The sequence below is a fragment of the Nuphar pumila genome, chromosome 14 (genome assembly GCF_984573655.1).
Source record: "Nuphar pumila chromosome 14, dmNupPumi1.hap1.1, whole genome shotgun sequence".
NCBI lineage: Eukaryota > Viridiplantae > Streptophyta > Magnoliopsida > Nymphaeales > Nymphaeaceae > Nuphar > Nuphar pumila.
Window position 1 is genome coordinate 51660995 of NC_143262.1, and position 144179 is coordinate 51805173.

General features: G+C 36.7%; 1 protein-coding gene across 4 annotated transcripts; it reads right to left on the reverse strand.

Moving 5' to 3' along the window:
• Nucleotides 1-12412: 12412 nt before the first annotated feature.
• On the reverse strand, nt 12413-79869 carry LOC149816812 (uncharacterized). 4 transcript variants are annotated; one of them, XM_089987420.1, is made up of 14 exons: nt 79481-79869; nt 78289-78363; nt 77548-77623; nt 63847-63970; nt 63408-63545; nt 63247-63334; nt 63046-63166; nt 62687-62781; nt 61258-61524; nt 46148-46414; nt 13759-13893; nt 13179-13349; nt 12856-13078; nt 12413-12754 (listed from the first exon to the last, which is right to left on the reverse strand). In XM_089987420.1, the coding sequence occupies exons 9-12, from the start codon at nt 61510-61512 to the stop codon at nt 13263-13265; spliced, it is 744 nt and encodes a 247-aa protein (XP_089843546.1). In that variant the 5' UTR covers nt 61513-61524; nt 62687-62781; nt 63046-63166; nt 63247-63334; nt 63408-63545; nt 63847-63970; nt 77548-77623; nt 78289-78363; nt 79481-79869; the 3' UTR covers nt 12413-12754; nt 12856-13078; nt 13179-13262. The 4 variants fall into 3 exon arrangements, with proteins under 4 accessions (XP_089843546.1, XP_089843548.1, XP_089843549.1 ...); XM_089987422.1 differs by lacking the exons at nt 12413-12754; nt 12856-13078; nt 13179-13349; nt 13759-13893 and adding an exon at nt 39116-39371 and having other exon boundaries at nt 78289-79869; XM_089987421.1 differs by lacking the exons at nt 12413-12754; nt 12856-13078; nt 13179-13349; ... (1 more) ...; nt 46148-46414; nt 61258-61524 and having other exon boundaries at nt 62561-62781; nt 78289-79869.
• Nucleotides 79870-144179: the final 64310 nt, after the last annotated feature.

Below are 144179 nucleotides of genomic sequence, written 5' to 3' on the forward strand. Positions count from 1 at the left end.
GATTTGTTCGTCCAAGTTCTGAAGGTCCCATTATGGTTTCTCTATTTGAGAAATTCATATGGTAGATTCCCCATTCAGATTAAGAGTTAACCCTGAACATAGCTTTGTATCTTCCTTTCTCCAGGTTTGGGTTAAACCTGAGTCTCATTCCAATGAGATTCCTTGTTTTGACGAGATGTTTCCTTCCAGTCCCATCGTAGTTCTTCCCATCGAGGAATTCACGCTTCATATATCCATCCACGATAGGATCCTATTTGAGCTTCATTTCACGAGACATTTTCCAAAAATGTCTCATCAAGATCCTCGCATATTCCTTTCCTCATTCAGTTCATTTTGATATATCTTCGTCCCATCCAGGTTAAGGGCTAAACCTGAATCATTCCAAAAAGCGTATCTTGTCTCACCATGAGACTTGATCAAAATTCTTACTCCACCACTTTGGGATGTTCACCGAAAGTCTCATCATGATTTCCACATTTCTATTATTCAGTCATATCGTTGTCAAGGATTTCGTCTCCCCAAAACCATTCAGGATAAGGTTTTAAGCCTGAAAAGTCATATTTTCAAAATAATTCTTCCACACCCAGTTCAGGTCTGTTGACTGGGGCATTTTTAAAATTTGGAGTATTATCTTTGCCACTAAGCTCAGCTTTCAATTGGCTTAGTATCAAAGAGGGGCATCTGTGAACACCCCAAATTTTTTAAAGTTTTGTAAAAATGACCTTTTTGCCCCTGACTCCATTTTCTGAGAAAATCAAAGCAATTTCAAAGCTAAAATTCAATTATTCTTCAAATTTTATGGGTTTAATTCCATATTGATATACTCAAAATTCAAATCTGGATCCAAACCCAGTGTTTTAAATCCAAATCTGAGTCTCGTTGTCCAAATTCCAAATTAAAATTATAAAAATACCAAAAAAATGGGTTTGAAAGGCTCGAGCAGTTCATCCGGCCTCCTCTTGGATCCCCAACTCTATATTTCTCGATGCGAGGTTGTAAACCTCGAATATTTCCTAAAAATCCGGATATAAACTCATTTTCTGAAGAAATTTTCTCAAAAATCGCCTTGAGTTCTCAGAAAAACTCCCTTTTATAAATATTTGGCAAAAATACCAAAAATGACCTTTTTTTTTAATCTCTGTCTTCTCGTGAAACCTTAGGATTTTATCCTAAAAATACAAAAAATGGAAAAATAACACAAAACCAAAAAAAAAATGGAAAAACTACGAGAAAAACAAATGGTTTTAAAAAGCTTTTTGCTAAAAACCTCAGTTTTGAACTATTTTATAAAAAAGTTTCTTTTAATTAGACCTCTCTTTTGAAAAAAGGAAAAAAATCGCAAATGGTCGCAGGCTCACTCTTCTCCCGCGTATTTTTCCTCTGGAAGCCTCCATTGCAGAAGGGCTCTCTCCACCATTAATCTTCAACAGCTTCTTCTTCTCTTCACCTTTGATCCTCAACGAATTCCTCTCTCGAACCATCCTTTTTCCCTTTAAGAGGAGACCCCCACACCTCTTTTCCGGAGACATCCATTACTTTTAGCTCTCCACTGAGCCTCCCTTAGATCCATTCCCCACCTCATCCGCCACGGATCATCGGCCTTCACCGCGTTTCACCACCAACTGAAGAAACGACACCCATCTTCTTTTCCAGCAGGAGAGCAATTCGACGGTGAAGAAAGAGGAACTCTTTTTTTTGGGTCTCTCCCCCTCCCTTCAAGCACCTCGCAAAAATCAATTGACGAAGCTCATCATGAAGATCAAGAAGACCCCCTCTCTGAATCCAATCGTAGAGTTCGTCCGGGGCTTCATTCATCGCATTTCCCCCTTTCCTTTTCTTACTCCTTCTGATTTGCCGGAGGAAGTCATCCCAGCAGCAGTGGCCACAATCATAAGAGAAAAATTTTATTCAGTTCAAATCCAGAAGGAGTGTTTCCTTTCCTCTCAGCCTCTACACGCGGATCCAACTTGCTCTGAGACTCCATTGGATTCGTTATGCAAACTCTACGTAATATGTGTGTTATAGAACATCTGCACATGATATATGCTCCATTATACATTAGTCATTTGCTTTTCGCATTAAGTTGGTCATTTCATATAATGTGAGCTCACCTGTGTATATTACACTATCATCATGAGCATGAGCACTCAACAACACCTGTTGTCCATTATTCAGCATTTCGTGCCATTCCAACTCCATCACCCAAGGCCACTCAATGAAGTATTAATACCTGTCAGGTATTTGCAGCAAAGATCATCAGGAATATGACAATCGAGTCATGAATAAATTTTCTTGCTATCCACTATTTTGATAACCTCATTGTTTTAAAGACTCACTGTGTTGACAGTTTGTTGTTTATCTATGCTTCGAGCTTAACATTATTCATAAAATCGTAATGATATCATTCATGATATTATCAGTTATATGTTAGCAGCCATCACTTCACTTTACCTCACAATCACCTGCCACATAGTTATACTCCTCACTACTTACTTATTACACTATCACCACAGCATCCTTCAATCGTCCCCTGTTATAAGTCCATGTAGTCATATCATCCCCTATACACCTGCTAGACACTAACGGCATTTCACCACACTTGTTGTCCCCATCTACATTCACTTTCCCCTGCTGCGCACTCACTAGCAGCACAACCCCTTGTACTCACTTGTATATCTTTCAGCCCAACATATAACACCTTCCATGTTTTCAGCTGCACCTCTTGCAATAACATTTATCTCTCCATTTCACCATTCAACACAGTAGCCCAATGGGCTATGGTAGTCCCCTCTCACAGCCTCTCCCTGCATATCACACATTATATTTGCAACTCCCATAACATATCACATATGCATTCCATCAATTGAGGCAATTATCACACTTTCATTTGAATAAGTGTCTTTCCATATGTATTTCTCATTCAATATGAACATAGCACTTAGATTTTGCTTCACTCTCTATATTTTTGCAATCTTGCTCTATACTAACTCTGTTCTGCAGGAAATATATAGAAAAGGCCATTCTCTTTTCTTGGTTCAAAATTTATAACATCGATTCAATTCAATGATTGTAATAGCTAGATATAATGAAAATTTACATTCTTAGTCTTAGAATAGAATGCATGAGCATGTATATATCTTCTAGAATTGCTTGATTCATGACACTTTCCTCTTTTATTTTCAAAACTATACAAATGGTGAAACACGAATGGCACTGGCACCGTTCCATAAGAGGTGATTAAATCCTAAGTTGATGATTCACATCAATGACCATAGTCAGGACGTGCACAAAACTTAGGATTTTTATCTTTTATAGAATAACACTGGGTCCACACTGGATCCTTTTAAAAAAATTATCATATTTTTCTAAATATTTTTCTCTTTTATCAGAGTTTAGTTTAAAATTAATTCGATATATATATCAATGGCCATAGTCAAGATATATTGAGGATTAATTTTATTTTAAACTCTATAAAAGCACCAAAATATATTTTATTCTTCACCTGAATTCAAATATGATTATTATATGATATATTCAATGACCATAGTCAGGGATTGTTATCATCGCAAAATTTTTAACTTTTGCGAGTCAAACTGACCTTTGAGAAGTGTTTGAAAATAACTCGCCTCCGTTTTAAAATGCGGGAAAATTCCGTAGAATGGGACTCGCCTGTCGGTACGAGGTTCGACCGTTCCTGTCACCTTTAACAGGGGTAATCGAACCAAGGATCAATCTACTGCTCTGCTATATTCAACTTGTCTAAATCATATTCTAATTTCTAAATGCACATAGAATCAGGCATGTGCTATGAATTGTCTGAAAATGCACATTTGAAAACATGATGTTGGCTTTGAATATTGGAATACTTGGAATATAAACTCTTTGAAAATCGTGAATCAAGGTTGAGATACTGTATTTGAGAAAGTGAAAATCGATTTCTAAAGTATTCAAGAGATTTTTGTGAAAATCGATTCTGAGAAATGTGAAATAACTTTGGAGAACTTAATTTCTTTGAATTCAAAGTTTGAAATTGAAAATATAACTTAGAAAAATCGAATTTGGAACTTGGGAAATACTTGAAATATCATTTGAAAACTTAGAGTTTTGAGAAAATTGATTTTAGAATAAGACTTAGAAAAATTTGAGAAAATGAACTTCTTTGAATTGAGATTTGAATTGGAATTGGCAAATGCATGAAATGAATGAATATGGATTTGAGGAATTAAGAAATACTTTTTGTATTTTTGAGAAATGCAGTGCATTTTGAAGTTAGCCTAAGAGTGTAGGCTGAATGTGGCTAATGTGAAGATCATAAATCTGGGTATCATTCGTATTCTGACTATGGCCATAAATACAAATTCCACCAAGTTTATAAACTTCATAAAAGCTAGTGTATGTGCCATTCGTGTAGACCATAGTTAGTTTGAATATGCATGAATCATCATCCATCACACATTAACATTATTTAAAAAAATAAACTATATGCAATGCTGCCTAAGCTAAGCAGGAAATGTAAATTCATATTCCAAAGTTTAATTTAATTTACATCACTAATTGAAATTTAAATACATGAAAAATAAAGTCTTCAATGTACCTGCAAAACTAGAAAACTTTGTTAGTGATGATATGTTGGCTTTTCTAGATTTATCCAGCAATATCTAGAAATTACTGGATTTTGCTAGATATAAGCCTTTTTGCCATGATTTCCTTAAATCAAAATTATAAAGTATGAAATAAAATTGAATAAATAAGGAAGATAAGATATGAAATTTCGAAATTGGGGTCAAAATGACCAAAATACCCCTAATAATAAGACTATGGCCTTGAAATTAGGGTTTTTAGAAAGATATTTGATAAAATACAAGTTTTGAAGTTCAAATAAAAATATATCAAACCAAATATGCTATGACATGAAAAAATATGAAAAATTAGGGTTAGGGATTTCGAAATTTAGGTCAAATGACCAAATTGCCCCCGATAGCAAGACTATGGCCTTGGAATCAGGGTTTTTAGAAAATATTTTGGTAAAACCTAGGTTTTATGCACTAACTGAAATCAAATGAGCATCAAATTAGACCTAAAGCATCCTAATATGATTATGAATATGATTAAACCCTAAAAATATATGCTTATACACAAAAATCCAAAAATATCACAAATTTTGTGATTTTTGCAGTGTTTTGGAATTCTTCGGGTGCCCTGTTTTGCAATTTGAGCCATTCAAACATCAAACAGATTCTAAAAATCCTCAAAATTGGTACCTGCACTTTTTATAATCCTAATATCAAATTAAAATTATAAAAATATTTTTTTGGCATTAAATTAATCCGAAAATAGCATCAAACCCTAAAAATATGTTATTTTTGACCTAGTTCACCAACCAGTCTCAGTCCAGGACCCGAACCAGGGGTCAAACCTCCATGGAAATCTATGAAATTTTACAGAGAACAAATAGACAAGATAACAAAACTTTTCCTTTTTACCGATCTGAAAAAGCCTTTAAAACCAGGGAGATACCCATCCGACAATCCGGACTTGAATATATTGATTTTAACTTTGGTCCTGACTGATACTTTCAATTGACAATTCCGGAATAAATAACATAACTCATTCAAAATATCTGAGATTTTAACAGTGAACAGTTGACAGAAAATAACAATACTCACTTTTTACAGATCATGAATCGAATCTGTGGTTTGGGATTTATAAACAACACAAGTCTGATTAGGGTTTTGGAAAACCCTAACGAGTTTTAAATTGAAAATCAGAGTCTCTGATAGATGAAAAATACTAAACAGTAATAAAAAAATTTTAAAATTTCACAGTAGACAGATCTAATTAATGTGAATCCATGGCATTTTACAGATCTAAAATCGGATATAGGATGAGAAACATATCATCACAACAAGTTACCTTCCTGATTTTAACAATGATTTTAAAGTTTTAAAAACCCGACTTGATGTCTGATTTTTCTGACAGGGTTCCCGATATCCAAAATCTCTGATTTTTTTACAGTAGATTAATCACATATGCATGCATCACATATAAAAAAATCAAAAATTAACAACACATATTTCAATCCGAAACAGCATGCTCTTTTCTGTTCTAAACTAAAAACACACAGAAATCTAAGAAACTTGAGAAAATATGCATTAACTAATGAAAAACAATAAAATAAACCATAAAACAGTGAATAAAAATTATTTCTATGCTATACAACGTGTAATAAACATGAATAAGCAAAGAAATAAATAAAATACAGAGAATCCATGGCTGGAATTTGCTTTCACCTTTGAAATCATGGATTTAACCCATTTAACGGGTAAATCTCATGTTTCGTCGGTTAAGAACATGAAAAATGTACCTCTCATCGATTCTAATGGATTAGAATCCTTGAAATCACCCTCAAACTGAGTTAGATCATCTTCTTGGGTCGATTTTGTGGTTCTTGGATGAAATCCATGGTTAAATCCATGAATACAAGAGTTTCCATGGTGAAATCTATTGAAAAATCATAAAAAACTAATAAAATAATAATAAAATAATATTAAATAAACTCACCTTGGGGCTGCAGCTGCAATGGAGGAAGGTGGAGGTGCTGGAGAGGAGAGAGAAGCTCCAAGAATCCCAAGGAGAGCAAGTTGGAAAAATCGACCCCCTATGGCCTTCTATTTATAAAAAAATTTTAGGTTAAAAATCAAATGTTTTAAAAAAATTGGACTCTTCTAAGGGGGGGCGATTTTTGGGTGGAAAGACCTAACTACCCCTAGCCTAAATTATCTAAACTAGTGCTTAATTAACCCCTAGACTTTCCTAAAAAATCTCCAAATGTAATGCCACTTGGCATTTTCTACATTTGGCTTTTTAAAACACCTTTAAAAACCTTTAAAAACACTAGTTTTAAAAACTAACTTTCAAAAAAATGAGTTTTCAAAATGGTTTGACTCTTCTAAACCTCTAACACTAACCAAGACATCAACTAACCCTAGTCTAGCCCTGACTGACTCGAATATGGCACCACCCCGAGTGGGCCCTACTTGAGTTTTTTTCAAAAAGCGATTTTAAAACTTGAAATTGAAGGAGTTTTCAAAAGGATTTTTCAAAAGCAATCTTAAAACTAGAATTTTTGAAATGGCATAAGGTTCTAACTGAGTTAGAATTCCTCTGGATATTGTGCCAACTGAGTGGGCCCACACCGAGTTTTGAAGAATTTTAAAATAAACACTGAAAATGGCTTTGAAAAGGGGTTAAAATCGATATTTGAACTTCAAGATTTCTGAAAATAGGGTCTCAAGCAAACTGGAACTCCGAGTTAGAGTCCTGAACTCTTAGGACTCTGAGATTTTAAATTTTAGAATTCAAATATAAAAATTTTTGAAAGATTTTATCAAGAAATGATGAAATAAGTCAGAAAACACAGTCAGGGTTAGACTCCTAACTCGACCGAACTCTAAAATAGAGTCCTGAACTAACTGGACTCTGTAAAATGACCTAAATTTCGAAAACAAACGGAAAAGATTGAAAATGGAAGTAAAACAGACTTCAAAACAGACTCCTGACCGGATTAGGACTCTGAGACAGAGTCCTGATCGGACTGAAACTTTCAAAAATTTGAGAAATTTGATGAATAGAGAAACTCAGAAGCGACACCATCTCAATGGGTCTCATCTGAGAATTGAAATCGATTGAAATTTGAATTTAAAATGAATCCATATTGTTTTCTGAGAAAATATTTCGAAATATAAAGTCCTAGGGTTGGAAAATGACGGAGTATTGAATAAAAACCCAGGTTTTGAAATTGATTTTTTTGAAATAAAAGCTTTGAAATTCAAATCTGGATTGAATGTTTTGAAAGCTGGAGTGCTGAATCTCAAGAATGAGATGCAATGTCATGCAATGCTATGCAATGCAATGAGATGGTATGCCGAATGCATGCAATGATATGCAATGACACATGAAATGGACAAACACTGGATGAGGGTGAAAATTTGGGGTGTTTACAGGGATATATTACATCTTCAATCTTATTTGCATTCACTTAAAGAATGAAATAAGATTTTCAAAATCCAATTTCACATTCTTTAAATTCATTCATTATTTAGGACAGAATTGCATCATATTTTCAAAAATTCTTTTTCAAAACTCCAAGTGATCTTGAATATCTTTCTTCAAAGTTTTATTTCAAATTCAAATTCTATCTCATTTTCAAGATTCAAAATTCAATTTCAAAGTCCAAATTGACTTTGAAATTTCAAATTCATGTTGTATTCAAAACTTCAACTTCCAAATCAAAATCCAAAGTTCAAAGTTCAATTTAACTTTGAAGTCATCTTCTGATTCAAAATCAAGTTTATTTTCTTAATTCAAAATCAAAGTTTGAGATTGATTTTAAATCTCAAAACTTGACTCTTCTTAAAATTTTAAATTCAATATGGGTTTTCAAAAAAACCAGATCCATCTTCAAAGTCCCATTCGGACTTTCAAAATCCAAATCCAAAGTTAGATCCCAATCTCAACTTGGATCCAGATTTCCAAGTGTAACCTCCACTTTTTGGATCCCAAACTTCAGGTCCAATTCTCATTTAGGATTCTAGATCCAGAATTCAACTCCATCTTGGATCTCAGATTTCAGATCCAAATTCCATTTAGGATCTAGAATCCAGTTTCACCTTGGATCTCAGACTTCAGATCCAAATTTCATTTAGGATCCAGAATTCAATTCCATCTTGGATCTCAAACTTCAGATCCAAAATCCATTTTAGGATCCGAAACCCAAGTCCATCTTGGATCTTAAATTTCGGATCTAAATTTTGTTCTAAATTTCGAATCCAATTCCATCTCGGATCTCAGATTTCAAATCCAAATTTCATCTTGGATCCAATTCCATTTAAAATCCAGAATTCAACTTCATCATTTGTATCCCAGATTTCAGATCCAATTCTGATTTTCGGATTCTAAATCCAGAATTCAATCTCAATTTAGAATCAGGCTTTGAAATTCAAATTTCATTTTGAATTCCAATTTTGAAAATCAAGCGCATTTTCTATTTAGATTTCCCAAATTTCATTCTGATTTCAATCTTTAAAGTTAGAATTCAATTCCATTCTAAATATTCATCCAGGTTCAAAATTCTAATTAAAAGTCCAATTATGACTTTGAAATTTCCTTTCTTCTCCTTTTATCTCAATTTCAAGATCCTTCCTTTCAAAAGTCTCGATTATTCTCCCAAAACTCTGATTATTCCAAAAACTTAGAACTTTAAATCTCAAGTTCTAAATTAGAGACCCTTTCTTCACTCTATTATCAGATTCATCTCAGAAATACTTGGAGATTTTTCAAATCATTTTCAAAAAAAGCATACATCTTTGCATTTGCACAAGCATGATTCTTTGTGCATTTAGACTTAAAATAAATTCTTAGATAGTTTCTTAACAAAGCAAAAAGACATAAATTCGACCCTTGGTTCGATTACCCCTGGTAAAGGTGCCAGGAACGGTCGAACCTCGTATCGACGAGTGAATCCCGTCTCCCAGTTTTTTTTTTCCGTAAATATTTCAAAACGGAGGTGAGTTATTTTTAAATATCTTCAAAATTAAGGTCAAGTGAGACCCCGCAAAAGAATTCCTCTTCTCCTCTTTTCTTTTCTTTTCTTTTCTTTTCTCTTCTCTCTTCTTTTCTGTCTTTTATTTTCTCCCTTCAAAAAGGAGGAAATAGGAATTAGAAAGGAAAAGAGAAGGAAGAGAGAGAATATTACGAGAGGAAAATTTTTGCGATGATCACAGTTTACTCTTCACGGTAATGTCCCGGAATGCTTAACCCTATAATATTTCTTGTTTCCGCGGTTTAAAAAAAACTCTTAATTTTGGGTTAAAATTTCGGGGTGTTACACGGCGACAGGGGGCCAAACCTCCTGCCGACACACCGACGGCGACACGGGGCCGAACCCCCTGCCGACACACCACCGACGACAAGGGGCCGAACCCCCTGTCGACGAACCGATAGCGATAGGGGGCCAAACCCTCTGCCGACACACTGACGGCGACAGGGGGCTGAACCCCTTGTCGATGAACTGCAGGCGACGGGGGGCCACACCCCCTGCCGACACACCGACGACGACAGGGGGACGAACCCTCTGCCAACAAACCGTCGACGACAAAGGGCCAAACCCCCTGCCGACACACCGACGGCGACAGAGGGCCGAACCCCTTGCCGACGAACCACCGCCGACAGGGGGGCAAACCCCCTACCGACGAACCGCCGGTGACAGGGGGCCAAACCCCCTCCCGACACACCGACGACGACAGGGGGCCGAACCCCCTGCCGACACACCGCCGACGACAGGGTGCCGAACCCCCTGCCGACACACCAAGTCCTGAGAGGAGAGGGGAGGGAGCGAAGTTGAGCGGAAGGGGCGCCGACCTTCTCAGTGTCAGGATTTTGGCAAAGCCGACCGCCAGACGGAAGGAGGAAGAAAAAATGGCCGCCTGAGTTCAAAGGCTGCCGTCGATGCCTGTAGCAGTCGCGACGAGGGTGGTGGCCGACGTCGGTTCGAAGAGGAGAAAAGCCAACGGGAGCAGAAGAAAGTGGATTGAAGACTCACTGGGGCTTGGACGTCACCGATTGCATCAGTTGTCGGCTGACGAAGGTCATCGTCGATGTGTGCAGTCAAACGAGATGAAGGCAGCCAGACGGAGCTGCTCATCGGCGTCTCCAGTCGCTGGCGGCAAATCAAGAGAGACAGAGCAGAGGAAAGAGAGAGAGGCGAGGGTTTTGAACCCTCACCCGAGAAGCTGTGAACACCTCAAAATTTTCAAAATCTTTTAAATATCACATTTTTGCCCTTGATTTCATTTTTTTTAGCAATTGAGTCACTTTTAAATCTAAATTCCAATTTATTTTTCAAATTTTTCTGAAAATAAATTCATTTCATACATCTGACTCAATTTCGGATCCTGATCCAGATAAAAGATCCAAATTTGAGCTTCGTTGTCCAATTTTTGAATCAAATTCTCAAAATTACCAAAATAAGCATTATCTTTTTTATCAATATTTTCAACTAAATAATTCTTTTCTAGAGAGTTTGAAGAAATCCAGATAAAAGATCCAAATTTGAGCTTCGTTGTCCAATTTTTGAATCAAATTCTCAAAATTACCAAAATAAGCATTATCTTTTTTATCAATATTTTCAACTAAATAATTCTTTTCTAGAGAGTTTGAAGAAATCGTATGTTCTTGACCATCCAAACATATTCATGGTGACAAGTTAATAGCTTAATATCACGAAATCGTATGTTTCTATAGAGGAATAAACAAAGAAAGTGACTGAAGCCAATCAGTTACCTTACCTTTATTTGATGTATAAATAAAACAGACCTTTTCCCTCAGCAATAGCTGATATAGACATAAACTATCATGATAAAGTTGTGTGACATTTTTATTTTAATGATAATATTGCAATCTTTTGAGAATAAACAAATAAAGTGAGTGAATCCAATCAGCTACCTTACCTTTATTTGATGTATAAATAAAATATCATGATAAAATTGTGACATTTTTATTTTAATGATAATATTACAATCTTTTTAGAATAATAACATGGTATTTTGATTGTTTAAAATGGTTACCAAAATATCACTTTTTCATATTATTTTCAAAATATCACCCACCATGAGTGGCATCCAGCATTACCAATGAGAAGACGGCAATGGCCTTCTATGGAATTCAACAAAACCCTACGCTAATCAGCTGTTCCAAACCAACACTTTTAATCAGAATTTCCAAAGTCTGATAGAAGAATATATATATATATATATATATATATATATATATATATATATATATATTTTTTTTTTTGCTATTGTCTACTGTATGTACAATCATAGTGACAAAAGTTAAAAACGGCAAAATATCAGCAGTAAAAAATTCACAAGAAACGTTCAGCATGGTTTGTTTGCTAGGCTCACACTTTGGATCATCTTTTTTCGATTGTAAAAATATAATTTTTGAGTCATGAAATTTTGGTACATTGTAGACGGCTGAATTTTTAACCCCTTGGAAACCAACTTACATGTTGCAAAAACATGATCCAATTTACTTGTGTTAAATAAACTATGCAGATCACATCTATAAAGTTGGATCTACAAAAAAAGTGGGAAAAATGCGAAAAGAATTCTACTAGATTGTGTGTATACACGACTGTAGCAAATTTATATCCCTGATAGAATGATGATCTAAAATGCAACAATTCATGCACGAAAAAAAACTCAACAAAGAGATCATTCCCTACCTTAAAGTGCATGTTAGTCATTCACAATGATGGATGGCAACAGAGAATCACCCATCAGGTCAACATAGCATCCAATTACTAAAATTACAATGATTCTTAGTACAATATAGTGAACATGACTCGACCTCAGCTCAAAGGCTTACTAGGACTCTCTAAAATGTATATACAGAAAGGAATAAGAGTTCTTCTTTACATTCATTTCATGGCTGGAAGTAAAAGTATGGTGTAATACATCGAAAAACACCAGGAAAAAATATTTTCTTCTCTAGTAGAAGTGCAATTGGAAGCATGCGACGTTTTCACATCATTCGTGTGGGAAAAAGGAAGGAGAACAAAAAGAGATGCCTAAAAGAAAGAATGGAAGTAATCCTGAAACGAAAAGCATCAACGGTTCTGAAGGGTCTCAATAGCCTTCTTCCACTGCCATGCTCGCTGCTTTGCATCTTCAAAAGAGACCAACTTTTTTGGCTGAAGAGAGAAAAGCAGAGGAGTCAACAAGTGAAAAGCTAAATTTCAATTATGAGATGGAATTAAAGTCAGGAGGTAGGACCATTAATGGCAAAACATACAGTGCAGATCTTGAAATGTGACGAGTTTGCAACTTGGATGCTGAGATCTTTGGGATCATCTGACCAGATGAGATTTCCCTTCACCATCAGCTTTGAAGGGTCAACATATATCAGCTTGGGTTTATCAGTGAGGATTAGTTGCACCTTCTTGTTGGTCAGTTTCTGTACCTTCTTCACCATGGAGATCATAATCACAGATTCCCCTGGATCCAAGAATTGTTGCCTGTTGATGAAATAAGGTCGTGAGGGAACGGTCCCAAATTCAGTTCGTGGTCTAAAAATGCAAAAACACAGCATACAAGTCAAAATTTAAAAAGACAAACCATTTAGAATCAAAAGAATCAATTGACGCAAGTCTTGCCATGTTTGGAGCTGCCTTGGAAGATGATGGGGTACCACTGTTGCCATCATGAGCTACACTGCCTTGAGAAGAGCCATCTCAAGGCATGTGAAGGCCCACACTCAGAATCTTGAACTTCATTTGTTTCACTGACCTGAAACCCATATCAGTATAAGATGCTTGAACTGGACATTCTTTGTGAAAACAGCACGTGGACAGAACTTCACAACAAGTGCAAACATTCTTTAAGCTGACTAAAGCAGTATGAAGGAACTCATGACTTGGGTAGTTGGGCCACATGAGTAAAGTCACCATACAAAATTGCCAAATCGGCCAGGGACTGGCTATCAGTTCACAATTCAAACAAGCTCCTAGCTATGTCAAGTTAGATGCATAGATTACTCCATATGGGCCTGCTTGGGCTTGTGCTGCTCAGCTTTAATCAACTAATAAGAGTCTTAATTCCCAAATCAAGTTATTTCTTACAAAAGCTTGCATCGACTTACAATTTCTATAGTAGGGAAACTTAAACATATAAACATTAAAGAAAAGAAAAAATATACTCGCAACTCTGGAGCCAGCTCTGGAGCAGATGTTCTCCTAATATTTCCCCAGTCAACTCCCTTAAAGAAAGGATGCATCTTGAGAACTGCATATCCATCAGGTCCAGCACCTGGCCTTTTGGAGGGATCTGTATCCTGAGCAGAACAACAACATGAGCATCCAGTCTTCAAAGATGAATAACCTCATAGATGTTAATATACATTTAAGATGTAGCCGTTGAGAATCAGAAGGGCAGGAAAGCCAAATTATGATATAAAAGAAGCAGCTTCAACATGCTCATGTATACGACATAGTACTGAAAGAAGTAACCCACCCCCTCATCACCAAGCAATATGTTACGTTGCAACCTAAATCTAGTACCTAGGGATGCAAACGGTTCAGATTTCAGATCAGAAAATACATTGAGTTGGATCCGGTCGGATTTGGAATAGCCAAAATTTGCAAAAGCCCCACCCTGAATCTGAATCATTTACCTGCATCTATACTTTTGTTCATTACCTAATTTTCAATTAAAATCTTTGTAATTCTCAAAATTATTAAGTAAACTAAACTGAGAGCTACCCACTATCAGAGGATCCCATGGAAAGAGCAACTAAAATTTACAAATATCAGCAGCAGCATCAGACTAGCTAAAAGTGAGAGGCGGTCAAGATGCTTTTCAACCCACAAAAGATAAAAGAAAACTAAAGAAAAAATAGAAAATTTTCTCAACAAATGAATGCAAAGGGTGTGCAGCTGATTGATTGTCTAAAACCCATTTTCCCACTTTCTTAGCGGGTTAAAGAAAAAACGCAGTAGGATTTTGGGTTACATAACACCACAAAAAACACAGAAGGTACATTGACCAGTACAAGAGGTTTCCTCTCCCTCTGCAATCCACAAGAAGCTCCCTATGACACAACAGTGACTGTTAAGCCCAACAGAGCAATACATAAAAGAAGCAAGGCAAATTGACAGCTGTTTAAGAAAATAAATTTGACACAGGTAGATTACCAGGAAAAACCTAGAAAACAATGTCACACTTTTTCCACAAAATTACCTAGCTAAATATAAAATTCAAATTAAGCAACTATATCATAATCAGAAATAATTAATTTTTTTTGTCACTGACCGCAAAAAAGACAAGCTGACCTGAGGTTTGGATGTTTGAGCTTGGCTCGTCAAGGGTCAAAGAGTGTTCAAAGTCGAGCTTACAAACAACATAATGCACATCTATCCTAGGTTTGGTACATGTATTAACAGTCACCACTAACATATACACTCTTTGCTGCTTTGCATATGCAATCACATATCTTGTTCAAGGGATTGTTAATTAGTACAACTGCCCCTCATGCACCACAGATACGATCTTGCTTTGCGTAAATAAATATTGGCAGATTATGAAGATGATTCAAGCACTGCTCTTTCTACATCAATACCACGAGACTTTTCAGTTGAGGTTGATCTTACTGCTGTTAACCACATCAACAGTATAACCACCATGTGTTCAGTAATATTGTTCTACAGTTTTTCTTGAGCATTTCACCTGATTCCTTTCAATCAGCTATTCATATTATGGCTTTATTACTCTATAGGAAATATGTTCCACAAAATGTTCATATTAAAGCCATGGTAAGTTGCAGGATTATTTGGGGGTCGTTTGTTGCATTCCCACCAATAAGAAAAGACTCCATGGGAAAGACATCCCATGATGGGAAGACCGTCCCATGTGTGAAAAAATGCAAACGTAAAGCCATTCATGGGAAAGTGGTGTGTATGGATTTACATAGTAAACGCATGGTCAACATGAAAAGAACGTAATGATGACTATGGCCCCACAGGAAAATGGAGTTGGCACATTTGTTTCACCTGCATATGAAAATGGGGGCACATTTGTTTCACCTGCATACGAAAATGGAGGGTTTCATATGTTAACCCCCATTTTCATGTGTAAATTGGGTGAAACAAATGACCCCTTAGTCAATCATAGATGTGTTTTCCATGGTAAGTTTAGTAAGAGACATGCTTTGGATCTATAACTGTATTCATGTAAAAACTGATTCTTTTTTGGTCCTGGAGTTTTGTTGCAATATAGGCAACAGGGCAATCTATTTTGGGCTTCTTTAAATACCTATTTACACATCAAAATCTCTTAACTCAATGTATGTTTATAACTTTATGGAGAACACATCTGTTTGGTCAGATCCACCAAATATTCATTGAGAAATTTGAAAACCAATGGGGTTACTAGAAAGCCTGGTACCCTCCTGTTAAGATGAATGTAATATTCTACTTGTTGTATATACCTAAGTATACCTAGGTATACTTTTTAGGTATTTCTTTTTTGTATTCCTATTCTTTTGTACTTAAGATATGCTTTTGGTATACCTATTTTTTTGTCGTTAATAGTGTAGGTAGATTTAATAAGGGTAGAATATGAGTTTCTCATTTGTATTTTTTAATCATTATTTAAATGACTCATCTTTTTTTCTTTGCCATTAGGACTGTGCCTAATGGCTAGTTGAAGGAGGTCCAACTAGCCGTTAGACTAGTCCCTCCCCTTCTTGTATATATAAATGTGTGTGCAAGTGAAAAGTGAGAGTGATGGATAGTTTAGATGTGTGTTTATAGTAAGGATTAAATGTATTCTTGTATATCTTTTATAAATAAAATTATTTATTTTTTTACTCTTGATTCCTACTTTTGTCTATGTGATGTTATATCCAAATGCATCGTGCTATGACATTTGGATTTCATTTGTCTAATAGGATTTAGTATTTTTTTTACTTTTTTTGTATCTTGGGTTATGTGCCACTTCGTGACATGGTATAAGAGCCAATAAATTTGTTCTTGGTATCTTGTTTGAGTTCATGCTTTGTGAAGAAGATTTGATCGATATATGTAATAGACTTAAGGTTCTCATGTTTTGCTATGTATTCTATTTTTTATCTATTCTTTAAGATGTATTTATGGTATTTTTTCAAATCCTTTTATAGTATTGTGGTTATTTCTTGTATCATGCATTGGTGTGAACACCCCAAATTTTTCAAAATCTTTTAAATATTCCCTTCTTGCCCCTAAATTCATTTTTGAGCAAATGAGTCATTTTTAAAATCTAAATCCCAGTTCATTTCTCAAGTTTTACTGAAATTAAATTCATTTTATATGTTTAAATTGATTTCGGATCTGGATCCATTGTCCAGATCCAAAATTGAGTCTCATTGTCCAATTTTTAAGAAAATACCAAGAGTAGTTTTCAAATAGCTCGGATAGTCCATCCGACATCCGTATGGATCTATCATGTTATATTTCTCGATTCAAGTATCAAAACTCGAACATTTTCTCAAAACCTGGGTCCAGACCCTCTTTTTGAAGAAATTTTCCCGAAATGGTCTGAAATTCTCAAGAAAATCCTTTTGTAAATATTCTTTTTAGAAAAATACAAAAAAATTAGGGTTTAGTCTGTGTTTTCTCAGATTTTCATTCCAAAAATACAAAAAAAAAATGGAAAAGCGATACAAAAATCCAAAAAAAATTGAGGAAAGCAAATGGTTTTAAAACTTGGAAAATTTGAAGTTTGCTAAAAACCTCTCTTAAAACCTCTTTTTGAAAAAACCAAAAGCCACTTTTTAGAAAAAGCCTGCAAAGGGAACCTCTATTGGAAATTTGAAAATTTTTCTTAACGACCATCTCCCGCGCATTCCTCCCTTTTACTCCTACCCTCCATCTTCAACAATTTCTCCTTCGGACAACCTTCCATCTTCGAACAAACTTCTTCTCCCTCAACCCCTCATCTTCAACCACCGATTCTCCTTCATACCTCCATCAGCCGCAGGCTCCCCCTTTCCAGAAGGATCCTCCACTCATCCTAAACAACCTCCATCTCCTCTTCCCGAAACCCTCCATCGCCAACAAACCTTTCTAGAATCCTCCTCCACCCTCTACATAAACCACCATCCTGAAACCAAATGACCATCTGTCTCCTACCTCTCCATCGCATCCTTACCTCACCACTTGACGATTCCTTTCGGATCTCTTTCTTCTTCTTTCATTTTCTGGTTTCTTCCCTTTTATCAATCGACCCTTTTCCTCTGGTGCATCTCTCTGGTCTTTCCTGAAGCTGCTGAAGAGAGCTATCCCCCCTCTTCCAAACTCCCTGCAGCAATGAGTTCCTCCTTTGATCAACGAATCTGCACTAAGATGGCGCACCAGTGAAGGGGTTTCCTGTTTTATCAGTAAGGACCATTTCACAGGAACCAGCATATTGAAATCAAGCTGTTATCGATTTACCACATCTGCAAAACAGTTACCAAGATATGGAAATGGCTCAGGCAAGCATTAGCTACAACAGATAAAAAGCAGGAGTGTCATAGAGCTGACAAAAGGAACAATGTCATGAGTAGGTCATCTCCAACAAGGCAGGCTCTTCAAGATAAAATTGCAAAGCTTCAGATCATAGAGCAGATTAAGAATATGTCTGTGTCAGATGAATAATCTGGTGTTTAATTCCATGCAGGCCAAGACTCTCATCAATGCCTCTGTACTATACATATCGAGCTTTCCAGAGACCAAGGAATTCAATACCATTTGCTTTCAGCCAAACTCAGGTAAATTAGAGATTCGTGTTATTGTCCTGGAGAGGGTCCCTAATCCAAACAAGCATTAATAAAAAGGAAGCTCATACTGGACAGCCTAAGGTTAGTAGAAATTTAAGTGGGTATAATCTTGTTGTATATGGGATCTTGAAAGCACCATTCTAAAAAGAGCAAATGACAAAATCACCTTGATTCGCCCATCATGATTCGCCCCATTGCATATGTGTTGGTTTGTGCATAACGGATATATCTCATGTGTTAGTTATATATTACATATGTTTAGTTTTACATATTAAATACATTACATAGGTTAGTCTTTCGCATATTGGCCACATCATATATTGTAATTTGCATGTATTATGACATTCATTAAACATTAATCTACTCTTTCATATACCATGATAGATTAGTTTCTGTGTATTTATACTTTGTTTAATTAATTGTGTCTCATTTCCGCAGTTTCATCATGTACATTGTCCACTGTTGCATATACATATCTTTTGCATTCAGTTTCCCTGCACATTTCCACTCACCTGTTAGCCACATCTGCATATGCTGTAAGCATTCACTGCAAAACACACTATTCAATATCAGCCTCCCCAATACCCACATGCTCTACACCCCAGCTGTCCATTACCTTTTGCTTACTTTACATCCCACCTTCTGGCAGCTATGCTGCTATTCACCTATAAAGTCATTGCTGTATTCCTGCACTTCCCCTGTACACAACCCATAGCTCCAGCTATGCAACATTTTGCCACTGCATTCAACTTCCCATCCGTATGCTTCCACATCCACCAGCCGCCTCTTGGCACTAGTTATAGTGACATCATATATCCACTGTACCCTCCTTTCAGCCACACATGCTTTCACATTTGCATTTCTTATAAACCACCTTTACTCACATAACACCATTTATTCACTTACCACACTAGTGCACTAGTATCTTGTGTTTTCCTGCAATTAGCACTTCTGCACCTAAACTTCATTTTCTACATTTGCACCTCATCTTGCATTGTTACAACATATCCCCAGTGGCTTCATTTACCTATTCTTTCATCCCTTGCCACTACCACAACATATATCCTCATCATTTCATCAATCACCTATTCTACATTCATATTATATGTATATATACATATATATATATATACATGTATATATATATATATATGTAAACATATATATACATGTAAATATATATATATACATGTATATACAAGTATATATATATATACATACAAATACACTGAATGGCTACCCTTCCATGCCTTGGATCACCTACATTATTTTGTTGAGGTATTAAGCACAAGGTAAGTACATGAATGTTTCATAATTCGTATCTTTGAAATTAATATGATATATGTGAATTCTTCTCTGTTTTCATACTAACTGAGTGTTTTGCAGGGAACATATGGAAAATATCATTATTTGGAAGTTGTAAATTCGATTTTATATGTTGTAATAGTTAGATTCTGAATGAGAATTTATATTTCCAGTTTTAGATAAGAATGAATAAGCATTGTAAATTGCTTATTTTCATGTTTTTTATCTTTATTTTCCAAAAAAAACTCACAAATGGGATCACGAATGGCACGTGCACCATTTCGTAAGAGGTGATTAATCCTAAGTTGATGATTTACATCAATGGCCATAGTCAGGATGTAAACAAAACTTAGGATTTTTATCTTTTATAAAATAACACTAGATTCACACTGGATCCTTTTCAAAATTCATCATATTTTTCTTAAATATTTTCCTTCTTTTATCAGAGTTTAACTTAAAATTGGCTCAAAATATATACCAATGGCCATAGTCAAGGTATATTGAGAGTTAATTTCATTTTAAACTCTATAAAAGCACCAAATATATTTTATTCTTCTCTTGAATTTAAATATAGATTATTATATAATACATTCAATGACCATAGTCAATGATGTATTATATCTTCAATCTTATTTTAATTCATTTAAAGAATGAAATATGATTTTCAAATCCAAATTTCAAAAATTCGAATTCATTCATCATTTAAGATAGAACTGCATCATATTTTCAAAAACTCCCTTTCAAAAACCCAAGTGATGTAAATATCTTCTTTAATCAATCTTCAATTCTTGTAAAAACCAATTCATCTCTTCATTTTCAATTCTACTTCATTTTCAATCTCAAAAGTTCAATTTAACTTTGAGATTTCAAATGTATTTTATATTCAAAATTTCCAATTCAAATCAGATTTCAAAGTTCAAATTTGACTTTGAAATTCCAAATTCAACTTATATTCAAAACTCCGAATCAAATCCAAAGTTCAATTTAACTTTGAGATTCTCTTCATCTTCTAAAAATTTAAATTAAAAACTTCAAATTCAAAGTCTAAGTTGACTTCGAAATTCATTTTGTATATTCAAGATTCAAATTATATATTTCAAGGTCAATTCAAATTTGGAAATTCTTGATTCATCTTCTAAATTTAATAAAACTCCAAATATATTTTATGATCCAGGATTCAACATTCATATCGAATCTCAGACTTCAGATCCAAATCCATCTTAGGATCCAGAACCCAATTTCATCTTGGATCTCAAACTTCAGATCCAAATCCATTTTTCAGAATCCAACTCTACTTTGGATCTCAGACTTCAGATCCAAAATCCATCTTAGGATCCAGAATCCAATTCCACTTTGGATCTCAAACTTCAGACCCAAATCCATTTTAGGATCCGGAACCCAATTCCACATCGGATCTCAGATTTCAGATCTTAAATCCATTTTTAGATCCAATTCCATTCCCAATTCTAGATTTCAAATCCAATTCCCTTTTCAAATCTCATCTGAATTTCCTAAATCCACATCTATTTTAAATTCATTTTAAAGATCCAATTCCCTTTTCATTTCCAGATTTCAAATCTAAATCCACTTACAGATCATATCTGGATTTCTTAAATTCATTTCTACACCATTTAGATTTCTCAGATCCATTCTAAATTTAAGATTTCCAATTTCAAAATCTAAATTCAATTCCATCTCAAGTATTCATTTCCTTTCCTAAATTCAAGTTCAAATTCAAAGTTCATTTCCGACTTTGAAACTTCATTTCCTTTCATTTCAAAGCTTTAAATCATTCTCTCTCAAAGGCAAAAGAGATTTATTTTTTTTCCAACTCTGATTTACTTCAAAAACTTAGAACTTCTCTGATCTATCTCAAGTTCTAAAGTTAGATTCAATCATTTCTTCACTCCTTTACCAAGTTCATCTCAGAATACTTGGAAATTTCCAAATCAATTTTCGAAAAGAGCATACATCCTTGCATTGCACAAGTATGATTCTTTGTGCATTTAGAGTTAGAATAAATTCTTAGATTATATTTAGGCAAAGCAAAAGGCATAGATTCGATCCTTGGTTCGATTACCCCTAGTAAAGGCGCTAGGAACGGTCGAACCTCGTACCGATGAGCGAATCTCGTCTCTCCATTTTCCCGCAATATTTTCAAAATGGAGGGGAGTTAAATTTCTAAATATTTTTCAAATCAAGGTCAAGTGAGACCGCGCAAAATAGATCATCTTCTCTCTCTCTTTCTTTTTGATGTCTTCTTTTAAATCGTTGTAATTTTGAAAAGATTTTTATGTGAAAAACATGTGAAAACCAGACATCAAATAATAAAAACCGGTTCTCACTAGTGGATGAGACCGGGTCGAACTCAGGGAACGGGAATATATCGTATTCAAGTACACAAATCTAAACTAATCTTTATTGCCGAAAAATTTGAAATGTAAAATGTTCAAGAAATGTAAAATCAACTAACTATTACAACAAATGAATACCCTTCGCAGAGGGCGTAAAGTGCAATATTTACAACTCAATTAAATTTCTAATTCTAAAAATAAAAGCAAAAAGAAGCTTTATTCTTCGTACTTCGTGTCACGTAATCGCTTCCGCTCCAATCTCGTGCAATCCTGCACAAATCCAATGAAACACGAGCAGTACACGAAAGAAAAACAAAAACTAGGTAACTAAGTGTTAGTACTGAAATGACAATTCATTAAGGGATTCTTAACTAAGTAATACTAACTGCTAATTAACTAAGGAATCTAATTGCACTAACAGTTAACTTAACCACTATTATCAAAACATTTCATAAGAATCAGTGAAACACTTAGAAAAAATACATGTAAAATTTAGTGAAATTCAGTAATTCAATCAATGAAATTCAATCAATGAACTTTAACATTGCATAGATGATACTAGTATCAGACTGTAATAAACTTCAGATTTTCAACTTTAATCAAAATCCACTTAATAATCACAAAACCCAAATCTGATATAGTGAATATCAGTAAGAAAAATTTCTGGTAATCAGATTTGAATTTTTCTGATAGCAGTAAAAATTCACTTGTTCACATGCCGATATACTCATGATTAGCCTAAATGAATCCCGATTCCTCTTTACAGCATGACTAAATTCCTTTTTACATCAGGACTAAAATTCTAATCCGGCATTTTCAATTACTAGTTCACAAACAGAAAAACAATGTAAATCAGAAAAACAATGTAAAAACAGCAAAGCAATGTAATCAGAAACAATGTAAAAACAGCAATGTAATGTAAATCAGAAACAATGTAAAACAGAAAGAAACTGATTCAAAAATTAGGTGATTCCAGCTGATCATTAATCTGATACTTTCAATTTGGAGATCAAATAAAGTACATCAAGAATCACTTTGAGCTTTTTGATCCAAACATCTAATCATTCACACTCAAATGATCCATCGCCGGAAAACTCATTCAGCTGGAATTCATCTGCCGGACTTCAACTTTTAATTCATACGATGGACAAAATTTTAGTCACAAGTCATCTGCTCTTAATATTGATAAGATTCACTATACAGAAACTCCTTCAGCAGATTCCGATCAAGAAATTTTTCTTTTTTTTTTATCAAAGATTAATGCAATAAGTGATCGGAATCCTTCATCATCAAAACAGTATTCCGGTAGATCCCTGTCAATCACCGGATTCCTCTTCAGAATTTTTTTTTTCTTTTTATGTTTTCACTTTTTTTTTCCAAATTGAGATTCAGCAGATTATCATTCAGAAAGAATTAAAACGAAGAAGAAGAAGACTGATTGGAAGAAGAAGAAGATGACGACTTACCAGGAAATGAGGGAGAAGATGGCTTCCAACTCGTGCGCTGCAATCGATTGAAGAACTCCTTGCCACCGGATGAAGAATATTTGCTGCTGCTGGAAGAAGAAGAAGAAGAAGAAGTAGAAGGAATCCGGCAACTGGGAAACGGAAGGAAGAGGTGAAAAGCAGAGGGGGAAAAGAAAAATTTTGGCACACAAAAATGGAGCCCCGATCAATTCTGTTTTGGGGTTTTTAAAATGGTTCAAACCGGTTGGAACCGGTTTGTAACAAAAGTTATTCGGTTTCAAAACTTCCAAACCGGTTCCAGCCGGTTTGGTTTTCAATTTTCCTTCTTTTTAGAAATACAAACCGGTTCCAACCGGTTTGTATTATTATTATTTATATATATATATATATATATATATATATATATATATATATATTTTCAGTTTTCCATTAATTTCAAAAATTACAAACCACAAAATGGTTTGTTTTTATTATTATTTTTTTATTTTTTCAAAAGTAAAGAAAACCGTATGAATCGGTTAATTATGAAAATTTTCAAAAACAAAAGTATTTATAAAAGAAACTTCAAAAACTAATCTACTATATATATTTTTTTTTCTTTTCTAAAAAACACAAACACTTAAAATGAATATAAAACTATTTTTCTCCAATTTTTTTATTTTTTTCTTTTAATAAAAATTAAAACCAACTACAAAAACTAAAATAGGTAAAATAAAACTATTTTTCATGCATTTTCTAATTTTAAATCATTTTAGCACATTTACTCAAAAACTAACATAAAATTGGGTTTTTGAAACATTATTTTATAAAATCATGCATATTTAAATGTTAATAAACCCTGAATTATATGCATGATCAAATACCCCCATGCTTATGTTTTGCTAGTCCTCGAGCAAACTACAAAAATGCAAGAAATCAAACTATCACCTAACTCACTTTCGTAGGAATCACGGTTGCATTTAGCTCATGCAACAAGCCCTTTCAACCCCTGGGTTACCCCAGTGGACGAGTAAGGTCTCGTGAGGGTTTGCAGTGATGCTACCCACAAACATCTCTGTCATGTATGCAAAATATTACACATCCTCACAAGCAGTAGGTAATTAAAGACTTTATTTTCACAAATATTTCCTATTATTTCAAAATAAAAACATAATTAGAGTCTTTTATATACCACCACAGAAAAAGAATTTCTTTCACTTTTCTAAATATCATAATTATTTATGTTTAATTCTTAGAAAATCCAATAAAAACATATTATTATTTACTTATCCTCACTCATATGTTTTCTGCACAGGTTTTCTCAATCACTTCTAAGCACTGAACTTTTCTCTCTTTTTCAACTCTTTTCTCGATTTTTTCATTTTTTCACGCTTTTTCTTTTTGCGCACTTATTCTTCTCTTATAGCTTGCGTGTGGTCTGCTTTTATGCCTTGTGCAATGTCACTATCTTCTATACTTTTTCAATACATACAAAAAGATATCAACTAAGACATAAAAGTGACTTCCTTCATTCACCTTTATAACATGAGAGTCAAACATTTCAACTTGTATCTGTTCTCAGTTACTTAGGATCACGAAGTTTTCCACTCTCCTTTTCGAAAATGGAATTAAAAGTTTCAACTTACATCTAAGTTCCATCTACTAAGGATTGTGGAATTATCCAAACAACCTAACACATGCTATATTTTTCTTTTGAGCTCATTTTTTTTACACTTTTGTTCATTTGCTTAGTTTTTCAAAAATAAAACTGTGCATATTCATATTTATGATTCAAAATAAACTCTAACATGTATCTATCATCATTTCCTCGAAATCCGCATAAACAACCATAATTTTTAGATCTATGTCAGAAAAATTTTTCGTGGGGCTTAAAAATCCTCTAAAAACATTAGATTTGAAATAACATTCATATAAGTTCAAACTCTTTCTTTAAAAATCTACTTTTTATGAGAGATGCATAAACATGTGCAAGAACTTAAACAGAAATATCAAGGTGTGCACTCTACACCCTCCCCCATGCTTGAATGACACTGTCCCAGTGGCACTCCCCCATGCTTATATGAAACTAAGTGAATGCACATGAGAGGAAATAAATGAGGGAAAAGAGTAGAATGACCTTACATGAATTAAAAATACATGTTCTATGAATGTAATAAATGCAATGTATACATGACAAAACACAAAACTCATGAATGAAACAAAAAGAACATGAAAAACTCATGAAAAAGTACAAACAAAATAAAATCTATAAATTCTCAGCAAATCTAATAATATACAAGATATGGGTTGCCTCCCATAAAGCGCTAAGTTTCACGTCCCTAGCCAGACGGATCCCTGGAAAACCCTTCATCGTCCATGAGATCAATGGACATGAAGTCAGACTCAACCGGGTTCTATGTAGAAAAGAGTGTCATCTGTGACACTACGCACTGTGTTTCCATCCCTTCTACCTCGAAATGTAGGATCATAACTCTCTCGACGTGAAGAACAGAGATTAGTCTCATCTAAGAGATTGGTCAAGAATCGAGAGTCTAGGACCGACCGAGTATCAATGAATGCTACTTCAGACAAGTGGTGAATATGATCAAGCTTGACTTGGTCAAGCACCTTCTACATCTGCACCTCTTGCTTACTAAAAATTGGTGATCCTAAAGGCTGAGAAAATGGGGCTTTATATGATGAAAATGTATGCTGTGAGTAAGGCCCCTTCTGCTGAAGTATCATGGAGATCGACTCGTCAGTAGAAATGATATGGGGTTCATGAGTCGATTCCTGAGTGGGGTGACACGCCTTCCCATACTGAAGGGATGTAACAGATTTGACTTGCTCATGATGTGAATCAGTGGGTTGCAAGTCAAATGACATGGAATCCTCTCCCTTTGAGACAACAGACTGACTATGAACGTTCCCCTGGTTTTGCCTAATCAATGTCTGAGCTAACTGTCCCATTTGAGTCTCTAGCTTGGCTATTGACTGCGTATGGGAACAAAGAGTGGCCTTGATATCAGAAAAGGCTTCTAACATCTTCTCTTGAAATGATGAACTTGGAATGGGCTCCTGAGGTGAAGGTAGACAATACTGGGGATGAACCTGTGGAAATATAGGATGCGAGTAACCTTGTGAAGGGTTACGGGGTCTATACTGTGTCTGAGAGGGCTGATGGGATAGGGGAATGGATTGGTTTCGCCAACCTGGGGTATATGATGATGTAAACGAATCAGGCATGGGTCTAGCGAAACCTTGGGCAGCATTCACCTGCTCCTGAACAAATTCAGGATATAATGGCGCTGCCGGACAATCTGAAACACAATGTGCAGGGCTAGCACATAGCTCGCACACTCTTTCTACCGGACTTCTCGAAGAATTGGCTAGGAATTGATCTAACTTCCTAGTCAACTGGTCAACCTTGGTATGCAATTCTAACTCGAACCCAACTTCGGAAATCCCAACTTTCCTAGGACCACTAGACACAGGTGTAGTCCTATCGAGCCGTGAAGACAAGTTATGATGCATCGTGTTTTCACTCAAGGTCTCGAATAGAGACCACGCCTCATCCTCACTTTTGAGCATAAAAGTGCCCCCACAAGACGAATCAACCATTTGACGATGCTTTTCAGTAAGCCCGTCATAAAAATACTGCACCAACTGCCAACGAGGCACCTGGTGATGGGGACACTTGCGGAGAAGATCTTTCAATCTCTCCCAAGACTCGTGAAACTGTTCTCCCTCAATTTGAGAAAAACTGGTTATAGTTTTACGAAACTGGTTTGTCTTACCAATTGGGAAATATTTTTTTAAAAATTCTTTTTGCATTCCTTCCCAAGTAGTAATACGAACCGTCTCAAGAGATTTTAACCAGTGCTTGGCTTTTTCTTTGAGAGAGAACGGAAATAAAGTCAACCGCATAGCCTCATCTCCAAAGTTATTGATTCGCACAGTCGAGCAAATCTCAAGGAATTCGTCGAGATGACGATATGGGTCCTCATTGTTAAGGTCATAAAACGAAGGTAACATTTGAATCACACTAGCCTTAATCTCAAAATGGCTCGCTCCTACATCAGGTCTCGTGATGCAGGAGGCGGGAGTATACGTATTTGGCATGAAGTACTCCCTCAAAGGACGGATCAAATGATGATCGTCAGCCATTGCGTACACCTTAGAGTAGACCGGTGTAGCACACGTCCAAACTTTGGGTTTTCTACCTAACTAACGCACTAGGCGGCCAAACCACGCAAACCACAAAGCGAGTAAACTAAAAACAACAAAAACTAAACAAACACCACGCAGTTACACATAACAGAGATTATGCATAAGAAATATGAAATCTATGATACTGACGATAAACTAATGTTTAGCCATGCTCTGCCACAAATTCATCTATGGTGTCATACCCTTTAAAGCTGAGAGTCAATTGGATGTTGTCAAGCCAAATCAGTTGCTTATGCTCTCTTATGAAGCAGCTTTCAACATTGTTACTTAGACAAAAAAAACTGAAGATATTTTCCTCACAGAATTATAAAGGCTAATTTGAGTTTTCTTTCCATTTCATCTTCTGAACTTCTTAATAAGAAGTAAACCATAAACGCCACATCTCTGGTCATGGCTGTTGTGGGCATATCTGAACCTATATGAGCCCATTCATGCTGCCAGAATCCCAAAGATCCATTTGCAACCTCCATATACAGGGCGTGAGACAAAAAAAAAAGTAGGAAGCTGGAATCAAATGGAACATCAAAGCCTAAACAGATTCTCATTACATTCATCAGCATCAGCACATGGCAAGATTTCAGCTCTATGTTAAAATTTGGAGACATTCAACAGTGCACAACAAGTCATAAAACGCTCAACTCCTTCCCATTTAGAGACATACAAAACAAGTGAAATTTTCTAAAAATATAAAACCGTGAAACAGAAGGCTATGTGGACTTAAACATGGTTGACGCAGGGAATATAAGGAATAATACACTAAGTTTAAATGTGGTGCTTTGGTTAAGAGCACACTTTTCTGTAGGATGAGCCTTGTCGGCTATCACTGTATCCCTCAATCTGCCGACATTTTCAGCAAAAAAAAAATATCACCTGATCTGTAAAAGGGGTTTGCAACCAAATTTTAAACAAGAAAGTCATGAGGAAATTGTCATAAATAATACCTAAAGCCTCAAATATTGCATTTGCAACCGACTGAAGGTTGGAAAATTTTGATAAAACGATCCCTTTGAATGGTAAAGCACAGGCGTATGACAGTATAAGAACATTTATGAATTGAAGTAAAAAAAAACAATTATTTGGAATTGTTCATAATGCTGAATCGAATTACACAAAAAAACTAAAAAATAACAAAATGAAAGAAAACAATCATCTGGTGAAATTCAGACAGAATTGAGAATATCATTGAACGATATCTTCAACTCTTGATACCTTGGACAACCAGAATGCAAAACACGTCAATTGCTGAAACGATTTTGCAATAAGATTCCTACTTCACGCAAACACGGGTGTATGAGGTCTTTACCTTGGGTTCAGCAGAGTTGACAAGGTCCCTTCCTTTTAAGGGCTCTGCAGAAGATCAATCGTGAAGCCAAGAGGAAGGGAAAGCTGACTCTGTGACTGGAGGCCTTTTAGATGTCACCTCTTGAAGCCTTACAGGTTTTTGGTGGAGTTCTTTGGCCCCTGGGCTGAAGGAAGGGCTGCAAATGGTAGGGGGAAAGGAGTCGTCAGGCTTGGCCTCCTGCTAGCCGAGAGGGGAAGTGAAGAAAAAGTGAAAAGCTCTGGAATTGCCGATGTTTTGCTGGACCTCCCTCCTTTCTTTAATAGTCGATGCCTCAAAACCCCTCCTTTTTCTCCCCTTTAGCCGATCTTGATAACTTTTGAAACAAACTTTTAAAAAAATTTGAAATCCTTTTGAGAAAGGGGGCTCGCCGATTTGAGAGGGGGCGACTCCTATTCTTAAGCTGATATTTGAAACTTAGGTAAACATGGGATTTTGGGTAGGGTTTCACGGTGGCTCCTTTTTGGGGCTGAAAAGTAATAAAAATAAAGTAAAAAAAATGAGTAAAAACGGATTTTGTTTTGGTGGTGCCACCTCAACTGAAAGAATTCTTTCTCTTGGCAAAGAGTCTTAGTGGGGTGCCACCTACGTGGGCCCACTAATTATTTTATCAAAAATTAAATCTAATAATAAAAAAAAGTTTTATAAATCGGTGCCACTTCCGGATGGGCACTATTTTGAAAATAAGAGAAATATTTGAAACTTGAGTGTGACACCACCTCAGGGTGGGTCCCACGTCACTTATTTGAAATCAACGCGAAGTGAGATATTTTTGGAATTTTCATAATAGTAGGCTAGTTTTTGGAAAACACGAAGCAAAATTTGGCTTGATTTCAAAACTTGGAAGAAAATGGTTCTTCCGGGCGAAATTTTGAAAGAAGCAGGGAAATTCGAAGCCTTTTTGTAAAAGTTTGAAATAAGATCTTATGAATTTTGAAATTGTGTCCCCCTCTTTTCAACTGGCGAAATTTTGAAATGTCAAAACCATCCAAATTGTTTTCTTGAGAAAACTTTTCGTAATTCGGGGTCCTGGGGGTAAAATGGGAAGAATTGATAATTTTGAAAACCCAGGGTTTTAAAATCAATTTTGAAAAGTTTAGAAATCAAATCTGGATTGACAATTTTGAAAATCAAGAGTTCTAGATCTCAAAATGATATGTTGTGCAGTGAAATGATATGAAATGCTCATGCAATGCTATGCAAAAGACATGTCCTACAAAGTTGCTACTTTGAATTTGAATTTGAAAATTCTGACTTCTGGTTGAGCATGAAAATTTGTAGTTTGAAGATGTCTCTGAGTTTAAATGGAGAAGTTTTGAGACTTGAGAATGGAATTTTAGACTTTCTGCAAGGTTCAATCTTGGAATATGACCATTTTGCCCTTCATTGGTTCCGGAGAACCGAAATGTGATGATTGATGGAAATGTCAAGAAGGTGAGTGAAAATTTGGGGTGTTTACAGATGCCCCTATTTGCTACTAAGTCGGCTTGTGGCCGAACTTAGTGGCAAAGAAAAACACACCAAATTTGGGCAATATAAAATGCCCCAGTTAGAAGGATCTGACTGGGTGTCAGGAAATTAGCCCGAGAAAGGTGGTAGATATGAAATTGAGAATAAAGGGAAAGATTCGCTCTGTGAGAGTGAAATACAGGTTTTTGCCCTTAACCTGGATGGGACAGAAATACCTCGCATGGAACGCAGCTCAGGTTTGACCCTTAACCTGATTGGGATTGAAATATCTCATAGAAATGAGACTCAGGTTTGTACCCTTAACCTGATCGGGCAGAAAATGAAATACTCTTTGAATGAGGCTCAGTTTTATACCCTTATCCTGATTGGGCGGAAAATGGAATACCTCATCAAAGGAGGCTCAGGTTTGTACCCTTAACCTGATTGGGTGGAAGATGAAATATTGGAAGGTGAATAAGACAACTTTTCTTGAAGATGAACGAGGCGATGGAAATGGAATTGTAAGAGACAATTTTGGAAAATGATCAAGACGATCCGGTGAATTTTTCATCATTGTGAAATACAAATAAGGTAAAGAGTAAGATGACTCTTTCGACAACGCGAAAGATGGATATGGCAATCTTTTGATAAAGTAACTCTTTCGGCAACGCGAAAGACAGACAAGGCAAACTCATTCAGAGAAGAGTAAGGCAACTCTTTTGACAACGCAAAAGATGAATAAGGCAATCTTTCCAACGAGGAATAAGGCAACTCTTTCGGCAATGCGAAAGATGAACGCGGGCGATCCAAAGGAACAAGGCGATTCTTTCGACAACGCGAAAGATGATAAAAGGTAATCCGAAGGAACAAGACGATTCTTTTGACAACGCGAAAGATGACAAAGGCAATCCAAAGGAATAAGGCGATTCTTTCGATAACGCGAAAGATGACAAAGGCAATCCAAAGGAGCAAGGCGATTCTTTCGACAACGTGAAAGATGACAAAGGTAATCCAAAAGAGCAAGGCGATTCTTTCGACAATGCGAAAGATGACAAATGTAATCCAAAAGAGAAAGGTGATTCTTTCGACACCGCGAAAGATGACAAAGGCAATCCAAAGGAGCAAGGCGATTCTTTTGACAACACGAAAGATGATAAGGCGATCCAAAGGAATAAGGCGATTCATTCGACAACGCGAAAGATGACAAAGGCAATCCAAAGGAGCAAGGCGATTCTTTCGACAATGCGAAACATGATAAGGCGATCCAAAGGAATAAGGCAATTCTTTCGACAACGCAAAAGATGACAAAAGGTAATCCGAAGGAACAAGGCGATTCTTTCGACAACACGAAAGATGATAAGGCGATCCAAAGGAACAAGGTGATTCTTTCGTCAACGCGAAAGATGACAAAGGCAATCCAAAGGAGCAAGGTGATTCTTTTGTCAACGCGAAAGATGACAAAGGCAATCCAAAGGAGCAAGGTGATTCTTTCGTCAACGCGAAAGATGACAAAGGCAATCCAAAGGAGCAAGGCGATTCTTTCGACAACAGGAAAGATGATAAGGCGATCCAAAGGAATATGGCGATTCTTTCGACAACGCGAAAGATGACAAAGGCAATCCAAAGGAGCAAGGCGATTCTTTCGACAACGCGAAAGATGACAAAGGCAATCCAAAGGAACAAGGCGATTCTTTCGACAACGCGAAAGATGACAAAAGGCAATCCAAAGGAGTAAGGCGATTCTTTCGACAACGCGAAAGATGACAAAAGCAATCCAAAGGAACAAGGCGATTTTTTCGACAACGCGAAAGATGACAAAGGTAATCCAAAGGAATAAGGCGATTCTTTTGATAATGCGAAAGATGACACAGGCAATCCAAAGGAACAAGGTGATTCTTTCGACAACGCGAAAGATGACAGAGGCAATCCAAAGGAATAAGGTGATTCTTTCGACACCGCGAAAGATTACAAAGGTAATCCAAAGGAGTAAAGCGATTCTTTCGACAACGCGAAAGATGACAAAGGTAATCCAAAGGAACAAGGCGATTCTTTCAACAACACGAAAGATGATAAAAGGCAATCCAAAAGAACAAGGCGATTCTTTCGACAACACGAAAGATGACAAAGGCGACTTAAAGGAACAAGGTGATTCTTTCGACAACGCGAAAGATGACAAAGGCAATTCAAAGGAGCAAGGCGATTATTTTGACAATGCGAAAGATGACAAAGGCAATCCAAAGGAATAAGGCGATTCTTTCGACACCGCGAAAGATGACAAAGGTAATCCAAAGGAGCAAGGCGATTCTTTCGACAACGCGAAAGATGACAAAGGCAATCCAAAGGAACAAGGTGATTCTTTCGACAACATGAAAGACGACAAAAGGCAATCCAAAGGAGTAAGGCAATTCTTTCGACAACACAAAATATGACAAAGGCAATCCAAAAGAATAAGGCGATTATTTCGACAACGCGAAAGATGACAAAGGCAATACAAAGGAATAAGGCGATTCTTTCGACAACACGAAAGATGATAAAGGTAATCCAAAGGAATAAGGCGATTCTTTCGACAATGCGAAAGATGACAAAGACAATCCAAAGGAACAAGGCGATTCTTTCGACAACACGAAAGATGACAAGGCGATCCAAAGGAGTAAGAAGCAACGGAAGGTATCCCTCTCTTCCACTGAAGTAGCATATCATACCATGGAGACAACTACGTTTGAGTTAGTACGATTGAGATAATTGTTAGAAGATTTGGGAGTTCACATTGCAAAACCCTCAAGATTATATTGTGATAACAAGAGAGCAGTATACATTGTAAGCAATCATACATTCCATGAAAGGACCAAACACATTGAAATGGATTGCCACTATGTTTGTGAAGAATTTCAAAAGAAGACCATCACATTGCCTTATGTTCCATCTGAGTTTCGACTGGAGGATTTCTTAACTAAAGCGCTCTTGTCACCTAGATTTCACTTCCTACTTGGCAAACTTTCGATTGTTATGTCGTGAGTTTGAAGAGGGTGTTAAGATATCTTTTATATATATATATATATATGTCCATATGTATATAAATCAAAATACCCATCAGGATCATTTTACCTTGTAATAGAAGTCAACCCAATTGTATAATTTTTATTTTTTATATTTTGTCTTTTTTGTGTAATCAATTGGAACAGCTCCAACTAGTGATTGGAGCTACTCCCAATAGTCACAAATGTCACCATTGGGAGCACCCCAACAACTAGTTGGGTTGCTCCCTATCTCTCACTTGTTATAAAATAGGTCCTTAAGCCCTTGTATATTTTCATTTCTTCCTTAAGCATTTGTGTAATCTAAAAGCATTTGATTTTTATTCTCTTGACTCTCGATTGGGTGATGTGGATTGATCAATTGGTGTTCTTTGTGTGTTGATTGTATTCTCATAACCCTATAAGAGGCACTTGTTTGCTTTTGTTCTTATTTTATTACATTATGCTCTTCAACAAATACTTTAGTGATGGATATTGTTACATATTGACCCTACGAATTGAGAAAAAATATCTTGTATGGTGTTTGGGTAAACATAGAATCCTACCTTTGTGTAAAAAATCAATAACAAGGCATTCATAATGACATCTTAAACAAGATGGAGAGCGGAAGTGTGAGTGACACGATACGATTTTAGTTACCTATAGTCTTTGAAATTTTAACAATATGATGTATGTGGGTTTTGACAATAGTTTAATTTTGATGAGCAATTGAACATGTCACTTCTCTCAAACAAGTACTTTGATGATATCTAGTATGAATAAAAACCACACAAAAAGAGATAAACAACACTATACACAATGGCTTGGTAAAAAAACAAACCTACCTAGGTTTGGAAAAACAACAATAAGCATTTATAATGACGTCTTCGACAAGGAGTGTGAAAGTATGAGTGACACAATACAATTTCAGTTATTTATAGTCCTTGAAAATCTAATTGTATTATGTATCTAAGTTTCATAGCGAATTGAGCATGTCGCTAGTCTCTAACAGGTATTTTGATGATATTTAATATAAACGAAAACCATACCAAGAAAGATAAATAGCACAACTATTCAATGGCGGGGTAAAATAACAAACCTACTTGGATGCTAGAAAACAGCAATAAGGCATTGACAATGATCACATATTCTACAAGATGGAGTGTGAAGGTGCGAGTGGCACAATACAATGTTGAGTTAGTTATATTCCTTAAAACAACAACTATATAGTGTATGTGGGATTTAACTATACTTTAAATTTGATAAGCAAAGTGAGTTGACCTTTCTTTTCTACCAAGTACTTCTATCATAACTAATTTAAAAAAAGACCTATGAAAAAAGGTAAATATTACAACTACACAAAGGCTAGGTAAAAACACAAAACTACCCTAAAATAATTAACTATGTTGATATATACATGTCATGCTTTACAAGAACATGTGTGAAAGTGTGAATGACTAGTTATGCTCTTCAAGAAGTAATTGATGATGGTCATTGTTTGAGATTGTCCCTATGAAATGAGAAAAAATCTGAGAGTTATATGGTGGCAAGATAAAAAGACAAACCTACCCTTGTGTAAAGAATCAATAACAAGACATTTATAATGACATCTTCAACCAGGTGGAGTTTGAAAATATGAGTGACATAATACGATTTCAGTCAGTTATAGTCCTTGAAAATCTAACTAAATTATGTATTCGGTTTTTTGCTATAGTTTAATTTTGATGAGTGAATTGAACATGTCTCTTGTCTCTAAGAGGTACACTGATGATATCATACTAAAAAAGATAAATAGCATGACTACAAAGTGACTGGATAGAAAGATAAACCTATCCAGGTGCGAGAAGACAAAAATAGGACATTCATAATGACATCTTATACAAGGTGGAGTGTGAAATTTCTAGTGGCACGATCAGTTAGTTATAATCCTTTAAACACTAACTATATAATGTGTGGGGATTTTGAGTATAAATTTGATGATCGAACTGAGCAGGCCTTTCTTTTCTACCAAGCACTTATACCATAGCTAGTTTGAAAACAGATCCTCTGAGAAGTAAATATCACAACTGGTAGATATTTTGGAAGTAGTATTTTTAAAACAATAATTTTAAATAAAAGCTTTGGAAAATCGTCAACCAAAAGTAAATAACCGACTTTCCACGAAGTGGTAAGTACGGGTCGAATCCACAGGGAATAGGAATTACTCAAATATTTCTCAAAAATTTAATTTATTAATCACAACTAGCAGTCTACTATTACAAAGCTAATACAATTACAATTAATCACTAAAAGAAAATAGAAAAGCAAATAAATCTTTTGTTGCATGCCAAGGGTAGTTCTGTCTTTTTGGCAATTATCCAATCTTCGCACTTGGACAATAAACCTTTGAAAATGAGTATGCCTTTCAACCTAAAAATACAGGAAAATAAAGAGTTAGTAACTAATTATAAAGAGTCAAGCTAGAAATGAAACTAAACCTAATTTTCAAGAAATTAATAAAACAAATCCTAATTACGATAAAATAATCAAATAAAATATCACACTAATTCTAAAATTAACTAACCTAAGTCTAACAATACTGTATGATGCAGATGCAGCACCTAAAATGCTGGAAACAGTACGAAAATGCCAAAAAGAATGAAATTACCAATATGCCCCTAACTAGTGTAAAATAGACTTCTGACAGTTCTTCGGAAAACTATAGTTTGACAGAGCAAAAGAGGTACGATTTTTCCGAAATTTGTTCTGTTCTGTAACTAACAGATTCAAGAATCTGATAGTTTTTACAGAAGTAAAAAATGATATCTGGAACTCCAGATATAAGCGTTTCAAAACTGGGAAAATTAGGATATTGCAAGTCCCGAAATTTTCAAATCCGAAAAAGCAGTTTTCACAAAACGCTTAAAAATCAGACCAAACCAACTCAAATCGAGCTGAAATTTGGTCTTCAGTCAGCTAACACGTCAATAAAGTGAATAGAAAAATAATATTTGGCAAACGCGAAATTTTTACACATAAAATAACGCGTATGCGACAGGGCAAAAAATCGGGTTTCGAGTTCAATTCACTATTCACTTTAGAAGTCTATTTTACACAATATGAATGTAATCTAAATGAAATTACAGTCCTAAATGCTGCTAAATGGCAGTAGCTATTCAACCAATGAATACAATTATACGAAATGCATGAAAAATCAACTAATATATGCAATGCACGACTAAAGCTAATCTAACTAATGCATCAAATGAAACTATTTTAACTAATAATGCAATCCTAACTATATGAAATGAAGAATGCAATTAATGAATACTACACACAGCTAACTAGATGAACTACTCAAATCAAACACTCATTAAACAATCACTCATTGAATAAACACTTACTTCTAAAGTATGACTTGATCAAGTAAATAACAAACTAAATTAACTTACCCTAAACCTAATACTAATTAAAACTAAGTTAACTAAATAATTGAGAACTAAGGAAAGGCAAATTAAGGTTTGACTTAGACTAGGTTGACTCGGTTTTGGTTGGGACTAGGACTCGAGTTGGGTTAGGTACACGACTCACCTAAGTTTACTAGGTTGCCTAGGTTAGACTAACTAAAATAGAAACATCAAAATTAAAACCTAATTAATAAATAACACTAATGAATCCCTTCCTTACATGCCTAATGTATTAAACCCTAGTTAAGATCTTCCTAAATAATAACCTAATTACTAACCTAAGGTTAACACCATTAACTAATTTATTTAATCCTAATTTATGCTAACTCACTAGGGACGGTTATAGAAAGGGGCCCTTTAACGACTAGGCATGGATTTGGGAAAATCACACCCTCCTTAATTGCAATTAAGAGTTAATTTAGAAAATTGAAGAGGCAAAAATCGTCTAGCCTTGAGAGGAGTAAATTCCTTGATTGGCTTTAAAGTCCAACTTGGAAACTTGCAAAAATGAAACTGCCCAGCCCAAGATAGATGAATATCTTTAATTGCAATTAACACCTTTTTGGGAAGTAGAAACGTCCAGCCTAGAGAGCCGCACAGTTTTGGCTTTCCAAAAAAAATTAAGTAGCAATTACTTCTTTCTTGAAACCGTGGACACCCAATTTGGCAATCTAATTGAATTTCAAAATAACTTTCCAAAACTACACGAATAACTAGACCTTCTCCTTGGCTAGACAATCAAAATTTAAATCTTTCTTTAAATGCTCCACACGACTTTTGAAAAATCCAATCTTTCCAAAAAACGTTTCCACACTTCAATTACTTACTTGCCCTCCTTCTAAAAAAACGTCAACCCCTAGTTAAGACTATTCTAATCTAAGTAAATGAATGAAAACACAACTTTCTAAAATAATTAAATGAGCTACACCTAATTCAAGACTTACCTAATTAGACTTCAACAAACAGCGTCTAAGACATTAAAGCCTAATGCATTGAACCTAGACACCTTAATGACTTTCTAAAAACACAAACCACTTAACAAAAGCAGCCTAGAGCTCTAATGGAGCTCTAATGGCTGACGCCTCACCTTGGGGAAGACGACTAACTAAAATATTAAAATCAAAATAATAAAATAACAAGTTAAACTAACACTACCATGAAAATCATACACCTAAATTAACATCTAGCTAGGACTAACAAGCCAAACTACCGGAAATCTAAACAATTTATCTAATATGCTGGAACTCCAAATAATAGAAAACAACAAATTATCTAAACAACTATTCTAATGAACAAAGCATGGAAAATTAAAACTACGAAAATTTATTTCAAAAACAAGATCTAGACTATCATAATATGAAGAACTAGAAGGACATGAATTTTCAATATAACAATCTATGAAAGACCATACCAAGAATGGACGACACTACAAATAAGAATCGATAAACTCGATTTTTATATTTTCAATAACAATCAAACACCCAAAACATAAAATGGCTAAAACAATATTTAAACTAATCCTAAGCTAATGAGATTGACCAACACAGATTTCTGAGATTATGCAGACACCAACTAAAACAGCAATCACACTTTAAACTAAAAAAAAAAAACACATGCATTCAATGGAAATTAACTCTCATACAATACATTGCTCAAAACAAGTCACACGCCATCAAATCACACCCAAAACACAGATTAATGACACTGGAATAAAGGAATAAAATCAGATGATACGAGGAGGCTACAGAAAAAAAATTTGCAACAACGACACATATTCAAATACCAAGATCGGCTAGAATTAATCTAGCCTATTTTCTTCTTTTTCTTTTTAAGTGAAATCAAACAATCAAAACAAACGACAAAACTGAATCAAAATGAAAATTTTAAGTGGGTTTTCTGTAGAAACAACACACTGAAACACGCTGGACAGAAAATAACAATCGACTAGATGAGGATCTAGCTGATATGCACATTTTGGGTGAGAAACGATGGAAAAGGGGGACTCGAACACAAAAGCATGAAACCAAACCTAGATCTACCGTGCTGGCCTATGCACGAATGTTATTCTAAGGTTGAAAAACAAAAAACACAGCAAACACACAGAAAATAATAAAAGAAAAACAAACAAACACGTTTTAGGCTTTATCTAGAAGAAAAGAGAGGAAAAGACCTACCTCAAGGGTGATCCGACGATCGTGGCGAAGAAGAGAGCGAACAATGTCCTGGATTTGACATCCCGAACGGTTCAAGAATGCTGGAATATCACCACGAACAGTATTCCCACGGCTGCAACACGTTGGAGATCCACCGAAGATGAAATGGGTGCCGATTCGCGATCGGAGGGCTTAGAAAATCGGATGGAGGTAGGGCCGGCTCATCTTGTTGAGGTGTTGCGCATGTCCAAACAAGATTAATGGTCTCCACCTCTGTTACACCTGCAAAAATACAGAAAATGGTGAGAAAACGCAGCAAGGAAGAAGAAGAAATGCATAGAAATGACAAGTGAGATAGAATTTTGCTTGATTGCAAGCAAAAACCCAATCTTCAATGCACAAATGGGATGGAATGAGAGGTTGGAAGGGGCTGGAGCTAGATTCAGTGTAGGGGGCGCCAATCTCAATGCCAAAGACATCTAGGGATCTTCTAAAAAGTATATTTATACTTTTTGGAGTTTCAAAAACAAGGTTATAATAAAATATTTCACTAGGCGCCACTTTCTGAGGGGTTTTCTGCAAAACTTTTTGAAATGGATATGGATATGCATGTGGGTTGGATTTTGGGCTTTCTAAAGGTTGATCCAAGGTCCAAATAGCCTAATTGGGTCGGATATGGATCCGATCCACCTCAAAATTCATGCCCGAACACTGAAATAGCCATAACTCTCTCATTTTAACTCTGATTTCTCTTAAATTCGAACCACAACCCCTTACTATCAAAATGCATCTAAACATGGGTTTAAAACCTTAAACTCATTACAAAATGCATGAAAAACTTGTTAACATGATGTGCATTTCATGCATCATCAACAACTACACAATGGTGACGTAAAAGGACAAAGATGCTATCTGCTAAGAGAGTTTTACAAAAACTTTAGATACCTAGGGTGGGAGTTAAGAGATGCCATGATCAATCTTTGCTTTTTGCTGACATGATGGACTTGATTACAGTTGCACACTATACATTCTAGCCCTATATCCTACAGATTATTCAAGGCGAAATGTTTGGTACCGCATGGTGTCAATTTTGGGTGATATTACACTTGTCCAAGCACGCTTGACCGTGGAATTTGGTTCAATCTGAGCTCAGATCCAGCTATTCTATACCCTTGATTTTTATGTTGATATAAGCTCAATCTCTAGGTACCTAGGAATGATTCACAAGGGTTAATGCGTATCAACCAAAACTTGTTCACACACAACTATTGGTTGCTCTAGATCTATCAGCTGGATCATTAAAAAACATAGGTCCAGCTCAATGATGGAGATGGGTATGTATGTTGCTACCTTCTGCTTTCAGCCATACCAACGTTTTTCTTCAAGATCTTGATCCTGCACTACTATCACTGAAATTAAGTAGATATGGATGAATCACTATCATCATCAACCACCACAACCTACTACCACCATCATAGTGAACATCAAAACTTTGCTTTCTAAGAAACTCACTTCAGAAGCGCAAGGGGCATTTCTTTCATGCCCTTTCCTATAAAAGAGGCCCTCTTTCATGGGTAAGAGAACGTCTTTCTTAGGAGTGGTGAAACAAACATCTCCATGTGAAATACATGATGAGACTCACATGATAAACGCAGAAAAGCATCTTTCCTATCAAAATGCATTTGCACTTCCCTCAAAGAGAGGGCACTTTCCTTTATGGGTCACATTTTCAAAGCAAAGTGCCTTCCCTTGGGGAGCGTTTGTCACACTTCCACTCAAAGGAAGCCTCTTTCCTTTGAAAGTGATACTTTGGAGGGAAAGTGCTTCCCCATAGGGAGAGGTATGAACCCATTTGGACACGCAAGTTGCATTTATTATATGGGTCCCACTACATATTTTTCGTAGACATGTTTGTTTCACCCTTGCTAGGAAAGAGATTATTTCATATAAAAGAGTCTTTCATAGGAAAGGACATGAAACAAATGTCCTTGGGTAAGAGTGTAACAAACACTGCCTTTGAAACTTTATGAAAATTTGTTTCGCGAAAAGGGCGAGATTCCTTCACTCATCTATAAAATTGAACTTCCTTCATATTGTAAATTTATCTCCTGTTAAAAGAGTTGTATTTTCTTTTCTAAAAATTTATATAATACATTTTTTTATAAAATAGTTAAAATTTCATTTTAAGTAAATTCATGATAAATTATTGTCATTTTCTACTTGTTTTTATAGTTGCTTCATGCTTGGTTCCCCTATGCTTCCTAACCTTCCATGCTTCACGCATCCACATATTTTGCGGTCACTTCCTACTATGGTAACAAACGGATAATAATGCATAATTCAGTTTTCTTGATTTTTGAATTTTAGCCAACATATATATGCATCCCACTACACCAAACCATTAGCTAGAACAGTATTTTGAGATCATTCAGCAAGTGTTTGTGAGCCAACAACCACCACCTTATGTGACAAATATTGGAGATATTTTGAAAATATCACAAAAAGAAATTAGCTAGCTTTGAACTCAACCCCGGATTGAAATTGGATTCCAGCATGACCCCCCACCTGTGGAATCATATTGATCCAGTAGATGTGAATACACTTTGAAGAGTCTGTCCCAACTTGAAGCCTGCTAGAACAGTCAAATTTTATTCATTTCATGAACTTAACAAATCGGACTGACAGTAAATCCACTGAAGGGCCATAACCCAGATGGTTGAGCGGCGCTAGCTGTGGTCGAGTCGATAATTTTTTCTTTTCTAACTTGATCCAATGGGTGCTCTATGAAAACATAAGGCATGCCGACTCTAACAGGTTGGCTTGCAAAAGCCCTCTCAACCATTTAAATAGGTTGTCTTGTATGCTGCCTTGCAAGAAGTGATTGAATATTTGTCAGACTCATACCATGACCCTTGCAAGATTACTGGGTGAATGCAGCCCGGAACAAACCTCTGGTTTTGACACCCAAAACCATTTGGGTGTCATCCAAACGTACCTTGTAAGTTATGATGAGAGGGCCCACATAATTAAGAAGTAGATTCATCTTTCCACCTTTACCTTCCCTTCTCCACAAGCCCCACATGAACTATTACCTATTTGTTTCTGATCAATTTCTTTCCATTACGGTCTCCAAACATCATCACTGTGACAAATATCATTCTATTTTTTAAATTTCTCATATTTTCTTCCCCTTTTAGAAGTTATGATGAAGGACCATATAATTAACAACTAGAATCGTGTTTCTACCTTTACCTTTTTTTCCTCACAAGCTCCACATGAACACTAATCCATCTGCATTTGTGTTTTCTTTGTTTCTACTTTCTATTACTCTCCTCATAGTATCATCATTGTGAGACATATCATGATATTTTTGAAATTATTACAATATTCTGTCGGCCATTTCAAACGGCGAAAATATTGTTCTATTTTTTACATATCATAATATTTTCATTTTTTTTAAACATTGTGATTTTATCATGACATGTACATTTTTATCAGCAATATCTCGAGATAAAAGGCATTCATATTTATTGGATATTTTTATTTTTTATCTTTGTTCACACATTTTTTAATTTTCAAATGTATTTATTTGACCGATATTTTGCTGATAAGAACATGATAAGCATGAAAATGGTAATTTCTCACGACAAACTAATGACCATTTACTTGCCATTTTTTTTATTTGGCACTATGAGAACATCATTCATACATCCAAGTGCCCATCATTTCTCATCTAAACAAGGTTCTCTTCTTGCATAAGAGTCCAGCATTATCAGTCCTGCTTTTAATAATATAAAATCCTTATTATAATAACTGTAAACTGAAAACTAGAAAATTAAGGGTTGATATCAAGAAGTAATTGAAAATTGAAAAATTGCATGTGTGTGTCGTGCGATAAATTTGCTTTATACCACATGTTCTGGGTAACTTTAAAACAACAGAAGCTATATAACTGAGGCATTTTCAATTTTCGCCAATGTTGGAAACAAGATCAAACCTTCATATTAAGCACCTTCTCTTTTCAATTCATTCTCCAAGATAACAAACTGTACTTCTGCAACTGATGAAACTCAAAGCCACACTAGTTGTTGATTCATGGCACAAGTTTTATAGTTTTGGCAGGGCATTATGGATTTGTATACAATGCATTTGCCTGTCTAACAAACCATGCCCAAGTTTTGTGATTTTTTAGAATGTTGATGACATGAAGATTTAGTGGCCGTAGGGGATCCTGTTAGGCTAGAAAACTTCAAATTTGATCAAGTATAGTTCCTGATAGATTTTTAGATCCTTAAAAGTTTTTGTCAGAGTTCCTCTTTAGTGTACAGAAAATTCCCACATCTACAGCACACACGTTGAACAGGACAACCCTCATTACAGATGCTAACAGCTAAATAGTTCCAGGATTTTTCAACTAAGTGCATGAGAATGTATGGCAGCATTGAAAAAGCAAAAGGACGAGGCCAAAGCTACCAGTCCTGCATTAAATTGTCAAGGTTGCATCGGCTCAAACGGACTGATGAACATTAAGAGCGAAACGGCCCCAGAGAACTACTCTGAATGTTGAACATACCAGCTTTTGTCATGTCCTCTGATGTACTCTATGTAAATGGTCTCTGGTGTCTCATGCTGTTGAACACATTGCTTGGATCATGGCAATCCCAGATCACCTCCATGGATGCCTTGAGACAATGTCAGTAGTAGTCAGCTTTCCAGACGGACATAACTAGGTTATCACTTCAAGTTGTTTCAGCCTGCTAAACCCAAATATGCCTTGGTTGTGAACATCATGAAATGTAAGGGAGGTGGTTTGACTTTTGCAATGATTATTTTTAACACATTATTTTCAATAAAAGCATTTGGAAAATCGTCAATCAAAAATAATAAAAACCGACTTTCCACAGATGTGGCTAGTACGAGTCGAATCCACAGGGAACGGGATATACTCAGATTAAAACTAAATATTGCATTTTATTGATATTGAACTTGCCCAATTATAGAGAGTATTACACTGAAATCAAAATTGAACAAGAACATAAAAGAAGCGCGCAATGACTCAAGTCTGTGAACACAAGGGCATTTCTGTCAGTTTACTTGCTACGTCAATCTATCACTGAGACGAGATGCTCTTACGACAACTTAATATCACCTCCATGATATGAAAACAAAGTTAGTAAACTATATACAGGAATGACTATTTCTAGATTAATTCTGAAATTAATCGCTAACCTAATTCTATGTAAAACGCGGAAGTACCAGAGTTAAGTTCCTAAACTACTTATCCTAATGTTACAATTAGCCTTGGACCAATGTTAAAAACCTAATAGAATACTAACGACCGCATTAGAAAAACTACGAAAATCAACTAGGTAATTGACTGTTTTATCCCTGAACAGTGCAAACTCAAATTTTGATAGGTTTTCGCAAACAGGAAGTGCGAAGGGTCAAACTAAGTCTGATTCTAAGTATTTCTCTGACAGACTCAAGAGTCTGACGGACTTTACGGAATTGAGAAACTCATCCGGGAACTCCGGATATAAGCGTTTCAAGTTCGATAAAAATTATAGAGCTGTTTGACCCAAAGTCTAAAATCGCGTAAAACCTAATCTTGCAGAACGCTTAAAAGGAAAACCAAATCAACTTTGAACGAGTTGATTTTAGGTTTGCACGCAGTTAACACACTAATGAATAGCATAGAACAGTAATTTTGAAAAAACTCAAGATTGTCACAGGGTATAACGAGTGTAGATCAGAGCAAAAATCAGATTCTAGCTTTAATATACTATTCATTCAAACATCCAAGTTTTGAACTATATATTTAAATTATATGTACCCCAGTCATTCACAGCCTAATATTGACTAACTAACCGAAAATGTAACTAATTGTACTAAGAAAAGACAATCTAAATTAACTACCTATATTACCTGTGAGAACTACACGTTAATGCCAAAGTAAAATGCTATAGTCAGCTATGTTAAACTAACCTTCAAGTATGAATTAAACTAAGTTAACTTGATGACATTGCTAAACTACTGTCATTACTTAATGTGAACTAACTAAGTAACCCTAGAAAAGAAGAATTAAATATACAACTAACTATAACATCAAATTAAATATGAACCTAACCTGAAGTAATATTAGATCTATAGTTGATCTAACTCTAAACAACAATCGTAAAACTAAACTCATATCTTACTGAAATAATCATCTAATTAATGACTAAAACATCTAACTCTAATCCTAACATAACCAATAAACAACTAAAGGATTGGTTACACTATGACGCCTAAATCAAAATACATATAAATTATATCAAAAGAAAAGAACAAAGTTAACCTAATATAACATTAAACTATTCAGCTGCCTCCTAATTAAGCTCACTAATTAACTATACAATGCATGCTGGAAACACCACGCTAGCTAATACTAACACCTCTAGCCTAACATGTGATTGCTAATATCGACTATATTGAGAATAAAACTAACTAATGCTAACATAGGAATTAGCTTAATAAATGACAAAAATCAGTAAAACTAATCTAACCCCATACATAATTAACCTATTATTCAGACGTTACACTGCTAAACATAATGCTAACAACTAACAGTCAACCACTATACCCTAATTGCACAAAACACCTAAATCGGTTAGAACACTCTACCCGATTTTTGTTGATAGAGTATATCTAAATAAATGAAATACCAATTAGACACAAAACAACATGCATACAAAATTAACTTCAGCATCTCAACAGCTAGAAACATGCCTACCTATGCAGATTAAACAAACTGAAATTCTAAAACATATCAACCCAGCCGACTAGATTACTCTAGCTACCTTTGATGCAAAAGGGGAAAATAACTCAACGATAGCTGAAAATGCAATTGACACAAAATTTACAAGAAAATGAATTCCTAGACTCGATCTACTGTGCTGGTATATGCACAACCAGACCTAACTACGGTTGGGAAACAAGGGAAAACGCAGGCATAAAAAAAACATAAAAAATCACACGCAAATAGGTTTTTAACTAGAAGAGGGGGATGAGAAGCTTACCGGTGGCCTATTCCGGCATTCCGAGGAGTGGGATGGTAGAGAAGAGGTGGAATTTTGCCCAGGATGTGCACCAACGCCCTCAATGATGTTGTCCCCCTTGTTGTTGCTGCAATTTGCTGGAAACCGCGGCTGGTGACGTTCCGATGGTGGCGTGAAGCTCCGATTGCGCGGATGGGGTAGAGAGCCGGATGATGGTAGAGCCGGCTGTCTGTGAAGGGGTAGACAACACCCCTTGCACAGCTGGACCACCACCATTACTGCTGCAACCTGCAAAATACAACAAAGAAGGTGAGTTTCAGCAAGGAGGAGAAGAGAAGGAACATATGGGAAAGAAAACAAATGAAGGAGGAAGAAGATGGCGGCCATGGGTGCTTGGCAAAGCTTGGCAACCCAACGTGAAGAAGGTGTGGCGGCTTGGGGCTGAGGAAGACGTCTGGAGGAAGAAAAATCGGGCTGAGGGCGCAGCTTCTAGAGGCAAAAGACGAGTTTTAGGGTTTTGAAACTCGTTTTTAAAGCTAAACACCTCTTTTCTGGAAATTCCAGAAAGAGGATTAAAATATAAAGATCTGCTAGGTGCCTTTTTCAGAGAGGTTTTTTAGCAAATACATTAAAAATCGACTTTGGGGTGAAGCTGGGTTGGATATGTTGCGTTTTGACCCAAATCCAAGGCCCAAATGGATCAATTGGATCTATTTTGTCCTGATTTGCCCCGAGGTTCGACCCGCTTCACTGTAAATACAATAACTCTCTCGTTTTAAGTCTGATTCGAACGAAATTCGAACCGTAGCTCAATGACATCTATATGCACCTAAGTGTGGGTTCTAAACCTATAATTGATGCATTTATGCAGTGAAAATATGTTATAATTATGCGTATTTAATGCATCATCAAATACCCCCATGCTAGAATAATTGCTAGTCCCTTGCAATAAACCCTACCCTTGTAATGAGGATACAGACTACCCGAATAACATACAAGCTCTTATTAAACAACTAATTTACTTTCGTAGGAATCACGGTTGCATTTAGCACATGCAACAAGCCCTTTAAACCCCTGGGTTACCCCAGTGTACGAGCGAAGTCTTGTGAGGGTTTGCAGAGATGCTACCCACAAACATCAGAAATCATGCAGAAATTTAAATTTTTCTTCTAAAATGCTAGGCAATTCCATAAATCAAATTTAGCTGACATTTCATGTAAATTTTCACTTCTCATAACATAATTAGAGATTTTATGCCTCCACGGTAAAATTTTCCTTTCACTCTTCTAAAAATCGCAATTATCTATGATCGTTTCTCAGAAAATCATGTATTATCATGCTATTGTTCATTTTTCATCACTTGTGTATTTTTCTGCACAGTCTTTCATTCTACTTCTAAGTAATGACTTTTTCTTTTCATTTAAGCTCTCATTTTCTTTTTCATTGAATTTTTAATTTTTCTACTTTTTCCATTCTTTTCTTTTCTTTTCATTCGCCTGCGTGTGGTCTACTTTTGTGCCTTGTGCAATGTTAATGCGTTCTTATACCACTATCTGTATGTTAAAGACACTAACTAGACACAAAAGTGACTTCCTTCATTTACCTTTTCGACACGAGATTCAGACACTTCAACTTGTATCTGGTCTCAGCTTCCGAGGCTCACAAAGCTTTCCTTTTCCTTTTCGAGTGGGATGCAAACGCTTTAACTAGCTTCTGCACTCATCGTACTCGGGATTGTGAAATCATCCAAACAACCTAACGCAAACTCTTTTCTTTTAAGCTCGAGCTTTTTCTAATATTTTTCATTTACTTAGTAGTTTATTTCAAACTGTGCTTACTTATACTTTGCGATTCAAAATGAACTTTTCACATTCAGATACAGTATTTTCCTTGAACTTCACATAAATACTCACTCTTTTCAGCTTTGTTCAAAAAAAAAATTCCTCATGGGGCTTCTAACAGTTTCTAACATGTCTGATTATGTCAACAACATTCATATATGCTAAAAAAAAATTCTGAAACACCTAATTTATGAGTTTTAGTTACCGGAACATGATAAATAGAATAAAATAATGTGTATCTACTGAACCATCCCCCCATGCTTGAATGACACTGTCCCTAGTGGCATGCAGAGATATAAAATTACAGTGTAGATGCACACTAACAGAACTTGAAATCAAGACAGGAGAACGGATAGATACGACCTGATATGCGGGGCCTCTTGAGTTGATTCTTGACTGGATCATGCTCCACCACTAAGCATACGCCGATGCTCAGTTTTCAGTTGACCGAATCGATTGTCTGCTCTAAAAGCCATATCCTAAAGTCAATAACCTATACTCACACAGTGAATGTCAGATAAACCTGCATGAATCAAAGCAAATGTAAGCTCACATTCAAATAACGAAACAGAAACAAATGCTAAACTGAAACTTCTACTTCTAGCATACATATAATACATCATTCTGCTCAGACCCTATTCTTTGCCTTTAGGGTTCATCACAGCCTGACCCGGCAGGCTTCCCTCAGGTCTCCTATTTAGCGCTTCCGCTAATTGCCCCATTTGCGATTCTAATTTTGCGATCGACTGCGTATGGGAACTCAACATCTGGCTACACTGCTCAAAGGCATTCTGGCTTGAGGTTTTCACCTCGTCGAATGCTTGGAGCAGTCTCTCCTCGAAAGAAGTCTGCGGGGCAGACTCTCGTGAAGGCTGGAGAGGATAAGGAGTGGGTTGAGGATAGCTCGGCCTCTGAAATGTCTGAGTGAATTGAGGTGGTCGAGTGGGCTAAGTCTGGGTGGAAGACTGTGGGTTCTTCCAAGAGAAGTTATGGTGATTACGCCACTCCGGATTGTATGTAGATGAATATGGGTTGTTCTGGGGCCTGGTGTAATCCTGAGCTGCCTGAACTTTCTCTTGCACAAATTCAGGATACTGAGCTGCTGAAGGGCACTCAGTAACAACGTGTGCTAGGCTGGCACACAACGCGCACACCAGATGAGGTTGGGATGGGGTCGAGAGGAGCTGGTCCAACTTCCGAGAAAGCATATCAACTTTGCTTTGCAACACGGCAGTCGAATCGATCTCAAGAACCCCACCTTTCTTGGAGGTGCTGGGTGCGATTGCAGTTCTCTCAGAGCGAGATGTAGAGGTATGGTGCATTGAGTTCTCGGCAAGAGTGTCAAATAAGTTTCAGGCCTCATCCTTGCTTTTCAACATAAATGTACCCCCACATGAAGCGTCGATCATCTGACGATTGCTGTCAGACAATCCATCGTAGAAGCACTGCGCCAGTTGCCATCTTGGCACCTGGTGGTGAGGGCATTTCCTAAGCAGGTCCTTCATCCTTTCCCATTGATGTCTTCTTTTAAATCGTTGTAATTTTGAAAAGATTTTTAAATGTAAAACATGTGAAAACCAGACATCAAATAATAAAAACCGGTTCTCACTAGTGGATGAGACCGGGTCGAACTCAGGGAACAGGAATATATCGTATTCAAGTACACAAATCTAACCTATTCTTTATTGCCGAATTATGTGAAATGTAAAATGTTCAGAAAAGATAAAAACAACTAACTATTACAACAAATGAATACCCTTCGCAAAGGGCGTAAAGTGCAATATTTACAAACCCAATCAAACTCCTAATTCTAAACTAAAAAGTAAAAATTTTCTACTCTTTTGCTTCCCCGTGTCACATAATCACTTCCGCTCCAATTCCTTGCAATCCTGCACAATTCAAATAAACACGAGCAGCACAAGAGAGAACTATAGAAACTAAAATTAAACTAAACTAGCTAAATGCTAATTACAAAAGCAATCATGCAAGAAATCTAAATAACAATGCTAATTATTTCGAATGAACTAAGTACCTAATGATGGAATAGTAGTTAAATCTAATTTCAAAATACTAAAGTCATCTAATTACAATGCAACTCACCACTAACTAACTGCTACTCTAATATCTAACAGTTCACTAAACTAACAACTAATACTTACTTAACAAAAACAAGAAAACGAAATGGAAATTAATTGAATGACAAGAAATCAAGGAAGAAAACAAGCATTTGAAAATGAAAACAATACAAAAAATATTAAATGCAAAACAGAAAAAAACAGGAAAATCAATTATCTTTGTATATAATACCCACAGGATATCTCAATTGCATTCCCGAAATCAGAAATCAATCATTAGAAATCAAATCGATCCAAAACTATAATCCAAAATTTCTGAGTGCAATCAATCAGCATTCAAATACTACTTATCGGAGATCAGCTATAATTGATCAAAACTCAGACATTAAATCCGATGATCAGAATGTTACAACCATGAATTGATTGAATTCAAACAAATTATTCAATACACGTTCAAATATGGCTCATCAGACATGAATAACTCTAGACCTTAGGCAATTTTTACAATGTAACACATGACAATCAGAATTATAAAATCAAACAGGACATGAGAGATGATCCAGATGGCCGATCGATTGAAATCAGAAATTCCTTCGATCGAATTCCATTCTTTCATCACCGGAACAACAGAACTTTCGATCAGAAATATGAAGCACTTTTGATCGATCCAAATGATCGACCAACACTAATCTGTAGCAGGCACAATGAAATCAAAAATCAGATTCTCTCGAACATTGGATTCAATCAAAAATAAGAGGAATTCAATCAAAAACAAATTGATCACAGTAGTGATTGGAGATTAGGTGACTGATTTCTGGAGCTTAATTGATCAATACATTCAATCTAATCTTGAAGCAAAAACAGGAAAATCAAAAAGAAGAAGAAAAACATGCGATCTATATTTTTTTTCCTTTTCACACAGAAACAAAACCAGAACTCGATTGAAAAGATACGAAGAAGAAATTAAAAATGAGGAATCAGAAGAAGAAGAAGAAGAAGAATTAGAAATCAGAAGAAGAGGAATAAGAATCGGAAATCACACCTGGAGTATTCCCGCCTGTCACACGATATTCAGCTGGAGGAAATCGGAAAGATATTGGCGGCCTCCACCTTGTGCACTGCTGCCGACTGAAGAAGCACCACCAGACTGAGGAAGTCTGCCACCGGCTCGAAGATGAGGAGAGAAAGGTAGGAAAAGAGAGGGGAAAGAATGGGAAAAGGATCCGGCAAAGCAGAGAGAGGGAAAAGAGTTGAAACCGAAGGGGAAAGAGGGGAAAGAAGGGCTTCAACCATGAATATGGGAGGCGCCCTTCTTTCTCTGTTTTTGGGTTTTTTAAAAACAACAAACCGGCTGGAACTGGTTTGAAACAAATGCAAACTGGTTCAAGCCGGTTTGGTTATTATTTTTTTTTTAATTTTCTTTTAGAAATACAAACTGGTTCAACTGGTTTGTGTTATTATATTTTTTTTTCAATTTTCCAAAAATTACAAACCATGTAATGATTTGTTTTTATTATTTTATATAAAAAGTAAAGAAAACCTATTAATCTTTTTATTTCAAAAACAAAACTATTTATTTATAAAGAAAATCAAAAAAACTAATCTAACTATATATATATTTTCTTTTCTAAAAAAACAAACATTTAAAATGATTTAAAAAAAACTATTTTCTCTATTGTTTATTTTATTTTATTTTTAATTGAAAACTAAAACTAAACTACTATGAATAGAATAAAAACTAAAATATGTATAAAATTGTAAAATAAAACTATTGTTCATACATTTTCTATTTTTAAATCATTTTAGCACATTTACTCAAAAACTAGCATAAAATTGGGTTTTTGAAACATTATTTTATAAAATCATGCATATTTAAATGTTAATTAACCCTGATTTATATGCACGATCAAATACCCCCATGCTTATGTTTTGCTAGTCCTCGAGCAAACTAGAAAAATGCATGAAATCAAACTATCACCTAACTCACTTTCGTAGGAATCACGGTTGCATTTAGCTCATGCAACAAGCCCTTTCAACCCCTGGGTTACCCCAGTGGACGAGTAAGGTCTCGTGAGGGTTTGCAGTGATGCTACCCACAAACATCTCTGTCATGTATGCAAAATATTACACATCCTCACAAGCAGTAGGTAATTAAAGACTTTGTTTTCACAAATATTTCCTGTTATTTTAAAATCAAAACATAATTAGATTCTTTTATATACCACCACAGAAAAAGAATTTCTTTCACTTTTTTAAATATCACAATTATTTATGTTTTATTCTTAGAAAATCCAATAAAAACATATTATTATTTACTTATCCTCACTCATATGTTTTCTACACAGGTTTTCTCAATCACACTTCTAAGCACTGAACTTTTCTCTCTTTTTCAGCTCTTTTCTCAATTTTTTCATTTTTTTCACGCTTTTTCTTTTTGCGCACTTATTTTTCTCATATAGCTTGCGTGTGGTCTGCTTTTATGCCTTGTGCAATGTCAATATCTTCTATATATTTTTTTTCAATGCATACCAAAAGATATCAACTAAGACAAAAAAGTGACTTCCTTCATTCACCCTTATAACATGAGAGTCAAACATTTCAACTTGTATCTGTTCTCAGTTACTTAGGATCACGAAGTTTTCCACTCTCCTTTACGAAAATGGACTTAAAAGTTTCAACTTACATCTAAGTTCCATCTACTAAGGATTGTGAAATTATCCAAACAACCTAACGCATGCTTTTTCTCACTTTTTAAGCTCATTTTTTTACGCTTTTGTTCATTTGCTTAGTTTTTCAAAAATAAAACTGTGCATATTCATATTTATGATTCAAAATAAACTCTAACATGTATCTATCATTATTTCCTCGAAATCCGCATAAACAACCATAATTTTTAGATCTATGTCAGAAAAAAATTTCGTGGGGCTTAAAAATCCTCTAAAAACATTAGATTTGAAATAACATTCATATAAGTTCAAACTCTTTCTTTAAAAATCTACTTTTTATGAGAGATGCATAAACATGTGCAAGAACTTAAACAGAAATATCAAGGTGTGCACTCTGCACCCTCCCCCATGCTTGAATGACACTGTCCCAGTGGCACTCCCCCATGCTTATATGAAACTAAGTGAATGCACATGAGAGAAAATAAATGAGGGAAAAGAATAGAATGACCTGACATGAATTAAAAATACACATTCTATAAATGTAATGAATGCAATGTATACATGACAAAACATGAAACTCATAGAAAAGATAGAAAACGAAAAATAAAACCAAATGAAATCTACAAATCCTAACAACAACTGTAATACTGTACAGAATATGGGTTGCCTCCCATAAAGCGCTAAGTTTCACGTCCCCAGCCAGACGGATCCCTGGAAAAATCCTTCATCGTCCATGAGATCAATGGACATGAAGTCAGACTCAACCGGGTTCTATGAAGAAAAGAGTGTCATCTGTGACACTACGCACTGTGTTTCCATCCCTTCTACCTCTAACTATAGTATCATGACTCTCTTGACATGAAGAACTGAGATTAGTCTCATCTGAGAGACTGGTCAAGAAATGAGAGTTCAAGACCGACCGACCATCAATGAATGCAACTTCAAACAAGTGGTGAATATGATCTGGCTTGACTTGGTCAAGCACCTTCTGCATTTGAACCTCTTGCTTACTAAAAATTGGTGATCCTAAAGGCTCAGAAAAGGGGGCTCTATATGATGATAATGCATGTTGTAGGTAAGGCCCCTTCTGTTGAGGTATCATGGAGATCGACTCGTCAGAAGAAATGATATGAGGTTCATGAGTCGATTCCTGAGTGGAATGAGACGCCTTCCCATACTGAAGGGATGTAACAGATTTGACTTGCTCATGATGTGAAGCAGTGGGTTGCAAGTCAAATGACATGGAATCCTCTCCCTTAGATGTGACAACAGACTGACTATGAAGGTTCCCTTGGCTTTGCCTACTCAATGTCTGAGCTAACTGCCCCATTTGAGTCTCTAGCTTGGCTATTGACTGCGTATGGGAACAAAGAGTGGCCTTGATATCAGAAAAGGCTTCTAACATCTTCTCTTGAAATGATGAACTTGGACTGGGCTCCTGAGGAGAAGGTAGACAATACTGGGGATGAACCTGTGGAAATATAGGATGCGAGTAACCTTGTGAAGGGTTACTGGGTCTATATTGTGTCTGGGAGGGCTGATGGGATAGGGGAATGAATTGGTTTCGCCAACCTAGGGTATATGATGGTGTAAATGAATCAGGCATGGGTCTAGCGAAACCTTGGGCAGCATTCACCTGCTCCTGAACGAATTCAGGATATAAGGGCGCTGCCGGACAATCTGAAACACAATGTGCATGGCTAGCACATAGCTCGCACACTCTTTCTACTGGACTTCTCGAAGAATTGGCTAGAAATTGATCTAACTTCCTAGTCAACTGGTCAACCTTGGTACGCAATTCTAACTCGGACCTAACTTCAGAAATCCCAACTTTCCTAAGACCACTAGACACAGGTGTAGTCCTATCGAGCCGTGAAGACAAGGTATGATGCATCGTGTTTTCACTCAAGGTCTCGAATAGAGACCACGCCTCGTCCTCACTCTTGAGCATAAAAGTGCCCCCACAAGACGAATCAACCATTTGACGATGCTTTTCAGTAAGCCCGTCATAAAAATACTGCACCAACTGTCAATGAGGCACCTGGTGATGGGGACACTTGCGGAGAAGATCTTTCAATCTCTCCCAAGACTCGTGAAATTGTTCTCCCTCAATTTGAGAAAAACTGGTTATAGCTTTACGAAATTGATTCGTCTTACCAATTGGGAAATATTTTTTTAAAAATTCTTTTTGCATTCCTTCCCAAGTAGTAATACGAACCGTCTCAAGAGATTTTAGCCAGTGCTTGGCTTTATCTTTGAGAGAGAACGAAAACAAAGTCAACCGCATAGCATCATCTCCAAAGTTATTGATTCGCACAGTCGAGCAAATCTCAAGGAATTCGTCGAGATGACGATATGGGTCCTCATTGCTAAGGCCATAAAACGAAGGTAACATTTGAATCACACTGGCCTTAATCTCAAAATGGCTCGCTCCTACATCAGGTCTCGTGATGCAGGAGGCGAGAGTATACGTATTTGGCATGAAGTACTCCCTCAAAGGATGGATCAATTGATGATCGTCAGCCATTGCATACACCTTTGAGTAGACCGGTGTAGCACACGTCCTAACTTTGGGTTTTCTACCTAACTAACGCACTAAGCGGCCAAACCACGCAAACCACAAAGCAAGTAAACTAAAAACCACAAAAACTAAACAAACACCACGCAATTACATATAACAGAGATTATGCAAAAGAAATATAAAATCTATGTGTACGGTATCAATCGTACACAGTCACCTCTAAGGGAATCCTAATAGGTGGGCTGTGCAGAAATGTAAGCTCGTCTCTAAGATATGCACATACGTGGTTCTAAACCTAAATGCAACACAAACACTAGGCAATAAAGTGAATACTAATATTACGCCGTTCCCCGGCAACGGCGCCAAAAATTTGATGTCTTCTTTTAAATCGTTGTAATTTTGAAAAGATTTTTAAATGTAAAACATGTGAAAACGAGACATCAAATAATAAAAACCGGTTCTCACTAGTGGATGAGACCGGGTCGAACTCAGGGAACGGGAATATATCGTATTCAAGTACACAAATCTAACCTATTCTTTATTGCCGAATTATGTGAAATGTAAAATGTTCAGAAAAGATAAAAACAACTAACTATTACAACAAATGAATACCCTTCGCAAAGGGCGTAAAGTGCAATATTTACAAACCCAATCAAACTCCTAATTCTAAACTAAAAAGTAAAAATTTTCTACTCTTTTGCTTCCCCGTGTCACATAATCACTTCCGCTCCAATTCCTTGCAATCCTGCACAATTCAAATGAACACGAGCAGCACAAGAGAGAACTATAGAAACTAAAATTAAACTAAACTAGTTAAATGCTAATTACAAAAGCAATCATGCAAGAAATCTAAATAACAATGCTAATTATTTCGAATGAACTAAGTACCTAATGATGGAACAGTAGTTAAATCTAATTTCAAAATACTAAAGTCATCTAATTACAATGCAACTCACCACTAACTAACTGCTACTCTAATATCTAACAGTTCACTAAACTAACAACTAATACTTACTTAACAAAAACAAGAAAACGAAATGGAAATTAATTGAATGACAAGAAATCAAGGAAGAAAACAAGCATTTGAAAATGAAAACAATACAAAAAATATTAAATGCAAAACAGAAAAAAACAGGAAAATCAATTATCTTTGTATATAATACCCACAGGATATCTCAATTGCATTCCCGAAATCAGAAATCAATCATTAGAAATCAAATCGATCCAAAACTATAATCCAAAATTTTTGAGTGCAATCAATCAGCATTCAAATACTACTTATCGGAGATCAGCTATAATTGATCAAAACTCAGACATTAAATCCGATGATCAGAATGTTACAACCATGAATTGATTGAATTCAAACAAATTATTCAATACACGTTCAAATATGGCTCATCAGACATGAATAACTCTAGACCTTAGGCAATTTTTACAATGTAACACATGACAATCAAAATTATAAAATCAAACAGGACATGAGAGATGATCCAGACGGCCGATCGATTGAAATCAGAAATTCCTTCGATCGGATTCCATTCTTTCATCACCGGAACAACAGAATTTTCGATCAGAAATATGAAGCACTTTTGATCGATCCAAATGATCGACCAACACTAATCTGTAGCAGGCACAATGAAATCAAAAATCAGATTCTCTCGAACATTGGATTCAATCAAAAATAAGAGGAATTCAATCAAAAACAAATTGATCACAGTAGTGATTGGAGATTAGGTGACTGATTTCTGGAGCTTAATTGATCAATACATTCAATCTAATCTTGAAGCAAAAACAGGAAAATCAAAAAGAAGAAAAACATGCGATCTATATTTTTTTTCCTTTTCACACAGAAACAAAACCAGAACTCGATTGAAAAGATACGAAGAAGAAATTAAAAATGAGGAATCAGAAGAAGAAGAAGAAGAAGAATTAGAAATCAGAAGAAGAAGAGGAATAAGAATCGGAAATCACACCTGGAGTATTCCCGCCTGTCACACGATATTCACCTGGAGGAAATCGGAAAGATATTGGCGGCCTCCACCTTGTGCACTGCTGCCGACTGAAGAAGCACCACCAGACTGAGGAAGTCTGCCACCGGCTCGAAGATGAGGAGAGAAAGGTAGGAAAAGAGAGGGGAAAGAATGGGAAAAGGATCCGGCAAAGCAGAGAGAGGGAAAAGAGTTGAAACCGAAGGGGAAAGAGGGGAAAGAAGGGCTTCAGCCATGAATATGGGAGGCGCCCTTCTTTCTCTGTTTTTGGGTTTTTTAAAAACAACAAACCGGCTGGAACCGGTTTGAAACAAATGCAAACCGGTTCAAGCCGGTTTGGTTATTATTTTTTTTTTAATTTTCTTTTAGAAATACAAACTGGTTCAACTGGTTTGTGTTATTATATTTTTTTTTCAATTTTCCAAAAATTACAAACCATGTAATGATTTGTTTTTATTATTTTATATAAAAAGTAAAGAAAACCTATTAATCTTTTTATTTCAAAAACAAAACTATTTATTTATAAAGAAAATCAAAAAAACTAATCTAACTATATATATATTTTCTTTTCTAAAAAAACAAACATTTAAAATGATTTAAAAAAAACTATTTTCTCTATTGTTTATTTTATTTTATTTTTAATTGAAAACTAAAACTAAACTACTATGAATAGAATAAAAACTAAAATATGTATAAAATTGTAAAATAAAACTATTGTTCATACATTTTCTATTTTTAAATCATTTTAGCACATTTACTCAAAAACTAGCATAAAATTGGGTTTTTGAAACATTATTTTATAAAATCATGCATATTTAAATGTTAATTAACCCTGATTTATATGCATGATCACCCATGTTTCATGAAATTGCTCGCCATTCAGTTCTAAGAAACTGGTGATGGCTCGACGGAACTGATTCGTCCTACCAATGGGAAAGTACTTCTTCAGGAATTCCTGCTGAAGCTGATCCCATGACCCTATCACTACCGTGTCTAAGGATTTCAGCCAATACTTGGCTTTGTCATTCAATGAGAATGGAAAGAGGGTCAATTTCATAGCATCGTCCCCAAAATTTTGAATCTTCACTATAAAACAGATTTCAAGGAACTCGTCAAGGTGCCTATAGGGATCCTCGTGACTAAGGCCATAGAAAGGTGGAAGCATCTGAATCACGCTGGCCTTAATGTCATAGTGCGGCCCCCAATAGTTGGTCTGTGAATGCACGATGCCTGGGTGTACTCCGTGGGTAGGAAGTACTCCCTCAGAGGGCGCACAGTAGCTTCGGGTTCTAAGTCCCCCATTTCGGATCGGTTTCGAGAAGAACGTATAATTCTCTCTGGATCCTCAACGAGCGGTTGGAGCGGAACACCCAAATTCCTGCGCCCTAGCATATACAGGAACTAAGTCCAGATGTGTGCAACGTAACCTAACTAACTATACGACCTAACTACCTAAATGAAAAGAAAGCAGTAAACAACAAACAAAAACAAGGAATTGAAACTAAATGCAATTAAACTACGCTAATCATGCTAAAAGGGGAATTCAACTTCAAAATTAAATCTATTCTAAATATACTTAAGTACAAAAATAGGAATTCAAGCTATGTTATCTAGAACTCACCTGTCGAAGCGCTCCAGAAGGATGAAAATTTATGAATCCTAGAGAAATAACCGTGAATCCTATATGTATTTACTACGTTAACCTTATATTTACTAACTAATCCTATTGACTAGAAAAATAAACTACAGTTAATCTAACTAAGCAGATATCAACAAATTACAAAATTAGAATTAACAGAGTATAATCGTTGTTCCCCGGCAACGATGCCAAAATTTGGTTTGACTTTTGCAATGATTATTTTTAACACATTATTTTCAATAAAAGCATTTGGAAAATCGTCAACCAAAAATAATAAAAACTGAGTTTCCACAGATGTGGCGAGTACGGGTCGAATCCACAGGGAACGGGATATACTCAGATTAAAACTAAATATTGCATTTTATTGATATTGAACTTGCCCAATTATAGAGAGTATTACACTGAAATCAAAATTGAACAAGAACATAAAAGAAGCGTGCAATGACTCAAGTCTGTGAACACAAGGGCATTTCTGTTAGTTTACTTGCTACGTCAATCTATCACTGAGACGAGATGCTCTTACGACAACTTAATATCACCTGCATGATATGAAAACAAAGTTAGTAAACTATATACAGGAATGACTATTTCTAGATTAATTTTGAAATTAATCGCTAACCTAATTCTATATAAAACGTGGAAGTACCAGAGTTAAGTTCCTAAACTACTTATCCTAATGTTACAATTAGCCTTGGACCAATGTTAAAAACCTAATAGAATACTAACGACCGCATTAGAAAAACTACGGAAATCAACTAGGTAATTGACTGTTTTATCCCTGAACAGTGCAAACTCTAATTTTGATAGGTTTTCGCAAACAGGAAGTGCGAAGGGTCAAACTAAGTCTGATTCTAAGTATTTCTCTGACAGACTCAAGAGTCTGACGAACTTTACGGAATTGAGAAACTCATCCGGGAACCCGAAGTCTAAAATCGCGTAAAACCTAATCTTGCAGAACGCTTAAAAGGCAAACCAAATCAACTTTGAACGAGTTAATTTTAGGTTTGCACGCAGTTAACACACTAATGAATAGCATAGAACAGTAATTTTGGAAAAACTCAGAAGATTGTCACAGGGTATAACGAGTGTAGATCAGAGCAAAAATGAGATTCTAGCTTTAATATACTATTCATTCAAACATCCAAGTTTTGAACTATATATATAAATTGTATGTACCCCAGTCATTCACAGCTTAATATTGACTAACTAACCGAAAATGTAACTAATTGTACTAAGAAAAGACAATCTAAATTAACTACCTATATTACCTGTGAGAACTACACGTTAATGCCAAAGTAAAATGCTATGGTCAGCTATGTTAAACTAACCTTCAAGTATGAATTAAACTAAGTTAACTTGCTGACATTGCTAAACTACTGTCATTACTTAATGTGAACTAACTAAGTAACCCTAGAAAAGAAGAATTAAATATACAACTAACTATAACATCAAATTAAATATGAACCTAACCTGAAGTAATATTAGATCTATAGTTGATCTAACTCTAAACAACAATCGTAAAACTAAACTCATATCTTACTGAAATAATCATCTAATTAATGACTAAAACATCTAACTCTAATCCTAACATAACCAATAAACAACTAAAGGATTGGTTACACTATGACGCCTAAATCAAAATACATATAAATTATATCAAAAGAAAAGAACAAAGTTAACCTAATATAACATTAAACTATTCAGCTGCCTCCTAATTAAGCTCACTAATTAACTATACAATGCATGCTGGAAACACCACGCTAGCTAATACTAACACCTCTAGCCTAACATGTGATTGCTAATATCGACTATATTGAGAATAAAACTAACTAATGCTAACATAGGAATTAGCTTAATAAATGACAAAAATCAGTAAAACTAATCTAACCCCATACATAATTAACCTATTATTCAGACGTTACACTGCTAAACATAATGCTAACAACTAACAGTCAACCACTATACCCTAATTGCACAAAACACCTAAATCGGTTAGAACACTCTACCCGATTTTTGTTGATAGAGTATATCTAAATAAATGAAATACCAATTAGACACAAAACAACATGCATACAAAATTAACTTCAGCATCTCAACAGCTAGAAACATGCCTACCTATGCAGATTAAACAAACTGAAATTCTAAAACATATCAACCCAGCCGACTAGATTACTCTAGCTACCTTTGATGCAAAAGGGGAAAATAACTCAACGATAGCTGAAAATGCAATTGACACAAAATTTACAAGAAAATGAATTCCTAGACTCGATCTACTGTGCTGGTATATGCACAACCAGACCTAACTACGGTTGGGAAACAAGGGAAAACGCAGGCATAAAAAAAACATAAAAAATCACACGCAAATAGGTTTTTAACTAGAAGAGGGGGATGAGAAGCTTACCGGTGGCCTATTCCGGCATTCCGAGGAGTGGGATGGTAGAGAAGAGGTGGAATTTTGCCCAGGATGTGCACCAACGCCCTCAATGATGTTGTCCCCCTTGTTGTTGCTGCAATTTGCTGGAAACCGCGGCTGGTGACGTTCCGATGGTGGCGTGAAGCTCCGATTGCGCGGATGGGGTAGAGAGCCGGATGATGGTAGAGCCGGCTGTCTGTGAAGGGGTAGACAGCACCCCTTGCACAGCTGGACCACCACCATTACTGCTGCAACCTGCAAAATACAACAAAGAAGGTGAGTTTCAGCAAGGAGGAGAAGAGAAGGAACATATGGGAAAGAAAACAAATGAAGGAGGAAGAAGATGGCGGCCATGGGTGCTTGGCAAAGCTTGGCAACCCAACGTGAAGAAGGTGTGGCGGCTTGGGGCTGAGGAAGACGTCTGGAGGAAGAAAAATCGGGCTGAGGGCGCAGCTTCTAGAGGCAAAAGACGAGTTTTAGGGTTTTGAAACTCGTTTTTAAAGCTAAACACCTCTTTTCTGGAAATTCCAGAAAGAGGATTAAAATATAAAGATCTGCTAGGTGCCTTTTTCAGAGAGGTTTTTTAGCAAATACATTAAAAATCGACTTTGGGGTGAAGCTGGGTTGGATATGTTGCGTTTTGACCCAAATCCAAGGCCCAAATGGATCAATTGGATCTATTTTGTCCTGATTTGCCCCGAGGTTCGACCCGCTTCACTGTAAATGCAATAACTCTCTCGTTTTAAGTCTGATTCGAACGAAATTCGAACCGTAGCTCAATGACATCTATATGCACCTAAGTGTGGGTTCTAAACCTATAATTGATGCATTTATGCAGTGAAAATATGTTATAATTATGCGTATTTAATGCATCATCAGGAGGATCCATTATTCCTGGAAATGTTGCATTGTCATATGAACATCAAGAATGCCAATACATGATCAACTGAGAACTACTTGCTAGAGGAATCCATGGTTAAGCATCTAAAGAGGCATTTATATGTTGCAAACATATCTTGATTGGAAAACCTGTTCCTTCAGTTACACCTGTTGAGTGGGGATGATGGGGAAGGGGAATCATGATTGAAGAATTCTCAGAAGGAACAATTGATTAGAAACCTTCAGATGTCATCAGAGGCTCTATGGTTTATTGGGTCAATTTTCAACACATCCACAATCGTACCCATAAGTGGGTGAAACCAGTTTTTACTAAAACATTTGATTCCTTTCAACTGATTTAAAAATTTTTGAGCAATATTATCATCATAAGCAACTTGTCTGGACATTGATACAAGAATAGATAACAATAGGCCTTGAATCAAAGCCAAATGATTTCACTAGAAATGAACAACTTGCTGAAGCTTGCGAGCTTAGAAGAACTTGTAGCGCTCTTTAGCACTTGATTCAATTTCTTTACATTTTTGCTTCGAACCAGTAAAGCCAATGCTAGTCAATTTCAACTGGTGCTTCCCATTTCCATTAGTGCACTCATCTTCTTGTGCATCAGACTCCCTGCATGTGCAACATGTTATCAATTAATCATAGTAAACAAACTGTATAGCTGAAATACAACAGTTATTTGCCCATCAACCAACCATCTCAAAAAGGAGGCAAATAAGCAAACATCAGCAAAAGAGAGAGAGAGGTCCCTGCTAATTACAGGAAGCAGATATAACAGATTTTTTTTTCTAAAAACAACCACCAACTAGAATACTGCTTCAAATATTGGATATGGAATCTACAAAATTCATACTTCTGATATTGAATCATCCTCACCATGTCACTTCAACAAAATTCTTGTAGTATGGATTATATGTACCCCAACTGAAGCGCATCAGACTAGGGAAACCAAATACTGAGTGCTTGTGATGGTTTAGCCAAGCTTTAGTTTCAGGGTCTGCATGACAATGACAATGTGGTCAGGGATCAATTAACAAAATACAGCTTACAGGTACATAACCACGAATCCACAATAACCTCCAGGGTATCCAGAACCAAAGTTTCTATTAATGTTTTTTGCGGTTTCATCAAGCACCCATTCACGCAAAGCTCTGTCTCTGGTTACCTGAGAGAGAGAGAGAGAGAGTTGTTACCTTAGAAATAAGAACTTGAATGACAACATTGACAAGATCTCTAACCTTTGCAACAATGCTTGCACCACTAACAACTGGAAAAAGACTATTAGCTTTTTTCTCCACAACATATCTGATAATGGGAAACTTCTCAGATAATTTGATTTTGTACTTCTCAGCATCCCCAACAGTATCGACATAGACCTGTGCTCGCACAAGCAACATATAGCAAGTAGAACATGAAAGGGCTAAAGAAAAAATTTTTATTGATAGATATAACGGGAGCACTACCTAATATGCATAGCACAAGGAATCATGTGTGTGTGCATGCACATACATGCTTCTGTTAATAGAACTCCCAGGCCAAGCACCCGGGAGACAAGGCCCATAGCAGACTCATGTGATATTTCATTCAAATTGATCTTTGTTCTGTATCCAAATAAAAATTGCTTCATGAAGACGTTGCATGCTTACATTGATCATCAAATGCATTGTTCATACTCACTTCTTAAGCATCTTTGCTGACAGAACTCTTGGGTCTATGACATCCACAGCCCATCCAATTGAATCATCAGCTTTAAGATTGTCAAATAACTCTTCTCTTTTTTCCTCTTTCAGGGTCTTTGAATCTGCATGAATCCAAAGACATAAGAAAAACTTATATATACATGAATACATTTTCCAGCCCAACTCCAGTCTCTTCAGTGATTCTATAGGATTAGAAAGAATGACTCCATGTCTAATCAAATGCATGTGTTTGTGTTTGTGTTTGTGTTTGTATGTCTGCAATATGTGATTACATGTATATGTATGGAACCAGTCTGAATTTCTATGTATGTTATTAGTTATTACCTGTTAGTTGGAATACCTCACCTATTTGGCTTATTCGGTCATGAAGGTCATTTTAGGACATTCTGTGATATATAAACTATTATTTGAAGCATTCATCTCCATACGCATGTGTTGTTTTGTCTTTTTGTGTCTATGTGACTACATATAGGCAAACTGTATATTTGCAATGGTGATGTTGTTTGTGTCTCATGGCTTATTTTCCCCATCTTTGCTATCTCATGGCTTGTTTTCCCCATTGCATTAAGGATCTCACAAGCATTGGACAACATTTGCTTGTATATAAAGTTGTCTGATGGAATGTTTTTCTAGCAATGAGGTCTGGAAGCTCACAGGTCCTCCATGATTACCAAAATTAGCCCACACATTTGTTTTGTAGGTGTGGGATATGGAAGTCCTTCCTTTGGTGCTTCTTCTCTGGGTGAAGACACAAGATCCTGCAAGCGCTAAAAGTTATTACCAGTTTTCAGATATAACTTGACAAAATAGGACTGTTTGCATCTCCTTATTGTGTCATCCACAACTCTATCATATTTGAGAAAAGGTTGTCTTTTAAGTATCTAAGTTGAAATTCATTCATATGATTCTTCCAAATATCCAGGTATGATTTTGTTTCTGAATGCTTCTCTAATAAAATTCATACACCCTGTATACATGGGCTTACGAATCTAACTGTGAATAGATGGACCTAGGAATCATCACATAGTAAATATCAAGGTAAGATTTTGTTTCTGAACGCTTGTTTAATAAAACACCCTTATGTATGGGCTCACAAATCTAACTGTGAATAGATGGACCCAGGAATCAGCACATAGTCTAAAGTTTTTCTTTTGATGCTAATTTCTTAGATAAATTACAGAAGATGAAACATGACAAGACATAGCAACACTATTATTTATTGAAAATGTTATAGGAAAGGTTTGAAAGATTGCTTTAGTATGAGATAATCTTCACATGGAGAATACAAAAGTCATGTACTGCATTAAACCATTCTCCACATCTTAATTTCACACTAATATATCAAAACAAGCTCAGTTTACAGATTTCAGCATGGTTATGGTTTAGGCCATGATTTAACCATGATTCAGATGGGCTCATGATCATATCATTAAGCAGCAAGAAGAGATGTAAACATGTAACGCCCCAAAATTGTGGACTTGAAACCTTTTATAAAAAAAGTTGAAAGCTTTGAAATCAATCATTTATTTGAGTTTAAAACAAAAGTTCAGCGGAAGATCAGGTTCAAAACAGCAAGTCCCTAGACCTTGGGTGCATTACAACATAAATGCAAACTTCCCCTTACAAACCGCTTTGCAGTTCAAATATATGTTTTATTGAAATGAAATGAAGAACCAAGTTTTGGTAATACAGTTTTAGAAATCAAGAGTTCTAATCAGAAGAACTCTTTGAACGCATCGCGTCATCGTGCCATCGCAAGCTGTATAACCTGTTCACTACCTGCCCATGAAATGGGTCAGTCCCACAACAGACTAGTAGGGGTGCAAAGGACAAGAAAGAACAAAAGCTATAATAAGTAAGATAAACGCTAGCTCAAGCAGGAACAAGCAAGACTAACAGATCTAACCAAATATGTTGTAGAGTAAGCAAGGCTCTAGTAAGGCAAACAGCTACGTACAAGAGCAATAAGAATTATAGTGCTAAACAAGCAACTATAGCAATCCCACAGATATAATAGGTGAAGAGTAACTAACTCTATTCACCAGTCAAGCAAAGCAATTGCATAAGACAAGTATTCATATCCACACTCGTAATACATACAAGTACCATTATATGGTTCAGTCTATCAACAAATAGCTACATTAATTGTAAGGCACAAGCTATTGCATCACAAGCAATACATGAGCTACACAGGATAAGCAATCCACTAGTACGAGAAGCTAGTTATTACTAAGCAGATGTGTGCAAGCAGTTTAACCAACAAGGTTAACGCCTTGACAGACGTACCTAGCTCAACGAGTAGCATACCAAACTAGCGAGCTAACAAGTAAGCAAGCAATGATCGTCACAACACGCATGTATCATGATCATGTGTATAAGTTATATCTTGTCTCATTATTAAGCAGGTCGTTGTGGGTACGTACAAGGCAAAATGTAGAAACAACCGAGATCGATTCGGGGGTCCATTATGCTATGTATTTTATAATACCCCGAATGACTGACTGAGTCCACTTCCTGAGGGGACGGCCAGTGACCAAGAGAGTAAATCCCCAAAGGCAAACAAAGGCCCAATGGATGTGCATCCAAACTTCTGCAGAAGTGGCCTGAAGGGTTCCCCTAACCTCCGATGACTGGGGAAGGTCGGATCTTTGCCCGAGATTGCCTTTAATGACTGTTCATCAGAGTTTTGTACCATCCATCCTCTCTCTTGATGAACCGTCCTGAATGAGCACGACGGAGGGTTTCTTAACCGCTGTCCCATTCTACATGCTCTGGTCTTTAAACCCAATTGAGCATCTTGCCGGTGAAGGCGCATGATTATTATTTACGTGAAGTAGAGCTATTGCGCGTTCGAGGCAACCACACACCTTTCATCTTACTTACCGCAGTACGCAACGTACCTATGCAAATATACAACCATGATGTTAGGGACCAACCCGTAGTGAGGGTAAAAACATAACTCTTGTGATCTCAAACACGTGCCATTGCACGTTTGAGGCAAACATAGACCTCTCATCCTGCTCATCATAGTACGCAACATACTTGTTCAAAAGTACAACCACGATGAGAGGGGCACGGATCTCTCGCAGGAAATCCCAACACTTCTACTTTACAGAAGCTCACAAAGAACGCATTACAGTTCCAACTTATTGTGCTTGGGTCCTTTAGACAATCGCAAGCATTCTGCCTATCAGGCGAAATCAACATAACAGGCTTAGCTCAATGTGTCAATACACGCTTAAAGGTTACTACAAACCTTTCTTCCTGCTCTTTGTAGTCCAAACATATCATACGCGACTAAAGGCACAACTACAAGATGAGGAACATGGATCTCTCATAAGAGATCCAACAATACCTTCACGGAGGAAGGAAGGTACTATAATCTTGGTTGAACTAGAAAGCCTAGAAACTAGGTCTCGCATAAGAGGTGAGGTAACGTCGATCTAGCGATGGCGCAAGTACCTCACTAGGATCCTCGTCCTACTCGTGCACAGACTAATACAATGGCAAATCGTGGGGTAAGACTCGATGGGCGTAGCTGCACCGCGAGTGTAGAACGCTAGAGCTACACACGAGGTATGAGGTCATACCTCGATCATCGAAACGCACAAGCGGGCAACTACGTAAACAACTCATGAGGTATGAGATCCTATACTGACTACGCAAGTGTGAAGGACGACTCACGAGGCATGGGGTTGCACCTCGATTAAACGATAAGCATAAGTAAAGAAGCATACGACATAGATAAGAATGCATGCATGAACAAAGCATATACACGAAGAGCGATAGCAAAGTAAAGACGCACACAGAAAAAAGTAAGTGCGACAGCAATAGGAAAGTAAGGTACGAAGAGTAAAGCAAGTAGCAAGGCCGTGGCGCATAAAGTGCGGGGCAACAAGTAAATGCAGGAAGTGAAGTGCAAGAATGTAAAGGACGACCAGGATATCCTGGAGTAAAATATAGACATATACAAGTAAATGTTAGGGCGCAAAGTGCGGGGCAGCAAGAAAGTAAAGTGCGGGAAAGTAAAAAGGACAAGGATTGTGAAACCGCGTCCTTGAGTTAAAAGACATGAAATGTAAAGATAGGAATGGAAAAGCCTAGGCACATATAGCGCGGCGGCGACAAAAAGGAAAGTGCGAGAAAGTAAAGAGGACAAGGATCGTGAAATTGCGTCCTTGAAAGTAAAGACATATGTATATACATTATACGTATACATATATAATCCTATTTTAGTTATCTTTATTATTTTAGCATTTATCAATTCGTTGTCCTTTCACGCAAGAATCCCCTACCTTAAGGGGTTGCGGGTTGTCGTACGCCAATGGTGTAGGGAAGCGCAAGCTCGAGCCACGAAGGCGAGCTAGATCCACCGTTCAACTTGGAGAGCTTAGAACGTTAGTATATGTCGTTAGATAAACGAGAAACAACAGACACAGCAATGCCTCCTGCCTGCAGGAGGTAGAGGCAGGAACTTCTGCACCCTGCAAACAAGGGTGCCAGAGGCAAGGGCCTCAGCCCTGCTTGGCAATGAGCAGTAGAGGCAAGGAGCATGAGCTCCCTCTCTGCCAGAACAGAGAAAGGCAGGGGAGGGAGCAGAGGCTCCCCGCCACACCTGCCGCAACAGGGAAAGGCAAGGGGAGGGAGCAGAGGCTCCCCTTCACACCTGCCGCAACAAGGAAAGACAGGGGAAACACCCCCTATCAGAACAGGAGATAGGGGTGCAGCCCCCCTACTGGGAACGAAACAGGCAGAGGCTCTGCCCCTGCCGGCAGCAAGAACAAGGCAACGGGCAAAGCCCCTTGCCGGAGAACAAACACAGAGATGCAGGGGGCAAGCCTCTGCTCGGAAAACAGGAAAGCAGTGGGGCTTTGCCCCCTGCCGGCAAAACGCAGGAGGCAGGAGGGAGGCGAAGCCCCCTGCCAACAAAGCTAATGGCAGGGGGACGGAGCCCCCTGCTGACAAAGCAAATGGCAGGGGGACGGCGCCCCCTGCCGAGACAACAAGAAGAGCAGAGGGGTGAAGCCCCCTGTCGGCACAACAAGAGCGACAGGGGGAAGCAGAGCCCCTTGCCAACCCAGCAATGACAGAGGAAACGGAGCCCCCTGCCGACAAGAGGCGACGACAGGGGGCTCAACCCCCCCCCCTGTCGACCGACTCCAAAAAGGAAGGCAAGGGGGGTTAACCCCCTACCGACAAGATGCGACGACAGGGGGCTCAGCCCCCCTGTCAATCGACTAAAAAAAAAGGCAGGGGGGGGTAACCCCCTGCCAACAAGAGGTGACATAGGGCTCAGCCCCCCCCCCCCCGTCGACCTACCCTACACAAAGGAGAAAGAGAGGGGAGGGTTTATACCTCCGAAAACCATGACCACGGGGGAGTCGTCGGGGTTGCTCGCAAGTGAAGATCGCCGACTCAACTGTTGGCAGCCTCGATCGCTGATGGCGGCTGAAGGGGACAGTGGTGGTCGGCGGCTTCGATCACCGAATCTCGCTCAGAGGGTGGGAGGCGATGAGGAGAGAAGAGAAATCGAGGATAGGGCGTCGTCAGAACACGAAGGCCGTCAACGGCTCCCATGACACAGGGAATAAAAATGGGGTCGGCAAAGGTGGGGGGTTTGCCGGAGCTCAGAGGTTCGGCTATGATCGTCAGCGTCGATCGCTGGCGACGACAAAGATGGAGGGTCGGCTGAGGCCACCGGCGACGGGGAGGTGAAGAGGTTGCCGGCTGTCAAAGGCCACCAAAATGCAAATTGGGTCGCCGGAACTCGGAGGGGAGGCGGCCGGACGGAATCGCTCGTCGGCATCTCCGATCGCCAACGACAGCGCGAAGGGGGGGCGGAGCTGAGGAGAGAGAGAAGGGGCGAGGGGTTCTGCCCCTCGCTCGAGACGCCTGCGTCTTTTCAAAGACGCAGGTTCTCGAGGGTTCGAGAACCCAGGTCCGGGTTGAGCTCGGGTTCGGTACGGACCCGGATCCTGGCCCGACAAAGCTACCTAGACCCCCGACACGTGTCTGACACGTGCAGGGCACGTGTCTGACACGAGTCAGACACGATTTTTTTTTTCACGGGTGTTACATCCTACCTCTCTTAAAAGAATTTCGTCCTCAAAATTTCATAGGAAGGTGATCTGCCTAGATTGCAGCCTAAGAAAACCAGGTATAGGTCAGAATGCACATGCGCACACAAACCCCCAAACACATAAGCTTTTGAAGGGATCAGGACAACACATAATGAATGTCAGAGAAAGGTTCGAAGCCAACAACTTGATCGAACAACTCGTATGTGTGAATTCATTATAAACTTGTCTTCGTAAGAGTTCACAAGAGTTCATAGGGAGCCATAAATAGAAGGGGAGTTTAGCAGAAGGCTATAAGAATGCTTATTCGCTATCTTCAAGAATGAAGAGACACAAGTCATCAAAGAAAAGGAGTCTAGTAGAAGACCAAGGATGAAGAGACAAAACGAGACATTGCTCTAGTTTACGTTCCTTGAACGAGGTCTCTAAATCATCATCAAGATGTCGTGTGGCACACTCGGAATTTCTAACAAACTCTGCGTCATGAATAAACACAATCTATTCTCTCTCAAGGCCTTATGCGGCCAACTGCCACCTATCATGACTCACTTAAGGCATCATACTTTCTCATAAAAGCCCACCCTTCCATAGAAGGTCCAAAACATGATCAAGATCTAAAACTCAATAAAGATTTGATTCATACATCTGAGTTGGGCATATAATTATGCTAAAACAAAAAGCCAAATCTATAGATTCACAACTGGCTATACTCGTTAATTAATATCAGAAGATCAATACTGCTCACCATAACTTTTCATGGAAATCAAAGTCCACAAGTTTCCCGCTGGATCTCCTGATCTGAGAAGCGTACGACCTCACAAAGAATCACCACCCTAGATGGTATACCTGGTCTTGGACAATACACTTCCTCACGGTTCACTGTCTCCGCGGCTATTCGATCTTGGACAGTGTATATCCTCACAAAGATTCTACCACTCTAGCCGATATACCAGATCTTGGTCATACGTACCCTCACAAAAAACCTTTGGGAATCCAATCCTCAACAAAGGTCATAATAAAAAGAAAATCACTGCAATACACGCATCAGCACAAATGACCGCTCACTGCGTCGATAGCCACTAATAATCAACAAGATCCACGCCGGATCACCTGGTCTGGGAAAATATACGCCCTCACAGGGAATTACCGCCCTAGATGGTATACTTGGTCTTGGACCATACACTTCCTTACAGTTCACCGTCCTTGCGGCTACCCGGTCTTGGACAGTGCACATCCTCACAGAAATCTACCACTCTAGTTGGGTCACCTGGTCTTGGTCATACACCCCCTCGCAAATAATCCATTGGAGATCAGATCCTCAACTGATACCATACACAGTGATACATGCATAAATACAATCGGCTGATCAAAACGATTGATCGCACTCGAAGTTAGCAACCACTAATATGGGCACAAGCCTACATGCCAGCAATATGCATCGTATCACCCCAGATGGCAAAATAAAACACAGAATCACACGTTCTTCCAACAAGGTTCCACGAACCATAATTATATATCGAATATAAACATTCATCGCATGCTCTCAATAATTCTTATCACGTGGCATATCAATCACATCATACTGAAGCTATCATTGGCACAAGGAACATTACAATCCTCAAATAGAACCTCAAAGCATGCGCAATCAAAGCATGATTTCTATACACAGAAACACACAAATAATATATTATGAATCAACTAAACTTTAACTTACGAAATTCATACATAATCCAATGAATTCATAGGATTTGGGTTATATGTGCAAATAAGACAATTCAAATCATTGCACCATCGTATGCATTTACAATTCTTACCTCAAAGCACATCGCATTCGACCACTTCAGCGTGAAACACGTGCACATATCTACAAGACAATTTTAGTCGAATATTCATGATATTCGTCAATCATGCTATACAAGGATGATATAATCACACAACCAATCATAATGTGAATCCCTCTGCAACACAGTTATGTAGGCGTGATGTATCATAAAAAACTAATCGTTTGTAGTCGTGAGGTGTCATATATCTAAATGATCTAAACAAATGATTTTGTAGGCGTATAAGTCAACCACCTAAAAGTCAAAAAATGATCATTTGTAGGCGTAACAAGTCAACTACCCAAAAACTAATCAGTTGTAGGCATGACAAGTCATTCACCTAATAAGCATCATAATCATTAAGATCACAAAGACACCAAAGTCCTACGTAATTCCATCGATAAGCTTTGACTTGACAAAAAATACGTAACAAAACATATAAAAAGTCTTAAATTAAGACTATCAAAGGAATCTATTCAACGATTTCTATGTGTTCTGTCATAGTCGACATAGGTTACTGCTTGAGCAGTTCATGTTGCTATTGCTGAGGAGGTTGGGGCGTACTGCCCACTCGCTGGAGGTCATCGACCTTCTTTATGTGACAATCACGAATAAAGTGGCCCACTTTGCCACAATAAAAGCAGCCACCAGAGTCTTGGGGACATGCCTGTCCACGGTGAACACGATCGCATCTCACACATTTTGGGTTTAACGGTCGTTGAGGCTCATTTTCTTCACTTAGTTTCTGCCTTTTAGCAGCTCGATGCTTGTTATCAGCACTATCTTCGGCAAACTTTTTATCGCGACGTTGTTTAAAGTGGCATTCTTCAGCAGAATGGCCCAACTTTCCGCAAAAAAGACAATCAACGGGGTTCCAAAGGCACATAGGATCGGACAAAACATGAGGGCTGACACACCACCCTAGGTTGATGATCTCGCAACCCAACCTATCAACCTTATGATCCAATTCTGGAACATCGCTTGGAGTTGCTCAACTTTTCTGGTTAATGCGTCTATAGATTTGATCAGTTCATTGAACAACATCTAAGCAAAAATACATTCTTTAATTAAAATAAATGCACAATAATTTAAGAGAAATAGTACTCACAATGCAATGTAGATGGCGGATGATCAAGGATTACCACTTTCCCTGTTGCTCTGATACCAAAAGCTGCAACGCCCCAAAATCATGTTCTTGAAACCTTTTATGAACAAGGTTGAAAGCTTTGAAATCAATCATTTATCAGAGTTTAAAACAGAAGTTCAACGGAAGATCAGGTTCAAAACAGCAAGTCCCTAAACCTTGGGCACATTACAACATAAATGCAGACTTCCCCTTACAAACCGATTTGCAGTTCAAATATATGTTTTATTGAAATGAAATGAAGAACGATGTTTTGATAATACAGTTTTAGAAATCAAGAGTTCTAATCAGAAGAGATGCTTTCCAGTAACTTTATACCACATCTATCAAAAGTATCCCCAGGAACGCAACGTCAGGAAAGGGCCTTGCCTTGAACGCATCGCGTCATTGTGCCATCGCAAGCTGTATAACTTGTTCACTACCTGCCCATGAAATGGGTCAGTCCCACAACAGACTAGTAGGGTGTGATCATCGCAAAATTTTTCCTCTCTCGTGGTTTCTCTCTCTTCCTTCTCTTTCCCTTTTCGAGCCTCTATTTTCCTCCTTTTTGAAGGGAGAGAAATAAAAGACAGAAAAGAGAAAGAGAAGAGAAAAGAAAGAGAGAAGAGGAACTATTTTGCACGGTCTCACTTGATCTTAATTTGAAAACATTTAGAAATTTAACTCGCCTCCATTTTTTAAAATATTGCGGGAAAATGGAGAGACGGGATTCGCTCGTCGGTACGAGGTTCGACCGTTTCTGGCGCCTTTACCAGGGGTAATCGAACCAAGGATCGAATCTATGCCTTTTGCTTTGCCTAAATATAATCTAAGAATTTATCTTGAATCTAAAATGCACATAGAATCATGCTTGTGTAATGCAAGAATGTATGCTCCTTTTAAAAGATGTTTTGAAAATTTCCAAGTATTCTGAGATAAACTTGGTAAAGGAATGAAGAAATGATTGAATTTAACTTAGAGCTTGAGATAGATCAGAGAAGTTCTAAGTTTTTGAAGTAAATCAGGATTTGGAAGAATAAATGAGAAAGAATGACTTGAAGCTTTGAAATGAAAGGAAATGAAGTTTCAAAGTCAAAATCGACTTTGAAATTGGGATTTGAATTTAGAAAAGGAAATGAATACTTGAGATGGAATTGAATTTGGATTATAAGTTTGGAATGGATCTGAGATAATCAAATGGTATTTAAGAATAGAAATGGATTTAGGGAGTTCAGATGAGATCTGAAAATGGAATTGGATTTGAAATCTAGAATTGGGAATGGAGTTGGATCTTAAAGATGGATTTAAGATCTGAGATCTGAGATCCGAGATAAAAATTGGGTTCTGAATCCTAAGATGGATTTGGATCAGAAGTCTAAGATCCAACATGTGATTGAATTCTGGATCCTAAAATGGAACTGGATTTGAAGTCTAAGATCCAAAGTGAAATTGGAGTCTGGATCCTAAAATGGATTTGGATCTGAAGTCTGAGATCCAATATAGAATTGGGTTTTGGATCCTAAGAGGGATTTGGATCTTGAAGTCTGAGATCCAAATGTAGAATTGGGTTCTAGATTTGGATCTGAAGTCTGAGATCCAATGTAGAGTTTGACTCTGGATCCTAACATGGATTTGGATCTGCATTTTGAGATCCAAAAGTGGAATTGGACTCTGGATCCTAAAGAGGAATTGGATCTGAAGGCTAAGATCCAATATGAGTGTCGAATCATGGATCCTAAAAGTGGATTTGGAGTTAAATTCAGAAGATTAAATTGAACTTGAAATTTAGAATTTGAATATACAAACAAATTTCAAAGTCAAATTAGACCTTGAATTTTTTTGGAATTTGGAATTTAAAAGATGAATCAAGAGTCTCAAAATTGAAATTGAACTTTGATTTTGATTTAGAGTTTTGAATATAAAATGAATTTGGAATTTCAAAGTCAAATTGGACTTTAAAATTGAATTTTTGAATATTGAAATGAAATAGAATTGGATTTGAATAAGATTTGATCTGAGAAATGAAGAGGGAGAATCATTTGGAATTTTGAAGAGTAAATTTTAGAAATATGATGCAATTCTATCATATATGATGAATGAATTTAAAGAGTTTGAAATTGGAATTTGAAAAAAAGTTATTTCATTCTTTAAATGAATTAAAATAAGATTGAAGATGTAATACATCCTTGACTATGGTCATTGAACGTATTATATAATAATCTATATTTAAATTCAAGTGAAGAATGAAACACATTTGGTGCTTTTATAGAATTTAAAATGAAATTAACTCTCAATATACCTTGACTATGGCCATTGGTATATATTTTGAATTGATTTTAAGTTAAATTCAGATAAAAGGAGAAAATATTTAAGGAAATATGATGAATTTTAAAAATAGATCCAGTGTGGATCTGGTGTTATTTCGTAAAAGATAAAAATCCTAAGTTTTGTCCACACCCTGACTATGGCCATTGATGTGGATCATCCACTTAGGATTAATCTACCTCTTACGAAATGGTGCACGTGCCATTCGTGTTTCACCATTGTGAGATTTTGAGAAATGAAGGAAAAGTGCATGAAGAACAAGTAATTCATGATTTTTACAATGCTCATTCATTCTATCTAAAACAGGAAATGTAAATTCTTATTAAAATCTAACTATTACAACTCATAAAATCAAATTTACAACTTCAAATGATAACTTTTATCCACATATTTCCTGCAAAACAACCGGGTTAGTATAAAAATGGGAGAAAAGAAATCGGCATATACCATGTGGGTATCTTTACAAAGTGTTTATATGCCAAGATATGAAGGAAGATGGAAGATGACACATATATACTTATATGTATATATGCATATATGTATATGCGTATATATATGTATATAGGTGTTCATATATATATATATATACAAATTGTGAGATGGATGTAAGAATTGTAGTGAAAAGACTAAATGGTGGATGAGATAATGAAACATGTTATACAACAATGAATGGATATTGGTCTGCTAAGATAACAGGGAAAACGTGTGGCAGCAGTGATGTATTGCTGTGAAAGTCTGCAGTGAATGCAGTAAGTGTGGGCTAAGGATGAGCCATGGGTGAACAGTGATAGATAAATGGATAGGAAGTGATAAAACACCAAGGATAAGTGAAGAGCATATTATGAATGTAACAATGTGCAGATGCAGGGGCATCTGCTGGGAAAATATTAACAAGGATGCACTGTATTGGTGGACAGTAAATGTAGTGATAATGCATTTTTGGAAGGTGAAGGCTGTGTAGGGCAAGTGCAGGAATATAGCCACAGCTATACAGATAGCATAGCTATCAGAAGGTAAATATAGTTATATCCACATAGCAGGGTACGCAGGTGGACTGTGGTGTGGCTGGAAAGGAAATGCTTGTGAAGGGACAGGTTATATTCAGGCTACTATAAGCAGCCCTTTAGCAGTAAAAACATTTTATGACGGGTAAAGGTAAGGTGTAGTCGGTGAGGTTGAGCACAGTGCTAAGCACAGAGGGCAAATGTTGTGCTGGGCAGTTGTGCAGGAATGTATGGATGGAGTGAGTTATGTTGCAAGGCTGGCAACATACACATGTTGTGCTGTGTAAAGGGGGTAAAGGGGAAGTGTTTTGCAGGGGATGGTTGAAATAGTACTGCTGTAAGGGTGTTGTGGTGAGATAGCAGTGAAGGTTGTGCAGCTGTTGGAGTGTGATGGGTAACAATAAAGACTCAGTCGACTAGATGAATTCTCATAGTGGACCTAAGTAACTGTTTTGGTTGTGTCACATCAATAAGACCAATACAGAAAATTGCTGGAAGATACAAACCAGAGACAAGCGTATACTTCACAGAATTTCCAAACCTTAGGTTTTTCCCCAGGGCTACATCGCGCAGATGCTCCATGTTATCTCTCATTTCATATCCCTTTATACATTAGTCATGTTAGAAACTTGATAAAAGATAACTGCATCTCTGTATCTACATAACCTCAGGAAACATCCACATTACTTTGAGGTAAGAGAGATTTTCCCTTTCCCAGTTAAAAGATAAAAAAAAAGATCCCATGTTTTCATGGATGTCAAAAGCAAAAAGAACATAGCCAAAATTCCAAGTCAAACTTGTGATAGTCATCTGTTAGCATACATTCATAATTGACCTACAACTATTTTATTTTCCAGAACCAGGACCAAGATGGTCATCTAATCAATGCCACGTAGATATATAGACATGATATAAATATTCTTAAGAACCGTCCTATAGGAGCAATGTAACAAAATTTATAAAGATCATTTTCCTTCAACACAATATGCCAGCAGACGTCTAGCTTAGCCATGAGTATCTATTGTGTAAAGAAGATCCACGTTCCCAGCATATCCCTGTACAGCTATATAAATGAATCCCAAATGGATATCTGCAATTACATGTGTGCCAGCAGTGTTTCAAACTGTCTCAAAAACAAGTTCTACACTTCCTATTGCTGGAATTGGAAGTGGTAAAATTTTCCAATAGCTGTAGTACTACTCAAGTAAAAGTAAATAGATCCCTTTTTGTCAATTTTCAGAAAAATGAAACTAATAGAACAATACATATTTAATAAAACAAAAACACATTTTGTGAAAGGAAGAGGATATCAAAAAGGGGTTCTTATACCTGCAATCCTGGCTGGAGAAAAACCATCATGCAGTGCACGAACAGTGAAAGCATTTATCAGAACTCTCTTCCGTGACTGCATTGAACATAAAATTCAATCACCCAGTTGCACATCATATTAGGCTTCTTTAATAGCAAGTATTCAACAAGTTAACATACGCTAATACCCAAATACAGCATATTAGGCTTCTTTCTTTTATTTAAACATGTTTATCATGTGAAACATCATCAATCTGATTGCCATAATGCCCAAACTGTTGCTGCCAAAATGAAGAATTGCTAGCAAATCACAATTTTTATTTCATTTAAACCTGATTAACTTTTGAGATTACATGAATCCACTTTCAATAGCTAGAATCTGGTAGTCATAATCCTCTTTTTCCCAGTTAATATCATGGACAACCTTTTCTATACTTACAAAGAATAATCATCTTTCTGAAATAAATAATCAGTATGGAATATTAATGCATTGCACTCATGCTGAAAAAAAAATTTGATGGAGAAGTCAAAAAAATGTATGAAAGTGTGAAACAACCGGACAACAGTTTTGCAGATGAAAATTCTGAGAAAAGGGAATATGAATAAACACAATGGAAATAAAAAAAAATAATGGGACCTATAAACAAGATTTTTGTACCTAATGATGATATATTCAAGCAAAAGAGTCTCCATGGACTGGTCCGAAACATTCTAATAAGGAAAACAATATTTGCAAAAAGAAATATACAAGTTGCTACTTACAGAATATTTATTGAAGCCAATTTGCCTCTCAAAATACCTTGAAGTAATGGGGCAGATAAAGGGCAAACACCAATTCTGGAATAGATAAAAAAAAAATATCAAGTTCCCAAGATGAAATTTCCTGAAGACATCCTTAAGCCTTTGGCAGAATGTTCCCGTCTGGACTTTTCCCAGGGTAAAATTATTTGAGCAAACTGGATCGAACATGGTCGGATGCTCCTGTTATGAATCTGCCCTTGATACGGTAGACATGAAGCAACTTGCCCCAAATGCAATCATAACTTAATCAACATGGGGGGTCGTCTGGCTGAGATGAAGACAAAGATCCTTGAAGAAATTCTTCCACGCACTTCTGCTAGTAGCGGAAATTTGACAACCTCCAGCCAAATATTTTATAAATGTCAAAAACAAAACAAAACAGGGGATGATATAGTTATTGATCACGTTTCGATATCTAACAATTTGTTGTTCTTTATGGCGGCGACCAACCACTCCTTGGAAATCTGATGTAAGTAAAGTGTGCAACTGCACAATAACCTTTACAAGACCATTCATAGTGTTACAATTGCAGCATAATTTACATTGCTACCAGAAGTTAAGACTTCTCAAGTCAAAAAAAAAAACAAAAAAACAAAACAAAAAAAAGGAAAAGAAAAGCACAAACTGGGAATCGACAATCATTCAAGAAATCACAATAGCAATGAGAAATTGAGGTCAGACAGAAAATTGAAAAAATGAGAGAAAAAGAAAAGAAAAGGGGTAAACGAACTCAAACGCAAATCAGATCCCAAGTGGATCGGTGATGCCACTATGAGACATCACCGGTTGCCCACATGTAGGGTTATATCCTATAAAATGAAACGGAAGGTTAAATGCGAAAAGAAAATTGAGCTAAGCATAAGAAATCGAAATACAGGTAAGAAATGGATAAGGAAAACAAAACAAAAGGCCTACTGCAAGCAGACATCCAAAATATGCTAAAGAACAGTTCACAAAGAATGGTCGGAAGGATGAAGAAAGCGATATTGGAATATAGAAATTCCATTTGTTGTTGCAATGGGGCAGCCGATCCTGCCATATGCAGATCGACCTCACCCTTTTGCCTTGCAAAAGGAAATACGGAAGGATCGAAACTAAAAAAATGGAAGAAAATTCTACAGAGAATCAAAGAGGAGAGAAACGAGCCACTTACCTGTAGGGGAGGCACTTTTTGCAGAGAGACCCTTCTTTTGCTTTTGCAGGGGAAACCCAGGTTCTTGCAGAGATGCTGAAGAAGGAAGGAGGAAGGAGAGGGATTTTCACAAGAGGATTGGAGGAAAGCCTCCTTCGATAGCGCAGGGGAGAAGCAGATCGTGAGAAATGAAAAGGATGTAGGGGTGAAAGGCGGTCATGCATGAAGAAGAGGGTGCGGGGGTGAAGAAGCGGTGGGTTTTAGGGTTTTCTGCGTGGTTCTTTTATAGGGGAGAAGGAGGTTCGCGAAGGAGGAAAACGGTTGAAGATGAAGGGCTTAGGGAGAACCAGCCGATCAGAAGGCTGATGGAGTGCTGATGGATGAGAATGGAGGGGAAAGGCGCCATGAATCACCTGCGATAAGGAGAAGATCTTCCCATTCAACCCCTTGCGAAGGGCTTTTACCAGAACCCTAAAAAAAACGAGTTCAAAAGGGGGGGCCCTTTATTTTAAAGTTTTTGCAAAGAGGGGCTCCCTAACAAAACTTTTTTGCAAAAGAAGATTTTCTCAAAACCCGATTTTTCAAAAGAGTGTTTTTCAAAAGGTTTTTGCAAAAGAATGGTTTTTTTTTATTTTATTTTATTTTATTTTATTTTTTTTTGTTTTTTTCTGAGTATTTTGATTTTTTTGTATTTTTGGAATAAAAACCTGAGAAAATAAAGACTAAATCCTAATTTTTTTGTATTTTTCTAAAAAGACTATTTACAAAAGTATCTTCCTGAGAATTTCAGACCATTTCGGGAAAATTTCTTCAAAAAAGAGGGTTTGGACTCCGATTTTGAGATAATATTCAAGTTTTGACACTCGAATCGAGAAATATGATTTGATGGATCCAAACAGATGTCGGAAGGACTGTCCGAGCTATTTAAAAATTATTTTTGGTATTTTCTATAATTTTCTATTTATATAGCATTTTATTTTAGATTAGGTTGATTTTACCTCCATCAGAACCAAATCCTCATTACCGAACTCACCATGGTTCAAATCCAGAGGCTGTAAAAACCAAAAGTGTTCCATTTCGGGTCCTTTAGCAGTCTGAAAATATCAGAAGTTTTCATGGTGTAAATCTTGCATTATCATATTAAGCATTGCATTTGGTTCGGGTCCGTAGGCGAAATCCACCCTTTTTAGGACTTTCTTTAAATTTTAGCATTTAAATCATATCATTTCGCGAGTTTTAGCATTATAGCCTGTTTATCAGAGTAGTAAGATGCTTCACACCGAATTTGGGATAATTTGGAATCCATTTGAGGTTCGGTTTGGCTATAACATCAAAACAGGGCCCCGCAGGACCCGGATCCAAGCGAAAAACAAGCGAAATTCGTTATTTTGGATAAATTGCAAAATGCCAAATTCTGATTTTACAGTCTTAATGTGTTTAGCAGCATTTCATCATGCCTCATACTGCATTTCATGATCATTTGATTCAATTTGAATTTCGAAATCTCAATTTTACCAAGTTTTCCTTCAAAAAACCCTGATTTTAAAGGTATAACTTTATAATTAGGGGTATTTTGGTCATTTTGACCACCATTTCGAATTTCAAACTATTTTCTACAGAATTTCTTTCATTTACATCATTTAAAATATCAAGGAAGTATGAGAATAGGGTTTATATCCAATTAAATCCAATAATTTCATAATATTATTGGAAAATCTTGGAAAACCCCACATATTTGAGCTAACCTTATTTCAAGATTTGGCAGGGACATTCAAAAGAAGGAGCTGAAGTCTGCAATTTCCATTTATTTCATTTATTTAGTGATGTAATAATGTAAATTTTGGAATAAGAGATTTAATTTTCTGCTTAGACTAGGATGCATATCATATAGTTTGAATTTATGCAATATCATGTTTATGTGATTCATGCACATTATTTCAAAAGCACTATGGATGTACACAAATGACACGTGCACCAACTCTTAGGGAGTTGATGAACTCGGTGGAATCCATATTTACTGCCCTAGTCAGAATATGGACGAGACCCAGATCCATCAGCTTTCTACTAGTCACATTGAGCCTACACTCTTAGGCTATCTTAAAATGCACATCATATTTCTAATATTTTCAAAGTATTGTGCATTAAATCAATTAAACTCTGAACATATTCATGGCCACAGTCAGAATATGTGAAGAATTTATTTTGACTTAATACACATTTTTCCAACAAATTTCTCAGAAAATCTTTTCAAAGTGCATTCATTCACTCATATCATTTGCATCATGAAATCATTGGTTTTCTCATGATTTTCTTAAGAAAATTTCATTCTCAAGAAATCAATTTCTCAAGAAACTCTGAGAAATTTTCTAAATCAGTTTTCCCAAGTCAAGTTTTCACAATTTTCCATAGAAACCAGTTTCTCAAGAGACTTCTAAAATTTCCAAAGGTGGATTTCCAAAATCCAAGTTTCCTTCGTTTTTTGGAAATGTTATTTTCTTAAGATTTTCAAAAAGGGTTTTCCAATCTTTCTCAAAGATCAAAATCGATTTTCAAGTATTTCAAGGGTAAGATTCCCAGGATTTCAATTTCCCAAGTTCAGTTTTTCTTCTCCAATGAGTTTTCCTATAAAATTTCCATCATTTTTCTAAGAAATTTCTCAAAGTCTGAGTTTTCCTGAGAAGTGTTTCCCTTTTCAAATGTTCACCTTTTCTCAAGAATCACTTCTATTTTCCCAGGATTTTTAACTATTCATGATTTTCCCACATCTTCATAAATTTTCTCGAGATTTCAAATCCTTTTCATCAGAATTTCCTGAGAAATTGATTTTCATCTTTTTCCTGAGAAATATCCTTCAACTCTAAATATTTTCCAAGCATACATCATGTTTTCCCAAGCTGCATTTTCCAAAATCTCATAGCACATGTCTGAATTCTTTGTGCATTTAGGATATAACACAATTTCGATAATTTAACTAAGTCAAGCACAATTTTGGTCACTGGTTCGATTACCCCTGTTAAAGGCGGCAGGAACGGTCGAACCTCGTACCGACAGGTCGAGCCCCATCCCATGGATTTTCCCGCAATTTTCAAAATGGAGGCGAGTATTTCAAAAACAATTTCCAAAATCTGGTCAAGTTTGAAGTGCGAAAGCGTTTCCCTCTCTCTCTTCTGCAAGGAGGGGAAGACGGGAAAAATTTTGCGACGAGAACAGGTTTGGCGACCGTGATGGGACCTGTCCTCGTCTGGTCAAAGTAGTGCTTGACTTAGTTTAATTATCAATATTGTGTTCCAAAAATGTCAGCTCCTTTACTTTCAATATCATGTGAGCCTAGGAGCCTAGATTCTGACCTAGCTGACATTGATTGCATATAGACTAGGCATGGTTTGGTAGGACCAGATTGAGGAGATATTTTCATGCTCACATAGACTTAGGTCTAAATATAACTCTCCTCAATTTAGGATCTGAATGCAAATAATGTATGCTTCTGCAAAGTTTTCAAAATCTATCTCTCTAGGATATAGAGCCCTCTGTTTTTTGCATGTGATCATTTTTTCAAAATCTCCATTACCTATCATTACCCGGTCTTCACGTTGCTGGGCTCTCTTTCAGAACCCTAGTTCGGGACAGAGCCTCACAACTGGGCCAATTATTTGGGTTAACACCCCCTACCACGTACCGCGGGCCACAGTCCGAAGTATATCGGTAGGCGCTCAAGGATGTTGGAAAACCTTACCTTAGAACTGGAGTTGAAATTATATGCCACGTACTTCGGATTTCGATTCGGGTATATCGGCATAACTGGATTGGACAAAGATAATCCGAACCTAGAGTTAGGATTAGGGTCCTACAGCTGTTTTCAAAGTGATGCATCTAGAGTCAGCCTTTTAGGGAGTGCTGTATGTGCATAAATGTTTGTGCAGGATGTGATTGTTTGTTTGTTACCTCTATTTCCTTATATTTTCCCAAAAATATTTTCAAATTTCCATATTTTCATCCTTTCCCTTTACTTTCTCAAACCCTGGATGACTTCTCAAAATATCCAATTTCTTTCAAAACTTCAGGTGATTTTTCATTCTCCCTTTCTACTGGATCTCGAATTTCCAGCTGCATTTTTATCCTGCCTGCAATTTTTCAAAATCATATGTTTTCTCTTATTGAATTTTCAATCCTTTTGTCTATTTGCAAAATTCTTCACCTTCTTTTTCTTATGCATACTTTGATTATTGTGGAGGAAATTGTTTACTCACTTGCCTTCTCCTTATTCTAAATTCGTTTGCGGATTGTTTTTTCAAGATATCTTTTTCCTTCAAAAATGATGTTTTCCTCGTAACAAGGCACATTTTCCGTTGTTTATTTCCCTTGCAAAAGAATGACAACACAATTGTCATAATCTTTATGACGACTCAATCCCTAGTAATGGGATACTCTTTCAATGGTCTACCATATTTTCCTCAACATTTTCCTCCAAAAATCCAAAAATTTTCCTCAAAATTTGATCATGTCTTTGCTTTGCAGAGTCCTGCAGAGAGCCTTCTTTAAATTTTATTCCCTCTTCCCAGTTACACTGGGGCGACTTTTGAAAATTTGTTTTCAAACATTCTGTATGCAGGCAGGATAAACCAATCTCTCATTTTGCATGTATATGCACCCACTTGCATTAATTTTGCATTCATTTACATTTCATGTGCATTTGCATTTCATTTTAAATCAATTCTGCATCCATTTTCTTCCCCTTCAGGTTAAGGGATAAAACCTGAATCATTTTCCATAATTCTCAATTTCGACCTCCGGGTCACCCAATTTCCAATTTTCAAATTACCAAAATTCTCAATTTCGACCGCCAGGTCATCCAATTTCCATTCCCCGTTCAGGATAAGGGGATAATCCTGAAACCATTCATAGAAGCGATCCAACTCTCTCTATAATGGTCCTCGTTCTCCATTGAACTGATAGTGTTCCAAGTGAACTGATAGTGTTCCAAGCGAACTGATAGTCGTTCTTCATTGAACTGATAGTGTTCCAAGTGAACTGATAGATGTTCTTCATCGAACTGATAGTGTTCTAAATGAACTGATAGATGTTCTTCATCGAACTCATAGTGTTCCAAGTGAACTGATAGATGTTCTTCATTGAACTGATAGTGTTTCAAGTGAACTGATAGTGTTCCAAGTGAACTGATAGTCGTTCTTCATTGAACTGATAGTGTTCCAAGCGAACTGATAGTCGTTCTTCATTGAACTGATAGCGTTCCCAAGTGAACTGATAGTCGTTCTTCATTGAACTGATAGTGTTTCTAAGTGAACTGATAGTCATTCTTCATTGAACTGATAGTGTTCCCAAGTGAACTGATAGTCGTTCTTCATTGAACTGATAGTCGTTCTTCAGTGAACTGATAGTGTTCCAAGTGAACTGATAGTCGTTCTTCATTGAACTGATAGTGTTCCAAGTGAACTGATAGTCGTTCTTCATTGAACTGATAGTGTTCCAAGTGAACTGATAGTCGTTTTTCATTGAACTGATAGTGTTCCAAGTGAAGTGATAGTCATTCTTCATTGAACTGATAGTGTTCCAAGTGAACTGATAGTTGTTCTTCATTGAACTGATAGTCGTTCCCAAGCGAACTGATAGTTGTTCTTCATCGAACTGATATTGTTTCCAAGTGAACTGATAGTCGTTCTTCATCGAACTTATAGTGTTCCAAGCGAACTGATAGCATTCCCAAGTAAACTGATAGTCATTCTTCATCGAACTTATAGTGTTCCAAGCGAACTGATAGCGTTCCCAAGTGAACTGATAGTCGTTCTTCATCGAACTAATAGCGTTCTCAAGTGAACTGATAGTCATTCTTTACCAAACTCATAGTGTTCCAAGCGAACTGATAATTGTTCTTCATCGAACTAATAGTGTTCCAAGCGAACTGATAGTCGTTCTTCATTAAACTGATATTGTTCCCAGTGAACTGATAGTCGTTCTTAATTGAACTGATATAGTTTCCAGCGAACCGATGATCGTTCTTAATTGAACTGATATTATTCCCAGCAATGGTCGTTCTTAATTGAACTAATATTGTTCCTAGTGAACCGATGATCGTTCTTAATCAAACTAATATTATTCCCTCTGATGGTTGTTCTTAATTGAACTGATATTGTTCTCAGCGAACCGATGGGCGTTCTTAATTGAACTAATATCGTTTCCAACGAACCGATGGTTGTTCTTAATTGAACTGATATTGTTCCTAGTGAACTGATAGTTGTCTTCTTTGGGGAAAGGAGAGGATAATTTTCGTCACGGATGCGTTAAGCAGGACCTCAAATGCTCTCTTTCACCAAGGATTTCAAGAAAATTTTATCAATTAATTGTTGATTTCAGAATCTTTATTATACAAATCCCTATCTCAATTTACCTTTAGCATTACTTCCAAAAGAGCGAAGCTTTTGCGAAAAAAAGATTCAAAATTCAAATTCTTTCTATTGGCCAACCTAAAGGATGAAGGATAAATCCTCGATATGGCTAGAAAAGAAGATTCAATGTTAGTGAAAAGCCATGGATTATTGATATTGATCGCAGTCAATGGCACATCTTTAAAGATTATTCTTGTAAAATGAGGCAGTGGAAATATCCTGAGCGCTAGAAAAGAGAGAATTCATCCAAGCCCTGTCTCCTTAAAACCACCTAAGCTGCAATTAAATATCCGCAAAAGGGATCTCTCACTTGTCGTCAAGATGAAGGCGAATTAAGCGAGTAGATCCCCGGGGCCAAAGAAGATTTGAAACATCTCCAAGATGACGGAGTTTGTGACAGATCCTTCCAGAGAAAGTCCAAAGCACTGTCGAGATGAAGGCAGATGCGATGAACCTCTCGACAATCCCTAAAAGATATTTAATTTCAGCTATCTTTCAAAGATTTCTAACCCATGAGCCAACATCGTCCAAGAAGGATCGAAACATCTCCAAGTTGAAGGAGTTTGTGACGTACCCTTCCAAAAGAGAGAAAGAGAGGAAAAATAAAGAGAGAAAAAAATCAGAACATCTTCAAAATGAAGGAGAATATAGCCAAAACACCAGAGAGCCGAAAGAGTGCAGAAAGATTATTAGGAAAGAAGCTCTCAGGATATCAAACTGCCAAATCTATCAAGAATCCTCTTTAAATTCGTGAAATTCTACTATCAATACTCTTTCATCAATTGCTTTCATAATATCAAATTCTCTTTCCTATTCATATCAAGGAAATTGATAGCTTCCTTGAAGAAGGTCAATCGCAAGTAATTTGGATTTCCAATCTCGATTCTACGAAGTGAACCTTGTTTGGAGGTAATACTTTTGGTAGAAGAGAAAGAATATCTTTGCAACAATGTGCAACATTTTCAAAAACTTTGAATCAACAACATTTTGACAATATTTTCTAGCTATCCTGACGTGAAGTGAGAGCTTGATGTTCGTTTCCGACACATCCTGACACCAATTTTAAATCCCTCTTAAGGACTTGATTCCTTCCCTTCTTTGAGTGCATGAGCTCTCAGATTTGCACACTTCCCTGTGTCCCCACTGTCCCACCATAGACAGTCCCATTTAGGTTCGAGGTCGAACCACCAATCATTTCCCGCAAAAGGCAATTTCAAAAGCTATTTAGTCTCAGCAATGAGATGCCCAAAATCAATCCCTTTTCAAGCTTTAGGAACCCCATTTTCCTTCCTTTTGCAAAAACCCCTGTCGGATTTATTGTGCAAAATCCGAAGGTTCCATCATGGTCTCTTCTTTTGAGGATTCCATTCCATTTTACGCCCAATCAGGATAAGGGTATAAACCTGAGCCTTCTTTGATGAGGTATTCCATTTTCTGCCCAATCAGGATAAGGGTATAAACCTGAGCCTCCTTTGATGAGGTATTTCATTTTCCACCCAATCAGGATAAGGGTACAAACCTGAGCCTCATTCAAAGAGGTATTCCATCTTCCGCCCAATCAGGATAAGGGTACAAACCTGAGCCTCAATCATAGAGGTATTTCATCTTCCACCCGATCAGGTTAAGGGTACAAATCTGAGTCTCATTTCGATGAGATATTCCATTCCCCAATTAGGTTAAAGGTTAAAACCTGAGCTTCGTTCTATACGAGGTATTTTTGTCCCATCCAGGATAAGGGCAAAAACCTGAATTTCACTCTCACAGAGTGAATCTTTCCTCTTCATTCTCTATTTCATATCTACCATCTTCCTCAGGCTTATTTTCTTCACGCCCAGTGAGATCCTTCTAACTGGGGCATTTTTTATATATAGCCCAAATTTGGTGCCACTAAGCTCGGCCACAAGCCGGCTTAGTAGCAAAGAGGGGCATCTGTAAACACCCCAAATTTTCATTCACCTCTCCAACATTTCCACCAAGCACCAGCATCCAGCCTCCGAAATCGCCGGAGGGCAAAATGGTCATTTTCTGAGCCCGGACCTTGCAAAAGTCTAAATTTCATCTAGAACTCTCAAAATTTCTCTATTTTAGATCAGATGTTCTAAATTTTATTCCTGACAGAAGACATGAATCTCCAAGTCTTGGTTCAAGATTATATTGCATAAGACATGGCATTGCATATCATTGCATGAGCACCTCATAGCACTGCACTGCACAGCATGTCATTTCGAGGTCCAGAACTCTTGATTTCAAAATTTTCAATCCAGATTAGAATTTCAACTCTTTTCAAAATTGATTTCAAAACCCTGGGTCTTCAAAATTATCAATTCTTCCCATTTTACCCCAGGACTCTGAATTTCAAAATATTTCCTCAGAAAAATGATCTGAATAGTTTTCAATATGGATTTCAGCCACTTCACCTCAGATTTTGCCCTTTTGTCAGCTATTTCAATTATCTTCCTTTTATAAAATTGCCCTACAGGGGCTAACTCTTTTCAAACTTTTTGTTTTACCAATTAGTCCAGATTTTATAAAAATTCCAAAAAGAGGTTTTACTGTCTTGTCCTTATGTCAATAAAGAAGCAATGTGGGACCCACACTGAGGTGATGTCACTGTGAACACCCAAATTTTCCCAAAATCCCTTCTTTGCCCCTGACCTCCGCCTTCTTAATAACCGGGTAAAATTTTAACCAAAAACTCCATTCATTCCTTGGATTCGTCAGAACTCGGACCCAAAGTCTTAGCTCTGACCCAATTTTGATCCAAATCGGATCCGATCCCCTCTTTGAGAAAAAAATTCTCAGAAAACTCTCTTTTGTAAATATCTTTTGCAAAAATACAAAAAAATCAGTTTTAAATCTTTATTTCTCGTAAATCTTAGGATTTTATCATAAAAACCAAAAAAATTGAAAAAATTACAAGAAAAATGAATGAGTTTTAAAGTCAATTTTTGCTAAAAAACCCATTCTAAAAACCATTTTTTACAAAAAAAATCTTGTTGAAGGAACCTTCCTTTTGGAAATTACGTAAATTTGAGGGACTGAACATGTTTTTAGGGTTTTTCTCGCAAAAGGTCAGAGGCCGAACTCCAGAAGCTTCTCCCCCTCTCACTCTCGTTCCTTCATCGCCACCCTTCACGAAGCTTTCAACATTCTTCTCCCCATTGAGCCCCTCCATGGCCGACCACCGATCGCTAACCTCCTCTACCCATCACGCTCTCTCCTCCATCCATCGCTAACAAACCCATTCTCGATTCTCCCTTCTTTCCCTATTTAACAAACCTCTTCTTCCTCCTGCTGGGCCATCTTCTGCCTCTCCACCTTCTTCTCCTTCACGACCCGTCTTCACCCCACCATTGCTCTTTTCTGCACACCTCTTCTTCGTTCTTCTTCCCTAATCCTCCTCTTCCTTTTCCTGTCGGCTGAAGCAAGAGGCTGCCTACAACTTCAAGATCTCAGCAAAGGTACGCACCATAGCAGATCCGCTCTCACCTCACCATCACACTCTTCTATGCATCCCCTTTTCCCCTGGATATCTTTTGAAGCTATCAGAGAGATCTCGACTCACTACTTCAGAATTCCTGTAAATTTGGTAAGTCCCTTTTTTTTTCCTTCCTCTGTTATTATCTTATTTCCTCTTCGGACTCTCTGGTCTCATCGCCCCATCAAGGCACCATGGAGGGATTTGATTTGCCTATAACACTATCAATCCCTCCCTTTGTGCAACAGTAAATGGGATTTCCCAATTCCAACACCGGTTCTCTGCTTTACAAATTCTTTTTTTTCATTAGTGTGTAAGGGTAAATTCTCGTTTACGCCATTTTCAAATTCTACATTTCTTTTGCAAACTCTTCATATCTGTTTCCCTCTAGTTATTTTTTATTTGTGCATTTCATATCCTAGCAATTTCGTGTATATTCCCCTTTTCCCTTTGTTATTTCTCATTTCTTTCTTTCGTTTCTTTTTTTTTCTCTTTCTTTTTTTATTCTTTTTTTCTTTCTTCTTCTCCCTTTTCTTTGCTCTGGCCCTATTAACGCACCTACGGCAGCACCCACTTGCATATCACAATATTAATGGAGTTTTACTCCAGTATCGTCTTCCTCTCTGATTTATTTGAGTTTCTTCGGTCTATTTATATTCATGCTAAGTTGATACGCCCATTATTAGCTGCATCATCGTAATTTCAAGCCTGTATGCCATAAAAATCCATAGCTTGTATTAATTTTGATTTTCTTTATCACTTCAATTTTTGGATAGCATAAGATTTCTAATCCCATTTTGACAATCGACTGGTATGCTCTTTTTCTTTTTCGATTCTTTATCTTTATTTTTTTTGTGTGGCTATGATTATCTGTTATGCCTCATTTTTTGTTTTGTCTCTTAATATATGGTTTCATATCTTGACAGCATCAAGATCCCATTTCTTCAAACACCAATCCATCAGATCTTTGCCAATTAATGTCCGATTATCTCTCTTTATCACCCCACATCCCATCATTTGTATTACTTTTCATTTTATTTTGTTTATTTTCTTTTTTTTTCTTTTGTTTTTATCAACATTGGACCTGGTCCATCCCAGTAAATTTACGTTGTTTCAAGACAGAGTGTGATTTTGTTGTATATCCTGTATTGCTTGCTTCTGACGTTGTGCACTTGTTGATATCCATAACAATGAACTGCATTCTCTTACATATCCATGATTTTTGGTTCAGCAGACTCATTGTTTGAGAGGCATCATTTTTTTTAGTACAGCTTGAATGCTAACATCGTTGGTGTACCCCTTGGTCGATTAACACTATGACATCAATATGTTCATTATTTTGTCCATTTGCATCTTCACCACTCTCATTAGTTACTTCCAGATCTTCCTCTAGCTTATGATAGAATGGTCAAAAATCGAACTCGTCCCAGCTAGTACAATTACATTTAGTAAAAGGGAGCTCACGGATGCTGAGAGTTTTCAAGAAATGTGCTTCAAAACCATGCTTGTCTGGTCAGTGCTTACCAAGGGCTATGATGAACTGGGTAAGAAAGATTCCTCCACTGGAATCTGCTGGATGATATCTGCATTCTTTGAAATTTCATCCTAATTAGAACAATGCTTTTTTTTTTTAGCTTAAAACCTTATGTTTGTTATAGCTGTTACTTATATCTTTCTTGATTAGTTATGGCAATATGTTCAACCTGAAATCTGTATGTCTGTGCAGCCTTTCGCTTCATTCCCATGCATATTATATAATATATATATATGTTATCATTTCTCAACAGTGCTTACGCCTCTCCGTACTTACATTCAATACACCAAGCACATGAAGGTGCTTTGGGTGTAAAGTTGTTGCTTGGCCACCAGATGGCTATCTTCTAGCAGCTAACAATCATGATCAGGCGTTAAGAAATTTGATTCATCTTACATGAAAAATCTTTGTCCCGTTGGTGTATATATTCATAGTTGGAGGGCCTTCCAATACCCCAGTTTTCAAGGAGGATGATGGACCTTGGCAATTTGATATGTCGGAGTGCCCTAATGGTGATTTCTCTCATGATACATTGAGTGATTGTTATGAAAATATTTCAGAAAGCCACTTCCAAATCAGGTACCAAGCAAATAAAATTTTCAATAGTTCTATCTTATCTAAAACTACCACCGATTTCATATTTTCTGCAGCATGGCCAGGTCGGTTTAACATTTATATTTACGTTTACAGTATAATATATTCAATGCAAGTGTTAATACGCCCTTCATCTGTACATTCATCTCTAGTATCCCATGCCACTTGCAACCCTGTTTTCAATCCTCCGTTACTACTAAATCTAAATGGTGAATGATTTTCTACTTTGCAGGTAAGAACATTAGTTCTCAATCTTGCTCTGCTCTTGAAGACGCTCAGTTCCAAATATGTTGTTGTTGAAAGACCAGCTGCAAATGAAAAAGCCTTAAAAATTGACAGGTTGGTTCTGCTTTACATCTTAGAAGACAATCCAATGGTGGCATTTTAGCTCAATTAACACAATGCTTTATTAAATTTTGTATCTTCCACCATGTAAATATTTTCTGTTGTTGAATTCTATTTTCTTGCTGAAACTCATTCTGCTGCAAATGGATTTGTCATGGTAAGAGATGACTTCTCATATTGCTGGGCTGAGATTCAAGAATGCAGAATACTAAAGTGAATCCAGCCCTGTCGAAGTTGGTGTGTCATCCAATTAAGTGATCAATTTGCAGGTGTAGCCCAGATACAAGTTAATGACCAATCCACTGATGTTGCATCCCCTATTAGACTAAATATTCACATTCCAACATTTTCATATGAACAACAGTGAACTATACCCCATAAACTTCAACACATTGTCACCATACATCGTTTCCTGCTGTAAATACACGCATGGATGCTGTGTGCACACCACTGCTGCATACCTCCGTCGGCACTCAATCCCCCATTGCCTTCATTCACTGCTATCACAAATGTGACACATTTGGTACAGTTTCAAAAGCACCTCCAGCACCACTTATGCACATCTGTTATACACCTTCAACACACAACATATATCAGCAGCCTACATTAGTAATCAATTCCCCTTTAGCATACCTCTTGTGGCATTGCTTTCATATCCACATTGTTATATCTCAGTATATTCTTGTATCATCTTACAAATTGCTTGTACAAATATAAATGGATCATGTAGGTGACTCAGTCATCAGGCATTCAGATATATACATCTTCATTAGTCAAATGTATATAGATTTTGGTTTGATGTTTTCCACTATTTCCCTCAAGTTGTGTCCTTGCTTCACTAACTCTATTTTGTAGGAAGTAAATTAAAAATATCATTTTAGCTTAGGAATGTTAAATTCAAATCTCAAATTCAATTTAATATCGTAATAAGAAATTCTTATTCCTTACACTAGATTAGAATGTAGGAGCACACATATTTCTCTAGACTTGCTTGTTTTTCACATCATTTTCTCTTTTTTTGCAAAAAAATCTCACAATGGTGAAACACGAATGGCACGTGCACCATTTCGTAAGAGGTAATTGATACTAAGTCGATGATCCACATCAATGGCCATAGTCAGGGTGTGGACAAAACTTAGTATTTTTATCTTTTACGAAATAACATTGGATCCACACTGGATCCATTTTCAAAATTCATCATATTTTCTTAAAATTTCTATCCTTTTATCAGAATTTAACTCAAAATTAACTCAAAATATATATCAATGGCCATAGTCAGGGTATATTGAGAGTTAATTTCATTTTAAATTCTATAAAAGCACCAAATGTGTTTCATTCTTCACCTGAATTTAAATATAGATTATTATATAATACATTCAATGACCATAGTCAAGGATGTATTATATTTTCAATCTTATTTTTAATTCATCTAAAGAATGGAATAGCTTTTCAAAATCCGATTTCAAATTCTTTAAATTCATTCATCATTTAGGATAAAATTACATCATACTTTCAAAAATTCATTTTTCAAAAACTCCAAGTAAATGTAAAATCTTCCTCAACCTATCTTCAATCCTTATCAAATCCGATTCATCCTTTCATTTTTTAAAATTCTATTTTCAATCTCAAAGTTCAATTTAACTTTGAGATTTCATATTCAGATTCAAATCAGATTTCAAAAATCAAATTCGACTTTGACATTCCAAAATTCATTCAAAACTCCAATCCAATCTCCAAGTTCAATTTAACTTTGAGATTCTTGATTCATCTTCTAAATTTCAAATCCAAAGTCTAATTTGACTTTAAAATTCATTTGTATATTCAAAGATTCAATTTCTAAAATTCATTTTCCAAATTCAAATTAAACTTGGAAGTTCTTGATTCATCTTCTGAATTTAACTCCAATTCCAATTCTTAGGATCCAGAATCCAACTCTACTTTGGATCTCAGATTCAGATCCAAATTCCAATTCTTAGGATCCAGAATCCAACTCTGCTTTGGATCTCAGATTCAGATCCAAATTCCAATTCTTAGGATCCAGAATCCAACTCTACTTTGGATCTCAAACTTCAGATCCAAATCCATTCTAGGATCCAGAACCCAATTCACTTTGGATCTTAGACTTTAGATCCAAATCTCGGATCCCACTCTGTTTAGGATCCGGAATCCAATTCCAATTTTAGATTTCAAATTCTCGGATCTAATCTGAATCTCTTAAATCCATTTCTATTCTTAAATACCATTTGATTATCCCAGATCCATTCCGAACTTAAATCCAAATTCAATTCCATTTCAAGTATTCATTTTCCCTTCTTAAATTCAAAATGCAAATTCAAAAGTCCATTTTCCAACTTTGAAATTTCATTTCCTTTCATCTTCAAAAGCTTCAAGTCATTCTCAAAATCAAAAATACATTTTCCCAACTTCAAAGACTTAGAACTCCTCTGATCTATCTCAAGTTCTAAGTTAAAATCAAACATTTCTTCACTCCCTTATCAAAGTTCATCTCAAAATACTTGGAGATTTTCAAAAACATCTTTCAAAAAGAGCATACATCCTTTCATTGCACAAACATGATTCTTTGTACATTTAGATTTAGAATAAATCCTTAGATAATATTTAGGCAAAGCAAAAGGCATAGATTCGATCCTTGGTTCGATTACTCCTGGTAAAGGCGTCAGGAACGGTCGAACCTCGTACCGACGAGCGGATCCCGTCTCCCAGTTTTCCCGCAAATATTTTAAAAACGGAGGCGAGTAATCTTTTAAATCTTTTCAAATCAAGGTCAAGTGAGACCGCGCAAAATAGTTTCTCTTCTCTTCTTCCCTTTCTCATTTCTCTTCTCTCTTTCTTTCTGTCTTTTATTTTCTCCCTTCAAAAGGAGAGAATAGAGGTTAGAAAGGAAAAGAGAGGGAAAAGAGAGAACATTACGAGAGAAAAAAATTTGCGATGATCACAGAAGTGGCGACCATGATGTGACTCGTCTTCGTCCGGTTGAATCTATGCCTTTGCTTTGCTTTTATATAATCTAAGTCTTTATTCTTCGAAATGTCAGCTATATTTTCATGCAACCCTTAGGAGCCTAGACTCTGTCCTAAGCTGACATCATTGCATATAGGATTTAAGTATGGTTTGATAGGACCATATTGAGGAGGTTATTCTATGCTCACATTAGACTTAGGTCTGAAATACAACTCTTCTCAATTCTAGGGATTGAATGCAAAAACAATGTATGCAAGTGTATGCTTCTCTTCATGTTAACCTATCTCTTTAGGACTTGCATTAGAGACATCTGATTTTATTGCATGTTGATCATATTTTAAAACATCCCTACCTATATTGTCCCGGTCTTCACGTTGCTGGGCTGTCTCACTGAACCATAGTTCGGGAGAGAGCCTCACAACTGGACCACTTATTTGGGTTCGCGCCCCCCTACCACGTACCTAAGGGCCATAGTCCGAGGTATATCGGTAGATGCTCAAGGATGTTGGGAAGCCATTACTTTAGAACCGGAGGAATATTCCTATGCCACGTACTTCAGGCTTCGGCTTGGGTATATCGGCATACCTAGATTGGAATCAGATGATCTGAACCCTAGAGTTAGGATTAAGGTCCTACAAGCCTTTTTCAAGTCTTGCATTTTAGAGTCAGCTTCTAGGGAGTGCTATTCTGTGTATCATTGCTTGTATAAATTGATTCTTTTGTAGATATTATCTTGAAAATTCTTATCTTTCAAAGCCCTGGATATTTATTTCATAAAAATTCTTTTATTTTCTCAAAATCCAGGATGGTATATTTCTTATTTCTTTATTCTCTCATAAATTTCTTAAACCCTGGACATTCTTTTAAATTCTTTCCCCTATCTTTCAAAAGTCCAGGCGTATTCTTCTTCTTCTGATTTATTTAAATTCTTTTGATCCTGCCTGCAATTTTTAAAAATATTCAAGGTCTTGTCATCTTCAAAAATACTCTTCCTCGTATATTCCATCTTCTCCATATAAAATCCTTTTTATCGAGAGATCTCTTTAAAATTCTCTTTCATTATCTCTTTTCCTTTCAAAATTTCATTGATCTGAAATCTTCATTTATTCTTCAGAGAAAATACCAACATTCCAATCATGGTTCAAACGAGAGCAAGGAGAAGGGAAGCTCAACAACACGATGACAGCGAAGTAGAAGAGATAACTCTTCCAGGTTATCCCGAAAACATGATTCAGATGAGGATGATGTTGACCCGGCGATGTATAAAATCTTTCAAAAGATGATGGCAAAAATGATGTCCGAGCAAGCTGGGGCAAATTCAAAGAAAACACCCTCTAAAAATAAGGTCAAAAGGAAGCCGGTGAAGAAGCATGTCAGGATCAGCAAGAAGAAGGTTCAACAAGACACCACCTCTGAAGGTACAGAGTCGGAAGAGGAGGATTTCGAGGAAGAACAGTTTGTATTTGTTCCAAAACATCTGCGACAAGTCAAGAAGGTGGCAGAGGAACCTGAATCAGTCAACAAGCCTAAAGATGGAGTCCCAGTGGAAGACTCAATTCAAATATTGACAAAGATGGTCAAAGACCTACAGATCCGAGATAAGGGAAAGAGGGTATATACCCGACAGGACTTCTACCTTGGTTTAGATGGGGACAGCAGCTTGGAAGATCTCCCCCGAAAATTTATTAAGTTCGATGGGTCCGGCAACCCAAAGGCCCATCTCGCGATGTTCTTTGCCGAATGTGCCAGATTCAGTGAAGACAATCGGGCCCTCTTCTTGTGCTTTCCTCGCAGCTTAGAAGGCGTAGCCGCAAAATGGTACGCAGAGCATATCAACCCCATTGAGCTGCAAAGTTTTGACAAGGTCGTTAATCTGTTTGTAGAAAGATTCATGTTCAACACTGAGGCACTTCCAACCCTCAATCATCTGTATAACCTGAAACAAGGAGATAAGGAAAAAGTTGTAGACTTCATTCGGAGGTGGAGAGATACCTGCAACAAGATGAGAACCCCCATTTCAGAGGAGCACGCACTCCAAGTTATCCTGAACAATTTTTCTCAACCTCTTAGAAGCCTCATTTCCACTTACCCCTCTAAATCATTCATAGAGCTTATCGAACGAGCTGAGTGGCTCGAGATGGGGATGGACAATGGGAATTATGAGGGCATCACTCTCGTCAAGGGCGGCCAAGACCTCAAAAAGAAGGTGAATTATACATTTTCAGCTAACTCTGGGGGCAGTGGCAGCAAAGATAACAAGACCAAGCAGATAGGTCAGCAAAAGGAACCCTTCAAGCAGAATGACAAGCCAGTTCTTGCCAAGCAGAAGGAAAAGAAAAAACGTGAAGGTTGGGGTTATGACCGCCAATTCACTGCTCTGGAACAGTCCCTCGAGCAAGTTCTGGAGTATATGCTGAGCAAAGATATGATTAAACTCCCGAGAGTTGCTGATCCTCCGGTCTCCCTAGGGAAATGGAAGGACAAATTTTGCAAGTTCCACCGGGCAGTGGGGCACGACACCGAGCACTGTTTCGCCCTAAAGAACATCATCCAGAATTGCATTGATAAAATTTTTCTGATAGAGGACGAAGAAGAAGAGCAACCCGCTGTCCTGACCAAGCCTTTCCCAGATCACTCAAAGAACTGATGATATCAAAGTTTTTTTTCTTTGCTTTCTTCCTTTTACTTTTCCCGTCGTCTTGTAGGGGCAAGTCAACCCTATCTTTTTGTGATCTTTTTGGTCACATGCTTGTAAATAGTCAAGTTCTTGTTTTCAGTAGTTACTTATAAATGAAATGTCAATTTCCTTCATACCTTCGTGTTCAATTCTTACTTCCTTTGCCATATTGGGGCATCTTTTGTTAAAAAATTACATTTACACTTCAAAATATTCTTTTGCCGTTAAAATCCTGTTCTTTTTCACAATGCGGGACAAAATCCTGACATCATTCATGAGAGAAATGATATTACCTATGAGGGTTTTCCCCAAAAATCATGAAATTTTGAAAATCTTCATTATGATGACCAAAGAGTTCAAATACTCTTTGGTCCAACCTTTGTCAAAATCAACCCCCGAGTTGATCATGTTTTCAAAAATAAGTTTTCGAACTATTGCATTAAAAGGTCAACCCTTGTGTTGGCCTTATCTTCCAAGATTGATTCTGAAACATTTATACCTAAAGATCAACCCTTATGTTGGTCTTATCTTCCAAAATGGGTTTCAAATCATTTATGTTCAAAAGATCAACCCTTGTGTCGGTCTTATCTTCCAAGATTGGTTTCGAGACATCGCATTCAAAAGATCAACCCTCGTGTTGATCATATCTTTCTACAAATCGATTTCGAATCATTGCATTCCAAAGATCAACCCCTGTGTTGATCTCATTTTCAAAAAATTGATTTCATTACATTCAAGCGTCAACTCTTGTATTGATCATATTTTCTAAAAAAATTGATTTCGAATCATTTCATTCAAATATCAACCCTCGTGTTGATCATATTTTCTAAAAATTGGTTTTGAATCATTACATTCAAAGATCAACCCTCGCGTTGGTCATATTTTCTAAAAATTGGTTTTAAAATCATTGCTTCAAAAATTAACCTTCATGATGATCTCTCGTGAATGATCCCCCTTTAAAAATCAAGCTCTCGCAGTTAATCCTCTTTTCAAAAATGATTTCCTTGTATTCTTCTCCTACTTCTTAAAAGATCCCACATGCAGGCAGGATCAAACAAAATTCTTTTTCTTCTCAATCAACTCTTTCTTTTTATTATTTGTTTGTCAATTTTATCAGTCTTATCAATTTTTATTCATCTTTATCAATTTTGTCAATTTTATTGATCCTTCATTGATTTTGTTAATTTTTCTTGTCAAATCCTTATTTTCAAAAATTTCCCACTCAGGTTAAGGGATAAACCTGAATTTCCCTCTCAGGTTAAGGGATAAACCTGAATTTCCCGCTCAGGTTAAGGGATAAACCTGAACCTCGTCCTACGAGGTCCTTCTTCCTTCAGGATAAGGGATAGTCCTGAAGTCTTTTATCATCTTTCAAGCATTATCAATTCTCCTTTAATTCTTACCAATTTGTACCAGATTTTTATCAATTCTTTATTAAATCTTATTCTTTATCAACTTTTATCAATTTTATTGATTCTTTGTCATTCTTTATCAATCCTTTCAATCCTTTACCAACCTTTTATTAATTTTGTCAAATTTGTCATTTTTTATTCATTTCCCTTTCAGGTTAAGGGATAAACCTGAATCATCTTGTCCTTAAATCTTCATCAATTCTTATTTTTTCTTTTATCTTTTCTCTTTAAAGATTCGGGTTCCGACTCGGGTCTTCCTTTTATTTTTTCGTTCGAAGTTTCGAGTTCCGACTCGGGCTTCCCTTTGGTTCTGATTGAACCAATTGTTTTCTTTTATCTTTTATCTTTTTTTTAAGATTCGGGTTCCGACTCGGGTCTTCCTTTTATCTTTTCTTTTGCAGTTCCGAGTTCCGACTCAGACTTCCTTTTGAATCCAATCCTCGCGTTGGAAATCAATCATTTCTTTAGAAAACCGAGTTTCAACTCGGGTTTTTCTTCTATTATTTTTCGTTCGAAGTTCTGAGTTCCGACTCGAACTTCCTTTTGAATCCAATCATCGCATTGGAAATCAATCATTTCTTTAGAAAACCGAGTTTCAACTCGGTTTTTTCTTCTATTATTTTTCGTGTGAAGTTCCGAGTTCCGACTCGGACTTCCTTTTGAATCCAATCCTCGCATTGGAAATCCATCATTTTTTAGAAAACCGAATTTCAACTCGGGTTTTTCATCTATTATTTTCCAGTCGAAGTTTCGAGTTCCGACTCGGACTTCCTTTTGAATCCAATCCTCGCATTGGAAAACAATTATTTCTTTAGAAAATTTAAGTTTTCAAAACTCAATTTTCTCTTTCATCTTTTATCTTGAAAATCTGGGTTCCGACTCGGGCTTTTCTCCTTTGTACATTCCATCTCTTTGAATATCCAAATTGAGTTTTATTCTCCCTTCATTCCCGTTCAGGATAAGGGATAATCCTGAAACCATTCATAGGAGCAGCACAACCTTCTATAATGGTCCTTCCAAATCCAGTCTAACACTGGTCCTTCATCAGAATCCTTCATAAAATCCAATTCTCACATTGGTCCTTCCTAATCCAGTCTAACACTGGTCCTTCATCAGAATCCTTCACCGAATCCAATTCTCGCATTGGTCCTTCAAAATTCCAGTTTCACGCTGGTCCTTCAAAATTCCAATATTTACATTGGTCCTTCCGAAATTCCAATTCTCACGAATTGGTCCTTCCAAAATTCCAATGTTTACATTGGTCCTTCAAAATCCCGATCTTCACAAATTGGTCCTGTCAAATTCCAATTCCATGAATTGGTCCTTCAAAATCCCATTTGGTCCTTCATAAAATTCAAATGTTTACATTGGTCCTTTCAAATTCCGATTCTATGAATTGGTCCTTCAAAAAAATCCCATTTGGTCCCTCATCAAATTCCAATGTCTACATTGGTCCTTTCAAATTCCAATTCCATGAATTGGTCCTTCAAAATCTCAATTGGTCCTTCATCAAATACCAATGTTTACATTGGTCCTTCCAAATTCCAATTCTCATGAATTGGTCCTTCAAAATCCTGATTGATCCTTCAAAATTCCAATGTTTACATTGGTCCTTCCAAATTCCAATTCTACGAATTGGTCCTTTAAAATCTCAATTGGTCCTTTAAAATTCCAATTTTCATAAATTGGTCCTTCAAAATTCCAGTTTAGCACTGGTCCTTACCAAAGTCTTTTACCAAAATCTTCCTTTATCAAAATCCTTCTCAAATTCCAGTTTAGCACTGGTCCTTTACCAAAGTCTTTTTACCAAAAATTCCTTTACCAAATTCTTTTACAAGATTCTTTACCAAAATTCTTTACTTAACCTCATTCTTTAAGTTGGTCTCGTAAAACCCAGTTCTACTGATCAAGATTGCCAAAATAAAAGATGTTCAGTCCGAGGTCTTATCAAAATCTATATTGAGTGATTATTTCACAAAGGATTCTCGAAAAATTTGCCAATCTGTTAAAATATGTCTTGATTCCAATATTTTACTGCATAAAAAGAATCACCTCAGATTACCTCTAGTATTCTTTTCAAAAGGGTGAAGCTTTTTGTGAAAAGGAGTGAAAATTCAAATCTTCGCTCTGTTGGTCACCCAAGAGGATGCAAGAAAGATCCTTGGTATGATTAGCAAAAGAAATATTCAATGATGTTGAAAAGCTAGAAGCGAATCGATATTGATCATAGCTATGACGTATGTTTTAAGATGACTTTCTGGCAATCGGGCAGTGGAAATATCCTGAGCGTTAAAAAGAATCCACTCAAATCCATATCTCCTCATTCATTCATTCAAGCTTCAATCAAATATCCGCAAAAGGGATCTCTCAATTATCGTCAAGATGAAGACGAATTAAACGAGTAGACCCCCGGGGCCAAAGAAGATTGGAAACATCTCCAAGATGACGGAGTTGTGACGGATCCTTCTAGGGAACGTTCAGATCACCGCCAAGATGAAGGCGACTGCGCTGAGCCCCCCGACAAACCCTAAAAGATATTTGATTGTTGCTACCATCTAGAGATTTTTACCAATGAGCCAATATCACCAATATAATTCCTGAGAAAAAGAAGGATCGAAGCATCTCCAAGATGACGGAGTTTGTGACGTACCCTTCCCCGAAAAAGAGAGAAAAGTCAAAAAAACATCCAAATGAAGGATGATGTAGAAACCCAAGAAAGCTTAATGTCCCAAAAAGAGTGTCAAAAGATCATTATGGGAAAAGACTCAGGATATCAAACTGCCAAAATTGCCAAGAATCATCTTTTCTTATGCGAAATCCTTTTATCAATGTCTTTTCACTGCTGGTTTTTATGAAATTAAGAGTATTTCTTCTCTATTCATGTCAAGTTAATGGATAACTTCCTTGAAGAAACTCAACAGCTTTAAAATTTGAATCTAACTCTAAAATCCAAGGAGTTAACCTCATTTTGGAGGAAATACTTTAGGTGAAAAGAGGGAATATCTTTCGCACATACATTCACACTTTCAAGTATTTGAATCATTTACAATTTCATCTTATTGGCAAAATTTTCTAGTTATCCGAAAATGAAATAAATGCTCAATATCTACTTTGATTCAACCTAGCGTTGTTTGTATTTTTCAAAGAGAATTGCCTCATTCTGGTAAGGCATTTCTCCCAATCCCATCATGGTTTTCCCCCATCAAGGAATTCATGCTTTGTATATCCATTCAAATAAAGATTATACCTAAAAACCTCATCCCACGAGGTATTTTTCAAAAGCATCCCATCCAGGTTAAGGGCTAAGCCTGTGTCTTTTCAAAAATCCTTATCTTTGTCTCAACCATGAAACTTTTTTAAAAATCTCTCCTTTTATTATTTCGGGATCTTTATCCCAAAGTCCCATCACGATTTCCTCGTTTTCTTTTGTCCAAATTATTTTCATTTCTCGAAGGATTTCGTTCTCTTCCCAAAACCCTTTCAGAATAAGGTGCAAAACCTTAAAAAAAAAAGAAGTAATAAAGCTTTTCAAAGCCAATTCTTCCATACCCAGTTCAGACTTTCTGACTGGGGCATTTTTGAGAAAATTTGGCGTGTCTTCTTTGCCGCTAAGCTCGGCTCGCAACCGGCTTAGCAGCAAAGAGGGGCATCTGTGAACACCCCAAATTTTCCAAAAATCCAAAAATTCCTTCTTTGCCCCTGACCTCCGCCTTCTTAATAACCAGGTAAAATTTTAACCAAAAACTCCATTCATTCCTTGGATTCGTCAGAACTCGGACCCAAAGTCTTAGCTCTGACCCAATTTTGATCCAAATTGGATCCGATCCCCTCTTTGAGAAAAAAATTCTCAGAAAACTCTGTTTTGTAAATATCTTTTGCAAAAATACAAAAAAAACAGTTTTAAATCTTTATTTCTCATAAATCTTAGGATTTTATCATAAAAACCAAAAAAATTGAAAAAATTACAAGAAAAATGAATGAGTTTTAAAGTCAATTTTTGCTAAAAAACCCATTCTAAAAACCATTTTTTACAAAAAAAAATCTTGTTGAAGGAACCTTCCTTTTGGAAATTACGTAAATCTGAGGGACTGAACATGTTTTTAGGGTTTTTCTCGCAAAAGGTCGGAGGCCGAACTCCAAAAGCTTCTCCCCCTCTCACTCTCGTTCCTTCATCACCACCCTTCACGAAGCTTCCGACATTCTTCTCCCCATTGAGCCCCTCCATGGCCGACCACCGATCGCTAACCTCCTCTGCCCACCACGCTCTCTCCTCCATCCATCGCTAACAAACCCATTCTTGATTCTCCCTTCTTTCCCTATTTAACAAACCTCTTCTTTCTCCTGCTGGGCCATCTTCTGCCTCTCCACCTTCTGCTCCTTCACGACCCGTCTTCACCCCACCATTGCTCTTTTCTGCACACCTCTTCTTCGTTCTTCTTCCCTAATCCTCCTCTTCCTTTTCCAGTCGGCTGAAGCAAGAGGCTGCCTACAACTTCAAGATCTCAGCAGAGGTACGCACCATAGCAGATCCGCTCTCACCTCACCATCACACTCTTCTACACATCCCCTTTTCCCCTGGATATCTTTTGAAGCTATCGGAGAGATCTCGACTCACTCCTTCAGAATTCCTGTAAATTTTGTAAGTCCCTTTTTTTTTCCTTCCTCTGTTATTATCTTATTTCCTCTTCGGACTCTTTGGTCTCATCGCCCCATCAAGGCACCATAGAGGGATTTGATTTGCCTATAACACTATCAATCCCTCCCTTTGTGCAACAGTAAATGGGATTTCCCAATTCCAACACCGGTTCTCTGCTTTACAAATTCTTTTTTTTTTCATTAGTGTGTAAGGGTAAATTCTCGTTTACGCCATTTTCAAATTCTACATTTCTTTTGCAAACTCTTCATATCTGTTTCCCTCTAGTTATTTTTTATTTGTGCATTTCATATCCTAGCAATTTAGTGTATATTCCCCTTTTCCCTTTGTTATTTCTCATTTCTTTCTTTCGTTTCTTTTTTTTTCTCTTTCTTTTTTTATTCTTTTTTTCTTTCTTCTTCTCCCTTTTCTTTGCTTTGGCCCCATTAACGCACCTATGGCAGCACCCACTTGCATATCGCAATATTAATGGAGTTTTACTCCAGTATCGTCTTCCTCTCTGATTTATTTGAGTTTCTTCGGCCTATTTATATTCATGCTAAGTTGATACACCCATTATTAGCTGCATCATCGTAATTTCAAGCCTGTATGCCATAACAATCCATAGCTTGTATTAATTTTGATTTTCTTTATCACTTCAATTTTTGGATAGCATAAGATTTCTAATCCCATTTTGACAATCAACTGGTATGCTCTTTTTCTTTTTCGATTCTTTATCTTTAATTTTTTTTTTTGTGGCTATGATTATCTGTTATGCCTCATTTTTTGTTTTGTCTCTTAATATATGGTTTCATATCTTGACAGCATCAAGATCCCATTTCTTCAAACACCAATCCATCAGATCTTTGTCAATTAATGTCCGATTATCTCTCTTTATCACCCCACATCCCATCATTTGTATTACTTTTCATTTTATTTTGTTTATTTTCTTTTTTTTCTTTTGGTTTTATCAGCATTGGACCTGGTCCATCCCAGTAAATTTACGTTGTTTCAAGACAGAGTGTGATTTTGTTGTATATCCTGTATTGCTTGCTTCTTACGTTGTGCACTTGTTGATATCCATAACAATGAACTACATTCTCTTACATATCCATGATTTTTGGTTCAGCAGACTCATTGTTTGAGAGGCATCATTTTTTTTAGTACAGCTTGAATGCTAACATCGTTGGTGTACCCCTTGGTCGATTAACACTATGACATCGATATGTTCATTATTTTGTCCATTTGCATCTTCACCACTCTCATTAGTTACTTCCAGATCTTCCTCAGGCTTATGATAGAATGGTCAAAAATCGAACTCGTCCCAGCTAGTACAATTACATTTAGTAAAAGGGAGCTCACGGATGCTGAGAGTTTTCAAGAAATGTGCTTCAAAACCATGCTTGTCTGGTCAGTGCTTACCAAGGGCTATGATGAACTGGGTAAGAAAGATTCCTCCACTGGAATCTGCTGGATGATATCTGCATTCTTTGAAATTTCATCCTAATTAGAACAATGCTTTTTTTTTTTAGCTTAAAACCTTATGTTTGTTATAGCTGTTACTTATATCTTTCTTGATTAGTTATGGCAATATGTTCAACCTGAAATCTGTATGTCTGTGCAGCCTTTCGCTTCATTCCCATGCATATTATATAATATATATATATGTTATCATTTCTCAACAGTGCTTACGCCTCTCCGTACTTACATTCAATACACCAAGCACATGAAGGTGCTTTGGGTGTAAAGTTGTTGCTTGGCCACCAGATGGCTATCTTCTAGCAGCTAACAATCATGATCAGGCGTTAAGAAATTTGATTCATCTTACATGAAAAATCTTTGTCCCGTTGGTGTATATATTCATAGTTGGAGGGCCTTCCAATACCCCAGTTTTCAAGGAGGATGATGGACCTTGGCAATTTGATATGTCGGAGTGCCCTAATGGTGATTTCTCTCATGATACATTGAGTGATTGTTATGAAAATATTTCAGAAAGCCACTTCCAAATCAGGTACCAAGCAATAAAATTTTCAATAGTTCTATCTTATCTAAAACTACCACCGATTTCATATTTTCTGCAGCATGGCCAGGTCGGTTTAACATTTATATTTACGTTTACAGTATAATATATTCAATGCAAGTGTTAATACGCCCTTCATCTGTACATTCATCTCTAGTATCCCATGCCACTTGCAACCCTGTTTTCAATCCTCCGTTACTACTAAATCTAAATGGTGAATGATTTTCTACTTTGCAGGTAAGAACATTAGTTCTCAATCTTGCTCTGCTCTTGAAGACGCTCAGTTCCAAATATGTTGTTGTTGAAAGACCAGCTGCAAATGAGAAAGCCTTAAAAATTGACAGGTTGGTTCTGCTTTACATCTTAGAAGACAATCCAATGGTGGCATTTTAGCTCAATTAACACAATGCTTTATTAAATTTTGTATCTTCCACCATGTAAATATTTTCTGTTGTTGAATTCTATTTTCTTGCTGAAACTCATTCTGCTGCAAATGGATTTGTCATGGTAAGAGATGACTTCTCATATTGCTGGGCTGAGATTCAAGAATCCAGAATACTAAAGTGAATCCAGCCCTGTCGAAGTTGGTGTGTCATCCAATTAAGTGATCAATTTGCAGGTGTAGCCCCGATACAAGTTAATGACCAATCCACTGATGTTGCATCCTCTATTAGACTAAATATTCACATTCCAACATTTTCATATGAACAACAGTGAACTATACCCCATAAACTTCAACACATTGTCACCATACATCGTCTCCTGCTGTAAATACATGCATGGATGCTGTGTTTACACCACTGCTGCATACCTCCGTCGGCACTCAATCCCCCATTGCCTTTATTCACTGCTATCACAAATGTGACACATTTGGTACAGTTTCAAAAGCACCTCCAGCACCACTTATGCACATCTGTTATACACCTTCAACACACAACATATATCAGCAGCCTACATTAGTAATCAATTCCCCTTTAGCATACCTCTTGTGGCATTGCTTTCATATCCACATTGTTATATCTCAGTATATTCTTGTATCATCTTACAAATTGCTTGTACAAATATAAATGGATCATGTAGGTGACTCAGTCATCAGGCATTCAGGTATATACATCTTCATTAGTCAAATGTATATAGATTTTGGTTTGATGTTTTCCACTATTTCCCTCAAGTTGTGTCCTTGCTTCACTAACTCTATTTTGTAGGAAGTAAATTAAAAATATCATTTTAGCTTAGGAATGTTAAATTCAAATCTCAAATTCAATTTAATATCGTAATAAGAAATTCTTATTCCTTACACTAGATCAGAATGTAGGAGCACACATATTTCTCTAGAATTGCTTGTTTTTCACATCATTTTCTCTTTTTTTACAAAAAAATCTCACAATGGTGAAACACGAATGGCACGTGCACCATTTCGTAAGAGGTAATTGATACTAAGTCGATGATCCACATCAATGGCCATAGTCAGGGTGTGGACAAAACTTAGTATTTTTATCTTTTACGAAATAACATTGGATCCACACTGGATCCATTTTCAAAATTCATCATATTTTCTTAAAATTTCTATCCTTTTATCAGAATTTAACTCAAAATTAACTCAAAATATATATCAATGGCCATAGTCAGGGTATATTGAGAGTTAATTTCATTTTAAATTCTATAAAAGCACCAAATGTGTTTCATTCTTCACCTGAATTTAAATATAGATTATTATATAATACATTCAATGACCATAGTCAAGGATGTATTATATTTTCAATCTTATTTTTAATTCATCTAAAGAATGGAATAGCTTTTCAAAATCCGATTTCAAATTCTTTAAATTCATTCATCATTTAGGATAAAATTACATCATACTTTCAAAAATTCATTTTTCAAAAACTCCAAGTAAATGTAAAATCTTCCTCAACCTATCTTCAATCCTTATCAAATCCGATTCATCCTTTCATTTTTTAAAATTCTATTTTCAATCTCAAAGTTCAATTTAACTTTGAGATTTCATATTCAGATTCAAATCAGATTTCAAAAATCAAATTCGACTTTGACATTCCAAAATTCATTCAAAACTCCAATCCAATCTCCAAGTTCAATTTAACTTTGAGATTCTTGATTCATCTTCTAAATTTCAAATCCAAAGTCTAATTTGACTTTAAAATTCATTTGTATATTCAAAGATTCAATTTCTAAAATTCATTTTCCAAATTCAAATTAAACTTGGAAGTTCTTGATTCATCTTCTGAATTTAACTCCAATTCCAATTCTTAGGATCCAGAATCCAACTCTACTTTGGATCTCAGATTCAGATCCAAATTCCAATTCTTAGGATCCAGAATCCAACTCTGCTTTGGATCTCAGATTCAGATCCAAATTCCAATTCTTAGGATCCAGAATCCAACTCTACTTTGGATCTCAAACTTCAGATCCAAATCCATTCTAGGATCCAGAACCCAATTCACTTTGGATCTTAGACTTTAGATCCAAATCTCGGATCCCACTCTGTTTAGGATCCGGAATCCAATTCCAATTTTAGATTTCAAATTCTCGGATCTAATCTGAATCTCTTAAATCCATTTCTATTCTTAAATACCATTTGATTATCCCAGATCCATTCCGAACTTAAATCCAAATTCAATTCCATTTCAAGTATTCATTTTCCCTTCTTAAATTCAAAATGCAAATTCAAAAGTCCATTTTCCAACTTTGAAATTTCATTTCCTTTCATCTTCAAAAGCTTCAAGTCATTCTCAAAATCAAAAATACATTTTCCCAACTTCAAAGACTTAGAACTCCTCTGATCTATCTCAAGTTCTAAGTTAAAATCAAACATTTCTTCACTCCCTTATCAAAGTTCATCTCAAAATACTTGGAGATTTTCAAAAACATCTTTCAAAAAGAGCATACATCCTTGCATTGCACAAACATGATTCTTTGTACATTTAGATTTAGAATAAATCCTTAGATAATATTTAGGCAAAGCAAAAGGCATAGATTCGATCCTTGGTTCGATTACCCCTGGTAAAGGTGCCTGGAACGGTCGAACCTCGTACCGACGAGCGGATCCCGTCTCCCAATTTTCCCGCAAATATTTCAAAAACGGAGGCGAGTAATCTTTTAAATCTTTTCAAATCAAGGTCAAGTGAGACCGCGCAAAATAGTTTCTCTTCTCTTCTTCCCTTTCTCATTTCTCTTCTCTCTTTCTTTTTGTCTTTTATTTTCTCCCTTCAAAAGGAGAGAATAGAGGTTAGAAAGGAAAAGAGAGGGAAAAGAGAGAACATTACGAGAGGAAAAATTTTGCGATGATCACAGTCACATAGGCTTTTCTTTTGAAAAACCTGAATTTTAAAAAAAACCCAAAAATATAGGAGCCTTGTCCCTTGGATTGGCGCCACTTGTCTTTTCTCTCTCCTCCCATTTATTTGCCAAGTGTCAGTGTGGGGCCACCTTAAGATGCCGCCATATGTCATTAGCTACCTCTTTATTTTATGCCACGTGTCAGTGTCCACCATCTTCACCCTGTGCCATGTGTTATTCCAAGGCCACCATGAGATGCCACGTGTCATGTGTTGTCCTGTTCAGAAAAAGTAAAGCTTGTCTCCCATGAGGTGGCACCAGTTGAAGTGTGGCTTCTGCAGAGGACATGTGTCAATCTCTCCCTCCTTCAGAAAAAGCAGACTGACACATGTCACCTTCTGCATTTCTCAAAAAAGCAAGTGACACGTCATTTCTAGCTTCTTTCAGAAAAAGCAAATGACACATGTCATTCTCTGCACTTCTCAGAAAAAGCAAATGACACATGTCATTCTTTGCTCTTCTTAGAAAAAGCAAATGACACATGTCATTCTCTGCTCTTCTCATAAAAAGCAAATGACACATGTCATTCCCTGCTTTCCTCAGAAAAAGCAAGTGACACATGTCATTCTCTGCTCTTCTCAGAAAAAGCAAATGCCACATGTCATTTTCTGCCTCCTTCAGAAAAAGCAACAATTCAAATATTCAAACTCCAGGCTGAGGTGGCACAAATCTTGAAGTCTCCTCCCTAAATTCATTTTTTGAGATGGTGCCACGTGTCCCTTTCCCTCCTTTTCCTCTCTCCTGCCACATGGCACTGTAGGAGCCACCCTGAGGTGGCGCCACATGTCAATCTCTCATTTCCTCTAGAAAAAGCAGAAATTTAAATTTCAAACTCTCTCTGAGGTGGCACCATCTGAAGAACCTCCTCCAGCAAGGTGACACTTGTCAGGTATGGAACCATTCTGGACTGCCACATGTCCAGATCTCCTTTCATCAGAAAAAGTAGAATTCAAACTCCTCTGAGGTGGCACCTTCTGAGCCCACTGCTTTGTTCTTCTGACATGTGTCAAGAGCCACTCTGATGTGGCACCACATGGCCTACTCCTACTGCTTCTAGATTCAAATCTCAAACACCTTTTGAGGTGGCGCCATCCTAGAGCCCCAATTGGCTTCAATTTTCATTTTTTATTTTATTCAAAATAAAAATAGCTCCATGAGGTGGCGCCACCTGAGGGCTCCCTACAAAAGGTAAATTTTGAATTTTAAACCCCAGGTAGCACCCTCTGAGGTGGCACCATTTGGGAGCCTCCTGCAGAAAAAATCAAGCAAGTTTTTTGAAAAATTCCAAATTCCCCTGATGAGGTGTCTCACTCACAAAATTCTCATTTTTATTTTCTCAAAAAATCAAAATGGCATGCCCTGAGATGGTGCCACATGGAAGGTCTAGATTCACTGTCTTTGAATTTTGAAAATCTCCAAAATTTCTACAAATACCCTAGCCCATGCCCAGCTCAGGGAGAGCCCTGTTTGAGAATTGAACTTCAGAATTCCATTTTCTTTCTTTCTTGGTTTCCTATGGATTCACGCCCCTCTGGAGCCCATTGTCAAGGTAGTCGTTCATTTTGGGAGTTCCAAAACCGCAGGAGAACACAAGGTAAGCCCCTATTTCAATCGATTTCATCATGATTTGATTCGTGTTTTCGTTTGAAGAAAGAGCTCATCTGAGGGATGGATCGAGTTATTCTCATAAAATGACATATATAAAAATATTCAATTATGCTTCCTTGATGATTTTAGCATTCATTCATTTAGCTAAATTTAATTTGTATTTTATTTCGTTAATTTAGCATGTTTCATAGGTTAATTAGGTTTAATTAGGTATTTATTTCAATTCTGCTCAATTTTAGTAGCTCTATGTTTTTGTTAGTCAGTCAACACATCATTTCATGCATTTATTATTCCTAAACAATTCTAAAAAAATCATGGAATGCGCCCTACAATGTACCTAAAAATGTGCCAAAAATTCGAAAGGATTTGAATTCGTTTACGGTGGTAAACGTTCAAAAAGGTGAGTCGGGTTTTATTACCCGGGATGCATTTTAAAATTTTATTTCCGAATTGTAAAATCGAGATCTCCCTCATGAAAGATCCAATTTTCGATCCAAAAGATGTTCTGCACTCAGAAGGATGTCTAGCCTTTAACATGATTTTCTCAGATTTTTCTAAATTTTTTTTATGTCTGACACAAATACGAGAATTTGGGACACGTGTCAGAGCCTGATTTGGGCCTCTGAGACTTTGGATCGACTTAAGGCTATGGGTTCTCTTTGGGTATTGCTCAAAATCTGAGTCTGTAAAAAGTGAATATTATGTCCAAGATGTCCTCTGTTTGCATCTAAAAGCCTGTGATTTTTTAGACCGTTGTGATATCTGCTTCAGATTTTTCTTGTCAGTCACTTGTTTGGTCACATTTGTCTGTTCTGTCGATTTAGGAACGAAGAGTTATATTTTTATTTGTGTTTTTGTTCATCAAATGCCAAAGTCATGAACATAAAAGTTGTCCCTGTAGGTATCGTGAGTCTCTCTGTTAAATATCAGAAATTTCCATGGCTGTTTTCTATTTATATAGCATTTTATTTTAGATTAGGTCGATTTTACCTCCATCAGAACCAAATCCCCATTACCGAACTCACCATGGTTCAAATCCAGAGGCTGTAAAAACCAAAAGTGTTCCATTTCGGGTCCTTTAGCAGTCTGAAAAATATCAGAAGTTTTCATGGTGTAAATCTTGCATTATCATATTAAGCATTGCATTTGGTTCGGGTCCGTAGGCGAAATCCACCCTTTTTAGGACTTTCTTTAAATTTTAGCATTTAAATCATATCATTTCACGAGTTTTAGCATTATAGCCTGTTTATCAGAGTAGTAAGATGCTTCACACCGAATTTGGGGTAATTTGGAATCCTTTTGAGGTTCGGTTTGGCTATAACATCAAAACAGGGCCCCGCAGGACCCGGATCCAAGCGAAATTCGTTATTTTGGATAAATTGCAAAATGCCAAATTCTGATTTTACAGTCTTAATGTGTTTAGAAGCATTTCATCATGCCTCATACTGCATTTCATCATCATTTGATTCAATTTGAATTTTGAAGTCTCAATTTTACCAAGTTTTCCTTCAAAAAACCCTGATTTTAAAGGTATAACTTTATAATTAGGGGTATTTTGGTCATTTTGACCACCATTTCGAATTTCAAACTATTTTCTACTGAATTTATTGCATTTACATCATTTCAAATATCAAGGAAGTATGAGAATAGGGTTTATATCCAATTAAATCCAATAATTTCATAATATTATTGGAAAATCTTGGAAAACCCCACATATTTGAGCTAACCTTATTTCAAGATTTGGCAGGGACATTCAAAAGAAGGAGCTGAAGTCTGCAATTTCCATTTATTTCATTTATTTAGTGATGTAATAATGTAAATTTTGGAATAAGAGATTTAATTTTCTGCTTAGACTAGGATGCATATCATATAGTTTGAATTTATGCAATATCATGTTTATGTGATTCATGCACATTATTTCAAAAGCACTATGGATGTACACAAATGACACGTGCACCAACTCTTAGGGAGTTGATGAACTCGGTGGAATCCATATTTACTGCCCTAGTCAGAATATGGACGAGACCCAGATCCATCAGCTTTCTACTAGTCACATTGAGCCTACACTCTTAGGCTATCTTAAAATGCACATCATATTTCTAATATTTTCAAAGTATTGTGCATTAAATCAATTAAACTCCGAACATATTCATGGCCACAGTCAGAATATGTGAAGAATTTATTTTGACTTAATACACATTTTTCCAACAAATTTCTCAGAAAATCTTTTCAAAGTGCATTCATTCACTCATATCATTTGCATCATGAAATCATTGGTTTTCTCATGATTTTCTTAAGAAAATTTCATTCTCAAGAAATCGATTTCTCAAGAAACTCTGAGAAATTTTCTAAATCAGTTTTCCCAAGTCAAGTTTTCACAGTTTTCCATGGAAACCAGTTTCTCAAGAGACTTCTAAAATTTCCAAAGGTGGATTTCCAAAATCCAAGTTTCCTTCGTTTTTTGGAAATGTTATTTTCTTAAGATTTTCAAAAAGGGTTTTCCAATCTTTCTCAAAGATCAAAATCGATTTTCAAGTATTTCAAGGGTAAGATTCCCAGGATTTCAATTTCCCAAGTTCAGTTTTTCTTCTCCAATGAGTTTTCCTATAAAATTTCCATCATTTTTCTAAGAAATTTCTCAAAGTCCGAGTTTTCCTGAGAAGTGTTTCCCTTTTCAAATGTTCACCTTTTCTCAAGAATCACTTCTATTTTCCCAGGATTTTTAACTATTCATGATTTTCCCACATCTTCATAAATTTTCTTGAGATTTCAAATCCTTTTCATCAGAATTTCCTGAGAAATTGATTTCCATCTTTTTCCTGAGAAATATCCTTCAACTCTAAATATTTTCCAAGCATACATCATGTTTTCCCAAGCTGCATTTTCCAAAATCTCATAGCACATGCCTGAATTCTTTGTGCATTTAGGATATAACACAATTTCGATAATTTAACTAAGTCAAGCACAATTTTGGTCCTTGGTTCGATTACCCCTGTTAAAGGCGGCAGGAACGGTCGAACCTCGTACCGACAGGTCGAGCCCCATCCCATGGATTTTCCCGCAATTTTCAAAATGGAGGCGAGTATTTCAAAAACAATTTTCAAAATCCGGTCAAGTTTGAAGCGCGAAAGCGTTTCCCTCTCTCTCTTCCGCAAGAGGGAAAGACGGGAAAAATTTTGCGAAGAGAACATGCATACATCCCCCCCCTGTTCATATATGTTCACAGATATGTTGGCAATACATATCAACTTCTGCTATTTTCTTTACCTTTTGCGCCAACAGCACAGTAGAACCCTATAAATACACAGCACCTAAGATCTTCATACCTAGGCCTGCAGCATATCACCTGTGGTGATTGCTACCCAATGCACCCAAGCACTTAACCGTGTTGGTAACCTCCTTTGCACAACATAATTTCCATTCCTAGCACTCACTGCACCATTACCCTTTGCATTACCTCACCACCTTTAGACTTCCAGCTTAGATGGTTATCATTCACCTTAAGTGCCATTATAGCCCATTTCCAGTTATCTCATTTTCCAAAGTTCGATATGTCATAACACATGCAGGGGATATCATGATTATATATGTTGGGTCTTGATTGGTAATGTAACCTTATATTATTTCTGGATAGTGGGTTCATGTGCATTGTAAACCTCCTCATTTCTAAATGTCTTCCATAAACATGATTCACACTTGTACTTTTCCTTCTCTTTTCATTATTAACCAAGTTGTTTTTGCAGGAAATATGTGGATAAAGTTATCATTTGAAGTTGTGAATTTGATTTTATATGTTGTAATAGCTAGATTGGAATAAAAATTTACATTTTCTGCTTTAGGTAGAATGAATGAGCATTATAAAATATCACGAATTGTTTGTTTTCATGCATTTTTGCCTTCATTTCTCAAATTCTCACAATGGTGAAACACGAATGGCACGTGCACCATTTTGTAAGAGGTAAATTAATTCTAAGTTGATGATTTACATCAACGGCCATAGTCGGGGTGTAAACAAAACTTAGCATTTTTATCTTTTACAAAATAACACTGGATCCACACTGGATCCATTTCTCAAAATTCATCATATTTTCTTTAAATATTTCATTCTTTTATCAGAATTTAATTTAAAATTAGCTCAAAATATATACCAATGGCCATAGTCAAGGTATATTGAGGGTTAATTTCATTTTAAATTCTATAAAAGCACCAAAAGGGTATTTTATCCTTCATTTGAATTTAGATATGACTTTTATATAATACATCCAATGACCATAGTCAGGAGTGTATTATATCATTAATCTTATTTAAATTCATTTGAAGAATGAAATATGATTTTCAAATCCAATTTCAAACTTATTCAAATTCATTCATCATTTAGGATAGAATTGCATCATATTTTCGAAATTCTCTTTTCAAAATTTCATGTGATTCTTTTCTTCATTTCTCAGATCAAATATGCATTCAAATTTGATTCTATCTCATTCTTCAAAGATTCAAAATTCTATTTCAAAGTCCAATTGGACTTTGAAATTTCAGAATCATCTTTTGTATTCAAAATTCAAATTTCCAATTTTCGATTTCAAAGTTCAATTTTGAAGTTTCTGATTCATCTTCTTATCTTCAAATTCAAAAACCATAGCTTGAGATTGATTCTGAATCTCAAAAGCTTAAACTTTCCTAAAACTTTAAATTCAATCTGGGTTTTTCAAATCCCAGATCCATATTCGAAAGTCCCATTTGGACTTTCAAAACCCAGACTCAAAGTTAATCTCAACTTGGATCCAGATTTCCAGGTATCAATATCTACATTGGATCTCAGATTACAGATCCAAATTCCATTCTTTAGGATCCAGAACCCAATTCACTTTGGATCTCAGACTTCAGATCCAAAATCCATTGTAGGAACCAGAACCCAGTTCCACTTTGGGTGTCTGACTTCAGATCCAAATTTCATCTTGGATTTTAAAACTTGGATCCAATTCCATTCAAAACTTCAGATCCAATCCCATCTCAGATCTCCAATTCTTAAATCCAATTTCATTTAGAATTTCAGATTCAAATTCTATCTTGAATTCTAACTTTCAAATCAATTCTATTTCCCACATTTCATTTTGACTTCAAACCTCCAAGTTGGAATTCAATTCCATTCCAAATATTCATCCAAGTTCAAATTTCTAAATTCAAAGTCCATTTATGACTTTGAAATTTCCTTTCTTCTCTCTTTATCTCAGTTTCAAGATCATTTTTCTCAAGATCCATATTCATTTTCCTAAAACTCTGATTATTCTAAAAACTTAGAACTTTAAATCTTAAGTTCTAAAGTTAGAAATCATTTTCTTCACTCAAATATCAGATTCATCTCAGAAACACTTGGGAATTCTTCAAAATATTTTCAAAAAGAGCATACATCTTTGCATTTGCACAAGCATGATTCTTTGTGCATTTAGACTTAGGATAAATTCTTAGATAATTTCTTAGCAAATCAAAAGGCATAAATTCGACCATTGGTTCGATTACCCCTGGTAAAGGCGTGTGAACATCCCAAATTTTCCAAAAATTCCAAAAATGACCTTTTTGCCCCTGACCTCCGTCCTCTGAATAATCGGGTAAATTTTTAACCAAAAATTTCATTCATCCTTTGGATTCGTTAGAATTCGGATCCAAAGTCTTAGCTCTGACCCAATTCTGATCCAAATCGGATCCGATCCCCTCTTTGAGAAAAAAATTTCAAAAATAAAAACCCGAATTCTCAAAAAACTCTCTTTTGTAAATATTTTTGCAAAAATACAAAAAAATCAGTTTTAAATCTTTATTTCTCGTAAATCTTAGGATTTTATTCTAAAAATACAAAAAAATGGAAAGATAACACGAGAAACCAAAAAAATTGGAAAAACTACGAGAAAAAGCAAATGATTTTGAGTCTTTTTGAAAATTAATTTTGCTAAAAACCTCGGGAACCCCTTTTTGTAAAAATTTGAAAATCAAAGGGAAGGGGTCTTTTGCAAAAAAAAAACCTTTTTAGGGCTTTTTTTTTTACCTTCGTAAGGAAGGAAGGAGGCCAGCCGGCTGGTGCCTCTCTCGGCCCCTCTCCCTTTCTCTCACCTCCATTTCCCACTGAAACCACCTCTCTCTCCACCCTCGATCGCATGCCTTCCTCCTCCATCCATCTCTAACAAACCGCAAACCCTAAACCCCTTTCTCGATTCTTCCACCTCTTCTATAAGAAGAGGCATCCAGGCCTCTTCTCGACACCGTCTTCTATCCCTCCACCTTCTTCTCCTTCATGGATCCATCTTCACCCTCTTCCTCTCTACATCCATTTTTTTCATCCGTTATCACTCCTCCATTGTTTTGCGCATCCTTTTCTTCCCCTTTTATCTTTTTCCCGCCTTCTCTTCTAAAGGGTTTCTATCTCAGAACATCGAAACTGGGCAGCCGAGTATCGTTCCTCAAGCTTCTGATCAGTCTTTGGCACCAGGCCTCCTCTCAATCGTATGCAAATGGCAAATTACAGAGGAAATTCTGCCCTCTCCCACTGATCCTCTCCTCTTTTTCATTAGCAGAAGGCACCTGGAACAGAAAAAAAGAAGCTCGATCCTTTATTTCAAAATTTCTGCGACCTGATTCAAGGACTATCATTCAGAATCCCTGCAGAAAAAGGTAAGAGACCCCTTTCTCCCCATCTCCTATTACCTGTTGTCTGCTAATTTTTCATCAGTTTTTTCCCTTTTCTCTTTGATTTTTGCAAAATTTTCTTATTATTACTCTCTTCTGTTTTAATTTTTTTTCTGATTATTCGGTATTACGGGTGGGATCGATCTGCATATAGCAGGATCGACCCCTCATTGCTACAGCAAATGGAATACGATTCCAATATCGTTTGTCTTCCTTTTCTCAATTTTTTTTTATGCTTAGGCAAGACTTGCATGTTAATATGTCCAGTCTCGTTTCTGGTTTTCATCATTTACCTCTGAGGTTCATATCAGATTATTTATTCTACGTTTTGATTTCCAGTTTCAGTGTTATTCTGTGATTATTTGCAATTTTGTATCATTTGCATAAATGACCTCCTGTGTATGAACGTCTATGTGTCATCCCCATCTCTGACCCTCTGCATATCGCTAAACCCCAATGTCGTCTGCTTCAAAGTTCGAGTCCGAGCTGGGATAGCATCCTGCACATGATATGGAATATCGTGTTAACCTGTCCACTCCCAAACCGAGATCTGGCTGAATGGATCTGCTGGATATAAATTTTTTTTTTGTGAACCTGAGCAGCAGAAATCAATCCATTCTAAATCTGATACTTGGGGTTGATCTGTTAGTTAGTATATTAAATTTGAAGGATCGATGAAATTAAGCTTTTCATCACTATTGGGAGTTGTTATATCGTTAAGGATGCTATCGATTTTTGCAATACATCATCCATAATCTGGATGATATCCTCTTATCACCTACAATACATTAGCCTTGTGGGTTGCTACAATCCATCGTGCTCTTCAGAATCCCCAGATTCCACCTGAGGGTTTGTAACGGTTCCCCATTGAGGCATTCGACCTGACATGCGGATATCCTATATGCTGGAATGCTTCTGGCTTACGTGAGGTCTTTCTAAAAAAAAAGAAAAAGAAAAAAAAGAAATGGGGATCGGAAGAAAGTAAGGCACATCAAACAAAAAAAAGGTATCTCTTCTGACCTGCTGAGTTAGTTTTTATGCAAGAGGCATATGTTAAAACTCTGTTTTGCTGAATATGAATATTCAGGTAGATTCCTGACCTAATAAAATCTCTTGTTATGAAGTGAAGGGACTTTGTTTTCTCATTTTATTCTATAAATCATTACATTTATCATTCATTATCATGGAAAAGGTCACCTAGTTGTATGGACTCATCGTGTACTGTCGGTTTTTCAAACTTGCAAAAGTCTAAAAAAAAAGAGGTTATGCATGAACTATGTCTTTTCCTGTATATAATATTTGTCTATCATGAAGATGATTATCTCAGCGAAGAAGGGATCTCCAGAACCATAGTGAAATCTGCAAATTTTGTACATTTTGTGAATGATTCTAAGTTGGGCTGATTGATTTTAACTGTTTGGTTTCACAGAACATGCTAGTTGTTTCTATGACCAAGTTGCAATTTCGCCCACCTCGTGTAATACTAACTGATGTTGTAAATTTCCTCAAAAGTATCTCTCATAATGGAGAAGTTGGCGATCTCCGCTCCAAATAACTGCAGGGTTGAAATAAGCTAACTCTGATCCGCTGGTGCCTCATCCAGTCACACTCCTGTGCATTTAAACCTGTCTCCCCACATGACGGAATGCTGGTTGCAATTGATATGTCCTTTTTCAAAGTTGGGACAGCTGTTGCTCATCCCAGTTTGTTCATACTAGTTGTTACTGTGCATTTTTTTTGTGTGCTTTCAGATCTGGCCTTCGGCGCGGTGGACCTCAATATTCCAGGTTAGGCTTTTATCAATATTTGATATAAACTGTTCAATGGAATCTCTCCCAATACTGTAACATAGTCTGTGTTGATCAATGGTTATGTAAAAGAAGGACCATACTAATAGGAACATAGTGTGAAAATTCTGAACATACAACCAGTTGCTGAATATAGCTAGAATGAACTCTTTGCTTGTTAGTTTGACACCAGTTTTTTTTTTTTTTGAACTTAGGTTCACTTGGCTCATGAAATATGCCCTTCAAGTCATTTTCAGGTTGATGCATTCATAAAAAAAAAAATGGCATAGCAAAATTTTTAGCTTTTGCGAGTCAAACTGACCTTTGAAAAAGTTTTTGAAAATAACTCACCTCCGTTTTAAAATGCGGGAAAATTCCGTAGAATGGGACTCGCCTGTCGGTACGAGGTTCAACCGTTCTTGCCACCTTTAACAGGGGTAATTGAACCAAGGATCAATCTTATGCTCTGCTCTATTCAACTTGTCTAAATCATATTCTAATTTCTAAATGCACATAGAATCAGGCATGTGCTATGAATTTTCAGAAAATGCACATTTTTAAAACATGATGTTTGCTTTGAATGATTGAAATATTTAGAATAGGTATCACATGGAAAATCGTGAATTGGGATTTGAAATATACTTCTGAGGGAAATAAAAATCGATTTTGAGGAATCCTTGACATTTGGTGAAAATCGATTCTGAGATACTTGGTTTCTCTGAATTCAAACTTTGAAATTGAAATTCTAACTTAGAAAATTTGAATTTGGAACTTGGGAAATACTTGAAATATTCTTTGAAATTCAATGTTTTGGGAAAATCGATTTTGCTATAAGACTTAGGAGATTTTGAGAAAATGAACTTCTTTGAATTGGAATTTGAATTGCATGAAATGAATGAATATGGATTTGAGGATTTGAGAAATACTTTTTGTATTTTTGAGAAATGTAGTGTATTTTTGAAGTTAGCCTAAGAGTGTAGGCTGAATGTGGCTAATGTGAAGATCATAAATCTAAGTATCATTCGTATTCTGACTATGGCCATAAATACAAATTCCACCAAGTTAATAAACTTCATAGAAGCTAGTGCATGTGCCATTCGTGTAGACCATAGTGAGTTTGAATATGCATGAATCATCATCCATCACACATTAACATTATTAAAAAAAATATAAGCTATATGCAATGCAACCTAAGCTAAGCAGGAAATGTAAATTCTTATTCCAAAGTTTAATTACAAGTTACATCACTATTGAAATTTAAATACATGAAAAAATAAAGTCTTCAATGTACCTGCAAAACTAGAAAACTTTGTTAATGAAAATATGTTGGCTTTTCTAGATTTATCCAACAATATCAGGAAATTATTGGATTTTGCTAGATATAAGCCTTTTTGCCATGATTCCATTAAATCAAAATGATAAAGTATGAAATAAAATTGAATAAATAAGGAAGATAAGATATGAAATTTCGAAATTGGGGTCAAAATGACCAAAATACCCCTAATAACAAGACTATGGCCTTGAAATTAGGGTTTTTAGAAATATATTTGGTAAAATGCAAGTTTTGAAATTCAAATGCAAATAAACTAGGCTAAAATATGATATGACATACTTAAACACATGAAAATTAAGGTTAGGGATTTCGAAATTATGTCAAATGACCAAATTGCCCCTGATAGCAAGACTATGGCTTTGAAATCAGGGTTTTTAGAAATGGATTTTGATAAAAACTTAGGTTTTATGCACTAAATGAAATCAAATGAGTACAAAATTAAACCTAAAGCATCCTAATATGATTATGAACATGATTAAACCCTAAAAATATATGCTTATGCACGAAAATCCAATAATATCACAAAAACTGTGATTTTAGCAGTGTTTTTGGATCTTTCAGGAACCCGATTTTGCAATTTGCTTAATTCAGCCATCAAATGGATTCCAAAATCCATAAAAATTGGTACCTGCACTTGTTATAACCCTAATGTCGAATTGGAATTATAAAAATAATTTTTTGACATTAAATTAATCCGAAAATTGCATTAAACCCTAAAAATATGCTATTTTTGACCTAATTCACCAACCAGTCTTAATCCAAGACCTGAACAAGGGGTCAAATCTCCATGGAAATTTATGAAATTTTACAGAGACTAACTAAGAAAAAAAATAGAGATTTCCCAATTTACAGATCGGAAAAATCATCTCCAGTTAGGGAGAAACCCTTTCGGCAATCTGAGCTAAAATATATCACTTTTAACAGGGATTAAAACGACTACTTCAGATTGAAAATACAGGCATAAATAGCAATCCTAAACAAAAATCTCTGAAATTTTAGTGGTGAACCGTAGACAAAAAAATAACAATACTCACGTTTTACAGATCATGAATCGGATCTGTGGTTTTGGATTTATGACTAACACATGTCTGATTAGGGTTTTGGTAAACCCTAACGAGTTTTAAATTTAAAAACAGATTCTCTAAAAAGGGAAAAATACTAAACAGTGATAAAAAAATCCGAAAATTTCACATCAGACATATCTACTCAATGTGAATTCATAGCATTTTACAGATCTAAAATCGGATATAAGATGAGAGAAATATCATCACAGCAAGTTACCTTCTTGATTTTAACCACGATTTTAAAGCTTTAAAAACCCGATTTGATGTCTGATTTTTTTGACAGGGTTCCCGAGATCCAAAACCTCTGATTTTTCTACAGTAACTCAATAACTCATTCATGCATCACATATAAAAAAATTAGAAATAAACAATAAGCAATTCAATCCGAAATAACATTATCTTTATTGTTCTAAACCTAAAACACACAGAAATTTAAGAAACTTGGAAAAACCATGCACTAACTAATGTAAATAAATAAAATAAATAAATAAAACTTATTTCTATGCTATAGAACGTAAAACAAACATGAATAAACCATGAAAATAAAATAAAACAGGGAATCAATGGCTGAAATTTGATATCACCTTTAAAACATAGATTTAACCCATTAAAAAGGGTACATCATATATTTTATTGGTTAATAATGTAAAGAATCATATTAAAATCAATTCTAATGGATTAAAATCCCTGTAAATCATCCAAAACAGGGTTAGATCACCTTCTTGGATCGTTCTTTCTGATTCTTGATGGTTCTTGAGGTTGAATCCATGGTTTAATCCATGAAGGTGATGGTGCCAATGGCTAAATCATGCTTAAAACAATGAAAAATATTAAATAAAAGCTAAAAATTAAAGAAAATAATTACCTTGAGGTTGCTGCAATGGAGGAAGGGCTGGAGAGGAGAGAGAAGCTCCAAGAATCCAAAGGAAAGCAAGTTGGAAAAATCGACCCCCCTTATGCATGTATTTATAAAAAAAATTTAGGTTAAAAATCAAATGTTTTAAAAAAATTGGACTCTTCTAAGGGGGGCGATTTTGGGGTGAGTTTACCTAACTAACCCTAGCCTAGATTATCCTAATTAAGTCCTAATTAACCCCTAGACTCTCCTAAAAAATACCCAAATGTAATGCCACTTGGCATTTTCTACATTTGGCTTTTTAAAACACCTTTAAAAACCTTTAAAAACACTAGTTTTAAAAACTAACTTTCAAAAATGAGTTTTTCAAAATGGTTTTGACTCTTCTAAACCTCTATCACTAACCAAGACATCAACTAACCCTAGTCTAGCCCTGACTGACTCGAATATGACACCACCCCGATTGGGCCCTACTTGAGTTTTTACAAAAAGATGATTTTAAAACTTGAAATTGAAGGAGTTTTCAAAATGATTTTCAAAAATAATCTTAAAATTAGGATTTTTGAAATGGCATAGGGTTCTAACTGAATTAGAATTCCTCTGGATATGGTGCCAACTGAGTGGGCCCACATCGAGTTTTAGAAATTTTGAAATAAACACTGAAAATGGCTTTGAAAAAGGGTTAAAATCGACATTTAAAATTCAAGATCTTTGAAAATAGGGTCTCAAGCAAACTGGAACTCCGAGTTAGAGTCCTGAACTCTTAGGACTTTGAGATTTTAGATTTTAAAAGCCAAATGAAAGAATTTTCAAAAGATTTTATCAAGAAATGATGAAATAAGTCAGAAAACACAATCAGGGTTAGACTCCTAACTCAACTGAACTCTAAAATAGAGTCCTGAACTAACTGGACTCTGTAAAATGACCTAAATTTTGAAAACAACCGAAAAAGACTGAAGATGGAAGTAAACAGACTTCAAAACAGATTTTTGACTGGATTTGGACTCTGGGACAGAGTCCTGATCGGACTGAAACTTTCAAAATTTTGAGAAATTTGATGAATAGAGAAATTCAGAAGCGACACCATCTCAATGGGCCTCATCTGTGAATTGAAATCGATTAAAATTTGAATTTGAAATGAATCCAGATTGTTTTCTGAGAAAATATTTCGAAATATAAAGTCCAGGGGTTGGAAAGTGACAAAGTATTGAATAAAAACCCAGGTTTTGAAATTGATTTTGAAATAAAAGCTTTAAAATTCAAATCTGGATTGAATGTTTTGAAATAGGAGTGCTGGATCTCGAAAATGAAATGCAATGACATGCAATGCTATTCAATGCGATGGAATGATATGCAGAATACATGCAATGATCTGTAATGACACTGGATGAAGGTGAAAATTTGGGGTGTTTACAGATGCCCCTCTTTGCTACTAAGCCGGCTTGAAGACGAGCTTAGTGGCAAAGAAAAACACACCAAATTTTGGCTATAAAAATGCCCCAGTTATAAGGATCTGGCTGGGTATGAAGAAATTAGCCTTGATGAAAATGGTAGATATGAAGTGAAGAATAAAGAAGAAAATTTTACTTCAAAAAAAAGTGAGATTCAGGTTTTGCCCTTAATCTGGATGGGACGGAAAATACCTCGTGTAGAAACGAAGCTCAGGTTTGTACCCTTATCCTGATTGGGAGGAAAATGAAATACATCATCAAAGGAGGCTCAGGTTTGTACCCTTAACCTGATTGGGCTGAAAATGGAATACCTCATCAAATGAGGCTCAGGTTTGTACCCTTAACCTGATTGGGCTGAAAATGGAATACCTCATCAAATGAGGCTCAGGTTTGTACCCTTATCCTGATTGGGCTGAAAATGGAATACCTCATCAAATGAGGCTCATGTTTATACCCTTAACCTGATTGGGCAGAAAATGGACGGAATCCTCGAAAGAAGAGACCGTGATGGAACCTTCGGATTTCAGCACAATGAATCCGATAGGGGTTTTGCAAAAGGAAGGAAATTGCGGTCCCTAAAGCTTGAAAAGGGTTTGATTTTGGGCGTCTCATTGCTGAGACTAAATAGCTTTTGAAATTGCCTTTTGCTGAAATTGGTGGCTTAACCTCAAGCCGAAATTGGACTGTCTATGATGGGACAGTGGGGACACAGGGAAGTGTGCGAATCTGAGAGCCCGTGCGCTCAGATTATACCAATAGAAGGGAAGGAATCTTGAAAACTCCCGTTATCAAGTCCTAAAAAGGGATAACAACTGATGTCAAGATGCACCAAAGATGAACCTCAAGCTCTTGTTTCATGCCAGGATAGCTAGAAAATATTGCCAAAATGTTGAAAATTGTTGTTGATTCAAAATAATTGAAAATGATGCACATTATTTTGAAAGTATTCCCTCTTTTCTACCTGAAGTATTACCTCCGACTGGGCTTAACTCCGTAGAATCAAGATTCGAATTCAAATTGCTTGCGATTGACTTTCTTTCAAGGAAGCTATCAATTTCCTTGATATGGACGGAAAAGAAAGTATTCTTGATATTGCGAGAGCTATTGGTGAAAGAATATTGATAAAAGAATTTCACAAAATTAAAAAAGATTCTTGATAGATTCAGCAGTCTGATATTCTGGGATTCTTTTCTCATGATGATCTTTCTGCACTCTTTTTTTAGTAGATTGGAGCTCTCTTGGATTTTTTTGGGAATTACATCATCCTTCATTTTGGAGATGTCCTGACTTTTCTCTCTTTTTTTTCTTGGGAAGGGTACGTCACAAACTCCTTCATCTCAGAGATGTTCCGATCCTTCTTTTCTCTCAGGGATTATCTTGATAGTTATTGGCTCATTGGTTGAGAATCTCTTGATGATAGCAGAAATTAAATATCTTTTAGGGTTTGTCGGTAGGCTCATCACACTCGCCTTCATCTCGACGGTGATCTGAACTTTCCTTGGAAGGATCCGTCACAAACTCCGTCATCTTGGAGATGATCCAAATCTTCTTTGGCCCCGGGGGTCGACTCGCTTAATTCGCCTTCATCTTGACGACAATTGAGATATCCCTTTTGCAGATATTTAATTGCAGCTTAGGTGACTGAGGAGATATGAAAATTGAGTGGATTTTTCTGTATCACCCAGGATATCTCGACTGCTTTATTTTTCAAGAATGGTCTTTAAAAATGTGCCATTGACTGCGATCAATATCAATCACTCATGGCTTTGCAACAACATTGAATTTTCTTTGTTGGCCATATCGAGGATTTATTCTTCATCCTTTTGGTTGGCCAATAGAAAGATTTTGAACTTTGAATCCTTTTTTGCGAAAGCTTTGTCCTTTCGGAAGTAATACTCAGGGTATTCTGAGGTAATAATTTTGTGCAATAAAGATTTTTGAAATCAACAAATATTTAATGACAAATTGGCAAAATTTTCTTGAAATCCTTTTGTGAAATCGAGCATTTGAAGCACAACGCAACACATCCATGACAAAAATTCTCTTCTCCTTTCCCCAAAGGAGAAGATTCAGAAATTGGAATTGGGAATTACTCCTATCTTCCCTGAAGAGGAGGTGTTTGCAAAACGAACTTTCGAAGAGAAACTAAGCTTTCGTCAAAACTTCCTAACATTAGGCTTCTCTTATGGAAAGGGGCCCGGAATTGGTGAGGTTGGTAAATTGGTCATGAAGGAACGAGTTCATCACACTCTCCCTGAAAAGAGGGTCCTTCATGATGAAATGGCCTAGTCTGAAATCATGGGGCCACAAGGAAAGCAAGTCTCCGTCGAGTCTCTCCCTATAAAAAGGGTTCCTTGTGTGAAATTTGGAATTTTGTTTTGCAAACGGTTCACAAAGACACGAGTCCCTTCAAACTCTCCTTGAAAAGGGGCTAAGTGAACGAATTGGATAGCATGCGAAAAGAGCGAGCTCCCTATAAAAAGGGTCTCTTTCAAGAGAAAATAATTGAAATTGGGTATTGGGTGACTCAAAAGGGTCAAATTTTGGAAATTGGAATTTTGAAATTTGATATTTGAAATTGGAAATTGGAAATTGGAAATTAGAAATTGGAAATTGATAATTGGAAATTGGAAATTTGGAAATTGATAATTGAAAATTGGAAATTGATTGACCCGAAGGTCGAAATTGTGAATTGGTTTACTGAGAATGACATGGGTTCTGTAGGGATTCGACCTACGAACTATCTATTCCATAGGGATTTAACCTAAGGATCATAGTTTATAAAGGAATGATTCCAACTTCTGAGCTTTGAATGGACCAGGTGCTAAACTGGGTTTTTGAGGGAAGATTCGAATCGGAATTCAACTCTTCAAGGAAAACTAGATGAATTGGATTTTGAAAGAAAATTCAAGTCGGAACTTGGATTTTCTAGACCATCTCTGAAGGAAAAGAAAACTCGAGTCGGAACCCGAATCTTCGAAGGAAAACTAGGTCCATTATGGAAGGAAAAGAAATCCGAGTCGGAACTCGAAATCCAAAGGAAAACTAAACCGGTTGGAAGGAAAAGAAATTCGAGTCGGAACTCGAATTCCTGAAGGAAAACTAGGTTAATTAGAAGGAAAGGAAATTCGAGTCAGAACTCAAATCCCAAAGGAAAATAAACTGGTTAGAGGGAAAGGAAATTCGAGTCGGAACTCGAATCTCAGAGGAAAACTAAATCAATGGGGCTACTGAATTTTAAAATTAACCAGTGTAAACACCGAATTTTGAAAATGTACCAATATAGGCATTGGATTTTGAAAAATTACCAGTACGAATACTGGGTTTTGGAAGATTACCAGTACGAGCGCTGGATTTTGGAAGATTACCAGTACGAGCACTGGATTTTAAAAGGTTACCAGTACGAGCGCTGGATTTTAAATGGTTACCAGTACGAGCACTGAGTTTTGGAAATTTACCAGCACGAACACTAGATTTTTGAAAAATTACCAGCACAACACTGGATTCTGAAGAATTACTAATTGATTTTGATGGAAAATTTTCAGTCTTCACCCTCACGACGACTTGGACAACTGTCGGGGTCTCAGGATTTATCCCTTATCCTGAATGGGTAATCAATGCAAATGCAAATTGATGCAGATGAATGCGAATGAATGCATGCAAATGCAAATGAATGTAAATGGGTGCACATGCGTGCAAAATGAGAGATTTGTTTGATCCTGCCTGCATACAAGATATTTGTAAATAAAAACAAAATTTTAAAAATGCCCCAGTATAACTGGGAAAAGAATTTTGATTATTATTGAAGAAAATTTGAAAGAATTACAAAGAATAGGGAATTGTTCAAGTATAGAATTTTTTCAAATGTCGAGCATTGATGGGATCTGGTAATTCTATTCCATCAGCATTGATGAGCCGATATGAATTGCGAGGTAGTGCCTCTTTCACAACATAAGGACCTTCCCAATTTGGCGACCATTTGCCACCCGGACGGTGCCTGAGATAAGTTGTTGATCTGAGCACTAGATCATTGACCCGAAATTTTCTCTCAATGACAGATTTTGCATATTGTCGGGCTATCCTCTGGCGATAGGATTGAGCATGCTCTGCTGCTCTGAGCCTTCTTTCATCGAGCAAATCAAGCTGTACCAGTCGCTGTTGCAGATACTGATCAAGAGGTAATTCTAGAAGTGATGCAAATTTCAGAGCAGGTTTCTGAACATGTAGAGGCAGTACTACTTCAGTTCCGTAGACAAGTTCTGACGGAGTAGCATTCGTTGGAGTTCGAATGGTGGTTCTGTATGCCCATAATGCATCATGAATCTTTTCATGCCAGTCACGACCCGTTTCTAAAGTTCGCTCCAGGATTCGAATCAGAATCTTGTTGGTGGCCTCTGCCTGACCATTCCCTTGAGGATAATAAGGAGCGGAAAAATGATGATGAATTTTGAATTTTGAGCAGAATGTCCTCATTCTCTCATTCTTGAAATGACTGCCATTATCCGACACAATATCATGCGGTATACCGAAACGGCAAAGGATATTCTTATGGATGAAAGAAACCATGTGTCGACCTTCTACTGTGCGTAGAGTGACTGCTTCTACCCATTTAGTAAAATATTCTGTTGCGGCCAGAAAATATTTATGACCATTGGAGGCTGAAGGAGTGATGGGGCCTACGACATCGAAAGCCCACATGGAAAATGGCCATGGCGAGACGACAGATTGCAAGTATGTCGCTGGCGCATGAATGGAAGGTGCATGCATCTGACATTGAACGCACTTCTTCACAAAATGATAGCAATCTTGTTGCATAGTTCTCCAATAATATCCTGCTCGGATGATTTGTTTGACGAGAGTCTGATAGCCAACATGACCACCACAAATGCCTTCATGTGCTTCTTGCACAACTTCTTTGGCTTCTTCTTCGTCCAAACATCTGGAATACTTAGAACTGAATCCACGACGATAAAGGACGTCGGCAAGAATAAAATATCGAGCAGACATGCGTTGAATTGCTCGCTGCTCTCTCTTTGATAATTCTGGGGGAAATTCGCCAATTTTAATGAAATTCTTGATATCATGATACCAGGGCTTCTTCTTTTGCTCAGCCTGGTTTATCTGCTCTACTGGGACGAAAGCAGGTTGATCGAGTCTGCCAATTTCAAATGAGCGACAAGATTCTCCGTTCTTGAAAGACATGATGGATCCTAGATTGGCTAAACTGTCTGCAACTTGATTGAAATCTCTCTTGATATGAAAAAGTTGGAATTCTTCGAATTTGTTGGCAAGAGCTGAGACAATCTTCTGGTAAGGAAGTAATTTCTGATCTTTCACTTGCCATTCAGCCAGAACTTGATTGACGATTAACAAAGAATCGCCATAAGCATGCACTCTTCTGACATTAAAATCCTGTAGAATTTTCAGACCTTGTATCAAAGCTTCATACTCGGCCATATTGTGAGTGCACTGAAAATCCAGTTTGAGAGAAAAGGGAATCATCTCTTTCTCTGGTGTGATTAGCAGAATTCCGATTCCTATGCCTGCCATATTCTTGGAACCGTCGAAGAATAAATTCCAAATTGGGGATTGTTTAATATTGCAGATCCGCTCATCGGGGAAATCATCCTCAGCTTTAACATCCTCTGCTAGAGGAAAATCTGCTAATTGGTCTGCAATTGCTTGGCCTTTGATAGATTGCTGAGAGACATATTCCAAGTCGTATTGCATTAATAGGACTTGCCATTTGGCGATTCATCCGCTGAGAAATGGTTGTTCAAGAATATACTTGAGAAGATTTAATTTAGATAGAATCTTGACTTCAAACGCCAATAGATAATGTCGCAATTTCTGACACATCCATACCAGAGCTAGGCATGTCTTCTCTATCTGAGAGTATTTCTTCTCATAATCAATAAAGGTCTTGCTCACATAGTAAATGGCATGTTCTATCAAGCTGCCTTCTTCGTATTGCGCCAAGAATCCGCCGCAAGCAACTTGATTAATTGAAATGTATAGCAATAGGGGTTTCCCTAATTCTGGCGGCTTTAAAACAGGAGGATTGAGAAGATATTTCTTGATGCGTTCGAACGACTGCTGACACTCTGGTCCCCATTCGAACCTCACTCCTTTTCTGAGCAAATGACTGAAAGGCTCACATCTCATGGCCGAATTGGAAATGAATCGCCGAATTGATTGCATGCATCCTTGAAGGCTACGCAATTCTTTGAGATTAGTCGGGGGCGGCATGCCAATGATAGCTTTGGCCTTAGCGGGATCCATTTCTATCCCCTTCTTGCTGACCAAGAAGCCTAGCAACTTGCCTGATTCGACTCCAAAGACACATTTTTGTGGATTGAGTCTTAGCTTGTAAAGAATGAGTCGCTTGAAAACTTGATTGAGAGCTTCGATGTGATCTTCCTGTTCTTTGGATTTCACCAGAATATCATCGACATATGCATCAATAGTCTTATGCATCTGATCATGGAAAATAACGGCCATAGCGCGCTGATAAGTGGCTCCAGCATTCTTAAGCCCAAAAGGCATAACCGTGTAACAGAAAGTGCCCCATGGCGTGGTAAAGGATGTTTTGGATTGGTCACGAGCGGCCAACTTGATTTGATTATATCCGGAGTATCCGTCCATAAAGGAGAACATAGCATGCCCGGCTGTGCTATCGACTAGGAGATCAATGTTTGGGAGCGGATAGTCATCCTTTGGAGTGGCTTTATTGAGATCACGGAAGTCGATACAGATTCGCACTTTTCCATTCTTCTTAGGAACTGCTACGATATTCGCCAACCAATCTGGGTAATCAATTGCTCGAATGAATCCTGCTTTAAGCAGATCCTCAAGTCCTTCCTTGACCTGTTGCTCGATTCGAGGATCCATTTTTCTCAACTTCTGCTTGATTGGTTTCGCCTCAGGCTTCAAAACGAGGCGATGTTCCATCAATTTCGGATCTAAACCTGGCATATCCTCATAAGTCCATGCGAATACTTCTTCATGCTGCTTGAGGAAATTAGTGAGCCTTTCTTTCTCTCCTGGGCTCAAACCACTACCAATTTTGAGAATTCTAGGATTGTCTTCTGATCCGATATTGATATCCTCAGTCGGATCTTGAACTAAGGATGATGGCTCATCTTGCTTCTGAACCGATGCAAATTCTGGCAGTTCCTGAAGAGCTGAATCGAACTCTACGGATTCTTCTGACTGTTTTGCAGTTTGACCACATTCTGCTCTTATTCTGACCTGATGAATTATTGCTGATTTCGAACAAGCTTTTAGATTAAAGACGAGCTTCTTGATAGATCGGGAAGACATTCTGAAAATTGGAGGATAAATTGATTTAGGGAAATTGTTCATCATGAAATAAATTGCTTTTATTGAAAATAATTGGAAAGATAAAAGAGCAAAATAATTTCAATTTTGTGAAGATTTAATATTGAGGAGTAAAGAGACAAACGACATCAAGATAGACAAAGGAAACTGACAACTTTATTGAAAGATAGAATTAATCAAAATGACAATGATGAAAATGAAATGGGATATCATCCCGACAAAAGAATAGAAAAGGAAAGACAAAAGAATTCTTCTAATGCGCTCCCTTAATGAAAACAGTCCCTTTCTGAGATCTTCGGCCATTAAAGCCCAATCCGGCTCTTTTAGGGCAGTGCTGAGGAATCACTGGTTCAAGACGGCCATCTTCATTTTTGCCTAGGCCTCGAAAAGGCTGGTAGCCGTGCTTCACTAATAAATCAAATCCCTTCTTAGCTTTCATAAATTGGGAGAATAGCGGATGATCCTTAAGTGTGCTGTAATCAATTCGTCCTCCAATCTTGAAGAACTGTGGACCTCCCCATCGGGTCACAGCCACTGTATGCTCGGTCGCTCTGCCGTCTACATGATTCCTGAATCCTCTTCGAAGCTGACCTCTTCGATACCCCTAATGCTAGAGATATCAGTAGTGAAAGAGGGCCTGGGAACCATGGGCTGTGCTAGCCTCTGCTCCGGATCTTCGCCTAAGACTGTCGTGATCATACCACCTTTTGACCACTTGATGCACTGATGAAGAGTAGACGGTACTGCGTTTGTGTTGTGGATCCATGGTCTCCCGAGAAGTAGATTATAAGTGGGCGGCACATTGACCACGTGAAAGAGAATTGAATGGACCGAGTAGTCAATGAAGATCTCTAGGAATATTTTTCCTTTCGCTGTTTGGCCATGATTGTCGAACCCATAAATGGTGATTGGATCTGGAATGTATTCTTCTTCTTTTATGCCCAAAGCTTTGGCGGTCATTTTCGGACATATATTGAGGTTGCTGCCTCCATCGATCAGCACATGAGGAACTGTCATCCCTCTGGTTCGAACCACAACATACAAGGCATTGTTATGGAACACATGAGGCTTAGGGAGATCCTCATCGGAGAAAGTAACTAGAGCATTAGTCATGGCCTGATTGACTATGTGGGCCATGTCTTCCGAAGTTATGCTTGATTTCACCTTGATTTTCTGCAACAGATTATTTAATACTTGCTGATGTTTAGCGGAAGCTTGGGTTAAGTCCAAAATTGAGACATTGGATAATGCTGTAATAGGCTTTAGAGTGGATGTCTCGCTTTTCTTTGTGGTGGACTTAATGAGATGCTTAGGGAGCCATGGCATACTTCTGGCTACCTCGGGAGATATCCCAGCGGGCTTGTCAGATACTTTCAATTTGCCGAAAGCTGAAATAAGGTCCATCTTCTGGGCCTTGGACCGAGCCTGCTGCAATACCAGGACTTGATGCTGAGCTTGCATGTCATTTTCAGAGCACGGCTTGATATGCTCCTGTGGTTGAAACGACTGTTCGGTGATGACTACTGTAGAATGACGAGGAAATGGCTCTTTTAGAATATCTATATTTTCATCTTCCGCACCTTCTACCAGAAGATTTTTATCAATAAGTCCCTGAACAATATTCTTCAGAACGAAGCAGTTCTCAGTATTGTGCCCCACTGTTCTGTGGAACTTGCAGAATTGGTCTTTGAATTTTCCCATAGGAACGGGAGGATCGGCCAGCCTTGGCAACTTGACCATCTCCTTGGTCAACATGTACTCGAGCACAGTCTCGAGTGATTGATCTAATGGAGTGAATTTCCTATCATAGCTCCATCCTTCATGCTTCACTTTCTCTCGGGGTTTTGGTCCCTGCTCTAGCGGCTTGCTGAATTGCGGGATCGGCTTCCCTTTTTGATCATTCCTGTTTGAATTTCCTGCCCCATAACAGAAGTCTCTATTCTGCCCCTTGCGATGATTCCATTTATTATTACTGACAGAATTAGTGAAGTGAGTCTTCTTCTTTGACTCGTTCTGGCCGCTGTTCTTGGTGAAAGTGAAACCTTCATAGAAGCCATTTTCCATGCTTAACTTGAGCCATTCGGCACGCTCTGTTAACTCAATAAATGATCTGGATGGTGCGATGGAGATGAGGCCTTTTAGAGGCTGCGAGAAATTGCTTAGAATCAAGGACAAAGCATGCCCTTCTGATATGGGGTCTCTCATCTTATTGCAAGCTGACCTCCAGCGGTGGATAAAATCTCGGGCCTTTTCACTTTCTCTCTGTTTCAGGCCACAGAGGTGGCTGAGGGTCGGGAGCGCCTCAGCATTGAACAGAAAGCACTCAATGAACATATTCACCACCTTATCAAATTCTTTCAGCTCTATGGGGTTGATGTGCTCCGAATACCATTTAGCTGTCGTTCCCTCCAGACTGCGAGGAAAGCAAAGGAAGAGTGCCCGATTGTCACGCTTGAATCGTGAACATTCAGCGAAAAACATGGCGAGATGAGCCTTAGGATCGCCAGAACCATCAAACTTGATAAATTTTCTGGGGAGATTATCCAGATCGCCGTCCCCATCTAAACCATCATAGAAGTCTTCGCTGGTGAAGACTTTCTTGCCCTTGTCGCGGGCCTGCAGATCTTTGACCATTTTTATCATGTCTTTTAGCTGTGACTGGGTAGGGTCGTCAACAGACTGGTTTTTGGATTTATAAGCCGACCCTTGACCCTGAGTCGACCTTTTGAACTCATATTTATTTTCACATTCCTTGTCAGCATCGTCAGCTGATTCTGACTCATCAGATATTTTCTCGTGACGACTCTACTTTTTGCTGATCTTCACATTCTTGACGGCATGACCCTTATCTTTCTGTTTGGTCTGAATTTGCTCAGTACTGGCCTCAGCTTGCTCTGCCAGCATCTTGGTCATCATTTTTTTGAACATGACGTACATTTGGAGATCGATGCCATCATTCGCCTGCTGACCCTGACTCTGGATTGATCGAGGTGAGTCCATCTCTTCTTCTGAAGCTACTGAATACGCGACGCCTTCAACTGATGCGGTTTTCTTTCTGGATCTTGTATGAACCATCGGGTATCACAAATTTTCTCTTGGATATTGCTGATGCTCTCTGCAGGGCAGAACTGATGGTTAGGCTTCTGAAGGAAATTTGGTTTGGAGGAAAATATTTGTTGAGAATTTTGGTAGACAATTAAAATAATGTCCCATTACTAGGGATTGAGTCGTCGTTGGGATTACGACAATTGTGTTGCTATTCTTTGCAAGATAAACAACTGAAAATATGCCTTGTTACCTAGGCGAGGTCGTCAAACCAAAGTGAAATATAAAATAAAAGAATTTTATTGAGGGGAAAAACATGATTTTATCAATAATACACTTGACAGAGGGGAGGAGGACAGACAATTTTCCACCACTCTACAAAATCAGAAGACACACAATGACCAGGAAAAATAGTAAGACTGACAAAGGAATCCCAGCTATGTCTGACAGAATGGTATGCTTCGGACCACTGATCTGATGCGAGATTAAATTCTGGAAGAACCCTGGCTAGTGGACGAATCTCTACGCGCTTCTGCCTCTGAGAGAACTGCCTGACACACCGCTCTGGATGATAGTATGTGCAGAAGAATGGGCCAAGTAGCCTGAATCGCTTGCCATATGCATAAGTATATCTGGGAGGTGATTCCTGACGATCAAAGTAGTCCCATACGACCTCTTCCTCCTGAAGATTATCGATCAAGAATCGGTATCGCGCAACTGGCAGAAGCTTTTCACCATTGTATCTGAAGGAACTGGCTCAGACTGGCACATGTCGGAGGAACCAAGACTGCAAGGCATAGGTGCACCCTTCGACTAGGATCGACTCTCCGAGTGCGAAACGAGTCAACCCTCGGTATAGAAAGGCGAGTGCGGCCATGGCTATTGAGAGGTGGCTGGTCTGTCGACTTCCCCATCTCCTCATAAGCTGAACTATTCTGATATCCATGTAATTCGTCCATCGGGAAAGAAAGCTAATCCCACCGTGCACAGAACCATCGCATGCTGAATTCTTTCTCGAGCTGTCCTGGACAACGAGCTGACTTCCACAAATGTCCCATGTTGTCTGTAGATTTCGAGCAGGTCCACATATTCATTTCCATCTTCTTCAATCAGAGGCCAAGACTTGCGTCCCGTCATGCGAGCTAAGGCATCTTTTGGGTCCAGACCCTTGACATTAATCAAAAACTGTTTCTCCAATGGATCTCCAGACTGACCGGCTGGCTCGGGCAATCCCATAATCTCTGAAAATTCATCCATCAGTATTGTCATCTCGCCCCACGGAAACCAGAAGGTGGAAGTGCTCGGATTCCACCGCTCTGCTAGTGCATGGATCAAGTTGTCGTTGACTGTCTGCTTTCCCACTGCGGACGCCAGTTCCAATCCACACTCGTCCAGATGGTCCGGAAACATACGAGAGAAGTTCTTGAACCATGAATAGTACCACCGGGGAAAGAAGGATCCGGTGCTGAGGACTCGATGTTCGGGAAGACTTTGTCGCACCTCGTAGGAGATGTGACCCTCAGGGAAGACTGAATCAAGTTGACTGGATGCCATCGGACTGGAAGACATGGAAATTGGAATGAGACTTAGGAAAATACAGGAAATTTGAGAAAAATGCAGGCAGGATAAAAATAAAGCAGGAAATTCGAGATCCAGAAGAAAGGAAAGATAGGAAATCACCTGGAGTTTTGAAGGAAATTAAGGGAAATTTGGAAAATCGTCCAGGGTTTGATGAAATATGAAGAAATAATTGGAAAATGAAGTATTTGGAAAAGCGTCCAAGGTTTTAAAACATGGACAGTACATGGACATAGATTGGGGAATTTTGAGAAAATCGTCCAGTATTTTAGAAAATTGGGGAAAATATGGAAAATAAAAAGGAAATAACATATTCAATCAAATTCTGCATAAACAAGTATGCACATACAGCATTCCCTAAAAGCTGACTCTAGATGCACAAATTTTGAAATGGCTGTAGGACCTTAATCCTAACTCTAAGGCTCAGATCATCTGTATCCAATTCAGTTATGCCTATATACTCAAGCCAAGGCTCGATGTACGTGGCATAAAATCAATTCCTCCGGTTTTAGGTTCAAGTTTTTCAACATCCTTGAGCACCTGCCGATATACGTTGGACTATGGCCCTTGGTACGTGGCAGGGGGGTTTTCACCCAAATAGGTGGCCCAGTTGTGAGGCTCTATCCCGAACTATGGTTCTGGAAGAGAGCCCAGCAACGTGAAGACTTGGACAATATAGGTGGGGGTGGTTTTTGAAAAACATGAGCACATGCAATCAAACAGAAGGCTCTAAGTCCTAAAGAGATAGAATTTTGAAATATTTGAAGAAGCAAACATTGTTTTCATACAATTCCTAAATTGAGGAGTGTTGTATTAGACCTAAGTCTATGTGAGCATGAATAATTCTCCTCAATATGGTCCTACCAAACCATACTTAGTCTATATGCATTCCAAGTCAGCTGGGTTCAGGTCTAGGCTCCTAGGTTCACATGATAGCATAAATTAAAAGCTGACATTCCATGGAAATCGATTTTGACAATTTGAACTAAGTAGAGCATTAGATTGATCAGGCAAAGACAAGTCCCATCACGGTCGCCAAACCTGTTATCATCGCAAAATTTTTAGCTTTTGCGAGTCAAACTGACCTTTGAAAAAGTTTTTGAAAATAACTCGCCTCCGTTTTAAAATGCGGGAAAATTCCGTAGAATGGGACTCGCCTGTCGGTACGAGGTTCAACCGTTCCTGCCACCTTTAACAGGGGTAATTGAACCAAGGATCAATCTTATGCTCTGCTCTATTCAACTTGTCTAAATCATATTCTAATTTCTAAATGCACATAGAATCAGGCATGTGCTATGAATTTTCAAAAAATGCACATTTTTAAAACATGATGTTTGCTTTGAATGATTGAAATATTTAGAATAGGTATCACATGGAAAATCATGAATTGGGATTTGAAATATACTTCTGAGGGAAATAAAAATCGATTTTGAGGAATCCTTGACATTTGGTGAAAATCGATTCTGAGATACTTGGTTTCTCTGAATTCAAACTTTGAAATTGAAATTCTAACTTAGAAAATTTGAATTTGGAACTTGGGAAATACTTGAAATATTCTTTGAAATTCAATGTTTTTGGGAAAATCGATTTTGCTATAAGACTTAGGAGATTTTGAGAAAATGAACTTCTTTGAATTGAAATTTGAATTGGAATTGGCAAATGCATGAAATGAATGAATATGGATTTGAGGATTTGAGAAATACTTTTTGTATTTTTGAGAAATGCAGTGAATTTTTGAAGTTAGCCTAAGAGTGTAGGCTGAATGTGGCTAATGTGAAGATCATAAATCTAAGTATCATTCGTATTCTGGCTATGGCCATAAATACAAATTCCACCAAGTTTATAAACTTCATAGAAGCTAGTGCATGTGCCATTCGTGTAGACCATAGTGAGTTTGAATATGCATGAATCATCATCCATCACACATTAACATTATTAAAAAAAATATAAGCTATATGCAATGCAACCTAAGCTAAGCAGGAAATGTAAATTCTTATTCTAAAGTTTAATTACAAGTTACATCACTATTGAAATTTAAATACATGAAAAAATAAAGTCTTCAATGTACCTGCAAAACTAGAAAACTTTGTTAATGAAAATATGTTGGCTTTTCTAGATTTATCCAACAATATCAGGAAATTGTTGGATTTTGCTAGATATAAGCCTTTTTGCCATGATTCCATTAAATCAAAATGATAAAGTATGAAATAAAATTGAATAAATAAGGAAGATAAGATATGAAATTTCGAAATTGGGGTCAAAATGACCAAAATACCCCTAATAACAAGACTATGGCCTTGAAATTAGGGTTTTTAGAAATATATTTGGTAAAATGCAAGTTTTGAAATTCAAATGCAAATAAACTAGGCTAAAATATGATATGACATACTTAAACACATGAAAATTAAGGTTAGAGATTTCGAAATTTAGGTCAAATGACCAAATTGCCCCTGATAGCAAGACTATGGCCTTGAAATCAGGGTTTTTAGAAATGGATTTTGGTAAAAACTTAGGTTTTATGCACTAAATGAAATCAAATGAGTACAAAATTAAACCTAAAGCATCCTAATATGATTATGAACATGATTAAACCCTAAAAATATATGCTTATGCACGAAAATCCAATAATATCACAAAAACTGTGATTTTAGCAGTGTTTTTGGATCTTTCAGGAACCCGATTTTGCAATTTGCTTAATTCAGCCATCAAATGGATTCCAAAATCCATAAAAATTGGTACCTGCACTTGTTATAACCCTAATGTCGAATTGGAATTATAAAAATAATTTTTTGACATTAAATTAATCCGAAAATTGCATTAAACCCTAAAAATATGCTATTTTTGACCTAATTCACCAACCAGTCTTAATCCAAGACCTGAACAAGGGGTCAAATCTCCATGGAAATTTATGAAATTTTACAGAGACTAACTAAGAAAAAAAAAAGAGATTTCCCAATTTACAGATTGGAAAAATCATCTCCAGTTAGGGAGAAACCCTTTCGGCAATCTGAGCTAAAATATATCACTTTTAACAGGGATTAAAACGGCTACTTCAGATTGAAAATACAGGAATAAATAGCCATCCTAAACAAAAATCTCTGAAATTTTAGTGGTGAACAGTAGACAGAAAAATAATAATACTCACTTTTTATAGATCATGAATCGGATCTGTGGTTTGGGATTTATGACTAACACAAGTCTGATTAGGGTTTTGGTAAACCCTAACGAGTTTTAAATTTAAAGACAGATTCTCTAAAAGGGGAAAAATACTAAATAGTGATCAAAATATATGAAAATTTCACAGCAGACATATCTACTCAATGTGAATCCATAGAATTTTACAGATCTAAAATCGGATATAAGATGAGAGAAATATCATCACAGCAAGTTACCTTCTTGATTTTAACCACGATTTTAAAGCTTTAAAAACCCGATTTGATGTCTGATTTTTTTGACAGAGTTCCCGAGATCCAAAACCTCTGATTTTTCTACAGTAACTCAATAACTCATTCATGCATCACATATAAAAAAATCAGAAATAAAAAATGAGTAATTCAATCTAAAATAACATTATCTTTACTGTTCTAAACCTAAAACACACAGAAATTTAAGAAACTTGGAAAAACCATGCATTAACTAATGTAAATAAATAAAATAAACCATAAAACAGTAAATAAAACTTATTTCTATGCTATAGAACGTAAAACAAACATGAATAAACCATGAAAATAAAATAAAAACAGGGAATCAATGGCTGGAATTTGATATCACCTTTAAAACATAGATTTAACCCATTAAAAAGGGGAAATCATATATTTTATTGGTTAATAATGTAAAGAATCATAATAAAATCAATTCTAATGGATTAAAATCCCTGTAAATCATCCAAAACAGGGTTAGATCACCTTCTTGGATCGTTCTTGCTGATTCTTGATGGTTCTTGAGGTTGAATCCATGGTTTAATCCATGAAGGTGATGGTGCCAATGGCTAAATCATGCTTAAAACAATGAAAAATATTAAATAAAAGCTAAAAATTAAAGAAAATAATTACCTTGAGGTTGCTGCAATGGAGGAAGGGCTGGAGAGGAGAGAGAAGTTCCAAGAATCCAAAGGAAAGCAAGTTGGAAAAATCGACCCCCCTTATGCATCTATTTATAAAAAAAATTTAGGTTAAAAATCAAATGTTTTAAAAAAATTGGACTCTTCTAAGGGGGGCGATTTTGGGGTGAGTTTACCTAACTAACCCTAGCCTAGATTATCCTAATTAAGTCCTAATTAACCCCTAGACTCTCCTAAAAAATCCCCAAATGTAATGCCACTTGGCATTTTCTACATTTGGCTTTTTAAAACACCTTTAAAAACCTTTAAAAACACTAGTTTTAAAAACTAACTTTCAAAAATGAGTTTTTCAAAATGGTTTTGACTCTTCTAAACCTCTATCACTAACCAAGACATCAACTAACCCTAGTCTAGCCCTGACCGACTCGAATATGGCACCACACCGAGTGGGCCCTACTTGAGTTTTTACAAAAAGATGATTTTAAAACTTGTAATTGAAGGAGTTTTCAAAAGGATTTTCAAAAATAATCTTAAAATTAGGATTTTTGAAATGGCATAGGGTTCTAACTGAATTAGAATTCCTCTGGATATGGTGCCAACTGAGTGGGCCCACATCGAGTTTTAGAAATTTTGAAATAAACACTGAAAATGGCTTTGAAAAAGGGTTAAAATCGACATTTGAAATTCAAGATCTTTGAAAATAGGGTCTCAAGCGAACTGGAACTCCGAGTTAGAGTCCTGAACTCTTAGGACTCTGAGATTTTAGATTTTAAAAGCCAAATGAAAGAATTTTCAAAAGATTTTATCAAGAAATGATGAAATAAGTCAGAAAAGACAGTCAGGGTTAGACTCCTAACTCAACCGAACTCTAAAATAGAGTCCTGAACTAACTGGACTCTGTAAAATGACATAAATTTTGAAAACAACAGAAAAAGACTGAAGATGGAAGTAAACAGACTTCAAAACAGATTTTTGACTGGATTTAGACTCTGGGACAGAGTCCTGATCGGACTGAAACTTTCAAAAATTTGAGAAATTTGATGAATAGAGAAATTCAGAAAAGACACCATCTCAATGGGCCTCATATGTGAATTGAAATCGATTAAAATTTGAATTTGAAATGAATCCAGATTGTTTTCTGAGAAAATATTTCGAAATATAAAGTCCTGGGGTTGGAAAATGACAAAGTATTGAATAAAAACCCAGGTTTTGAAATTGATTTTGAAATAAAAGCTTTAAAATTCAAATCTGGATTGAATGTTTTGAAATAGGAGTGCTGGATCTCGAAAATGAAATGCAATGACATGCAATGCTATGCAATGCGATGGAATGATATGCAGAATACATGCAATGATCTGTAATGACACTGGATGAGGGTGAAAATTTGGGGTGTTTACAGCTCTACAGACCACAGTTCATCATTTTTTCCTTAAAAGGAAGACGATTTTCTATGGCTGTGCCCCATCCCATTAGGGAAGCTACCTGGTTAACGGTTGTTTCAAGTGGGAAGCTGACCAGGACCATAGGTTGTCATCTCCGGCAATGCAGGCTGCATTATTTCCACCATCAAGAATTAGAAGATTCAAGAGAAACAGAAATCCCTTAGATCCAAGTTGTGTTTATCTTGGTATATTCACTTCAGTTCATTCTTTACATATGTGACCATCTCACAGAACTTGCACCAATGACAAATTATTGCTGTAATGCTTCATTGATACAGTGCCATGGCACTACCGTGTCATTTATTCACATTGGTACAACATCTGAATGCTCTTCATTATGTATGCTGTCATTCCAATATGCAGTTGTTTATACACTCCAGCAACACCTAGGCACCAGCTGTTGTTTATACTGCTGTTATAGTTTCACTTTAGCTATTCATTTTTTACTTTTATCATCTGTACATCAATCATTGGCAGAATGTATATTTGTCGTTCATTATCATTATATATGCATTCTCTCACTAGCTCAATATGTCATCTTAGCATCCATTTATTTGTCAGCTCAATACATTTTCTCATAAACATTCAGCATACGCATTTTTCCGTCAGTATATGCACTTCAGTTTCAACATAGCATCTTTAATCCTTGCTACATTTTACTTCTTGTTTCATGCTAACTTAGTTTTGCAGGAAATATATGGATAAATTCATCATTTGAGGTTGTAAATTTGATTTTACATGTTGTAATAGTTAGATTTGAATGAAAAATTACATTTCCTGTTTTAGGTAGAATGAATGAGCATTATAAAATATTATAAATTGTTTATTCTCATGCATTTTGCCTTTATTTTCTCAAACTCTCACCATGGTGCAACACGAATGGCACGTGCACCATTTCGTAGGAGGTAATTAATCCTAAGTTGATGATTTACATCAATGGCCATAGTCAGGATGTAAACAAAACTTAGGATTTTTATCTTTTATAAAATAACACTAGATCCACACTGGATCCTCTTCAAAAATCATCATATTTTTCAAATATTTCCTTCTTTTATTAGAGTTTAAACTAAAATTAACTCAATATATATACCAATGGACATAGTCAGGGTATATTGAGAGTTAATTTCATTTTAAATTCTATAAAAGCACCAAAAATATATTTTATTCTTCATTTGAATTTAAATGTGGTTATTATATAATATATCCGATGACCATAGTGAGGGATATATTATATCTTCAACCCCATTCTTAATTCACTTAAAGAATAAAATAGCTTTTCAAATTCCAATTTCAAACTTATTCAAATTCATTCATCATATAGGATAGAATTGCATCATATTTTCAAAACTCCCTTTTAAAAATCCAAATGATTCTTCTTCTTCCTTTCTCAGATCAAATATTATTCAAATCCAATTCTATCTCATTTCAAGATTTCAATTTCAAAGTCCAATTCGACTTTGAAATTCCAAAATCATTTTTATATTCAAACTTCAAATTTCCAACTCAAATCAAAATTTAAATTCAAAGTTCAATTCAACTTTGAAGTCTCTGATTCATCTTCAAATTCAAAAAATCAAGTTTTCTTATCTTCAAAATTCAAAAATCACAAGTTGAGATTGATTTTGAATCTTGACTCTTCTTAAATTTTAAATTCAATCTGGGTTTTCAAAACCCATATCCATCTTCAAAAGTCCCATTTGGACTTTCAAAACCCAAATCCAAAGTTAGATCAACTTGGGTCCAGTTTTCTAAATACAAATTCTACTTTTGGATCTCAGATTACAGATCCAAATTCCATTTTAAGATCCAAAACCAATTCTACTTTGGATCTCAGACTTCAGATCCAATTCCATCTTAGGTTCCAGAGTCCAACTATCTTGGATCTCAGACTTCAGATCCAAATACCATCTTGGATTCCAAACCTTGAATCCAATTCCATTCAAAATTCCAGATTCAAATTCCATCTTGAATCCCATGTGCCAAATCAACTTTTCAAACCAATTCCATTTCATTCCAGATTTCAAGATCCAATTCTCATTTTCAGATCTTCAACTCAAAATTCAACTTTGAATCCTATTCAGAATCCAGATCTTGGATTCAAATTTCATCTTGAAATTCTAACTTTTAAATCCATTCTATTTCTCAATTTTATTCAAAATTCTATCTTTCCTTCTGATTCAATTCCATTTTCATTTCTATTCTGATTCAAAGTCCATTTATGACTTTGAAAATTCTTTTCTTCTTCTTTTATCTCAAAACTTCAAAATCATTTTCCAAAATTCAGATTTATTTTCCCAAGCTCTTGATTATTCCAGAAACTTAGAACTTTAGTCTTAAGTTCTAAAGTCAGAAATCATTTATTCACTTTATCAGATTCATCTCAGAAACACCTGGGAATTCTTCCAAAATGAGCATACATCTTTGCATTTGCACAAGCATGACTCTTTGCGCATTTTAAATACTTAGATAAATTCTTTGCAAAGCAAAAGGCATAAATTCGACCCTTGGTTCGATTACCCCTGGTAAAGGCGCCAGGAACGATCGAACCTCGTACCGACGAGCGGATCCCGTCTCCCAGTTTTCCCGCAAATATTTCAAAACGGAGGCGAGTTATTTCAAAATATTTTCAAAATTAAGGTCAAGTGAGACCCGCAAAAGAGTTCCTCTCCTTCTTTTCTCTTCTTTTTCTCTTCTCTCTTTTCTTTCTGTCTTTTATCTTTCTCCCTTCAAAAAGGAGGAAAATAAGAGGTTGGAAAGAAAAAGAGAAGGAAGAGAGAGAATATTACGAGAGCAAAATTTTTGCGATGATCACAGTTTTGGCGACCGTGATGGGACTCGTCTTCGTCCGGTCGAATTTGATGCCTTTTTCTTTTGTTTTGATATTATCTAAGTCTTTATTCTTCAAATGTCAGCTATATTTCCATGCAAACCTTAGGAAGCCTAGATTCTGTCCTAAACTGACATCATTGCATATAGAATTTAAGTATGGTTTGGTAGGACCATATTGAGGAGATTATTCCATGCTCACATTAGACTTAGGTCTGAAATAC

Coding starts and splice junctions, on each gene's coding strand:
- LOC149816812 (XM_089987420.1), bottom strand. CDS start 61,512: ATGGTGGTGGTCCAGCTGTGCAAGGGGTGCTGTCTACCCCTTCACAGA. Junction 46,415..61,257: donor AATGCCGGAATAGGCCACCG/GTAAGCTTCTCA, acceptor TGTATTTTGCAG/GTTGCAGCAGTAATGGTGGT. Junction 13,894..46,147: donor AATGCCGGAATAGGCCACCG/GTAAGCTTCTCA, acceptor TGTTCTGCTCAG/GATACAGATCCCTCCAAAAG.